General features: G+C 42.1%; 4 protein-coding genes across 9 annotated transcripts; 2 read left to right on the top strand and 2 right to left on the bottom strand.

The window, feature by feature from the left end:
• Window positions 1–18032: 18032 nt before the first annotated feature.
• LOC129475949 (nuclear RNA export factor 2-like) lies at window positions 18033–67681 on the bottom strand. 5 transcript variants are annotated; one of them, XM_063635197.1, is made up of 22 exons: window positions 67610–67681; window positions 62514–62621; window positions 38107–38202; window positions 27637–27826; window positions 27259–27409; window positions 26868–26951; window positions 26652–26756; window positions 26456–26536; window positions 26229–26298; window positions 25984–26072; window positions 25756–25863; window positions 25470–25579; window positions 23725–23761; window positions 23275–23343; window positions 23133–23188; window positions 22885–22992; window positions 22706–22764; window positions 22447–22562; window positions 22309–22351; window positions 21619–21691; window positions 20902–21084; window positions 18033–18283 (listed from the first exon to the last, which is right to left on the bottom strand). In XM_063635197.1, the coding sequence occupies exons 3-22, from the start codon at window positions 38147–38149 to the stop codon at window positions 18160–18162; spliced, it is 1899 nt and encodes a 632-aa protein (XP_063491267.1). In that variant the 5' UTR covers window positions 38150–38202; window positions 62514–62621; window positions 67610–67681; the 3' UTR covers window positions 18033–18159. The 5 variants fall into 5 exon arrangements, with proteins under 5 accessions (XP_063491267.1, XP_063491265.1, XP_063491268.1 ...); XM_063635195.1 differs by lacking the exon at window positions 62514–62621 and adding an exon at window positions 18430–18490 and having other exon boundaries at window positions 67635–67656; XM_063635198.1 differs by lacking the exon at window positions 67610–67681 and adding an exon at window positions 67456–67588.
• A 28528-nt stretch (window positions 67682–96209) lies between these two features.
• LOC129475367 (T-complex protein 11-like X-linked protein 2) lies at window positions 96210–104005 on the bottom strand. The gene is made up of 8 exons (XM_055267448.2): window positions 103768–104005; window positions 100121–100241; window positions 99166–99356; window positions 98265–98401; window positions 97798–98018; window positions 97518–97699; window positions 96550–96756; window positions 96210–96402 (listed from the first exon to the last, which is right to left on the bottom strand). Exons 1-8 carry the CDS (start codon window positions 103926–103928, stop codon window positions 96210–96212), a joined length of 1413 nt encoding a protein of 470 aa, XP_055123423.1. The 5' UTR covers window positions 103929–104005.
• Window positions 104006–109234: 5229 nt separating this feature from the next.
• Window positions 109235–111548, top strand: BEX5 (brain expressed X-linked 5). 2 transcript variants are annotated; one of them, XM_055268802.2, is made up of 3 exons: window positions 109235–109403; window positions 110453–110519; window positions 110962–111548. In XM_055268802.2, the coding sequence occupies exon 3, from the start codon at window positions 110996–110998 to the stop codon at window positions 111329–111331; it is 336 nt and encodes a 111-aa protein (XP_055124777.1). In that variant the 5' UTR covers window positions 109235–109403; window positions 110453–110519; window positions 110962–110995; the 3' UTR covers window positions 111332–111548. The 2 variants fall into 2 exon arrangements, with proteins under 2 accessions (XP_055124777.1, XP_055124778.1); XM_055268803.2 differs by lacking the exon at window positions 109235–109403 and adding an exon at window positions 109782–109927.
• A 12281-nt stretch (window positions 111549–123829) lies between these two features.
• On the top strand, window positions 123830–125840 carry TCEAL6 (transcription elongation factor A like 6). Its single transcript, XM_055268622.2, is given in 4 exon segments — window positions 123830–123963; window positions 124530–124602; window positions 124961–125506; window positions 125508–125840. Coding segments are annotated over 2 exon segments (552 nt in total). The 5' UTR covers window positions 123830–123963; window positions 124530–124602; window positions 124961–124984; the 3' UTR covers window positions 125538–125840.
• Window positions 125841–135445: the final 9605 nt, after the last annotated feature.

Genomic DNA, 135445 nt, shown 5'->3' with positions numbered 1-135445 from the left:
TAATGCCAACCTTGTTCTTCCCTGTAGTGCCTCAGTAGTCAAAGACAAGCTCCTGTACCTCTCTAAGCCTTGGTCCTCTCACCCAGGGAGCAGAGACTACAATGTGTGCTTCTCAGCCTCATCGTGGGGACTAGAGATGGCCTCACATGTTACCCAGCAACCACAGTGTCTGTTCAGCTCAGGCTCTCAGAGCTGCCAGGGCTCCTTTGTGGACAGGAACCATGGAACCCATCACATGGCCCCTCTGCTTCCTCTCTCTACATCATCAGGCTTCCACAGCCTGGACCTCCTTCCCTAGCCAGCTCTGACGTCCTGGTCTTCCAGTCACTCATCCTCCTGCCAATTCCCACGATTTCCTGCGGTCCTGTCCTCCCAGCACATGCTAACTCTGACACCTGAACTCACTCTCTCATCTCTCGTGCGCTCTACCTCTACACACACACACACACACACACGCACACACACACACGTCTCTCTGCAAATGGTCCATTAGGACACAATCTTGGAAGTTTAAATGGTGAGGCAAAGTGTATGCTTCCCAAGATTATTTCTGAAGTTGGAGGGAGGAGATAAGAGTACTCACATACATTGCTTCCGAGCATGTAAATTGACGCAGCCATTTTTTAGAATCATTGAGAACAATTCAGTCATAAATAACTGAGTAAATATATATGTGCACATAAATATATATGCACACATTTTTATATGAAATCATAATGCAGATACAGTTTAATATCCATTTCATTTTAGTTAACAAAGTCATTAACATAAAGCTATTCATGTCATCATGCTATAATTTTACGTAGATCTGCAGTGATGACTTTCTTTTATTCTTGACATTTTTCATTTATGTGCTAATTGTGTGGAGTGTGGAGGGGAAACTTTGATTCGGATAGAAAGGAGCATATGGCAGCCACAGCCAGGAGAGTCCATCCACAGCTGCTCTGTTCTTTTCCTTGGGCCTTGGCACACTCTCCTTAGGGATAGGGTGGCAGGGAGGCTGGGGCTGTGGGATTCATAAGGGCTCATCCCTGAGAAGAGGCATTATTTCCCATATGTCACTTGTTTTCCTGCCCATTGCGTATGATGGCATCAAGTTTATAGACACCTCCAACAGGGTGTACTTTTTTTAGAGTTGGGGTCTCATTATGTTGCCCAGGCTGGACTCTAACTCCTGGGTGCAAACTCCTGGGCTCAAGCAGTCCTTCAGCCTCAGCCTCAAGAGTAGCTGGGATTAGAGTCACCCAGCAAAGCTGCACTTCTTACAAAGGTTGCTGGTGTGGGCGGGTGGTGGACCCCTCCCTGTCTTCATCAGAGCACAGGAAACTCCGTGTGGAAGGAGTCCAGAAGCAACTGCAGGAACACCAGGGTGAGTGGCCTCGATGATGCCCTTTTCTATCCCTCATCTCCAAGTAAATTTTGTGCCTTCCCTCAGAATACCTCTGGCTCCTGTGTATTAGTCTGCACTCCTAATAGTCTGTCCCAGAACTTGCCTCCAACTGATTCCCTTACCCCGGGGTTCCTGCCTATAGCTCCTGCCCTCAGCCCTACTGCATAACTGCTGCTGATCTTTGCAAACATGGATTCCATTCATCCTAGTTGTCTGCTCATGAGGCCTTAATGGCATCATTCCATTAATGATCTCAGAATTCCCCTCCATGCAGCACTCCTTATGATCCCACCCTCCTGTTACCCGTGTGGTGGAGAAAGCCAGTGGTTGGATATGAACCCTTCTCCCCTTCAATGGCCACATCCAAGAACACGAACCTAGATATTTGGTCCAACATTATTCCAAATACCTTCCATTATTCTAAAAATACCTTCTGTGAAGGTATTTTTAGATGAGATTGCCATTTAGATCTGTAGACTTTGAGTAAAGCAGATTACCCTGCACAATGTGGGTTGGCCTTATCCAATCAGTTGAAGGCCTTCAGGAATAAGAAGATTTACCTCCCTTGAGGAAGAGGGAATTCTGCCAGCAAAATGCCTTCAGACTTGAACTGCAGCTCTTCACTGGGTCTCCAGCCTGCCAGCCTTCCCTGCAGGCTTTCCAGGCTCCACGTTCACAGGAGCCGATTTCTAAAAAAGTGCACACACACACACACACACACACACACAGAGACAGACACACACACACACACACACACACACACACACACACACACACCCCTTGTTGGTTCTGTTTCTTGGTATATACCTAATATACCAGGTAATGCTGAAGCTACTATTTCATGGATCACACTTTGAGTAGCAAGACACTAGAGAATATCTGGCATGTCCGTACATGGCCTCATCTGTAATCGTGGCACCTTCAGCATTGTCTGTGAGAGCAAAGCTGTAGGAAAAACAAAAGTGTTCATTATCATTAGTCCAAAAAAAGTACATTGTGGCTCATTCTTATATTGGAATATTCTATAACCATGAAAATAAATACCCTAGCCCTATAAGAATCAGACCATATATTCATATGAAAAATGTAATTTCAGATCATGATTATAAGGAGAATAAAGACACCTACGGTATGAAAATATATGCATACAACATATATACAATACTTTAAGAATGCTTTTATTCACGAGAAAATTATGAAACAATTTATGGAGAATATAAACACCATATTCTTGTTGTGAGTTGCATCTGAGGAGTAAAGGAAGGACAAGTGAAATGAGGGGATGGGCTCAAACATTCGTCAAGTTTATTGCTTAACCTGGGTAGTGGATACACAAGTGTTCATTTTATAGCTCTCTATAACATTTTGCATATTTGGTATGTTGGATTAGTAACAAAAATTTTAGAAGCTGAAGGTTTATTCTACCATAAACGTATACTCATTTTACCAAATGATTAAAATACAGTTAATTATAGAGATGAAAATATCAATAACCAACCATCCCATCATCGCTGGAAAAAGAACTGCTAACATTTTCCTGAACTTCATTCCCTTATTTTTTGTTTGCTTGCCCACGTGCAAATGTATTGCATTGACATTTCATAGAACTGTGATATATACGCAGTTTTATGCTGTATTGTTTTGTTGATGTTTTAATTAATATTAAATCATTTGCTATGGGGAAAGTATTGAACTTCGATTTCTATCAAACCGTGTATAGATGTACCTGTCTCATTTCTAGAACCATGCATCTGAATGCACGGATTGGAAATGCCAAATCTGTCTTATACTAAATAATGTTACATATCTGAGACTGCTCCTGAGCTTTTTATAGTCTTCCTTTAAACTGTATGTCAACTAGTTTGTTCCCAACAAAGATGAAGGTGCAGCGCCGCAGAACAATTACATTGCCTGGCAATGCAAACCCCATTCACACGAGTCTCCTTTTGGATGGTTGGGAGGAGTAACAATAAATACGATGAATGATGCAAACGTGTATTCATCCCTAGAAGACGCTGGGCATTTGATATGGTTTGTCTCTGTGTCCCCCCACACAAATCTCATGTTAAATTATAATCCCCAAGTTTCAGGGGAGGGGCCTGGTGGGAGGTGATTGAATCAAGGTAGCAGATTTCCCCCTTACTGTTCTCGTGATAGTGCGTTCTCATAAGATCTGATGATTTAAAAGTGTGGCACTCCCCCCCTCCCCTCCTGCCACCATGTATGTTGTGCCTTACTTCCCCTTTGCCTTCTGCTATAATTGTAAGTTTTCTGAGGCCTCCCCAGCCATGCATCCCGTACAGCCTACAGAACTGTGAGTCGATTAAACCTCTTCTCTTTATAAACTGCACAGTCTCGCGTAGTTCTTTATAGCAATGTGAAAATGGACTAATATATCATTGCTCTGCTTGCTTTCAATGCAGTGATCCATTTAATCCTCATGTCAACTTTAAGGGGCAAGTACCATCCCAATTCCCATATAGCCCAAGAAGAAAGGTGAAATCCGGAGAAAGAAATTGCTTACTCGAGATTAAGTGCCTCTCAACTAAAGGACAAATCCACATGTATCTCACTCTACAAACTCCACGCCCACAACCACTGTTTCTGTATTGCGACTTCTTCTCTGTTAGAGCTGAGGCCAGCACAGGATGAGGGACTCACCCAAGGTCCTCTGGTTCACCATGGGTGCCAATATTGCTTTATTCTCATTTATACTCTTTTTTAAAGACTTGGTGGGAAATGCTCCTCTGGTATCAAACTAGAAAGGAAATAAGAAGATTGGAGATCACCTGAAATAAAAGCAAATTATTTTCTTCTCCTTCTTAAAATTCCTTGCTTTTCCCAAGACACGAAAATGACACCCAAAACTCATACATTAGGTAAATATCTGTATATTTCTCTTTTCTGGCTGTTATTTCCAGGTGCTCTCTAAGACAGATACGCTGTATAGTTTATTTGAAAGACGTCTCTCTTAGGGGAGGAAGTGAAATGGGCAGTATTAATGTTTTTCCAAGTCTTACAATGTGCCAGGCATTTCTGTAGGGGTTCTCCTGTTTCCCCCATCAGAGCTCTCTGAGGAAGGTAACATTCCCATTTTACAGATGATCAAGGATAGACCCACAGAACACTATACTTTTTCAGGGTCACACATCAAGTCATGAGCAGGAATGGGCTTCTCTCTCTTTCCCGCCTCACAATATGCCCATTAGCCTCCCTTCCAGATGATGGGCTTCCAAAGCTTAAGGAGTGATTGTTTTAAGCTGTCCTAGAATTGTATCCACATGAGTACTCCCTCAACATGATATTCAGTATAGGAATAAAAACCTTGTGCCAGAAACCTGGGTGTAGGAGCCACATGGTTGAGCTGGTCCCTGAGGTGTTAAGCAAGGCTTACATGAAAACAGAGTTGTTGCTCTCTCTGGAAGGTGGCCTGAAAAAGATTACTGACGTTTGCACAAGGATTTTAATCCACAGGTAATTTAACTAATTTAATTCTTACAGCTATTCAAGTTACTGTTCATTGTTGATATTATTCAGATCAGGGTACAGAGGTTATGGGAAGTTAAGCAACTTTCCCTAGAGAAATAAACTTGTGAATTAATGTCCAGGAACTCAAAAACTATAATTACACAGAGTACCATTATTTTTCTGCTCCGTTATCTGGGAAGACAGTCAATGAACCTAAGTGTGTTGTTTAGGGTTTCTCATTAACAATGAGCACTACTGCTTCTCTCTCTCTCTCTCTCTCTCTGTCTCTCTCTCTCTCGCCCCACAATGTTTCAGTTAATGATGGACCACATATATGACAGTGGTTCTATCAGATTATCATAGAGCTGCCCTATACAGGTGACTATTTTGCATCTTTTATACCATATTTTTGTTGAACCTCTTCTATGTTTAGATACACAAATACTTAGCATTGTGTTACCATTGCTTAAAGTATTCAGTACAGTAACATGCTGTACAGGTTTGTAGCCTAGGAGGAATAGACTATAGCATATAGCCTAGGTGTGTAGTAGGCTATACCATCTAGTTTTGTGCAAGTACACTCTATGATGTTCATACTTTTACAGGATCTTTGGGGTGTCACTTTTCTGGCCGGAAACCTCTGTGGCCTGTGGCACCTTTGCTTGAGTTTTTCTTGGGCCCACTGGGCTCATTCCACCCACTCGAACTGGCAGGCTGCGCTCAGCTCATGCTACCGGCCTGGATCACACACCTGCCACAGGAGACTGCATGGAGCAGCGAGGGGTGTGTGAGCAAGTGTGTTGTCCAACCACTGCACAGTCAGAAATGCCGGCTGCTGCAGCGGGTGGGGAGCTCCAGGTGCCAGCATGGGTGCCAGCTCTCCACTGGGCTGCCACTTGACCAGGTGCACCACGGCTTCCACAGTTGGCACCAGGGAACACCGCGGTGCCTGGAAGCTTGGAGACGCCAGGAACTGCAGAGCCTCAAAGACAGTGTCACAGCCCTGGCTCACTGAGCTCCTCGGTCTGGGCTCCCAAATGGCCGTAGCTCTTCTTTCCTTCTCTTCGCCTGCAACATGGTGAGCAAGGGGCATTCTCAGCCCTGTTTGTGTTACAGATCCTTTAGCCTCATTCAGTGGGTCCTGAGATCTTATCCTGTGCCCAGGAAGAATAAGGTGGAGGGTGGGCAAGACGAAGAGGAGCGTTATTGAGCAATAGAACAGCTCAGAGGATACCCGAAGGGGGCAGCTCCTTTCTGCACCCAGGGTGTCTCAATGACTGTTCAGCTGCTAGCATAGAGGGTAGCTTCTCTCTGCTAGGCAAGTCAACCCGACAAGTGTTCAGCTATCAGCAGAGAGGGTAGCTCCTCTCTGCAGCTGGTAATCCCATCATCTGCACAGCTCTCAGCAGAGAGGAGGCCCTAGAGAGTGGGTGGCTCCTCTCTGCAGGCAGGTCATCCCATCATCTCCCCATTGTCTCTTCATCGTCTCTGCAGCTCTCAGCAGAGAGGAGGCCCTAGGGTGGGCTGCTCCTCTCCGCAGCTGGTCGTCCCAACGTCTGCTCAGCTCTGGCTTATCCCAGGGCTTTTATGGGCCTCGGAGGGGAGGAAGTGCATGCCAGTTGCTCCATGGGTGGCCATGGGCGGGCCCAGAAAGGGCACCACAAGTTCCCACTCCAGTCCGAAGGACTGGCAGCCCGACCCCAGCCCAAGTCTGGTCCCGCCCTGGTCCACAGGACTGGCAGGCCAGACTTTGGGCACCGACGAGCATAGGAGGGAAGCCAAGGGGTGGCTGAGGGCAGCTCAGTGCTGGCCTGCGGGGTGCCCCTCGGCACCCACAGCCTGGGCGACATGAATGGCAGCAGGAGGCAGACAGGTTCCTGGGCAGAAAGGGGTGGGTCCCCGGTCAGGGACTACAGATTTATCTGAGTTTTAGCCACTCCGCATGTAACCAGGCAAAAAGCCATAAAAGCAGGCGCCCAGAAACATTTCCTCTTCCAAATGTCAACTTCTCTCCAATCTCTGCTGGCTTTCAGTCTTTCTCAAGTGCTTTAAAATAATGAACAACAAATGTTAATTATTCTGTGACACAGTTACAGAAAATAAGCACCACTAAATCTTAGCATGAAGCAACAAGAACGCAGAAATATCATTATTAAGGTATCAAAATGTATACATCATACAGTACTCTAAGCAAACCATGATATAAAAATATGTACTATGATAATCTCATAAATATTCTAAGGAGACAAATAGGTACTAATGGGAAATTGTTTTTAAAAAAAGCTTTATTGACACATAATGATTACACACATTTATGGGGTACATGTGGTATTTTGGTACATACGTATAATGTGTAATGATCTAATAAGGGTATTTAAAATATCCATTGCCTTGAACATTTATAATTTCTCTGTGTTGGGAGTATTTCAAATCTTCTAGCTATTTTGAAATATACAATAAATTGTTAACTATAGTCAGCCTACTGTGCTATCAAAACAGTATGGAGGTTTCTCAAACAACGAAACATAGAACTACCATGTGATCCAGCAATCACACTGCTGGGCATTTATCGAAAGGAAAGGAAATTGGTATATCAAAGGGATACCTGCACCCCTATGTTTATTGCAGCACTATTCACGATAGCCAAGATAGGGAATCGACTTAAGTGCCCATCAACTGACAAATGGATAAACAAAACGTGGCATATATGCACAATGGAATACCATTGGTTAAAGGGTACAAACATGCAGTTAGAGATAAGGAATAAGTTCTAGTGTCCTCAAGTGCTTTTAGATAGTTATTTAAGTTGTTTCCCAGAGTTTATAATTGCTAGCTACAGGAGGTTTGGTTCAATGTGACTTACTTTGCCCTTACTGGAAGTAAAACAAGTGCTCTGCCTTTAATTATGAAAACAATGAGTTATTGACTTTCTTGCCTGAAGAGGTTGAATGCAATTTAATTGTGAAAGTGAGGGATGTCTACCTCAGTCGAAATGGAGAATGCAAATAGGGATGAATTCCTTAGTTACCATAGGCAAAAAAGGTTTCGTATGTAGATCTATATATTTAGAAAAGTGAAACATTAATTTAAATAAATCATGTTCTTACCAGAACGCCTTAATTCGAAATATGTGAGCTCTTATAACAAATTATTGGAATTGACTTTCCTCCATAGCATACAGTGTCTTAAACCATAGCATGTTCCCTTCAGCTGCACTCTCAGCTGAAATAACTTTGCATGTGTGTGTATACACACATAGGTATGTGTCAGGTATGAACATATAATAAATATATAGAGATATATTTTCAAAGGAAAATGTAATCTTCTCATAACATCTCTTTGCAACATGCCTTTTTCATATAACAGCATATTTTCCAAGTAATGGAACACATTTCTAACATGTTATTTTTTTTGGTTTGCTTCACAAACAGGCTTATCCTGTGTTTTCAAAAATATTATTTTGTTTACTTTACCTGATTATAAAATTAATGTAAATTTTTTGCCCAAAACAAGTAACTGTTTTGTATTTTCCTTTTCCTCTATCTATGTTATGGTATTAATTCAGTTATATAAATTATAAATCAACATATACATTGTGTGTGTGTGTGTGTGTGTGTGTGTGTGTGTGTATACACGCAAGGAAATAAAATGTTTCCAAATTTTAACTTTGTTTATCAGTAGGCGTCATCAACCCTAAACAACAGCTAATGTCCTTTCTGTTTCTATGGCTATGCTTATTCTGGACGTGTCATACAAATGGAATCATACAGTTTGTGACCTTTTAAATCTGACTTATTTTAGTTAGCATAATGTTTTTAAGGTATGTGCCAGTACTTTTTTATGGCTGAATAATATTCCATTGTATAGACGTACCACATTTCATTTATACATTTATCAATTGATAGGCACTGGATCGTTTCCATCTTTTGGCTACTATTTATAATGTTGCTGTAAATATTCATGTACAAGCTTTTGCTTGAACACCTGCTTTCAATTCTCTTATGTAAAGACCTAGGAGTGGAAGTGCAGGCCGTGTGCTCATTTTTAAACAAAGCTGATTTTGCCTGTGCAAAATTGATTAAAACGAATAGACAAATAAAGAAACAAACCTGTTTTTATGGTATTACCAAATGGCTGCCTGGGAGCAAGGAGACCATCAGGGAATATGGACAAATAAAATACTTGAACTTTTGAGAGAGGGGATTTACCAGGTAATGGTTTTCTACGGTTACACATAAATATTAGAAATGCAGAAGGCAGCAGGAATTGCTTCTGTTACTGGAAATCCAAATCCATTAAATTCATTCTCTAGGCTTTTAGGCACTTAGGGTTATGTTGAGTATTTGTGACACAATTCTTACAAAGGCATAAAGCATACCATTCTGTAAACAGGCAAAGACTGTTCAGACAAATATCTATGTCTAATGTGAGCCGATTCAACTGAAATGCTGTCCCCACATCACTCTTTGGGTCAGAGGAAGATATCATGGCCAGAGATCACTGGGCACAGAACTGAATTTATCCAAGATGTATTGTCTTTGAATACCCCATTGTGACCTGCCAGCTGGAGGTCACACAAGAAAATATGACAGCACTAAATATGGCAAACAAAAGTTCATTCTACCCCATCAAACATTTTTTAATGTGGTATTTAAAAGTTTTTTCAAATATGAATTTCCTTAATTTGTTTAAAAATGGAAAAATGTGCTTATTTATCATATTCACCTCAGAAAGTCTATGTGGCACATCAGTGATGTGACGTAGAAAACTTTTAACTCCAGGAAAGCCAAACTCAAAGGCCTATGGGGTCAAGTTGATAACGTAGATAATATAAGCAGGGCTGTACAAAAATAACAAGAACTTTTGCTACCACAAGTTAGTACCCTCTCTCCAGTTTTACGGAAATGAACAGTAGTCTTAGTCTTTTTTTCACCCACTTTTCACAAATTTTATTTTTTAGCCGGGCATGATGGCATGTGCCTATAGTCCCATCTTACTTCAGGAGGCCGAAGTGGGAGAATTCCTTGATCCCAGGAGTTTGAGGCTACCCTGGGCAACATAGTGAGATCCCGTCTCTAAAACAATAAATAAATAAAATTTTATTTTGAATAGAGAAGTAATAATTGTTTTATTTATTAGGTACAATGTGATGCTTTGAGATAGATAGATAGGTAGCTAGATAGATAGATACAGATTGGCCATCCAAACAAGAGTCCATATAAACCGAAAATCCTTGTAAAAGACAAGGCAGTGATATTGGCATTGGCAGGCCAAAAACGAGAGCTGTCCTTATTTCAGAAAAGCTCTTGGGAACTGATCATATTGTCCTCATTTTTCTTATGAATGTTATACGCATCCTTGATAGTTCCAACTTTTGGGTAAACATTTTCATTAACCTCCATAATAACCCCGGCAATAAAAAGAAAACTCTTCTCAACTCCTTATGTCTGGACAAAGCACGTAATGTAAGCTTCTTTGTGTGTCTGCTCCTAATTTCATTCCCTTTCTTTTCCTAATTCTTTAATTGGACTTTTTTGTTTATATAAAAATAATTGTAAAATATTAATCATGTCTGTCTTTAATCTTTTGATTTTGGCTTATCTGGTTTTAGATGTCATATTCCTTCAATTAATATTAATTTACAACAAAGGGTAAAAATTGATGATTTGGGGAACACAATTTTGTCCGCATAACATTTCATTTTAAACAGTTGCCAACATCTAAAAATTGGAAGATTTCGTACATAAATAAAGCTTCTTGGCTTCTCTTGAAAAATGAGAAGGTTTTGCCACACAGGGCCTGCATTCCTGCATGCCCTTAAGGAAACAACTTATCCCCAGTCACTGTGGTGCCTGTCACTTCCTATCCCCACACATACACAGAATATTCGTTTTTAATTGTACTATTATTGCTGTTGTTTTTCTTACAGTAAAAAGTAAAATATCTGTTGTGAAAAGAGCAGATTTTAAACATTCTGACTAAAAATAAATGATAAATAGGTGAGGTGATGGCTATGTTAATTCATTTGATTTAATCATTCCACAATCTGTATCTATCTATCTAGCTACCTATCTATCAAGATGATGGGATTACCAGCTGCAGAGAGGAGCTACCCTCTCTGCTGATAGCTGAACACTTGTCGGGTTGACTTGCCTAGCAGAGAGAAGCTACCCTCTATGCTAGCAGCTGAACAGTCATTGAGACACCCTGGGTGCAGAAAGGAGCTGCCCCCTTCGGGTATCCTCTGAGCTGTTCTATTGCTCAATAACGCTCCTCTTCGTCTTGCCCACCCTCCACCTTATTCTTCCTGGGCACAGGATAAGATCTCAGGACCCACTGAATGAGGCTAAAGGATCTGTAACACAAACAGGGCTGAGAATGCCCCTTGCTCACCATGTTGCAGGCGAAGAGAAGGAAAGAAGAGCTACGGCCATTTGGGAGCCCAGACCGAGGAGCTCAGTGAGCCAGGGCTGTGACACTGTCTTTGAGGCTCTGCAGTTCCTGGCGTCTCCAAGCTTCCAGGCACCGCGGTGTTCCCTGGTGCCAACTGTGGAAGCCGTGGTGCACCTGGTCAAGTGGCAGCCCAGTGGAGAGCTGGCACCCATGCTGGCACCTGGAGCTCCCCACCCGCTGCAGCAGCCGGCATTTCTGACTGTGCAGTGGTTGGACAACACACTTGCTCACACACCCCTCGCTGCTCCATGCAGTCTCCTGTGGCAGGTGTGTGATCCAGGCCGGTAGCATGAGCTGAGCGCAGCCTGCCAGTTCGAGTGGGTGGAATGAGCCCAGTGGGCCCAAGAAAAACTCAAGCAAAGGTGCCACAGGCCACAGAGGTTTCCGGCCAGAAAAGTGACACCCCAAAGATCCTGTAAAAGTATGAACATCATAGAGTGTACTTGCACAAAACTAGATGGTATAGCCTACTACACACCTAGGCTATATGCTATAGTCTATTCCTCCTAGGCTACAAACCTGTACAGCATGTTACTGTACTGAATACTTTAAGCAATGGTAACACAATGCTAAGTATTTGTGTATCTAAACATAGAAGAGGTTCAACAAAAATATGGTATAAAAGATGCAAAATAGTCACCTGTATAGGGCAGCTCTATGATAATCTGATAGAACCACTGTCATATATGTGGTCCATCATTAACTGAAACATTGTGGGGCGAGAGAGAGAGAGACAGAGAGAGAGAGAGAGAGAGAGAAGCAGTAGTGCTCATTGTTAATGAGAAACCCTAAACAACACACTTAGGTTCATTGACTGTCTTCCCAGATAACGGAGCAGAAAAATAATGGTACTCTGTGTAATTATAGTTTTTGAGTTCCTGGACATTAATTCACAAGTTTATTTCTCTAGGGAAAGTTGCTTAACTTCCCATAACCTCTGTACCCTGATCTGAATAATATCAACAATGAACAGTAACTTGAATAGCTGTAAGAATTAAATTAGTTAAATTACCTGTGGATTAAAATCCTTGTGCAAACGTCAGTAATCTTTTTCAGGCCACCTTCCAGAGAGAGCAACAACTCTGTTTTCATGTAAGCCTTGCTTAACACCTCAGGGACCAGCTCAACCATGTGGCTCCTACACCCAGGTTTCTGGCACAAGGTTTTTATTCCTATACTGAATATCATGTTGAGGGAGTACTCATGTGGATACAATTCTAGGACAGCTTAAAACAATCACTCCTTAAGCTTTGGAAGCCCATCATCTGGAAGGGAGGCTAATGGGCATATTGTGAGGCGGGAAAGAGAGAGAAGCCCATTCCTGCTCATGACTTGATGTGTGACCCTGAAAAAGTATAGTGTTCTGTGGGTCTATCCTTGATCATCTGTAAAATGGGAATGTTACCTTCCTCAGAGAGCTCTGATGGGGGAAACAGGAGAACCCCTACAGAAATGCCTGGCACATTGTAAGACTTGGAAAAACATTAATACTGCCCATTTCACTTCCTCCCCTAAGAGAGACGTCTTTCAAATAAACTATACAGCGTATCTGTCTTAGAGAGCACCTGGAAATAACAGCCAGAAAAGAGAAATATACAGATATTTACCTAATGTATGAGTTTTGGGTGTCATTTTCGTGTCTTGGGAAAAGCAAGGAATTTTAAGAAGGAGAAGAAAATAATTTGCTTTTATTTCAGGTGATCTCCAATCTTCTTATTTCCTTTCTAGTTTGATACCAGAGGAGCATTTCCCACCAAGTCTTTAAAAAAGAGTATAAATGAGAATAAAGCAATATTGGCACCCATGGTGAACCAGAGGACCTTGGGTGAGTCCCTCATCCTGTGCTGGCCTCAGCTCTAACAGAGAAGAAGTCGCAATACAGAAACAGTGGTTGTGGGCGTGGAGTTTGTAGAGTGAGATACATGTGGATTTGTCCTTTAGTTGAGAGGCACTTAATCTCGAGTAAGCAATTTCTTTCTCCGGATTTCACCTTTCTTCTTGGGCTATATGGGAATTGGGATGGTACTTGCCCCTTAAAGTTGACATGAGGATTAAATGGATCACTGCATTGAAAGCAAGCAGAGCAATGATATATTAGTCCATTTTCACATTGCTATAAAGAACTACGCGAGACTGTGCAGTTTATAAAGAGAAGAGGTTTAATCGACTCACAGTTCTGTAGGCTGTACGGGATGCATGGCTGGGGAGGCCTCAGAAAACTTACAATTATAGCAGAAGGCAAAGGGGAAGTAAGGCACAACATACATGGTGGCAGGAGGGGAGGGGGGGAGTGCCACACTTTTAAATCATCAGATCTTATGAGAACGCACTATCACGAGAACAGTAAGGGGGAAATCTGCTACCTTGATTCAATCACCTCCCACCAGGCCCCTCCCCTGAAACTTGGGGATTATAATTTAACATGAGATTTGTGTGGGGGGACACAGAGACAAACCATATCAAATGCCCAGCGTCTTCTAGGGATGAATACACGTTTGCATCATTCATCGTATTTATTGTTACTCCTCCCAACCATCCAAAAGGAGACTCGTGTGAATGGGGTTTGCATTGCCAGGCAATGTAATTGTTCTGCGGCGCTGCACCTTCATCTTTGTTGGGAACAAACTAGTTGACATACAGTTTAAAGGAAGACTATAAAAAGCTCAGGAGCAGTCTCAGATATGTAACATTATTTAGTATAAGACAGATTTGGCATTTCCAATCCGTGCATTCAGATGCATGGTTCTAGAAATGAGACAGGTACATCTATACACGGTTTGATAGAAATCGAAGTTCAATACTTTCCCCATAGCAAATGATTTAATATTAATTAAAACATCAACAAAACAATACAGCATAAAACTGCGTATATATCACAGTTCTATGAAATGTCAATGCAATACATTTGCACGTGGGCAAGCAAACAAAAAATAAGGGAATGAAGTTCAGGAAAATGTTAGCAGTTCTTTTTCCAGCGATGATGGGATGGTTGGTTATTGATATTTTCATCTCTATAATTAACTGTATTTTAATCATTTGGTAAAATGAGTATACGTTTATGGTAGAATAAACCTTCAGCTTCTAAAATTTTTGTTACTAATCCAACATACCAAATATGCAAAATGTTATAGAGAGCTATAAAATGAACACTTGTGTATCCACTACCCAGGTTAAGCAATAAACTTGACGAATGTTTGAGCCCATCCCCTCATTTCACTTGTCCTTCCTTTACTCCTCAGATGCAACTCACAACAAGAATATGGTGTTTATATTCTCCATAAATTGTTTCATAATTTTCTCGTGAATAAAAGCATTCTTAAAGTATTGTATATATGTTGTATGCATATATTTTCATACCGTAGGTGTCTTTATTCTCCTTATAATCATGATCTGAAATTACATTTTTCATATGAATATATGGTCTGATTCTTATAGGGCTAGGGTATTTATTTTCATGGTTATAGAATATTCCAATATAAGAATGAGCCACAATGTACTTTTTTTGGACTAATGATAATGAACACTTTTGTTTTTCCTACAGCTTTGCTCTCACAGACAATGCTGAAGGTGCCACGATTACAGATGAGGCCATGTACGGACATGCCAGATATTCTCTAGTGTCTTGCTACTCAAAGTGTGATCCATGAAATAGTAGCTTCAGCATTACCTGGTATATTAGGTATATACCAAGAAACAGAACCAACAAGGGGTGTGTGTGTGTGTGTGTGTGTGTGTGTGTGTGTGTGTGTCTGTCTCTGTGTGTGTGTGTGTGTGTGTGTGTGTGCACTTTTTTAGAAATCGGCTCCTGTGAACGTGGAGCCTGGAAAGCCTGCAGGGAAGGCTGGCAGGCTGGAGACCCAGTGAAGAGCTGCAGTTCAAGTCTGAAGGCATTTTGCTGGCAGAATTCCCTCTTCCTCAAGGGAGGTAAATCTTCTTATTCCTGAAGGCCTTCAACTGATTGGATAAGGCCAACCCACATTGTGCAGGGTAATCTGCTTTACTCAAAGTCTACAGATCTAAATGGCAATCTCATCTAAAAATACCTTCACAGAAGGTATTTTTAGAATAATGGAAGGTATTTGGAATAATGTTGGACCAAATATCTAGGTTCGTGTTCTTGGATGTGGCCATTGAAGGGGAGAAGGGTTCATATCCAACCACTGGCTTTCTCCACCACACGGGTAACAGGAGGGTGGGATCATAAGGAGTGCTGCATGGAGGGGAATTCTGAGATCATTAATGGAATGATGCCATTAAGGCCTCATGAGCAGACAACTAGGATGAATGGAATCCATGTTTGCAAAGATCAGCAGCAGTTATGCAGTAGGGCTGAGGGCAGGAGCTATAGGCAGGAACCCCGGGGTAAGGGAATCAGTTGGAGGCAAGTTCTGGGACAGACTATTAGGAGTGCAGACTAATACACAGGAGCCAGAGGTATTCTGAGGGAAGGCACAAAATTTACTTGGAGATGAGGGATAGAAAAGGGCATCATCGAGGCCACTCACCCTGGTGTTCCTGCAGTTGCTTCTGGACTCCTTCCACACGGAGTTTCCTGTGCTCTGATGAAGACAGGGAGGGGTCCACCACCCGCCCACACCAGCAACCTTTGTAAGAAGTGCAGCTTTGCTGGGTGACTCTAATCCCAGCTACTCTTGAGGCTGAGGCTGAAGGACTGCTTGAGCCCAGGAGTTTGCACCCAGGAGTTAGAGTCCAGCCTGGGCAACATAATGAGACCCCAACTCTAAAAAAAGTACACCCTGTTGGAGGTGTCTATAAACTTGATGCCATCATACGCAATGGGCAGGAAAACAAGTGACATATGGGAAATAATGCCTCTTCTCAGGGATGAGCCCTTATGAATCCCACAGCCCCAGCCTCCCTGCCACCCTATCCCTAAGGAGAGTGTGCCAAGGCCCAAGGAAAAGAACAGAGCAGCTGTGGATGGACTCTCCTGGCTGTGGCTGCCATATGCTCCTTTCTATCCGAATCAAAGTTTCCCCTCCACACTCCACACAATTAGCACATAAATGAAAAATGTCAAGAATAAAAGAAAGTCATCACTGCAGATCTACGTAAAATTATAGCATGATGACATGAATAGCTTTATGTTAATGACTTTGTTAACTAAAATGAAATGGATATTAAACTGTATCTGCATTATGATTTCATATAAAAATGTGTGCATATATATTTATGTGCACATATATATTTACTCAGTTATTTATGACTGAATTGTTCTCAATGATTCTAAAAAATGGCTGCGTCAATTTACATGCTCGGAAGCAATGTATGTGAGTACTCTTATCTCCTCCCTCCAACTTCAGAAATAATCTTGGGAAGCATACACTTTGCCTCACCATTTAAACTTCCAAGATTGTGTCCTAATGGACCATTTGCAGAGAGACGTGTGTGTGTGTGCGTGTGTGTGTGTGTGTGTGTGTAGAGGTAGAGCGCACGAGAGATGAGAGAGTGAGTTCAGGTGTCAGAGTTAGCATGTGCTGGGAGGACAGGACCGCAGGAAATCGTGGGAATTGGCAGGAGGATGAGTGACTGGAAGACCAGGACGTCAGAGCTGGCTAGGGAAGGAGGTCCAGGCTGTGGAAGCCTGATGATGTAGAGAGAGGAAGCAGAGGGGCCATGTGATGGGTTCCATGGTTCCTGTCCACAAAGGAGCCCTGGCAGCTCTGAGAGCCTGAGCTGAACAGACACTGTGGTTGCTGGGTAACATGTGAGGCCATCTCTAGTCCCCACGATGAGGCTGAGAAGCACACATTGTAGTCTCTGCTCCCTGGGTGAGAGGACCAAGGCTTAGAGAGGTACAGGAGCTTGTCTTTGACTACTGAGGCACTACAGGGAAGAACAAGGTTGGCATTATTCTTTTTGTAATGGCGACTATCCCCTTAGTTCCTAGTTTTATGAAATCCACACTCCAACATATAGATCCCTAATGTACATGTACACGAAGAACAGAAAAGTGGCAAGTGGTAGGAAATAACGTATGCCAAACACGAAAGCGGAGGCATAATTTGTAAACTGGTGGTACTTCTCCTATGTCACCATTTACAGGACTGTGACTTGAAAACATCACACTGCTATTATTTTAATTTCAAAAAGTATGCCAGCTGATTGTCTAACGTGCAAGCGTCACAGAAGTGTGGACAATAAATTGTGCAAATGTTGCATTCAACTCTTGCCTGCAGTTCGGAACTGCTAAATGCCAGTTGTTGAGAACTGACCATAAGGTGAGATTCTGTGCTACCGCTGTTTGTTTAGAAGTGAAAATAAATGGCTGAACCCCTTCAAGAACATGCATGGAGCACCCGGTGTCAGCTCTCTGAGGAGTGCGCTGGGTAGATGGGCTGAGTCTCCCCCCTCCCCCGCCGCAAGTGCTCCCGAGACTCCTCCTCGAAAAGTGCACCTTTGGGAAAGGGAGGGGTTGGGACGGTGGATGGAAGCCCCTGGTGTGCCAAGGTAACATGCCTGCTTCTGTGGGCCTCCAGGTCGAGCATCTGACAGAGTCCCACTGTCTCTCAAGGCCAATCTCTGGAAGGAGCGTGTGTCCTTTCTCATGAGGATTTACTGACAAAATTACCTATGAAGGCAAGCCAGATTCGTGTATCTGCTAAGGCCAGCCAGGGATGAACAGGGATGCAGTGCTTTCAGCCCTGGCCCCGCTGGCTCACGGTTGGGGCAGGGGAAGAGCAATCCAGGGCACACAATGTACAACGTGTAACGTCACTCTTTATTATGAAAATAAAATGGTGATCATGAGTGGCGCAAATACACAGAGCAGCTGGCTCTTTGGATGGTTATGTCATGTGGCCTGCAAGTTAACGTTGGCTTCCTGGTCAGCCAGGCCTTAGGCTGGTGAAAAGAGGAAACAAAGAGGATGTGAACGAAGACAAAGAAGACATCGAAGGGCTCCTCTCAGGAGATTTGCTTGAAGGCCTCCGCGGGGATCTTGCCCTCGGTCTAGAGAAAGCAAAGAAAAGGAGTCAGGATGTTAGTAGAGCCAGGTGCCCTGGGTTCCATCACCACACTACCCGGCCTCCATCTTCTTGGCCCTCCTGACGACCCAGAGACAGCTGTCTTTTACCTACTTGATTCCCAGACCTCACCTGGAACATAGTGAAGACCTGGCCAGCTCTAGTGTAGTTCCACTCATTGTCCTGAAGGCACCTGCGGTGGGAGAAGAACAGGTGCTCTCCATGACTATCCCAGGACAGACACGCTGACTATGCAATGCCACCCTGAATCTATGCTACCTTTTTGCTGGGTCACATGTACCAATATGAGCACTATTGTAACAATGAAAAAAGGCCTAGGGAAAACCAAAACGCCTACCCCTGACATTAATGCCCACTAGAATTCAAATCAGAAACATAGGGGTATTCAAATGAACAAGGGAGCTTAATACATATTGATAAAGAAAGATGTTCAAGAAATAACAAGTGGAAATTCAATAATACGTTTCTTTTTTATTGAGATATAATGCACATACTGTAGCAGTCACCATTTTAAGGTGTACAATTCAGTGCTTTTAAGTCTATTCACAAGATTGTGCAACTATCACAACTATCTAATTCCAAACTATTTTTATCACCTCAAAAAGAAACTCCTTAACTGTTAGAGATCACTCCCTGTTCTCCCTCTTCCCCAGATCTTGGCAACCACTACTCTGCTTTCGGTCTCTACGGATCTGGCTATTCCGAACACTTCGTATGAATGGAATCATATAATTATGTGGCTTTTTGTGACTGGGTGCTCTCACTTAGCACATAATGTTTTCAGGGTTCATCCACGTCATAGCATATATCACAACTACATCCTTTTTTGTGGATGAATAATATTCTAATAATATTCCACCGCATGGATGTACCACATTATCCATTCATCAGCTGAAGGTCAATCGACGTGTTTCCATTTTTTGGCTATTTGGAACAATGCCACTACGGAAATTCATGTGCAAGTTGTTGAATGGGCATATATTTTCATTTCTTTTGGTAGACACTTAGGAGTGGCATTACTGGATCATGTGGTAACTCCAAGTTTAAGATTTTGAGGAATTGCCAAAATCTTTTCCCCAGCAACTGCTCCATTTTATGTTCCCAGTAGTAATGCATGAGATTTCCAATTTCTCTGCATTCTCACCGACATTTGTAATGTTTCCTTTTATGGACTAAAGCTATCGTAGTGGGTATGAAGTGGTAACTCACTGTGGTTTCGATATGCGTTTCCCTAATGACTAATGATGTTGAGAAGATTTTCACGCGCTTCTTGGTCATTTGTATATCTTCTTTGGAGAAACGTCTATTCAAATCATTTCCCCATTTTTTAATTGGGTGGCTTGTCTGTTTGTTGTCGAGTTGTAAGGGTTCTTCTTGTCAGCAATGTGATTTGCAAATATTTTCTCTTGTTCCCATCAGTCGGTTTTCCGCTTTCTTGATAGTGTCTGCTGATGCACAAAAGCTTTTAATTTAGATGAAGTCCAATTTACCTATTTTTTCTTTGGTTGCTTGTGCTTCTGGTTTCATAGGAAAGAAATGGTTGCCTAATTCAAGGTAATGAAGATGTACACTTACAGTGTTTTACAGTTCTAGCTCTTATTTTAGGTCATTGATCCATTTTCTGCCAGTGTTTGCACATGATGTGAGTTAGGGGTCAAAATTAATTGTTTTGCAAGTGGATATCCACTTCTCCCAGCACCATTTGTTAAGAAGACTATTTTTTTTTCTCCATTGGATTTTTTCAGCACCCTGAGTGATAATCAGCTGGACATAAATATGTGAGATTATCTGTGGACTCTCAATCATATTCCATTGATTCCCACGTCTGTTCCTATGTCGGTACCATACAGTCTTGATCAATGTAGTTTTGTAGCAAGTTCTGAAATGGGGAAGTGTGAGTCTTCTACCGTTGTTCTTCTCTTTCAAGATGGTGTTGGCTGTTTGGGGTCCACTGCATTTCCACATGAATTTTGGGATTACCTTGTCAATTTCTGCAAAGAAGTCAGTTGGGATTCTGTCAGGGACTGCAATGAATCTGTAGATTGTTCTGGGTGGTACTGCCATCCTAATGATATTAAGTCTTCCAATCTATGAACGTGGGATGCCTTTCCATGTATTTAGGTCTTCTTTAATTTTTTTCAGCAATGTTTTGCAGATTTCAGAGTATAAGATTTGCGCATCTTCTCTTAAATTTGTTCCCACATACTTTATTCTTTTCGATGCTACTGTAGATGAACTTATTTTCTTAATTTCATTTTTTTGGATTGTCCATTGCAACTACATAGAAGTACAAATGATTTTTGTATATTGTATCTTTCAACCTTGCTGACCCGGTTAATCAGTAGTTTGTTGTGGTTGATTGTTTCAGATTTTACAAATGGAAGGTAATGTCATTTGGGCATTATGCCATTCAAAAAAAGATTTACATATACCAGTATAAAAGTATGATACCTTTTCCATGGGCCCACTTTTTTTGGAAGCAAAATATCCAGATAGTTATTTTTCCAAATCGCATGTGAGTTTCCATTACTCATTCCTCTGATGTCCCAATTCCCCCCATCCCCACGTACTCCCAGCACTCACTTCTGAGACCACTCCAGTTTCATCCCAGACTGGGCAGAGAAAGCCTGCACCATTTCCTGCTGCTCCTGGGAGAGGGAGGGCTCAGAGTTGGAGGAGAGTGTGGACACTGGGATGAAGAAGGCACTCTGAGTCTCCTGGGGGCTGGCATCCCTCACAAACAGCTCGTCATTCACGATGCACAGACTGGAGGAAAGAAAAATGCACCCTCAAACTGGACAAGTAGATAATTCCGCACCCCCAACAACAGGATCCTTCTTAACCACTGCCACTCAACAACCAAATTCCTTCCATATCCCTAACTGTGCCTGCCTCCCAGATTTTTTGGCTGGTACCCTCTAACCCTCCCACAGAGTCCACCTTTGGAGAGACTGTCTACCAGCTTCACTAGATTTTTAGATCCAACCCCAACGCATTTACCCTGTACAACAGCCCAAGGAAGTGGATAGTCTTATTCCAATTTTCAGAAAAAGGCACTGAATCACAGAGTGGTCGAATAAGTTGATCAAGGTCACACAGTTTGTGAGTGTTGGGGTGAGGAACAGAATCTGTATTCTGACTCCAGGGCCCACACTCTTAAACACTAGGCTAGACTGCTCCTTGGATCTTCCTGTCGGCCTTCCACAATATTGAGAACACCCCGAGGACTGCACCCACCACATTTCCACAACGCTGGCCCCAAGCTTGGATGAGTGCTCCCACCCACAACACAGCACTAACCTGGAACTGCTGCCAGGGGTAGCAATGAAGGTCCGGGTGAAGGCGAGAACAGAACCCTGAGACTGTCCTTCCACTTCAAAGACAACAAACACCACCACCTTAGAGTTGCACAGGCTTTAACATGCTCACACGGTGATCCCCAGTCAGAGTCTTGCTTGACACTCACACAGAACGGGGGGGGGGGGGGGGGGGGCGGGGGCAGACCAGGACAATTGTTCACTTGGAGTCAGGCAGATGTGGCAGGAATGGGAAGGGCAGCAACAGGAACAATCCGCTCCCAGTGACAGAGCCCCTATCGTGTGGGGCCCTGTGAAAACCACAAGTTCACTTAATTCCTATTTCACAGTAGCCCAAAAGATAGATTATTAGCCCCGTTTTGCAAATGAGGAAACTGAAGGGTTAAGTAACCAGCACAAATTCACAGAGTAAGGACCTGGGATGAGAGCTGTCAAACTCCACAGTCTGTGTCCTTAACGCACGCCTGAGCTGTGCAGGGCAAACAGGCATGGGCCTAGGTCAGATCAGGGTGGTTTGAGGGCAGAGTGGGGGTGGGAAAACACGGAAGAACGAAGAGGAAGGAAAGGAAAGGAATGGAACGAAAGCAGGGAAGCTGGGGGAGTTCTGAGAGGGAGCCCAGCCAGGGGGAGGGAGCAGTGGCGGATCTGGGGAGGGGACTACACAGACACTCACCTTCCTTGAAAACCCCATTGACAGAAAAGCAGAGCATCCGTTCCTGAAAAGGAAGCGCTCAGGTGCTCAGGATCCTCCTTAACCTCCTACCCACCTCTGGCTCTCTGGGCCTGCCCAAGGGAGGAAGCAGGTGCTCACCGTCTGGCACCACAGGTCCACCAGGAAGGAGCTGAGGTCATGATGAGTTTTGGGCAACGCACTGAGGGAGTCCACAATGTCACGTTTTGTGCGCCTCAGCAGTTCCCCCTTCAGGTCTGTAGAGGAGAGGAGAAGCAAGGAATGGCAGGGTGGGCGGGGCGGGGCGGGGCGGGGGGCTGCCACATCCTGGTCCTTGGCCCCTGTGATTGTTCCCATCACACCCCCTTACCTTGTCCACTCTTCCCCATCACACACTTACAGGGGTCCTTGAGTGCTTTCATATTCCTGCTATCCTCAAAGTACTTGCACAAGCTGTTCCTAGGAGAAAAAGAGGAGCAGGAGTGGGTGGTCCGGCCAGTGCGGGCATTTCCAGGAGTTGGCCTGTGTCTGCTGGGGAGACACACAGCCCCAGAGCAGGGTCTGAGCCGTGATACTCACGGGGCTGAGTCCTTGGGGTCGAAGGGAATAGCCAAGGAGAAGCAGGCCTCATTGTGGTAAGCACCGAGGAGACCCTGTCGATCTCCAGAGTCATAGATCGAGTAATACCTGTGGGGAAGCAGTGAGGACAGGCTATCTCTGTGGCCTGGGTCCCAGATGAGACTTGAAAACTCCCATGAGCTGACATGTGCACGGGTGACCCAGCCTGTCTCAGCCCTCCCCTTCCTCATGGTCCCAGGGATACTCACTGCTGCAGGAATTGCAGGACTAAGTGCTTTAGGGTCTCAGATCCAGTAAAGTTTTGCTGAAATCAAAAGACAATTTGGATCTATGCGGTGGACAAAGCCTCCCTTACAGCAACCCGAATCTTGCTTGGTCCTTCTTCCTCACCTTGCAGGGTTTCATCGTCTCAGAGCTGTCAATGTCAACAACCACTGGTGCGGATAACTCTCGGCCGTCCTGGAGAAGGAAAGAGGGAGTCAGCAGTGGAGACCAAGGAGGTGGAGCTGGATGACCGATAAGATGAACATGCCCAGGGAGACAAGCATCAGAGGCCAGGTGGGAAATGGCCCTGGAAATTCCAGTGGGTGGCTTTCTCATGGGGTGCTGGACATCTCTACTATTACATGCAAATGTGTGTGTGTGTGGGGGGGGGCGGCGGGGGGGACATATTTTCCAGGGAGAATATTCTTGTCTTTTTCAGGAATCCATGCCTGTAAAATGGATGAGGGTCTGATACAAGCATGTAATCTAGGCAAGACCCAAAGGACTTGAGGGCAGGTGTGGAGGTCATTTTCTTGAGTAAGAGGAGACAATGATGACGGTATTATACATACTTACCAGGCGTAACAACTTGGGGAAACAATCCCGGATGGCACTGTCCAAAACCAAAAATTGAATGAAGTGACTGACAGTTCAGGGTTGCACAGTCTCTCTTCCACTCCCTCTCACACTCCTCCCTCTCCTTCCTCCCGGTTAGCCTCCATCTAGACTGTCCTGACTCCCTTTTCTCCAGTGCCACAAGAAGCAGCATTGGGAGCCCAGGCTCCAGGGCTTTCTTCCCCTCCCTTCTTCCCTCCCTCCCTCCCCTTTGCCCAAGTCCCCCTTGGAAGGCTCTGCAGGGAGCAGGAAATGGGGTGGCAGCCCAGGGCTCTGCTACCTCACTGGCTGTCCATCAACCTGCCTGACCAGGCCCTGGCCAAGACCAGGTCAGCCCTTAGGGACGGCCCAGGATGCTGGGACACGGAGGTGAGTGAGGCCGGACTCAGGAGGCAGGAAGGGGAAGGCAGAGGGGACGACAACAGAAACGGGGTGAAGGTAGGGAGGGACGGATGGGTGAGACGTAGGAGAGGAGAGACAAGGGAGAAACAGGATGCAATGCCAAGGGAAGGGAAAGACTCTCTACCGCAGAGGTGGAGTTCAGGGGGGAATAGAGGAGAAAAGGGCTCCCCTGCTGCAGCCCTTTCCCTCACTGCTCCCTGGCTGGCCCTGGGGACCCAGGCAGGAAAGGAAAACATGCGCCTGTTGGGCTGGGGCCCACTGGATGCAGCTGGAGCCTTTCTCACCTGTGTGAGCCCAGTCTGAGCTGGGCATGGGAAACAGAGCAGCCACGGGGACAGGAGATCTTCTCCCGGGAGGAGTGAAGAGTCAGGCCCCAGCTCAGCATGGGGTTCAGAGTCTGGGGACCCCCCTCTCCAGACCACTGCATTCTCTTCTGAGGGTCCCTGACTCCTGTGCCCCTCTGCTGACGCCTTGACCGAGGAATGCTACCCATCTCGGGCTACCCAGGGCTCCTCTGAGGGCCCAGGCAGGACGATGTGAGGTGTGGAGGGAAGGAGGGGCAGTGCCCTGAGAGGCCTGTCCTTCTGTCTCTTCAACCTCCTCTGCCCTCTACCTTCCACTCCTGCCTCAGGAACGTGGCCCGCTTCTGGCCCCTTGACTCAGGAAACCCAGGTTTCTCCCCAAGGAGGGCCCAGCTCCTGGCATTGGGCCAGAGGAAGAGATGGCATGACAGCAGCCACCCAGGGCCCCAGCCCTCAGTATGGGGCAGGGAAGCCCCCATGCCAGCCCAGGACAGGTGGGGGGACCTTTTTGGAGCAAGAGAAGGAGAACCCCTCTCGGGACAGGGGAGGGAAGCCCCATCTCAGCATGGAGGCAGGAAGGCCGGTCTCAGCATGAGGCCCCGGACTAAAGGACTCTTCTCGGTCCAGGGCACCAGCATCTGAATACTGCTGGTCCTGGGGAGATGGGGGAGCCCCACTTCCTGGAGCACACTCACAGAGGGTGCACTGGAGGAGGCTTGGTGGAGACAGGCGGGAAACACACCCCAGAGCAGGTGAAAAAGGGACCATGTCAGAGGAAGGAAAGGAGACCTCTAAGCACAGATGAGTGAGTGACACAGAGAGAGGACTGTGTGTGTGTGTGTGTGTGTGTGTGTGCGTGTGTGTGTGTGTGTGTAGGAGGGGGGTTTGTGGTCCTCCCGGAGGACCAAGGCTGCTTCTTCCTGCAGAAGGGCACCTTCAGACACAGCTCAGTCACCCAGGGAGCAAAGGTGCCCAGGAAGGGCGACAGGGGTTGCCACTGACCTTACATAGGCGCACTGGTCCGAGAAGGTGTTGCACAAGGGGTTCCCTTCTAGCCATAGCTCTTTGAGCTTCAGCCCTTTCACCTTGCCCAACTCCCACACCGACTCCAGCTAAGAAAGATGGGGAGGAAACTGAAGGAGGGCCAGGGAAAGAGAGACACCTGGAACCTTGGGTTCCGAATTCCCCCAGTCCTCACGGTCACCCACAGGTACCACTGCCTGTCTGTTGCCACTATCCTGATGTGTCCTGCCCTCCACCCAAAGTTGATCTGGCTCCCCCTTCTCACCTTATTTTTGGAGAGGTTCAGGGTCTTGACTTTGGGAGCCTTCTCTATAATGTCAGAAAGGCCATCCAGCTGGTACAGTTTGTTGTTGCACAAGTTCAAAGACAACAGCTTTGGGTCAAGAAGAGTTAGAGGGGCGGCTACTATCTTGGGCCTCAGAGACAAATCTTCCCTCCACCTTATCTCTTCCACCCCTCTAACTAAATACCAGCACTGAGCCTAAGGCTTCACCTCAGGGAAATTTCTTTCAATGATCTTCAGGGTGGCAGCCATGCAGTTTCTTCGATTCAGGATTATATCAATGTCACGGCCCATCAAGTCTTGAAGAAGCCAAGAGAAGGGCATCAGAAGGCTGGGAGGGCCCTGGCTGGACCAGAGCCAGCGCCAACCCCTCTGTAAATTGCCATTCCTAAGTCTCCCTCCTAGGCAGACCTCTCTGCCCCTGCTTGTCTTAGAATTGTTGCTGTCAGCCTTACCTGGGTCAAAGCGGAGATTCTGGAGATCAAGAGCTTGCTGGGAGACATTGTACCGTTTGTTCATGGTCAGCTGCAGAGATAGAGATGAAGACAAGAGGCTCTGAGGCTCTGGTGGTGGTGGTGGTGGTGGCGGCGGTGGTGGCGGTGGTGACAGGGAAAGAGGGGGCCAGGGGAAGAAGTGGTGGGTCCAGGAAGCGGGCATACAATGATCCTTGAGTCTGTATTACCTTTAGCATCTCCATTTGGCCTGGCTTCAACTTATTCTTCACAGAGTAGGGCGCAGTAGAATGATTGACAAATATACATATCTGCAGGAAGGCAGGGTGCTAAGTACCAGGACCTCTCATCCCAAAGAGGATGACCAGCCCCCTGGCCTGTCCTCCTGCCCAGAGACTAAGTACAGGGAATGCCCTCGGCACGCACCTTTTGGTTCTCGTCATCACAAATCTTATAACTGACATCCTTCAATGCGGAGGCAGCACTAGCATCCTGGACAAAGAAGCATGCCCGATTTCGGACGTAGTGGAACTACAGGGAGTGAAGGCAAGAGCAACAGCGTCAGAGGCCAATGGCCCCTGCTGAGCCAGGCCTCTCCCCGTCCCCCGTGCCCACTCATCTGGCTTCGCCATCCTCTCTTACATCAACCGGAGTGAAGGGGTCACTGCAATGGCTCCGGATTGAATTCATTAGCCATGCCTTGTCATACTTTATCCCGTAAGGAATCTAAGGGTAAAAAGAAGAAATAGGAGGGAAGGGAGAGACAACATGGAACTAAGGATGGAGAACAGAACCAACCAGCTGGGTTTTTTTTTTTCTTTTTTTTTTCCAACCTTCTACTTAGCTTAGACTTCTAAAGAAAGGACCACTGACATGATTTCTTATTTTTGTGCCAACTATGGATGCCCTAAACTCCCTTTCCCCCCATTCCGAAGCTCTCCTCCAAATAATCAACCTAGGGTGTTTTAAGTGGTCTTCCTTCTATCAGGTTCCAGAATAGTCTACCTAATGCAGACCCCACCAAGATACTCACTGTGACCTTGAACCAGTTCCTTGTGTATCCATCCTGTGTGTTCTGCCTCATTTTTCTCTTTGGAGGTTTTGTATTTCTCCACGTGGTAAAACGGATTTCGTCTTCACTATGCCATTTCATTCCTCTTTCGCGTCGGATGCTATAAGGAGTGCTGTGGGGAAGAAGGAGAGAAGGTGGGTATCCATTAAATCTAAGAAAGTCTTCTATACATGCTCGACTCACTGACGCCAGGGCTACAGTTAGGATTGCTCAGCCACTGTTCCACTCCCAGCATTCTTCAGTTCTCTAATGAGAGAAGAAAAGGAAGACCACAGAGAATGAAAGGGTCGCACAGTCCCGGGGGCTGCTGCGTGCAAAGCAGGCTGCCTGGTCACTTACTGTCTTAGTTGTTGGTCCTTGTGGACATCCCTCATCTCCATGCTTCCATCATTCTCCTGGCAGTGTGAAGGCGGGCGCTCATACCCACCATGTTCATAATGACAGTTCCTCCCGTCAAAATTATCCCGGAAAGAACTCCCACCTTTCTTTCTTCCTTGAAAAGTGCTACCACGGTCATGGCATTCTGCAGCTGAGAACAAAAAGACAAGTTTGAGACACATCAATGGTCCACTTACCATGTACCATGTCGTGAGCTAACTCCATGGTAGGGCTAGCAAAGTGCCAACCCGCCACATAAGCCCCAGAAAACAAACTCCTCTGCCTGTCCAGATACAAGAGCCTTATCTCACAGGTGGCACAATCAGGGGAGGAATCTTGGGAGAGGAAGCAACTGTGTTGAACCTCTTAAGAAATGGAGCAGGAATTATAAAGAACAGAGGTGCGTGTGTCCCTGGGTTAGACTAGATACCAGCCACACACCTGGAAGGGGTCCTCATCTTGCCTTCCCTCAGCCTTCTCTAATCTAACAACCACACCAACACCTGGGAGACAAGCTCTCTCGCGCCTCCCAAATCCAATCCCCAAATGCATTCTGTGAACAATCAGCAAGCTATACTTCTTTGCCGGTGCAGTACAAGCTTTAATGACAGGTGGGTCTGATGTAACAGCTTCCCAAGCTGCCCTCCTGCCTCCAGCCTTGCCCTCAACAATACTGAGTTTGAAATATCCAGAGCAAGCTTTCTTTTTGCCCAGCCCGAAATGCTTTCAGCCCAAGACACAACTCTTTCTAAGCAAGTGACAGAATTACTGGAAAGAAAATCAGCAGATACTGAAAACCACTACAGTAACAGGATCTAAATGACATAAATAAAACACCGTACCCGACACACTGTACCCAACAACAAAAACAGAGCATGTATTTTTTTTTTCCCCCTCTACTGTCTTGTAGCATTCACGAAGGTAGACCATCTCCTGGACCATCGTCAAACAGACCTCAACCAATTTCAAAATGTACACCTTGTCTCAGGGCACTCTTATGAATAAAATTTCGGTCACTGTTGACCTCTCTGCAATGTACTGATTATGGCCAGGCCTCAGATGAACTTCTGTAGGGGGCGTCATTGCTTTCAGTGTGTGTGACCCACTGTCAGGACAGTCCTGCTCCTCTCGACTGCTGGGACTTTCCCTGTGTGCCATTAGAAGTGAAATTAAATGTGGGCAGAGCATCTGACCTAGACATTCCTGATGCTTGGTCCCCACAACTTGAAAGTGGGGCTGGAGTGCTCTCTTTCTCTCACACTCTACATCCAACCCATCAGGATGCATGTATCTTCTCTTGGCTCTACCTTTAAAATATATCCAGAGTCTGGCCACTTCTCACCCCCTCCATTGCTACCTACCCTGGCCAGGTCACCGACATCTGTCTCCTGGATTATGCTGCCTTCAAGTTGTCCTTCTGCTTTTGCCCTTGACTCCCCTACCATCTATTTTCAACACAGGAGGCAGAGTGATTTTTTAAGGTGTAAGTCAAATCTTGTCATTCGTTTACTCAAAATCCTTTAACCGGGGTTTGGAGCCCATCAGTATGTTAAAAAGTTATGAGTCCATAACACTACTCAACAACAACAACAACAACAACAACAACAACAACGAAGACCCCTATTGGTGAAATTTGGAGGATGTCCAGAAACCAACTCACTTTCATGAAAGTCCATAAATGAAAGGGAAAAAAATCAAAGACTAAAGTGAGGGTTAAGGGCACACGGTCAATATATGGAGCACAGGAAGAGTCAGAGTCATTTTTGAGAACACACATTACTTCACAAATAACGTCACTGAGGGGAAGAAGGTGTAAAAGTGTAAGCTAGCCAACAGCTACAGCCACAGCCTCAGGCAAGGCCTTGTGTTGGAAGAGAGCACATGTGATAAAAAGCCACAGAGGGATCGGACAGAGAGAGATGCCGGAGACAAAACACACACAGGTGCACATCCACTTGCTGAACTCTGGCATCTCAGCACAATCCCTGTCTCGCAGTTGTGCTGCCAGAATTACAGGCGATGTCAAGAGTATTATAAAGCAGCTAGTACTTCTCACCCAGACCGCCTGGGTTTCCCCTCAAGCCCCACCATGTACTGGCTGATCCCCCCACACAGACATAGTAGTGAGTAACCTTTATGATATCACATGCATTCCTACTGGTACTTCCTGTGCTAGTTTGGAATTCTGCCTACATCACTGCCATGCCACTGAGTGCATGGCATCAGCATCCCTGCTATGGCAGGGAAAGAACGGGATAAGAAGAAAACCAACCCTTGTCCAGTGGCAACCAACATCTGCTCAGTGTTGGGCAGACTCACTAGGTTTCTCTTGACCTCCTCACAGAAATCCCATGAGAATTCTATCCACAGTCCCTTTTCAGATCATGAATATTCGGTTCACAGATGTCAGGTACATTTCCCAGCCAGGTAAGTGGCAGAACAGGAATTATGTCCTCACGTATATTGGTCTGCCTCTATACCCTGAGTGCTCCTCCAGAGACTGCACTCGTTCTCCCTTAAATGGCAAGCTTTCAGGTCTCATTGACAGATTTTTTTGTGAGCAGGCCAGGGACGATGTTTTGTGCTAGTCACTCCTGTTGGGGTGGGAAACAGGTGTCTTGGATAAGGTGGAGATCTTTGTCTGGGACCACATGGGTGTAATCTGTTTGGGCCACGGGTTTTCCGATTAGGAGTCACTTTGGGCTGGTAGTGTCTGGCATAGAATAAGGGCCTAATTAATAATTGTTAAATGAATGCATTTGATGTAGGTTTGGGATCATCGACAAAACCACTTTTGAGAATACATCCATCTGAACCATTTCTACCGACCTCTATTTATATTCATTCCAGAGCTATTCGGGCTGCAGCACTACTTCATAACCTGCCTGCAAAACTAGGACAAATTCATTTTTTCTTCTGCAACATTAATATTTTTTCATTAATGTATCCTTAGAAATAGAACTAAGTACCTCCCTGCAGACTGTGGCTAGAACTGCAGCTTTGAAGATCTCAGAGAAGGAGGCTTTTGCAAATAGTGCTGACAGAAAGGAGGAGAGGCGTTCCCTGAATCCAGCAGACAGAGCTTTCTGGACATCTGGTCTCTGTAGGAAGAATGCTCTGGACCTACAGGCATGTTGTGTTCACTCAGCCTTGTGGCAGACAGGAAGCATCATCTCCGTCTCAGAGAAAGGGAAGGATGTGTGGTCTGCGTGTCCGTGTTGCCCATGCGAGCAAGTATTAGCGTTTTGTATTACATGCTTCTACAATTAGGTTACAGATACATGTACTCCGAATCATGTTGGTAAACACATTGCCACACAACACTGGATCCCACTGCACATTTCTTTTCGTGTGTTATGTATTACATATGGCCAAATTTTGTTTCTTGTTCAAAATATGCTTTTTAGTGCTTTTTTTCTTTTTTACCTCTCGGTGTTTTGATATTTGAACTGATAGTTTTAAAATAAGAAAGTAAGAGAGTTCCCTGTACACAAAAGTAATGGAACAATATCCACAGGTTGACCAGGGTTACAGAGCACCCCCAGCGGGGGTGGCCAAAAAACCCAGTGGAACACAGCCAGGGCTTCAAAGTGGGTTTAAGATTTTGAGTCCCCGCTCTACAGTTTCCCAGGAGAAGCACATGAGTACTTTTAAGCATAAAGTGATATTTTCGTGAGGATTTTCAATGATATTTACACCAATACACACTTCCACTAACCGTGTGTGAGTCGACATAATTGTCACATTCACCAAAGTTGAAATGAAAAAAAAAAAAAAAATGTTAAGAGCAGCCAGAGAGAAAGGTCAGGTTACCCACAAAGGGAAGCCCATCAGACTAACAGCGGATCTCTCGGCAGAAACTCTACAAGCCAGAAGAGAGTGGGGGCCAATATTCAACATTCTTAAAGAAAAGAACTTTCAACCCAGAATTTCATATCCAGCCAAACTAAGCTTCATAAGTGAAGGAGAAATAAAATCCTTTACAGACAAGCAAATGCTGAGAGATTTTGTCACCACCAGGCCTGCCCTCAAAGAGCTCCTGAAGGAAGCACTAAACACGGAAAGGAACGACCGGTACCAGCCACTGCAAAATCATGCCAAATTGTAAAGACCATCGAGGCTAGGAAGAAACTGCATCAACTAACGAGCAAAATTCACACATAACAATATTAACTTTAAATGTAATTTTCTGCAATATGCCTAACCATTCAGAAGTCATTCTTACACTTTGATCCAGACATTTCACTTTTCGAATTTATTACATAAACCACTCTCTGTCTAAATATATACATATAATTATACGGCTGTGCTTTACAGGTTCTTTGGGACAGAAGGATGACGGGACCAGACAGTGGCTGATATTGTCAAAGGCAGAAGTAGAAATGACTGCCCTTGCAATGAAGTAGACATGGCAAGGAAGGGGCATGAGTACCTGGCATACAGGGTGAAAAGGTCAAGGGATGGATGTGTGGGTCAGAAAGAAGAGGGTGAGTACAGAGAAGACAAAGAAACACACATTGAAAACGCCTCCAGGGAACTGAATTCATCCTGGTGATATGCTCCCCTCTGAAAACCCTCCTTCCTTCCTGTCCATGTACATCTTGTCTGTCCCTGTTACTTCACTTCAAGTTGAACACCAGAGAAACAGTTCTCACACAGTCCGTAAAAAGGAGAGACGGTATAGGGCAACAGTGTGCAATGATGAGTCTCTTGGACAGAAGGCTGGAGTCGGGACATCGGTTCCAGAAACCACACCCACCATTGCCCAGCAGACTTTGAGTGGGCCCTGTCGTACCGCTCATTTCAGCCTTGACACAGAGTCGCACATTATTGGTTATGGGCCTAGGATTCGAGGTCAGATCCATCAGGACTTCAATCCTGGTGCTAAACTCTAGGATCCAAGGCAACTAACTGACCTCGCTGTGACTCAAGTTCTTTTTGCTTGTTTTCCCCCTAACTCAAAGATAGTAACAGTTTCTACCTCATGGGCTACTGTAAAAATTAAGTGAGTTAACACATGAAAATACGTGAAAAGCACCTGGAGAAATGCCCGTGACCTAACAAGCACTATAAATAAGTTGTCTATTACTATGTCGAGAACTTAGTACAACATCTGGCGTTTATTGAGGGAGAAATACGTGTTAGTTGCATTCGTTGTTATTAGACCTCCTGGAAATGACAAGGAAAAGAGATGAGTGTGTGGCATCCGGTTGCCATGTCAGCTATTGATGTATTTTACAAAGCGGCAGTAGTAAAACAGGGCAGCCCCGGCTCCAGTGGGGAATCATCTGACATACGGATTAAGGCAACCAAAATAGAAAGCTCAGAGCATGAAACAGGTTATTTGGAAGGATTCAGTAGGGAGCTTAAGTTCCCGTTTCCGATCTTTCAGGAAAAAAAATGTATTATTATGCAAGAAATGTTCCAGGTTTCAGTGGCAGACTATAAGCAACAAGGTAGAATACTCGTCACACCACATGATACAAAGGGAAAGAAAAACAAAGTCAGGTTATAAAACTGTATGTTACAGTATGATTCCTCAGAAGAAAATATTAATGAAAAGTTATGTTTTCATTTGTAAATATAAACACAAACAAGTCGGGTAAAGGGACACGTGAGAATGTCAACCATGTGTAGAAGTAGGTGGCTGGAATGCAGAATCGTTATACTTTCACACCTACGCTTTATACTTGTATAAGAGGATGTTTATGGCTGGGTCAGGGTTTTGTCAAGTGCTTGGGGAGAAGCACTTTTCCTGCAGACCCACATACAGCATAATGGAAACCGTTTATTACTGATAATCAGGTGTGAATATCTTCTCTCTGATTAATAAGCTAACCTCACTTTCGACGACTCATTCAACTTCTCCTGATCCCAGGTTCCTTATATGTAAAAATCAGAGATTAGGGCTAGCTACCACTTCAATCAAGATATAGAACATATAACACAACCCAAAAGGTTTCCAGTTGATCTCCTCTTCATCCCTTGGCTCCATGCAAACATTGATATACTTTCAGTTACTATATATTCGTCTTCCTGTTCTAGGACTTCACACAAATGGACTCGTACATGCTGTACCCCTTTGGGTCTGGCTTCTGTAACTCGGCATAATGTTTCTGAGACCCATCCATGTTCTTGACTTTTCCTTGCTGAGTAAAAGCCCCTTGATGGATATACCATAATTTGTTCACCTTTGATGTTGTTTTAATGAAGTCTCAGGAGGAAGTGAAAGGAGATCCTTGCCTTCAAAAAGCCATCTTTCTTGGGCAGTCTTCTATTCTTTTATAATAGACACAATTTCATCCTTTGTCCCTCCTTTGTCTCTCTGGGGAAATATTATCTTAATGTCTGTTTCAGCCTCTTCCACTTTTTCTGTTCCCTCAGTGCCAATTATTGGATTTGCTGAGTTTGTGCCATCCCTTCCTTGCTGATCCTGGGTTGTGGCTGTCTTCTGCAGAGGAAGCTCCACTGCTGAATCAGCCCTGGACTCACAGACACTTAGCTTTAATCCATACCTTGCTCTGGCCTTGCCGGCAGTTTAGCTTCAAGCTGGACACAACCTGTGGTGGCCCCGGCTTTACCACTGTGTTTCCCCATTTCCTTTCTCTTTGAAAAAGACAATCTTCTCGATGTCTTACATGGGAATCTTTATTTCATATTTTCCAGTGTAACTATGTATTTATTATTACTGTAATATTATCATTCTGAAACCACAATTATAAGATTTTAAAATTAAATGTTGTAAAAGGCTTGCATTCTTATCATTTAAATTGTTCAAGCAGTTCTCAACCATGATTACACATTAGAGCCACTTGGGGACACCGAGACAATTCACTAGCACCAGGACACACCCAGAACAATCAAAGCAGAACCGTGGTTAGATCGAGGCAACCACATTTTTAAACTCTCCATGTGAATTGCAGTGTGCAACCAAGGTTGAAAACAACTGTGTTAAAGCCTCAGTTTTTGGCTTATGCTTGCCAGAGGATCCTAGGAATAGCTGCCTCCTCATTTTGCTGACTTCCCACTCAGCACTGTTTTGGGGACCCAGTGAGTCCATTAGCTTAGAGGTCAGCAACTTATTAGCTTAGAGGTCAGCAACTATGCCCTGTGGGCCAGATCTATCCCAGAGCCCCATTTCCTTCAAGGTCTTTTGCTTGCAACCAATTTTGCTGCCAAGTACTGTGTTAATCAAGGTCCCAACTTGCCTATGCCAGAATTCACTCTAGCTCTTTTATACAAACAAGATATCTGTAATAAAATATATTACATAGCTTACAAAAACTCTGTGAGGGCCAGAAAAGCAGGCCTGGATGCTGCACAGCCAGGAGAAGTCCACCCACGTGATGGAACTGCTACAGCTGAAATACCACTGATGCCTGCCCGTTAATTGACATGCATGACAGAGACTGAATTCTAGAAACTCTGCAATGGCTGCCCCATAAAAACTGGAGATCTCCCTCATCACAGGTAGTCCACCCCACATATGGCTCCCATGTTATTCAGTTCCACCTCTGAGTCTCATGTTGGCACATAACGCTTGATGCGATAGATATCCCATTTGGGACCCTAACTGCAGGGGACTCTGGTAAATTGCATGTGTGTGAGAGTGTATTCGTGTGTGTGTGTGTGTGTGTGTGTGAGAGAGAGAGAGAGAGAGAAAGTGTGTGCGCACATGCGTGTGGTCATGTGCATGTGTGTTTCCTTTCATGTTCCAACTTTCTAGTCTCTACAGTACAGGAAAGCATATCAGAATGTTTAAGAGTGTTGGAATAGTTGCCAAGTAAGCAGATTCATCGTATATTTCACAAGACATGTTTTCTATTGTGAATGGTATATTTACAATAATGATGGTATTTTCTTTGTTACAATGGTTTGTGTATATTCGTCTTATATCCAACAAACTTGTTAATCTCCATTATTAATTTTAATTTTCTGTAGCTTCTCGAGTTTCATATGAAGACAGTCATGTTGACAGCTTTATTTTCACTTTTATACACGTATTAATTTATGTATGTAGGCATGCATGTATCACAGCTCACCACACTGCCTAGTATGGCATACGGCTTACTGCACTAGACTCAGTACGACATTGAACAGAATTCATCATACCAGTCATCTTTATCCCTTTTCTGACTGTAAGGAGAATACTTCTAATGTTTTACTCTTCAGGGTGGTGTCTGATGGGGTCTATTGTTTTGATACCCATTGTCAGTTTAAAGAGATAGCTTTCTATATTACCGATCTCCTGAGAATTATTGGTATTGTTGTTGTTCAATCCCGGTTGGTTAATTTATTGCATACTTTTTTTTTAACTGGATCTTTTGTGGTATTTGTCCTGTCCTCCTCCCTTTATTCAGCTAATGTGTTAGATTACATTATGGATCTCTTAAAATGTTAAACTCGGCTTGCATGCTTGGGATTAAACACAGCCTCGTCATGCTGTATTATCTGCTTTACCCATTGTTGGGTTTAGTTTGCTATTAATTGATTTATATTATTTGCGTTTATGTAACTAATTCGGGTTGGCTAGTAATTTTGCCTTTGCATGTATTCCTCGTCAAGAATACATTGAATAAACCAAGGTTTTCCATTCCTTCGGTTTGGAAAGTTATATATATTTTTCCCCTGGAATTCATCTATTTAATCTAAATTATCAAATTTTCACATCCTTTTCATAATGTGATCTTTTTCAATCTTTTCTGTCACTGTAAGTGTGACACTATCTTCATTCCAAAAGTGGCTGACCTGCGCCATCTCGCTAATTTTCTCTGCCGATGTGGCCAGAGATTTTATCGTTATCCTGCGCTTCTGAAACACTGACATCTAGCAGTTTTGTTCAATTCTCTCACATCTGTTTTCACTTTCATCAAGGTAGGCTCTATCTTTTATCATTTTTCCTTAACGTAGTGGAAAGACATGGGGATTATTCCATATTAAGTAAATGATCAGTGAAAAGTCCTTTCATCTACCACCTGGCTTTATTTTTATAATTGAATACAATGGATATTCAAATATCCAATACATTCCCTCATTTGGAAAAGACCTCTGGCTTATCAATGCTGGCCTTTTTAACCAGTGCCATCGTGTCTATTCAATTAAACTATCAGATGATTAAGGAAGAGGGCATTGCATCATTGATGTAAAAGAATTTTTACTATAAGCTTCCTTTAAGAGAAGAGCAGGCAGCGCAGAAAGAAGCAGAAAGGACATCGACTTTGAAATCATGCCTGGGTGGATTCAAATCCTGATTCTGTCACTTATGGCCCGTGTGATGTTAGGCAAGTACTTAACCCCTCCCAGCTTTGATTCCTTCATGCAGTAGTCAGTGCTGCTATTTACCAAGTGTTCACATTCTCCCCTGTACCAGGCACCTGGTAGGACTGCCCGACCTGACTGCCTTCCTTGGGGCAGGGCCGTGCATGTGACTAGCTCTGGCCAATGGGTTGTGAGTGACGAGTGACATGGGTTATTTCTGGGTCAGAACCTTTGGTTGTTGGTTTGAGACCCTCTAGGGCTCTCTCCCACTCTGACGCAGTGAGTAACCCTTTTCTAGATGGTGGCTGCTCCATTAGTTTGGGTCTCTGAGTCATTGCAATAAGAATCGCTCAGAACCCAACATCCACCGTCCCATGAAGGATATGCACCTGGCATAAACATGCAGCAGGAGTGAGAAATAAGCCACTGAGGTTTGGGGGTTGCCTATAAGCACAGCGTTACACTCAGCCTCTCCTGACTCATATATCTCATCTGTCACTTAACACCCTCTCAGGATTTTCCTGAGGGTTAAATGCAGTAACTTGCATGACAGCCAAGGTTATCACAGTGCTTGACATATGACACGGGCTCAAACTATGGCAGCTGTAATTATTAAGTAATAATAAAATGGTTCTGAAGAAGTGCGGTTTTTTGTTGTGTAAAATGAGCGGTACTGCATCTGCTTGTCCTGACAGGTAAGTTGTATCTTGTTTTCAAGAGCGGGGCACTTTATTTGCTGTCACAGGTAAGGCTTCCTAATGACTTGCATTTACGCACATACTGTTTGCCACCACCATGGTATCAGACGCATGCTTGGCGGTATCTCTGAAGAGTAAAAAAGTAGAAAGATTCAAGCAGGAGAGACTGACTGATGACATAAGATAAAATGAATTAAAGAGCAATAATCAATGTCTTAATGAGCAGAATAGATTACAACTATTATAAACCCACATTCCATTGTTCTGAGTAAACAAAGGCACAAGGTTTTAAAGTGTTAGAAGATGTAGTCTGAACAGGGTTTCCCCAAATATTTTCTGAAGAACGCTGGTACCTCAAATGCTCTGTGGAAAAAAATGTTCCATTCCCATACAAGTTGGGGAAAGTAGCCCTCCCTTTGAGACTCGTGTTGTTTATCAGCATATCATCTAAAAAATTCCTACGGTATTCGTTTACCTTCAGTTCTGTATGTCCCACGCTTCTTTAGAGTAGAGCACATTTTGTTGTTGCTTTGTCCTGACGCTAGAGTCTCACAGAACGAACTTGGAAATGCTGAAATGAGAGAAAAATAGATTATTCAAGCTACATGTAATATCAAATATCACAAGTGACAATATTCTCTAACCATCTGCCAAGCAATATTTAAAACTCCGTAAGTTTAAGCACAATCTTGCTATTTGCTCAACTTCATTCACCCAATACCGCTTTCATGATGTACCAGTGTTATCACCCACGATTGTACCTTAAATCCATTCACTATACTTTTCCACAGGAAGAAAAGGGGAGAGTTTTCAGGAGGGAATCTAAGAAGCAATCATTAGAAAATCAGGGGTTGATGGGGGGAGAATCAGAAACAAAAGAGTGTGAAGCTATACTACTATAAGCTACTGAGAGATCCTAAGCGCGCACACACACACACACACACACAAATTGTCACCCACTCCCAAATGTACTTTTTAAAGCCAATGAAGTTCAAATAAAGTATAACAAGTAAATTCTGAATCTTCACATCATGACGACTTGGACACTTTTATTGAAATATCAAATTCTCTTTTTAAAAAAATTCCCGATTCCCCTCTCTCCCTTTCGCCCACCCCACTGAGCCCATGTTTAGAAGGTTTAGTAAAAAATAAATCATGGAAACAAAGAGAATCTTTACATAATCAAATAAGAGACAGAAATTAAGATTGGGTCTGGAATCGTCGATACAAACTGGGATCTAGGCAGTCTCCAGTGTCCTTAATAACAACATGGTCTGAGGAGGGGCAGAGGACAGAATCACCTGGCACAGACGGTGTATCAGACAGAGTGACAGGCAAGGGTAGGGCTTTTAGTGTGGGGGCGGGAAGGGGGCGGGGAATCCCATCAGGCTTCCACAGCCTTGCCCCTGAGAAACGACTTACAAGTTCATGAATCCCTGCCGCCCCACTACCAACCCTACCCCTATCCCCCTAGCCTCACATTCTGCCCCAGTGCTTTCTCCTCCTTCACTTCACTCTCCACCAACAACAGCTCCTGTGAGTCCAGGATCAAGGCGGATGGCAGACATCGATGCCTGGGCGCGCACGCGCGCGCGCACACACACACACACACACACACACACACATGCGCGTGCGTGCGCGTGCGCACACAGTTTCTCTGCCAGGTGTTCACAACTTTGGCCACATTAGGAAAGTCCTCCACTACCTCCACCCAAACCCCTCATACCCCCCGACCCTCCCGCACCCCCCGACCCTCCTGCATCCCCCACCATCCCTCGCCCCCCGACCCACATCCCCACCCCCTCAGAGCCTCTGCTATTTGGAGATTGCTCAGCCACGCCTTAAAGCCCAATTCTCAGTAAACTTCTAGTACCGGCTGGTTCCACTCGTACCAGACTTCCTTCCAGCGCGGCAGGATATGGAAGTTGCAGGAAGGCTTGAGATCTGAGCCAGAGTCCAATAAAACTTCCGCCTGAGTCAGGGTGTGGAGCCGGAAGCACCTCTCTGACAGGATTCGGAGCACTCAATCTTCACGTGAATGGGAGGGTGCGGAATCTCGCATAAGAGCCACATGCACGACAGCCATTGGTTAGCTGTGGTGCTCACAGGACCGCAAAGGCTTTGCCTGCCACGAGATGATGGGAACCACTTGGCTGCCCACACACGCATCTGCAGAGTTCGGCAGCTCACAATCTTCACGTGACAGAGAGGAATGAGCCTGACACTGTGGCCATGGGGAGGGGTGGGTGGGATCAGTGTACATGACCATAGCATCCCCATGACCCTAAACAGTAGGTCATCTATATGACTTCGAGGGCCAAGACTTCCACATGCTGGTAGCCAGTGATGGCCAGGTGAGGGAAGAATCCATGTGAGCAACAGGGTTCAGGAGTCCACCATACTGTAGTGACTGGAAGAGCTGGGCCCATCACATGACCGTAGGAGCAACATGACAAGAGAGGCCACATGACCTCAAAGTTTTAGAGCCCTTGGTGCTGATATGACCAGTAGGGCCCTATCAGTAGGGCTCATAATTGTAGTGTTCACATGATGGTGGCATCCACGTGGCTTGCAGCCTTAGGATCCTGCAAGGCTCAAGTACCCAGGATAGGTGGGTGAGCTTGGGTCAACTTCCTGACAGTAGAATCCAACCACTGTAGAGTTCTCCTGATCTGCATGTTTCAGGAGACCGTTCTGCTCATGAGACCTGGAGCTCTGAGATTGCCCATATTGCTGAGATGGTGGTACCTCCAGATAACCTTCCACAGCACACAAACTTCAGCTTTTGCTACCCTCATCTCACTTTTTTTTTTTTTTTTTTTGAGACGGAGCTTTGCTCTTGTTGCCCAGGCTGGAGTGCAATGGCATGATCTCGGCTCACTGCAAACTCCACCTCCCGGTTCAAGCGATTCTCCTGCCTCAGCCTCCCAAGTAGCTGGGATTGCAGGCGCCCACCACCACGCCCAGCTAATTTTTGTATTTTTTTAGTAGAGACGGGGTTTCACCACGTTGGCCAGGCTGGTCTCGAACTCCTGACCTCAGGTGATCTGCCCACCTTGGCCTCCCAAAGTGCTGGGATTACAGCGTGAGCCACCGCTCCCGGCACCCCATCCCTCTTTAATATATTTTATGTGTTTCATTGCTAACAACACGTGAAATTTAATACTTCACAATGAAAAAGGTCCTCGCTAAAACCATAATCGTAGACACTACTGCAAAAGCCTAAGCAGTCCATACAGGTAAGCACTGTTTACTTAATTTCATACAGGGCCAAAGGAAATCAGGGCAAACCTAATGAATTTTAGTTGTTCATTTGAAAAAGAAAATGTGTATAGTGATTAGTATGTGCCACACACTCCGAAAGGTTAACGCATTTAAGAGTGCTAACTCTATGGAGTGGGCAGTATAACAGAATTTTACAGACGAGGAAATTGAAGCACAGAGACGTTAAATCACTTGCCTAAGAGGTCACAGACATTGCAGGTGGCAAACCAGCTGTCTCCCCCAGGCAGTATGGTGCTAGACTGTTCTGACCACCCCTGGGTTTTCCAAAGGAAATTAATTTTAGTTCAGCCTTATTAATTCACACAAACTGGAAGCCAGACCCAGTTACTGAAGAGTTGAGGTCTTGGATGTTCTCTTTGAAATACCGACTAAGAAATTTCAAGTACTGTCAGTAATTAGCACCAGTCAATGCCGAATCTAACTAAGGACCTCAGGAGATTCATTTAAATGTATACATAAAAACCTACCATTAATATATAAAATATGTGTATATGAAAATCAGTATAAAATGTTTGAGGTTAGCTGAAAACATTTCCTTCTTTAAAAAAATTACTGAAAAGGGAAAGATTAGCACTTTTAAAACATCATACCTGGCTCTGGCCTGACCTGCAACAATTTTGTATGAGTGGAATCTGAATTATAATTAGATTTTGCTGTATTTTTATTCTGCCTGTGTCTCCCCAGAAAGGATAGAGAAAAGAGAAGGAGAGTACACATTGCAGTTGTTGTTAATTGCAATTCCACGACCACCTGTTTTGCTGGTTTGTGTGGGAAACTGCAGCTTCATCTGCGTGTCCAAAATAAATTTGGTGGAGTGGAGTCTTTCTGGTTTGCTTGCAGAGGCAAACAATGCTATACAAGCGTTGGGATTACTTTGCTAGGTTCCCGCACTGTGGCCTGGCTACATAAATAAGCAGAAGAAAACTCAACAGAACAAATTTCCCACCACAGTTAAAGTCGAATATACTAGTGAGGACAACAGGCTGTGTTTGTGGCTCTAAGGTTATCAAAGGAAGTCATGATATTTGGACGATATCGGGCGCGTTCAGGGTGGTATGGCCATAGACTGAAGTCATGATATTTGGAATGAAAACTAGGAAGTGCCAATCAGTGGGTCTCAGATAATTCTGGAGAATTATTTATGGGACACATGTAAATAGAGGATATAAAATGGGGCTACATATTTATGAAACAGCCTATTATGAAATTTCAAGTTGGATTTAGGAAGTATCTATACAAAGTCACTGGATGGAAGCCTACTTCAAGACCTGGTATCTGCCCTGGCCCCAGTTTCTGTCATTACATACCGATAAACAGATCACCAGTAAAAGGCACAGCAGAATTTTATCTAGCCCACCTGTGCTCAAGTGGCACTTACACGGTATTGATGACGGTCAAATTCTTTCACCAAAAGAGAAATCCTAATTATAACTCTTACTTTAAGTCATAGTTTGCTCCTGTCAGACCTGATACTCATATCATTCACTCTTTCTCTGAGACGATTATCGGGACTTTGTTAGGATTTTTTTTTTTTTTTTTTTTTAACTTACACCAATGGAAGTCTGTCAGTGCTCTAATATACACAAACAGTGGGGGAAGGTAACTCCGTGGACAAAGATTCGTATGTCCGGGGTCTCCAGTTTAGGCACTGAATTTATTAGGCGCTGTGTTTACTGGGGTGAGGCAGGTTGATAAGCCATTTCTCTTGCATGTGATATGGCAGGATTTAACGGGAACAACTTCTCCTTCTTTTACCTTCTCGTTCTGTGGTGGACATTTTGGGGATCCACGCTAGTGGCTTTAGGAGGAGTGGCTTTACCTAACACAGAAAAGAGAGAAAGGGGAGTACTGGAACTCCCCTTTCTAGAACTTACTCAGAACTCCCCTAAGTATCAGAACGGTTGTGACGTTGTTAAATTAAACATAAATACTCTAATGCTTTTGGTATGAACAGATACATACACCTGAACTAGGTGTCCTCTGTAAATTAACTTTCAGAAAGTAAAAATGACTGACCTAGCAACAGCATAAAAGGGAAAGCATAAGATGGGACTCTATCATTACGGGCATTACATTCAAGACCTATTTTTCTGTGTTCCTTTGTGAAATTAATTAACGTAGCTAGCAGTAACTTTATGTCAGTGCCAAGCAATAGGAAAAAAAGAGAAGCAGTTGCAGATAGTGCTCCCTGGCAAATTGCTCAATATGCCAACCCCTCAATGCAAGGTAAAATTCAACAGCTCTAGGTAATAGGCTCACTCTTTCAGGACTACCACGACATACAAATACAAAATTATATCTACAATGAAAACTTCCTTCAGGCAAAGGATGGAGAGGAGCGAAAAGGTAGGGATTCCATAGAGGGTGTTTACTCAAGAGCAGTGCCATTCGTGAAGATGCAGCTCTCTGGTCCAATGTGCAAACCCCCTCCACTGTGAAGACCATTTAAAACAATGAGCAATTATGATTCAAAGATTTCTAATGTATTAAACGTAGAGAATTTTAAATTTCCCAGATTGCTTCTTGTTATCTGCTCAAGGCAACTATATTTTGCAATTCAAGAAATAGTTCTAAATACTCTGTTGGAAAATATTGTCAGATAATTTTTAAAACATAGTCAGCCGCGTTGTTTTCTTTTTAGTGTATGAAACATTTATACCTTGTTTCTTGTGATCAGCTTATCACTGATAAATTATTATCAGTGATTAGATCCTGTGAAAAAATGCAAGATATATAATGTTTGTGTTTTCTTTCAATCCTTGGATTTAAAACATCACGTAGTTTATCAACAGTTATGGAATGACTCACTGGCTGGATTGCTCAGTTGGCTAAGTCAATCAAGGAGTTAGAGAATAATGAACCAGTGAACACGATTAAGCTCATTTGACAGTGTAGATGCAGACTAAGGCAAAACATGAGCAAAAACACATTACACATCTTGTCTATGTGATACTACAACGTCTTCATTAAGAGCTTCCATTTACATATTGATAATTAATTTTCAAATATGCATATTCGCAGATTGGGTGATTATCTTATTTTTAATTTTCTTTTCATATGCATATTTGGTATTGTTATGGAAACATACTCTTTTCAAAGCGTGAATAAATGTGTGCATTAGAGGAAAAGGTTGTTCTTTAATTTTGGTACATTATAGGAGTCTGACTCTCTTCTTTTTTCTCTCTTTGAGACGGAGTCTCGCTCTGTTGCCCAGGCTGGAGTGCAGTGGTGGGAAAGGTAAGGAAGTGTAAGGAAGGGATCCAGTTTCAGCTTTCTACATAAGGCTAGCCAGTTTTCCCAGCACCATTTCCAAAATAGGGAATCCTTTACCCATTTCTTGTTTTTGTCAGGTTTGTCAAAGATCAGATAGTTGTAGATATGGGGCATTATTTCTCAGGGCTCCGTTCTGTTCCGTTGGTCTATATCTCTGTTTTGGTACCAGTACCATGCTGTTTTGGTTACTGTAGCCTTGTAGTATAGTTTGAAGTCAGGTAGCGTGATGCCTCCAGCTTTGTTTTGTTTTTTTTTTTTTGGCTTAGGATTGACTTGGCAATGAGGGCTCTTTCTTGGTTCCATGTGAACTTTACAGTAGTTTTTTCCAATTCTGTGAAGAAAGTCATTGGTAGCTTGATGGGGATGGCATTGAATCTATAAATTACCTTGGGCAGTATGGTCATTTTCACGATATTGATCCCTCCTACCCATGAGCATGGAATGTTCTTCCATTTGTTTGTATCCTCTTTTATTGCATTGAGCAGTGGTTTGTCGTTCTCCTTGAAGAGGTCCTTCACATCCCTTGTAAATTGGATTCCTAGGTATTTTATACTCTTTGATGCAATTGTGAATGGGTGTTCACTCCTGATTTGGCTCTCCGTTTGTCTGTTATTGGTGTGTAGGAATGCTTGTGATTTTTGCACAGTGATTTTGTATCCTGAGACTTTGCTGCAGTTGCTTATCAGCTTAAGGAGATTTTGGGCTGAGACGATGGGGTTTTCTAGATATACAACCATGTCACCTGCAAACAGGGACAATTTGACTTCCTCTTTTCCTAATTGAATACCCTTTACTTCCTTCTCCTGCCTGATTGCCCTGGCCAGAACTTCCAACACTATGTTGAATAGGAGTGGTGAGAGAGGGCATCCCTGTCTTGTGCCAGTTTTCAAAGGGAATGCTTCCAGTTTTTGCCCATTCAGTATGATATTGGCTGTGGGTTTGTCATAGATAGCTCTTATTATTTTGAGATACGTCCCATCAATACCTAATTTATTGAGAGTTTTTAGCATGAAGCATCGTTGAATTTTGTCAAAGGCCTTTTCTGTGTCTATGGAGATAATCATATGGTTTTTGTCGTTGGTTCTGTTTATAGGCTGGATTACGTTTATTGATTTGGGTATGTTGAACCAGCCTTGCATCCCAGGGATGAAGCCCACTTGATCATGGTGGATAAGCTTTTTGATGTGCTGCTGGATTCGGTTTGCTAGTATTTTATTGAGGATTTTTGAATCAATGTTCATCATGGATATTGGTCTAAAATTCTCTTTTTTTGTTGTGTCTCTGCCAGGCTTTGGTATCAGGATGATGCCGGCCTCATAAAATGAGTTAGGGAGGATTCCCTCTTTTTCCATTGATGGGAATAGTTTCAGAAGGAATGGTACCAGCTCCTCCTTGTACCTCTGGTAGAATTCGGCTATGAATGCGTCTGGTCCTGGACTTTTTTTGGTTGGTAAGCTATTAATTATTGCCTCAATTTCAGAGCCTGTTATTGGTCTCTTCAGAGATTCAACTTGTTCCTGGTTTAGTCTTGGGAGAGTGTATGCGTCGAGGAATTTATCCATTTCTTCTAGATTTTCTAGTTTATTTGCGTAGAGGTGTTTATAGTATTCTCTGATGGTGGTTTGTATTTCTGTGGGATCGGTGGTGATATCCCCTTTACCATTTTTTATTGCGTCTATTTGATTCTTCTCTCTTTTCTTCTTTATTATTCTTGCTAGCGGTCTATCAATTTTGTTGATCTTTTCAAAAAACCAGCTCCTGTATTCATTGATTTTTTGAAGGGTTTTTTTTTTTGTGTCTCTATCTCCTTCAGTTCTGCTCTGATCTTAGTTCTTTCTTGCCTTCTGCTAGCTTTTGAACGTGACTGCTCTTGCTTCTCTAGTTCTTTTAATTGTGATGTTACGGTGTCAATTTTAGATCTTTCCTGCTTTCTCTTGTGGGCATTTAGTGCTATAAATTTCCCTCTACACACTGCTTTGAATGTGTCCCAGAGATTCTGGTATGCTGTGTCTTTGTTCTCCTTGGTTTCAAAGAACATCTTTATTTCTGCCTCCATTTCGTTATGTACCCAGTAGTCATTCAGGAGCAGGTTGTTCAGTTTCCATGTAGTTGAGCGGTTTTGAGTGAGTTTCTTAATCCTGAGTTCTAGTTTGATTGCACTGTGGTCTCAGAGACAGTTTGTTATAATTTCTGTTCTTTTACATTTGCTGAGGAGTGCATTACTTCCAACTGTGTGGTCAATTTTGGAATAGGTGTGGTGTGGTGCTGAAAAGAATGTATATTCTGTTGATCTGGGGTGGAGAGTTCTGTAGATGTCTATTAGGTCCACCTGGTGTAGAGCTGAGTTCAATTCCTGGATATCCTTCTTAACATTCTGTCTTGTTGATCTGTCTAATGTTGACAGTGGGGTGTTAAAATCTCCCATTATTATTGCGTGGGAGTCTAAGTCTCTTTGTAGGTCTCTAAGGACTTGCTTTATGAATCTGGGTGCTCCTGCATTGGGTGCATATATATTTAGGATAGTTAGCTCTTCTTGTTGAATTGATCCCTTTACCATCATGTAATGGCCTTCTCTGTCTCTTCTGATCTTTGCTGGTTTAAAGTCTGTTTTATCAGAGACAAGGATTGCAACCCCTGCCTTTCTTTGTTTTCCATTTGCTTGGTAGATCTTCCTCCATCCCTTTATTTTGAGCCTATGTGTGTCTCTGCACGTGAGATGGGTTTCCTGAATACAGCACACTGATGGGTCTTGACTCTTTATCCAATTTGCCAGTCTGTGTCTTTTAATTGGAGCATTTAGCCCATTTACATTTAAGGTTAATATTGTTATGTGTGAATCTGATCCTGTCATTATGATGTTAGCTGGTTATTTTGCTCGTTAGTTGACGCAGTTTCTTCCCAGCCTCAATGGCCTTTACACTTTGGCATGTTTTTGCAGTGGCTGGTACCGGTTGTTCCTTTCCATGTTTAGTGCTTCCTTCAGGAGCTCTTTTAGGGCAGGCCTGGTGGTGACAAAATCTCTCAGCATTTGCTTGTCTGTAAAGTATTTTATTTCTCCTTCACTTATGAAGCTTAGTTTGGCTGGATATGACATTCTGGGTTGAAAATTCTTTTCTTTAAGAATGTTGAATATCGGCCCCCACTCTCTTCTGGCTTGTAGAGTTTCTGCCGAGAGATCAGCTGTTAGTCTGATGGGCTTCCCTTTGTGGGTAGCCCGACCTTTCTCTCTGGCTGCCCTTAACATTTTTTCCTTCATTTCAACTTTGGTGAGTCTGACAATTATGTGTCCTGGAGTTGCTCTTCTCGAGGAGTATCTTTGTGGTGTTCTCTGTATTTTCTGAATCTGAATGTTGGCCTGCCCATTTTTAAAGCACTGTGAAGTGACAGTAGAAGTGTCAATGAAAGTGAAATTAACAATAACTAGCTACGTACAATTTTGGTTTTTTTGTGACAGAGTCTCACTCTGTTGTCCAGGCTGGGGTGCAATGGCGTGATCTCGGCTCACTGCAACCTCCGCCTACCGGGTTTCAAGCAATTGTCCTGCCTCAGCCTCCTGAGTAGCTGGGACTACAGGTGCCTGCCACCACAACTGACTAATTTGTTTTTTGTTTTGTTTTGTTTTGTTTTTTAGTAGAGATGGGGTTTCACCATGTTAGCCAGGCTGGTCTCGAACTCCTGATCTCAAGTGATCTGCCTGCCTCAGCTTTCCAAAGTGCTGGGATTACAGGCGTGAGCCACTGCGCCTGGCTGCCACATACAAATTTTACTTAAGATCAATGTAGGGTGGAGCCAAGATGGCCGAATAGGAACAGCTCCGGTCTCCAGCTCCCAGCCCCAGCGACACAGAAGACGGGTGATTTCTGCATTTCTGCTTGAGGTATCGGTTTCATCTCACTAGGGAGTGCCTAACAGTGGGTGCAGGACAGTCGGTGAAGCGCACCGTGTGCCAGCCGAAGCAGGGCGAGGCACTGCCTCACTCGGGAAGCGCAAGGGGTCAGGGAGTTCCCTTTCCTAGTCAAAGAAAGGGGAAACAGACGGCACCTGGAATATCGGGTCAGTCCCATCCTAATACTGCGCTTTTCCAACGGGCCTGGAAAACGGCACACTAGGAGATTGTGTCCCGCACCTGGCTCGGAGGGTCCTATGCCCACGGAGTCTCGCTAATTGCTAGCACAGCAGTCTGAGATCAAGCTGCAAGGCGGCAGCGAGGCTGGGGGAGGGGCGCCCGCCATTGCCCAGGCTTGCTTAGGTAAACAAAGCAGCCAGGAAGCTCGAACTGGGTGGAGCCCACCACAGCTCAAGGAGGCCTGCCTGCCTCTGTAGGCTCCACCTCTGGGGGCAGGGCGCAGACAAACAAAAACTCAGCAAGAACCTCCACAGACTTAAATGTCCCTGTCTGACTGACAGCTTTGAAGAGAGTAGTGGTTCTCCCAGCACGCAGCTGGAGATCTGAGAACGGACAGACTGCCTCCTAAAGTGGGTCCCTCACCCCTGAGCAGCCTAACTGGGAGGCACCCCCCCAGTAGGGACAGACTGACACCTCATTCAACCGGGTACTTCTCTGAGACAAAACTTTCAGAGGAACTATCAGACAGCTGAATTTGTGGTCTCACAAAAATCCGCTGTTCTGCAGCCACCGCTGCTGACACCCAGCCAAACAGGGTCTGGAGTGCACCTCTAGTAAACTCCAACAGACCTGCAGCTGAGGGTCCTGTCTGGTAGAAGGAAAACTAACAAACAGAAAGGACATCCACACCAAAAACCCATCTGTACATCACCATCATCAAAGACAAAAAGTAGATAAAACCACAAAGATGGGGAAAAAACAGACCAAAAAAACTGGAAACTCTAAAAAACAGAGCACCTCTCCTCCTCCAAAGGAACGCAGTTCCTCACCAGCAAAGGAACAAAGCTGGATGGAGGATGACTTTGATGAGTTGAGAGAAGAAGGCTTCAGACGATCAAACTACTCTGAGCTACGAGAGGAAATTCAAAACAATAGCAAAGAAGTTAAAAACTTTGAAAAAAATTAGAAGAATGGATAACTAGAATAACCAATGGAGAGAAGGGCTTAAAGGAGCTGATGGAGCTGAAAGCCAAGTTTCGAGAACTACGCGAAGATTGCAGAAGCCTCAGTAGCAGATGCGATCAACTGGAAGAAAGGGTATCGCTGATGGAAGATGAAATGAATGAAATGAAGGGAGAAGGGAAGTTTAGAGAAAAAAGAATAAAAAGAAATGAACAAAGCCTCCAAGAAATTTGGGACTATGTGAAAAGACCAAACCCACGTCTGATTGGTGTACCTGAAAATGATGGGGAGAATGGAACCAAGTTGGAAAACACTCTGCAAGATATTATCCAGGAGAACTTCCCCAATCTAGCAAGGCAGGCCAGCATTCAGATTCAGGAAATACAGAGAACGCTACAAAGATACTCCGCGAGAAGGGCAACTCCAAGACACATAATTGTCAGATTCACCAAAGTTGAAATGAAGGAAAAAATGTTAAGGGCAGCCAGAGAGAAAGGTCGGGTTACCCACAAAGGGAAGCCCATCAGACTAACAGCTGATCTCTCAGCAGAAACTCTACAAGCCAGAAGAGAGTGGGGGCCGATATTCAACATTCTTAAAGAAAAGAATTTTCAACCCAGAATTTCCTATCCCGCCAAACTAAGCTTCATAAGTGAAGGAGAAATAAAATACTTTACAGACAAGCAAATGCTGAGTGATTTTGTCACCACCAGGCCTGCCCTAAAAGAGCTCCTGAAGGAAGCACTAAACATGGAAAGGAACAACCGGTACCAGCCACTGCAAAAACATGCCAAATTGTAAAGACCATCGAGGCTAGGAAGAAACTATAGCAACTAACGAGCAAAATAACCAACTAACATCATAATGACAGGATCAGATTCACACATAACAATATTAACGTTAAATGTAAATGGGCTAAATGCTCCAATCAAAAGACACAGACTGGTAAACTGGATAAGGAGTCAGGACCCATCAGTGTGCTGTATTCAGGAAACCCATCTCACGTGCAGAGACACACATAGACTCAAAATAAAGGGATGGAGGAAGATCTATCAAGCAACTGGAAAACAAAAAAAGGCAGGGGTTGCAATCCTAGTCTCTGATAAAATAGACTTTAAACCAACAAGGATCAAAAGAGACAAAGAAGGCCATTACATAATGGTAAAGGGATCAATTCAACAAGAAGAGCTAACTATCCTAAATATATATGCACCCAACACAGGAGCACCCAGATTCATAAAGCAAGTCCTCAGTGACCTACAAAGGGACTTAAACTCCCACACAATAATAATGGGAGAATTTAACACCCCACTGTCAGCATTAGGCAGATCAACGAGACAGAAAGTTAACAAGGATATCCAGGAATTGAACCCAGCTCTACATAAAGTGGACCTAATAGACATCTACAGAACTCTCCACCCCAAGTCAACAGAATATACATTTTTTTCAGCACCACACCACACCTATTCCAAAATTGACCACATAGTTGGAAGTAAAGCTCTCCTTAGCAAATGTAAAAGAACAGAAATTATAACAAACTGTCTCTCAGACCACAGTGCAATCAAACTAGAACTCAGGATTAAGAAACTCACTCAAAACCGCTCAACTACATGGAAACTGAACAACCTGCTCCTGAATGACTATTGGGTACATAATGAAATGAAGGGAGAAATAAAGATGTTCTTTGAAACCAACGAGAACAAAGACACAACATACCAGAATCTCTGGGACACATTCAAAGCAGTGTGTAGAGTGAAATTTATAGCACTAAATGCCCACAAGAGAAAGCAGGAAAGATCCAAAATTTACACCCTAACATCACAATTAAAAGAACTAGAAAAGCAAGAGCAAACACATTCAAAAGCTAGCAGAAGGCTAGAAATAACTAAAATCAGAGCAGAACTGAAGGAAATAGAGACACAAAAAACCCTTCAAAAAATTAATGAATCCAGGAGCTGGTTTTTTGAAAAGATCAACAAAATTGATGGACCGCTACCAAGACTAATAAAGAAGAAAAGAGAGAAGAATCAAATAGATGCAATAAAAAACGAAAAAGGGGATATCACCACCGATCCCACAGAAATACAATCTACCATCAGAGAATACTACAAACACCTCTATGCAAATAAACTAGAAAATCTAGAAGAAATGGATAGATTCCTGGACAAATACACCCTCCCAAGACTAAACCAGGAAGAAGTTGAATCTCTGAATAGACCAATAACAGGTTCTGAAATTGTGGCAATAATCAATAGCTTACCAACCAAAAAGAGTCCAGGACCTGATGGATTCACAGCTGAATTCTACCAGAGGTACAAGGAGGAACTGGTACCATTCCTTCTGAAACTATTCCAATCGATAGAAAAAGAGGGAATCCTCCCTAACACATTTTATGAAGCCAGCATCGTCCTGATACCAAAACCTGGCAGAGACATAACCAAAAAAGAGAATTTCAGACCAATATCCTTGATGAACATTGATGCAAAAATCCTCAATAAAATACTGGCAAACTGAACCCAGCAGCACATCAAAAAGCTTATCCACCATGATCAAGTGGGCTTCATCCCTGGGATGCAAGGCTGGTTCAACATATGCAAATCAATAAATGTAATCCAGCATATAAACAGAACCAAAGACAAAAACCACATGATTATCTCAATAGATGCAGAAAAGGCCTTTGACAAAATTCAACAACCCTTCATGCTAAAAACTCTCAATAAATTAGGTATTGATGGGACGTATCTCAAAATAATAAGAGCTATCTACGACAAACCCACAGCCAATATCATACTGAATGGGCAAAAACTGGAAGCATTCCCTCTGAAAACTGGCACAAGACAGGGATGCCCTCTCTCACCGCTCCTATTCAACATAGTGCTGGAAGTTCTGGCCAGAGCAATCAGGCAGGAGAAGGAAATAAAGGGTATTCAATTAGGAAAAGAGGAAGTCAAATTGTCCCTGTTTGCAGATGACATGATTGTATATCTAGAAAACCCCATTGTCTCAGCCCAAAATCTCCTTAAGCTGATTAGCAACTTCAGCAAAGTCTCAGGATACAAAATCAATGTACAAAAATCACAAGCATTCTTGTACACCAATAACAGACAAACAGAGAGCCAAATCATGAGTGAACTCCCATTCACAATTGCTTCAAAGAGAATAAAATACCTAGGAATCCAACTTACAAGGGATGTGAAGGACCTCTTCAAGGAGAACTACAAACCACTGCTCAATGAAATAAAAGAGGATACAAACAAATGGAAGAACATTCCATGCTCATGGGTTGGAAGAATCAATATCGTGAAAATGGCCATACTGCCCAAGGTAATTTACACATTCAATGCCATCCCCATCAAGCTACCAATGACTTTCTTCACAGAATTGGAAAAAACTACTTTAAAGTTCATATGGAACCAAAAAAGAGCCCGCATCGCCAAGTCAATCCTAAGCCAAAACAACAAAGCTGGAGGCATCACCCTACCTGACTTTAAACTATACTACAAGGCTACAGTAACCAAAACAGCGTGGTACTGGTACCACAACAGAGACATAGATCAACGGAACAGAACAGAGCCCTCAGAAATGATGCCGCATAGCTACAACTATCTGATCTTTGACAAACCTGACAAAAACAAGAAATAGGGAAAGGATTCCCTATTTAATAAATGGTGCTGGGTAAACTGGCTAGCCATATGTAGAAAGCTGCAACTGGATCCCTTCCTTACACCTTATACAAAAATTAATTCAAGATGGATTAAAGACTTAAATGTTAGACCTAAAACCATTAAAATCCTACAAGAAAACCTAGGCAATACCATTCAGGACATAGGCATGGGCAAGGACTTCATGTCTAAAACACCAAAAGCAATGGCAACAAAAGCCAAAATTGACCAATGGGATCTCATTAAACTAAAGAGCTTCTGCACAGCAAAAGAAACTATCATCAGAATGAACAGGCAACCTACAGAATGGGAGAAAATTTTTGCAACCTACTCAACTGACAAAGGGCTAATATCCAGAATCTACAATGAACTCAAACAAATTTACAAGAAAAAAAACAAACAACCCCATCAAAAAGTGGGCAGAGGACATGAACAGACACTTCTCAAAAGAAGACATTTATGCAGCCAGAAAACACATGAAGAAATGCTCATCATCACTGGCCATCAGAGAAATGCAAATCAAAACCACAGTGAGATACCATCTCACACCAGTTAGAATGGCCATCATTAAAAAATCAGGAAACAACAGGTGCTGGAGAGGATGTGGAGAAATAGGAACACTTTTACACTGTTGGTGGGACTGGAAACTAGTTCAACCATCGTGGAAGTCAATGTGGCGATTCCTCAGGGATCTCGAACTAGAAATACCATTTGAGCCAGCCATCCCATTACTGGGTATATACCCAAAGGACTATAAATCATGCTGCTATAAAGACACATGCACACGTATGTTTATTGCGGCACTATTCACAATAGCAAAGAGTTGGAACCAACCCAAATGTCCAACAACGATAGACTGGATTAAGAAAATGTGGCACATATACACCATGGAATACTATGCAGCCATAAAAAATGATGAGTTCGTGTCCTTTGTAGGGACATGGATGAAACTGGAAAACATCATTCTCAGTAAACTATCGCAAGGACAAAAAACCAAACACCGCATGTTCTCACTCATAGGTGGGAATTGAACAATGAGAACTCATGGACACAGGAAGGGGAACATCACACTCCGGGGACTGTTGTGGGGTTGGGGGAGGGGGGAGGGACAGCATTACGAGATACACCTAATGCTAAATGACGAGTTAATGGGTGCAGGAAATCAACATGGCACATGGATACATATGTAACAAACCTGCACATTGTGCACATGTACCCTAAAACCCTAAAGTATAATAAAAAAAAAAAAAGATCAATGTAAATAACTATTGGATGAATAAGAAAATTCAAATTAAGAATATTTTACAAAGTCACAGTAGTTTAGAGAAAGTCCTGTGACTGGAGTCAAGGGACTTGAATTTATCTAACTGCTTCCACCAATACTAGCTTAATGTTACAGAAAAACATCAATTCTGGCCTTGTCCACTACTATTCACTAAAACAGAAGCTATTGTTTCAGAAAAGTGCTCAAAACATAAAAATGTCTTCAAATATTAATAAAGTAATCACATTCTAAAAATAATTATACCATATATTATGCCAGAGAAGTTGGTGACATTCCAGATAAAACTAAATCCAGAATTTCTCATGGAAAGAAAACGAGTAGTATGAACAGTTCTTGCCTTCTTCTCATCTTATTAATTGTGATATGGAGTAGACATTTTTTCCCGTGACTTGGCAAATTTTGTTTTTCAGTTTTTAGTGTTGATCAGCTTCCATGACTTTATTCATTGTTCTTTCTATGTCATGAATATCTCCAAGGAATCCTGTAGTGTAAAGTTTTTTGCAAGTGTCACTTTCACTGGGATATCTTAATCCTTTCCATCAAAACCGTTTTGCAATTTCCACTTCCAGCATTATTTCTTGTCATTTGTTTGCATGTTTCTGTCTTTGTTGGCCAATTACCTTTTTAAACTATCCAGTTCTTTGGTAAAATGTCATATGAGTAGTTCACTGGGAGACAAGGAGGAAACTCAGTTTCATTCTTGGCTGTTGATGCATGAAATAAATAATAGATACTCAGTGACCAAACATGATTAGATTTTAAAAGAAAAGTGACATGACTGGTCACGGATCCTGATGCTCATCTATTATTTAAATAGTGATTCGTGGAGTGACACAAACAGAATTTGAAAGAAGTGACATGACTGGCCACTGATCATGATTCTCATCTGTTATTTCAGTAGCAAATTGTGGGCTGAAGAGCCAGCAGCAATGTTTGGTCTTTGTGTAGTTACTGACAGTTAGTTTACCATGGTAACTGAAATTTGACCCATACTGTGAAGGGACTAGTGTTATTTAACTAAATCACGGTAAATGACCTTAGTGCATATCAGAACTGTGCAAAGGGAGGACTGTATATAAAAACAGAGTTGACCTACTTTTAATATTGACCTGGTATACGGCAACCTAGGTACACTCACTCATTAGTTTTAGGAGGTTTTTCATAAATTCCTAGAAATTTTATACATAGCCATCATGTCAGTAAATAGGGACACTTTTTCATGACTTCATATCCAATCTCTGTGCCTTTTAGTGCTTTCCTTTGCTTTGTTGTACCGGTTGGGTCTTCCAAGGAGGTATTCAATAGGAATGCTGAGAGTGACTGTCTTTGCCGCAGTGCTATCATTTCAACATGTTGAACAATATAAACACATTACTACTCTGTCTTCTTTTTTTACTATGTCTTTGACCTGCAGTATCTTATCATTTCAACACGCAAACAATCCAAATAAGTTATTCATTAGGTATTCTACATTTTTTGTTTCTCACTAAGTCTTGAATATACCGTGTGCGTGTTACAGTTATCGTACATCACATTTTGGAGTAGCCAAATTTCTAATGCTCAGTAGCCACATGTGGCTAGTGTTTACTCTACTGAATAGTGCAACTCTAAGGGAAGAGCAGGGGGAGCAAATACATATGGAATGATGTGTACCACGAAGGAAATGTACATGGTACATTTAAAAACAGCATGGTGAAGTAAGGGAAGTAATGGGAGAGAAGTGGGGTAAGTAAGGAGAGGGAAGTAAGAGAAAAACCTCTCGGAGGACGTAACATCTAAGCTAGGGCCTGAGTCTTGATGAGCTATCCAACAGCATAAAGAGGCCAATGTGGATTGAGCAGAGTATGCAAGGGGCAAAGCGAAAAAAAAAAAAAAAAAAAAAAAAAAAAATCTGGGATATAGATGGGTAAAATAACTTTCCCAAATCCCCTAAGAAAAGAGCGGGGAAACAGACAAATCATACGAAGATCTGTACTGTGAGTGACTTGGTGTAGGGTCTTGTTTGCCTATTCATTCTTAGCACCAGGAACAGTACCTAGCTAATAACAGATCTTTGGTGAATCTGTGCGAAATAAGGGCAAACTGAACCCCAGGCTTCTGAGACCTAGGAAAGGAGATAGCAATATACTGATAAAGACACCAGTAGGTAGTGGGGATAGTTTGTTTCTTGTTGTTGTTGTTTTTCATTTTAATTGCCAATGGTTTGTCATAAGCAACCTAAGGCAATCATGAATACAAGAAGATTAAAGGACCTCAGTGAGTAACATTATTGGCTTCAGTAACCAGCACCTACTCCAGAAAAACATCCGGGAAAGGTTTCAACTGTCCTGACTTGCGTCAAGTACCCATAAGTGAACCGATTAGTGTGGACAGGGAAATGATGTGCCATGACTGGGTCAGCCCATGTCACGTACCCAACACTGTGGTCAGTAACAAGAAGGAGGATGTAGAGGACAATGGGCAAGAGACCCACAGGACGTCGTAAAGTCTGCTGTTTCCTTCTTAGAGTTTTTCTTTTATAGAGGTCGGTTATATATCCAATCTTCCTAACACCAGTTTCCTGGAATAGCAGAATTGTACATTATGTGTCTTTACAAATTGGGCTTCAGGCAAGAACACTCAGTGTTTTAGTGGCCACACATCAGTGATGAAACAACTCCTGGTCCTGTGAAAACCTCTCAGAATGGGTGGTCTAGTTCATGTCGTTCTGTGGTACTGCCTGCAGCATCACCTTCAATGGGGCCTGCACTTTAGCAAGCTTGTCTGTCCAAACTGCCATGTGAATGCCATTGTTCACGGCAATGGACAGGGACAGGATAAATCACATGCTTCAGCTCCATCAACGCTGTTAAGTGCTGCAGAAGACTCGTGAGCACAGGCATTGTAATGGGGTTGAAGACAAGGCTAGGGACACAGAGGTGGGAACAGTGGCTCAGGGCTGGGATGACAACAGAGAAAGTAGAGTCAGTTATCAGACAGTTGTCTATCTCCAGATGCTGCAGGGTCCCTGACACCGTCTCCAGCAGAGCCTGGAATGGCTCAGAAACTTCCCAGGATATCTGATTGTTACTCAGACTCAACAGTCTTAGGTGGCTAACCTCAGAGCTCTGGGATAGGACAGTGATGTCTCTGGTAGAAAGTCCACAGAAAGACACATACAGTGTATACAAATGAGATGGCAGGGCTCTGCAGCGAGAAAAAAGGAAGGCATTTCTGAAGAATGACGGCTGGATTAGAGCAAGCAGTCCTGAATTATAGATACTTACGACTCTAGAATAAAGTAATCTGTATATCCATTGCAACAGCAGTTAACACTGTGGACTTTACAGTCAGACTTAATAGATTTGTGACCCTAAGAAAGTTACTTTTCCACACTGAGATACAGTTTTTTTAATGTGCACAGTAGCAATTATTATAGAGGGTTGTGGGACAGATTAAGGGAAAAAGAATTTAACTGAGTGCCTACAGTATAATTAGCAGTGTATCTAGTTCAGTTATTTGATGGGGATGGGTCTGGGAAAGCAGCCGACTGAGAATTCCCTTTGACGAATTTCCAAATGACAAGTTCTCCATTCGGGTCCTAAGCCTCGGGGAAACTACAGGAACAAAACGATCTGGCGGTATTACCTATTGTGACCAGCCCATGGGGATGTGCATCAGTGCTACAGCGTCAGTTATTTCTCCGACTGAATGCCTCCCCTTCCTCTCTAGAAGGCTACACACTCCAGTAAAAGAAGGACTGTTGTCTTTTTCGCCAATATGTCAACAGACTTATCTTAGTGTCTGCACATGGTTGATTGACTGACTGACTGACCGGACACAGCTGACTTTCCTAATCCTGTCTTTCTCCTCAACGTGAGGGACCACACTCTCTAGCTTGGCCAGTTTAAAACACCCAGCATTGCCGTGCTGGTGTGGAAGGAGAAATAGGTTACAAAGTGCTTAAGAATATCTAAGAATAGTCGCACTCCTTTGTTCATAATGGGGCATTCAGGGAACCCAGGTCCCTCCCCAACCTCTCACCTGGAAATTTTGTCCAGCTGATCTGTGAGGCAGAAGCAAGACATGCTGAGTTCCTGGAGGTTGTTCATCTGCTCATGATGAGGGAGAAAAGTTAAGAAGTTTCTCCCCTTACAGGATTTTAAAAGGATTTTAGATAGACTAAGTCTGTCCTGGTGGATCACCTGTGCCAAAAGGGTGCTGACTTCACTCAAATAAGCCTGACCTACTTCCAGGTGATCAGCGCAGCCCAGATCCAGAAACTACAGGACGCTTTTGTGGGCAGACACTTGATGAATTTGCAAATCTCTGCAGCAGAGATGCAAGGACCCAAGGCTCTGCTCAACTTTACTCAAAAGGAAGGAAAAGAGTTGCCTTGTTCTCAAGGTACCATCAAAGGAAATGTCCACTAACAATCCCATGCGTTCCCTGGATGGGCCGAGACTCAGACTCTAAATGTACAATTTCTAGGCACCTAACACTTCGCTTGGCTTCTTCTATTTTCAGGATAGAGTGCTGAGAGTAAACACAAGACTGAAAACAAAATGGGAATGTGCTCCTGATCTCAGAGCATGTGGCTCTGCTGTGTGGGTCCTGCTTGAAATCCAGGACCCTCCGTTTTGGCCGTCTGCAGGAAGAGGAAGAGACAGAATATGAAAGGTGGCTGATTTTACTATAACCCAGCAACATCAATGAGGGGAAGGAGGGGCAAACCCTTTATCTTTGCTCTTCACTCTGTAAACAATCTACCAACAAATATTTTTCCATACAAACTCAACATCTTTTATTGTTTTTCCCATCCTTCCTTCTCCTCCGATCCTCCCCAGTCTGGTGTCCATGTTGTTCTTCTATGTAATCATACCCAGTAGGTACATCCATCAATAGTATTCTCAATCACCTCTATTCCATAATCACCTCTGTAAGACATTAGAGTCCTTAAGGTGACCCCAAGTGTTGGACTAACACCCTCACAGAGATCCTCAGCATTCACCATCAACTACCTTTGGGAGACTGTTAGGCCACCCCCTGCCTCAGGCTCCAGCATACCCTCCTGATGACTCACTATGTCTCTAGTGTGACTCCCTTACACTCAACGGTCCAACATGGAGACAACAGGAGGGCCAAATCCTCACCACGGCCTTTAGTTTCATCTTCTGCCCACCCAAGAAGGCAGTGATGAACAATGGAACAAAGAGGTCTCATGGGAGCTCCTCAAGAGCATGGATAGCTGCAGGCTCATCACTCAGCAGACTCCATGCAGCGAGCTCTAGCAGTGTGGCTGGCACCTTTTGGTCCATCGACATGAACCTGCTTTAGGGTGAGGAACATTAACAAATCCTGAGAAGATTTTCACAGTCTCTTGCCTGCCACCAAAGACAGCAGCAATAAATGAAATATGTATTGAACAAATATATGGTGAATCAAACAACCACTTCAGGAGACCTCTACTATGGACATGGAATAGAAATAGACTTGTATGTGTGTATAAATGTCTGTGTTTGTGTGTGTGTGTCTGTCTGTCTGTCTGTGTGTGTATACACACACATATATATTTAGATAAGATAAAATGCCATTTGAAATCAGCTGTAAGTCAGCAGAAGGCAATGTCGACCACCCAGGCACCTGCCTCCCAATGGTTTGTGTCAAAAGGATACAAACCAATCAGAAAGGAAGATGCAAATCTATACAGAAGCCACATCCTCATCATTACTTAGAAACAGATAATGCCAAATCTTTAGTAGTGAGTAGAAGGAGAAAAGGCATGAAATCCCAGCACAAGATCTGTCATGCTCTCATCACTAGGCTTTGTGGCATGCAAAGACAGACCAAGAAAAGCTGCAAGAGACACAGAGAAAGGAAGAGGCAAGGGGCTTAAAGTTGGTCTGAAACTACAGTTAAAATGACTGAGCCCAGACTAAGTCTAAAGAAATGCCAAAAAGGTGTCCCAGATAATAAGAGCAGGGACTATAGGGAAGGACCTCTAAAATATGTGTAATTTAAAGAGGTAGAGATGATCATAGAATGCAGTCTTTGGGTTGGGTGCAGTGGCTCACGCCTGTAATCCCATCACTTTAGGAGGCCCGAGGCAGGAGGACCACTGAGCCCAGGAGTTTCAGACCAGCCTAGGCAATATAGTGAGACCTCGTCTCTACGAAAACTTAAAACAGTGGCCGAGTGTGGTGGTGTGCGCCTGTGGTCCCAGCTACTCGGGAGGCTGAGGTGGGAGGATCGCTGGAGCCCAGGAGGCAGAAGTTGCAGTGAGCCGAGATCACACCCCTGCACTCCAGCCTGGGAGACAGAGCGAGACTCTATCTCAAAAAAAAAATAGAATAAAATAAAATAAAAGTAGCCTTTGAAGTCCACAGCTTCTGGGGAAGAGTAAGGGCAAAGAGAAAGGGAGAAGCATGCTTTGCCACTTTGGTAACGACGGGGAAAAGAAACAAAAGGGGAAAATGAAGAATCTTGCAAGACATAAGAGAACCACAGAATCAGAGCACTCCTAACTTCTTTGTCCGCTACCAAAACAAGCAAACGAAATCAGTAAATTTCAGGCCTGAATTTTTGTACACTGGCAGAAAATAGCACCATTAAAATAGGAATCCGGTAAAACAATCCAATATCATAAAAATGAACAAAAGGAAGGATAATTCCTTACAAAAACATTCCAGAAAGAGAAAAAGAGCAGAAGACAAAATTTCACACATATTAAACAACCATGAAACAGAAGGAAACTGTACGTCAACCCTCCAAACAGAATTAATTCCATTCAAACAAGCATTTGAGGATATAAAGCCTGCCGTGAATTAGAATACTATTTAAAACTCTAAACTCACAAATGGGCTGAGAAAAACGTCTGAAGTAATGATTTGATATCCAGCTCAACCGATCCTTCACTAATATCACAGCTTATGGAAAAACAGACAGGAACTTAGGAAATTACATACCCATCAGCCCTTCCTGAGGACTCCACTAGAGCAAGGGTCTGCAAACCATGGCCCATTGGTTGGAATATTTACTATATGGCTCTTTACAGAAAACGTTTGCTAACTTATATTCTAAAGGGTAAACTGGGATTGTGATTCCACAGGTAATGACAGGAAAATCTTCCCTACAACATCTGATGGCGAGCACTTGGTATCTAATACTAAAATGAAGGCGGAGCAAGGAAAACGACTAACGTGCATTTATTTTATATTGTGGAAAAAAAGAAATAGTGCAAGTAAAATAAGAGAAGTGAGAGAGATAGAAAAAAAAGAGAATAAACTTTTTTTTTTTCATAAGGCAGTAGATGAGTGTTAAAAGGAGACTGGGAGTTAAAAACAAACTAGTGGACCAGATAGTAAAATGTTCAATAAGAAAGCAGGTGCTAAAAATAATTTTTTTAATGACAAAGTTTACACGCTAACATTAAAATTGAAAATCCACAGTGAAGATATAATACTTAGGAATATTTATGCACCAAATAACATAGCAACCACCTTTGTAATGCCAAAAGGTATGGAGACATCGAAGCAAAATAATAATAGGAGATTTAATACATGGCAAGTCTCAGTACAAGGCAAATCCAGTGGTACAATAAAGAGACCTATACCGAAAATGTAAACAACACAATTAATAAGATACATTGTGTGTGTGTATACACACATAGGCATACGTACACACACATAAATCTACACCTTGGAAATAAAGAAGATACCACCTTGTCAAAAGCTGATGGCACGTTAACAAAACGTGATCATAATTACCTCACAGTGAAGACCTCGCTAATTTCCATAAAGTAGAAATATTACAACCAACCCTCTGCAATCACGATGCAACAAAAGTAGAACTTACTAACACAAACTGAAAGCGCAAAGGCTCTTCTACCTGGAAAAAATGTTAAGCCTTCTATTAAGCAAATGTCGAGATAAAGAGGAGATACAAACTCAAGTTACAGAAATATTTAAGAAGAGTGATAATGAGAGCTTACATATGAGAATCTGTAGAAGATATTTAAAGCAGTGATTGGAAGCAGATTCAGAGCACTAAATACTCTCATCAATGAAAATGAACGAATAAAATTAAACAAATTAAAGCATTGCCTCAAAAATCTAATAAAAGAACAACCCGGGAAACCAAAGGAAACACACATAAAGAAATAACATAAAAGCAGAAATTGCCGGCCTTAGTGGCTCACACCTGTAATCCAACCACTTTGAGAGGCTGAGGCGGGAGGATCACTTGAGGCCAGGAGTTTGAGACCAGCCTGGGCAACATAAGGAGACCCTGCCTCTACAGTAATAATAATAATAATAATAATAATGATTCATTAGCTGGGCGTGATGGAACATGCCTGTAGTCCTACTTACTGAGGAGGCGGAGGTGGGAAGATTGCTTGAGCCCAAGAACTCAAGGCTGCAGTGAGCTATGATCACAACGCTGCACTCCAGACTGAGTGATCCAGGGAGACTCGGTCACTAAAATGAATGAATGAATGAATAAATAAATACATAAGCAGATATTAATAAGATACATAGTAGAAAAACAATGTGTGTATATTTATTAAATCAAAATCCTGCGTTTTTTTTAATGGACAAACTCACTAGGTAGATTAATGAAGGAAGAAAGGGAGAGAGCACAAATATACAAAATAATAAATGACAAATGATAATCATTTAAACAGAAAAAATTAGGTTACTTTTCAAACCTGTGTATAAAGAAATTAAAAATACACATGAAATAAATAATTTCCTAGGAAAATACAGATTATCAAGATTTTTACTCTAATGCTGGAAGGCTTAAATTGGCCAATTTTCACAGAAAAAAATAGGAAAGGTTATTAAGGAATAACTCCCAAGAAGCACCTGGCTCAGATGCTATTACAGGTCAATTCTACTAAACCTTCAAAGATCAGATAGTACCAGAGCACCAATGCTCTATAAATTATTCAACAGCATTATAAAGGAAATTTTCATAACTCCCTTTATGAAGCAAGTGTGACATGGATAGATAAGTGTAGATGCAAAAATGCTAGATAAAATATTCGCAAACAACATCCAACAATATATTTAAAAAATCATAAATGTCTTCTTTGGAGAAGTGTCTGTTCATGTCCTCTGCCCACTTTTTGATGGGGTTGTTTGTTTTTTTCTTGTAAATTTGTTTGAGTTCATTGTAGATTCTGGATATTAGCCCTTTGTCAGATGAGTAGGTTGCAAAAATTTTCTCCCATTGTGTAGGTTGCCTGTTCACTCTGATGATAGTTTCTTTTGCTGTGCAGAAGCTCTTTAGTTTAATGAGATCCCATTTGTCGATTTTGGCTTTTGTTGCCATTGCTTTTGGTGTTTTAGACATGAAGTCCTTGCCCACGCCTATGTCCTGAATGGTATTGCCTAGGTTTTCTTGTAGGATTTTAATGGTTTTAGGTCTAACATATAAGTCTTTAATCCATCTTGAATTAATTTTTGTATAAGGTGTAAGGAAGGGATCCAGTTGCAGCTTTCTACATATGGCTAGCCAGTTTTCCCAGCACCATTTATTAAATAGGGAATCCTTTCCCCATTGCTTGTTTTTGTCAGGTTTGTCAAAGATCAGATAGTTGTAGCTATGCGGCATCATTTCTGAGGGCTCTGTTCTGTTCCATTGATCTATGTCTCTGTTGTGGTACCAGTACCATGCTGTTTTGGTTACTGTAGCCTTGTAGTATAGTTTAAAGTCAGGTAGCGTGATGCCTCCAGCTTTGTTCTTTTGGCTTAGGATTGACTTGGCGATGCGGGCTCTTTTTTGGTTCCATATGAAGTTTAAAGTAGTTTTTTCCAATTCTGTGAAGAAAGTCATTGGTAGCTTGATGGGGATGGCATTGAATCTATAAATTACCTTGGGCAGTATGGCCATTTTCACGATATTGATTCTTCCAACCCATGAGCATGGAATGTTCTTCCATTTGTTTGTATCCTCTTTTATTTCATTGAGCAGTGGTTTGTAGTTCTCCTTGAAGAGGTCCTTCACATCCCTTGTAAGTTGGATTCCTAGGTATTTTATTCTCTTTGAAGCAATTGTGAATGGGAGTTCACTCATGATTTGGCTCTCTGTTTGTCTGTTATTGGTGTACAAGAATGCTTGTGATTTTTGTACATTAATTTTGTATCCTGAGACTTTGCTGAAGTTGCTAATCAGCTTAAGGAGATTTTGGGCTGAGACAATGGGGTTTTCTAGATATACAATCATGTCATCTGCAAACAGGGACAATTTGACTTCCTCTTTTCCTAATTGAATACCCTTTATTTCCTTCTCCTGCCTGATTGCTCTGGCCAGAACTTCCAGCACTATGTTGAATAGGAGCGGTGAGAGAGGGCATCCCTGTCTTGTGCCAGTTTTCAGAGGGAATGCTTCCAGTTTTTGCCCATTCAGTATGATATTGGCTGTGGGTTTGTTGTAGATAGCTCTTATTATTTTGAGATACGTCCCATCAATACCTAATTTATTGAGAGTTTTTAGCATGAAGGGTTGTTGAATTTTAAACCACAGTGAGATACCATCTCACACCAGTTAGAATGGCCATCATTAAAAAATCAGGAAACAACAGGTGCTGAAGAGGATGTGGAGAAATAGGAACACTTTTACACTGTTGGTGGGACTGTAAACTAGTTCAACCATTGTGGAAGTCAGTGTGGCGATTCCTCAGGGATCTCGAACTAGAAATACCATTTGACCCAGCCATCCCATTACTGGGTATATACCCAAAGGACTATAAATCATGCTGCTATAAAGACACATGCACACGTATGTCTATTGCGGCACTATTCACAATAGCAAAGAGTTGGAACCAACCCAAATGTCCAACAACGATAGACTGGATTAAGAAAATGTGGCACATATACACCATGGAACACTATGCAGCCATAAAAAATGATGAGTTCGTGTCCTTTGTAGGGACATGGATGAAACTGGAAAACATCATTCTCAGTAAACTATCGCAAGGACAAAAAACCAAACACCGCATGTTCTCACTCATAGGTGGGAATTGAACAATGAGAACTCATGGACACAGGAAGGGGAACATCACACTCCGGGGACTGTTGTGGGGTGGGGGGAGGGGGGAGGGACAGCATTAGGAGATACACCTAATGCTAAATGACGAATTAATGGGTGCAGGAAATCAACATGGCACATGGATAGATATGTAACAAACCTGCACATTGTGCACATGTACCCTAAAACCCTAAAGTATAATAAAAAAAAAAAAAAAAAAAAAAAATCATAATATACTTTGGCAAAGTGGGATTTATCCCATCAATACAGATTGGTTCAATATTAGAAAGTACCTTGATATCATCCACCATATTAATACACTTCAACACAAATATCATATGGTTATCACCACAGATGTTGAAAAAGCCTTTGGAAAAATTCAACACCTCTTTATGTTAAAAAATAGAAAAGCCTTAAGAAAACAGGCACCACGGGATGCTTTCTTAACATGATAAAACATATATACCTAAGTCCTAATGCTAGTAACTTATTTAATGGGTTGGGGGGGCGGCACTCAAAGTTTTCCCTTGGGATCAGGAACAAGGAAAGCATGTCTACTACCTCACACCTATTCAATCTTGCATTACAAGTATTAGTCAACTGACCAGAGAAATCGATCATTTTCCTAGGAATGAATAAGAAGAACTAAAAAGCACAGCAAAGGAAACAATCAACAAAATGAAATGGCAGCTTACACACTGGGAGCAAATACTTGCGAAACATATATATGAATAAGGGGTTAATGTCCAAATTTTGTAAGGAAATCATACAACTCCATAGCAGAAAAACAATCAAATGTAAACAATGGGCAAGGGACCTGAATAGACATTTCTCCAAAGAAGACATACACACTGACTAACAGGTATATGAAAAACATCATTAATCATCAGGAAAATGCAGATAAAAGCTACTATGAGGCAACACCATACAACCATTAGCATAGCTATTATCAAAAAGCCAAGAGATGGCAAACATTGCCGAGTGTGTGGAGAAAAGGGAACCCTTGTACACTGCTGATGGCAATGTAGATAGGGACAACCATTATGGAAAACAGTATGGAGGTACCTAAAGAAATAGATTTTTTTTTCTGTTTTAGAAATACAATGGTAGTTCCACATTTTTCTATTTTAGAAAAAAAATATGGTAGTGAAAAACAGAACTATCATATGACCCAGCAACTCCTTTTCTGGGTATCTACTTAAAGGAAATAAAATAACCACCTTTTAAAAGTAGCTGATCTTTGAAAAGTATCTCAACTCCCATGTTCACTGCAGCATTAATCACAATAGCCAAGATACGGAAACAACCTAGGTGTCCATCAAGGGACAGATGGATACAGAAAATGCGCTGTATATATACACTTTAAAAAGGAGATCTTGCCATTTGCCAAAACATGGATGAATCTGGAGGACATTATGCTATAACAATGAAGTAATAGTGAAATAATCCAGATACAGAAAGAGAAATATTGCATGATCTCACTTCTACGTGGAATCTTAAAAAATAAAAGTAAAACAAAACTCAAATATACAGAGATACAGAATAAAGCAGTGGTTATCAGGGTCGGGGTGGGGAAGAGGGGATGGGAGGAGGAAAGGGGGAGATGTAGGTCAGAGGATGCAAAGTAGCAGATATGTAGGATGAAAGAGACTAGAGATCTAGTGCACGACATGCTGGAATACAGTTTGTACAATTGTACTATTAAATATGATGTGGGATTTCTGCTAAATGAATAGATTTTAGCGCCTCCTGCTACCAAAACCAAAAATGGGTCACTATGCGACATAATGGGTATGTTAATTTGTTCCACTACAGTAACCATTTTACTATCTATACGTGTCCCATGACACCGTGTTGTATACCTTAGATATACACAATGAAACTTACTTTTTACAAAGAGAAGTAAAGCCATCTCTATGTGCAGATGATATTATAGTATACCTGAAAAACCCTATAGAAACAATGATAAATCAACTGAACCAGTAAAACAAGTCATTAAGGTAGCAAAACATAAAATTAACATACAAAAATCAGCAGTCTTTTAATACACACATACACAAAAATAAGCAGCTGGAGGACACATTCACAGACAAAGCCCCATATACACTAGCAACAGGGATTAAAGTTTAGGAGTAAACTTGATAACAGCATTTATACAAGAAAACTTTTAAAATATGCCTGAATGACACCACAGGAGACTTGAACAAATGGAAACACATACGCTATCTGAGATGGTCTGAATGTTTGTGTACCCCCAAAATTACGATCTTGAAATTTTACCCGCAAGGTGATGCCATTAGGAGGTGGGGCCTTTTGAGAGGCGACTAGGTCATAAGGGTGGAGCCCTTATGAATGGGATTAGTTCTCTCATAAAAGAGGCTCCAGAGAGCTGCCTTGTCCCTTCCACCATGTTGAGGATAAAATTAGAAAGTACCATCGATGAGGAAGAGGGCCCTCACCAGACACCAAATCAGCCAGCATCTTTATCTTGGACTTGTCAGTCTCCAGACCTGCAAGAAATAAATTTCTGTTGTTTATAAACTACCTAGTCTATGGTATTTTGTAATAGCAGCCCAAACAGACTAAGTCACTGTCCTAGATGGAATAATCCAGCATTAAAAAGATGTCAGTTCTTCCTAAATTGGTGTATAAATTTAATTCAGTCTCAAAAATGCCAGCACACACTTTTATGCATTTAGGCAAATTGATAATAAAGTTAATATATTTTTGAAAACATGCAAGCATAGCCAGGAAACACGTGAAAAAGAAAATCTATGAGAGGGGACTTACGATATCAGCCAGAAAAGCACACTATAAAGCCTCTGTAATTACGACATTGGGGCACTGGTGCAAGAATAGACTAATAGCCCAGTGGACTAGAATAGAAAACTCAGAAATACAAGCAAATCATATGAAAGTTAGTACATGATAAAGATGGCACATAAACTCTCTAGGGCAAAGATGGACATTTAATAAATGGTCCTGGAACAACTGAGACGTCTGGAAAAATAAAGGTAGATCCATATAACACAGCAGGCACAAGAATAAACTGCAAATGGGTTAGAGATCTAAACATATCAAATGAAACCATGTAAGTTCTTGAAGAAAACATGGCAGTGGCCGGGGGAGGGGGGTGACTCACGCCTATAATCCCAGCACTTTGGGAGGCTGAGGCGGGTGGATCGCCTGAGGTCCGGAGTTTGAGACCAGCCTGGCCAACATGGTGAAACCCTGTCTCTACTAAAAATACGAAAATGAGCCAGGCGAGGTGGCGGGCGGCTGTAATCCCAGCTACTCAAGAGGCTGAGACAGGAGAATTGCTTGAACCTGGGAGGCAGAGGTTGCAGTGAGCCGAGATCGCGCCACTGCACTCCAGCCTGGACGACAGAGCGAGACTCCATGTCAACCAAAGAAAAGAAAGAGAAAGAAAAGAAAACAAAACAAAACATGGCAGAACCCCACTGTAGGGAAAGGCTTTCTAACTAGGATTCAAATTCCGGAGGCAATGAAAGAAAAAAATAATCAATCGATTTGACCACATAAGGATAAACAAAAGTGATGCAAATGCATCATAAATAAATCAAAAGGCAACTGACAAATTGGTATAAAGTACTTGCAGCACATATCGCAGACAACTGGATAATATTCCAAATATATAGAGAACTCTTAAATATTGAGGGATGAAGGACCACAACAGCAATAGAAATATGGGGGAAAGATATGAACAGATAATTCCAACAAAAAGTATAAAAACAGTCCTCAAATATATGATAAGTGTCAAAACTTGCTCATAGTTAGACAAAGGTATATTACAGAAACAGCGAGACACCATTTCTCAGCTAACCCATAGAAAAAAGTTTCAAAAGTAAGGCAACATGTTCTGTTAGTGAGGCTGTGAGGAAGTTGTCATTCTCATATATTGCTAATGGAAATGAAAACCAGTACAATCCTTCTGGAGAGAAACTTGGAAACACCTAAGAAAACTACACGTGCACTTAACTTTTGGCCCAATAATCCTACTAGTGGGAATATATCTTGAAGGTACATTTCTACCAATACAAAAAAAAAAAAAAAATCATGTCCAGGGTTATTCGCGGGAGTAACGTCTGTAACTGTAAAATCTTGGAAGGAATTTAAAAGCCCATACGGGCCAGGCACCATGGCTCATGCCTGTAATCTCAGCACTTTGGAGACCAAGGCGGGAGGATCACTGGAGGCCAGGAGATCCAGAACAGTCTGGGCAACATAGCGAGGCCCCGTTATCGGCAAAAAAAAAAAAAAAAAAAAAAAAAAAAAAAAAAAAAAAAAAAAAAAAATTGTCTTTAACTAGCCAGGCATGGTGGCACACACCTATAGTCCTAGCCACTTGGGAAGCTGAGGCAGTTGTGAATTGCTTGAGCCCAGGAGTTTGAGGTTACCATGAGCTATGATTGTGCCACTGCACTTCAGTCAGCCTGGGTTATAGAGCGAGAGCTGGTTTCCGTATTAAAAACAAAATGCCCAAACAGGCGACTGGTTGAATAAACTATGTGTGGCACAGCCACACAATGGAGTACAATGCAGCTGTAAAAAGGAACGATGAAGATCTCTGTGAAACAATATGGAGTCATTTCCAAGAATGCTGTTAAGTAGGAAAGGCAAAGTGCAAAGGAACATGTATAGTATGCTATCCTTCGTGTAAGAAGGGAATATGAGAAAGCGTGTATGTATCTGCTCATTTGGGCAAAATAAATACAGGAAAGGTTAAACCAGAAACCAAAGGGACTGATTACCCTACAGGGAGGGCCAGGGAAAGAAGTGGAAAGAAATGGGGAATGGGAACAGGGTAGAAGGGATGACGAAGGAATGACACTTCTCCGAGTATAGGTTTTTGTATAACCCTGACTCTTTGGATCATAGTAATGTTGCACATACCCAAAATATGAATTAAAAATTAAAATCAACCAGGATATTGGGGTGAGGGTACCCCAAATCAAACAGAAACAGGTTCAACTAACAATACTACAAATGAGTGTCTTAACCACGCTGAAGGTGAGAGGAAGAGAAGATCTAAGATACATAACTTTGGAGAGTAGTATTTTGACTATATCCTCTAAGGCCAAAGACAAAAACAACTGTACAAAAATATAAGTTATTAATATGTTTGCAACAGGGGCATTTGTTAGCAATTCAGATGATACTTTATGTATCTACTGACCAGAAATAAACAGGTATGTAAACTGTTTGATAATGAAAGCCAGGTCGGAGAACGAATCTACAAATAAGTCTAGAATGATTGGAACTGAAAGTATCAATACAAGCTCTTTTTTTTTTTTTCTTTTTTTGAGGCGGAGTCTCGCTCTGTCGCCCAGGCTGGAGTGCAGTGGCGCAATCTCGGCTCACTGCAAGCTCCGCCTACCGGGTTCACGCCATTCTCCTGCCTCAGCCTCTCCGAGTAGCTGGGACTACAGGCGCCCGCCACCACGCCTGGCTAATTTTGTTGTACTTTCTTTTAGTAGAGATGGGGTTTCACCGTGGTCTCGATCTCCTGACCTCGTGATCCGCCCGCCTCGGCCTCCCAAACTGCTGGGATTACAAGCGTGAGCCACCGCGCCCGGCCGCGCTCCTGGCTTTTAATAGCTGTGCATACAGATAGATACCAAAATAAATGTAGATGTGTCTACAGGCATGGGTATATACATACATTATTTCCTACCCCTCTCCACAGAGAGAGCCTTAGCAGCAATGAAACGCCGTTAATAATGAACACACACCGAGATACCGGTTGGTTAATGTCATTCCCCAAGAAAGGGAACTGGGGCTCCTTGTAGAAGTTGTTTTAATCCAGGGTTATAAGGGGTGTGCGTGTGTGAGGGGAGGGGGGCACACACATGATGAATCTGAATATCTTATTGTGCCAGAAAAAGGTACCAAAAAAGGATAGAGTCATATCAAAAGACCACAGAACCAACCAAAATGAGTTCCCAATGGCCAAGGCTAGAACAGTTCAAAGAACAAAATAATGATATAATTAGACTAAATTTTTATTTTATTTTATTGCAAGTTGCGGGATACATGTGCAGGATGTGCAGGTTCATTACACAGGTAAACCTGCGCCCTGGTGGGTTGCTGCACCCATCAACCCATCACCTAGGGATTAAGCCTGGCATGTATAACATAATTATTCAAGAGTCCATACTGAGATAAACTGAAGAAATAAATAAATGAGGGAGTAAAGATAGCTCTTCCTTACAGAGGAATTCCAATTAATAAATGTAGCAGAAATTAGGAAAACAGAAAATCGCCATTAGGTAATATTTGCTGTAGGCAAGATCCCTAGACAGATTTTAACAGTAGTGGGTCAAAGTCTGCGAAGAAACAGGAATATAAGAGGATCTATTGTGTTTTTTCTTAAAGAACTTTTCACACTATATTTATTACTAACAAAGAATAAAATAGTAGCATTACACTGAGGCAGCATAACTCCCACCACTTTAACCAAGTGATCAAGGTGAGCACCACCGGTAACACAACTTATGGATGTCATGTACCCCTGATATGATCCACATAGAAGGGAACGAAATCACGTTTGCGGTAATGTCGCATAAGACCTAAAATTAGAGGCCCAATTATATGGATGCCTTGACATCTGGGGTAGAACAGGAGGACCCTGAATGGCCTCACCACAAGTTATCTTCCCTATTGGGTTCCCAGGGAGAAAGGACCCCTGGCCAAAGTACGCTCCTTATTATCATGTTGAACAGACACAGTGCCTGCTTATCTCTGGGTAGCATGTTTCAGGTCCCCACCAGCCTGCAGAATTATTCAAGCAAGCCAATCGTCCTCCCCTGAACCAACGGTCACTTCATCCTCTGGTTACTACAAAGACTTCCCCTGAAAGCCCCTGCTTGTTCACTCTCTTCCAGAGTGTGACACAGTGTGGCTCTACCTGGCGTGAGGTGCCCTCCTCTCTCCGGTTGTGAGTAAATGTTACTAATAAATTGCTGTGGATTCCGTCTGTCCAGTATAGGGTACCATGTGTTCAGCCACCCCCATAACACTAGGGTGGGAATCCCTCCCTCACCACTGGGAAAGGGAGGAGACTAAAACAGGTGTGCTTGCTACAAATGCACAACTTCAATCTAATCGTAAGAAAACATGAGACAAACACAAATTGAGAGACATTCCACAAAACACCTGACTGGTATCTCCAAAAGTGTCAGGGCTGTGGAAGACCGATAAAGACTGAGGAAAGGTCAGCCTGGAGGAGACTAAGGAGAAAAGAGGACCAAATGCAATGAAGTGTTCTGGATAAGATCCTAGAATACAAAAAGGACCTCAGTGAGATAACTGGTGAAATTCACATAAAATCTGTAGATTAGTTAATAGTACTACATCAATGTTAACTGCTGGTAATTAACATCGACGTAGTAATGTTAATTAGTACATCAATGTCATGTAGTAGTTGGTTTTGGTAGTTTATCTATGGTTATATAAGATGTTAACATTAGGGAAATTCAGGCAAGGGCTCTCTGTATAATCATTTTTGTAACTTTTCTCTAAGTCTAAAATTATTTCAGAGTAAAGAATTTTAAAAGACAAAATCAGTGGCTAAAGGGCTGGCAACCTATAAACCACACTGCTTAACAATAACCAATTGAAACATAGTTAGAAGGATGCATACAAAGAGGGATACATGCGCATACCACATCATTCATTAAAAAGATTGTAAGAGATGAAAGCCCAGTCATCTTCAACACATAGGTGAATATGTATTTACTCTTCAGATGAAGAAAGCATTTTTAAGCATAAAAGGAATGAAACACAATAGAAAGAAAAATATCTATACAATCCAATATCTACAATTTAAAGCCCGCCATATCAAAATTAACCATAAACAAAACTAAGATGCAAAAGAGAAACATAACTTTTTGAAGAAGAAGAGAAAATCCGCCTGAGGAATTGTAAAGAGAGAGCATGAAGTGATTAGCCATACAATTGAAGCTAATCACACGTGAAGATAAGGGATACATAGAGAGTAGAGTGGAGTGGAGAGTGGACCACTGAGCAATCCGGCTGGATTTGCCTTTCCCATGAATCCCTAAACCTTGACCTTAGGTAATGTAGGCCAAAAAAAGGCCTAGTTTGTATAAAATTTATAGAAGGGCCGGGCGCGGTGGCTCAGGCCTGTAATCCCAGCACTTTGGAAGGCCGAGGCAGGCGGATCACCTGAGGTCGGGAGTTGGAGACCAGCCTAACCAATATGGAGAAACCCCCTCTCCACTAAAAATACAAAAATTAGCCTGGCATGATGGCGCATGCCTGTAATCCCAGGTACTTGGGAGGCTGAGGCAGGAGAAGCGCTTGAACCCGGGAGGTGGAGCGTGTGGTGAGCCGAGATCGCGACATTAAGCTCGAGCCTGGGCAACAAGAGCCAAACTCCGTCTCAAAAAAAAAAAAGTGAAAAAGAAAAGAAAGGAAATTTATAGAAAAGATATTGTTGTAATTTACCTAATTGGAAGAAGACTTGGAACCAACCTGGGAGCTACACTTTCCCTCAGAATCTTGCCACCAACAAGACGCCATCTTGTGGGTGGGGCCCAGCGTCTTAAGGGTTCCTTCTCAAAGCAGTGGGGAGAGGACTCCAATTGGTTCAGCTTGGTCAGGTGACCTCCTCTGACCAATCATCTCCATATTGGGAGGCGGAGCCAGATTCCTGTCCCTCCCCTTCCTGGAGCTCGGGGGACGGGGAGCAGGGAAGGAGAAGGGGTTTCGAGAAACCTAGGGTGGGAGAGCGGGAGGGGCAGGAAGGAGTGTGGGACAGGCGGGCGGGAGTGTGTGACGTGGAAAGGGAGGGGCGTTCTGATTACAAGCCTGCCCCACCTGCTGATTTCGTCTTAGGTGAAAAGTGAGGCACAATGCCATTGTGTCTGGCCTGGGCACTGGCCAGCCAGGGTTTCTTTTCTTTTTCTTTCTTTCTTTTTTTTTTCTTTCCCTTTTTTTTTTTTTTTTTTTTTTGAGACGGAGTCTCGCTCTGTTGCCCAGGCTGGAGTGCACTGGCGGGATCCCATCTCATGCAACCTCTGCCTCCCGAGTTCAAGCGATTCTCCTACCTCAGCCTCCCGAGTAGCTGGCATTACAGGCGCCTGCGACCACGCCTGGCTAGTTTTTCTATTTTCAGTGGAGACGGGGTTTTACCATGTTAGCCAGGATGGTCTCCCTCTCTTGACCTCGTAATCTGCCCGACTCGGCCTCACAAAGTGCTGGGATCACAGCCGTGAGCCACCGCGCCCGGCCCCAGCGAAGGTTTCTACCAGGCCTCGTCTCAACACAGACAGTTAAAAGCTCAGATTTAGTGGACGTGTAGCAGGGGATGCTTACTTAAAAAACGAGTGGCCACTTGATGGCAAAAGGCTGTCAGATATTAGTGTCTCTGGTTCTCTGATATATTAAAGAAGGAACTGAGTCCTGACCAAAGATAGGAAAAATGTGTTGTCCTCTGCAGTGAAGCCAATAGAGCATTTACGCTGATGCCGGCCAAAGGCGGCACAAAGGAGAAAACTTCCACCCATCGAGTAATACTATCAATCGCAAAGCAGCCAATATTTGTTTGAATGTCCAACCCTCAGCCCGCACTCCTGATTCCACTTCTTCCCTATTTGAGTTTTCCCCCCACAGTCATCTTCTGGAATACAATATATTTTACTCATATGCTGTTTTTGTTTTTTATTGTCTGTCTCCCATGGTGGAAAAATACAAATTCCAGAAGGGCGATTATCTTTCTCTATTGCTCATTAATGTATCCTAACTGCCTGTAACAATGCCTGCTTCAGTGGATACTTTGAATGAATAAATGGATTTTTCTCCAGCCACACTAGCCTCCTTTTTGTTGCTCTAACACTAGCTCAGCAAGCATACTCGCATACCGCTAAGTGTTTTTCTGTAACAGCCTGGCCTTAGATATCCCTATAGCTACCTTCCTTACTTAGTGTACATCTCTGATCACCTTATCAGACATGTGGTACTTTTCTTCATGACAGTTAGCATGTCACTGTGTTGTTTTTATGTTTTGTTTTGTTGTTTTCTTTTACTCTAATTACAGGTAAAGAAGCAGATCAGCTATGTCTGTTTCAATTTTTGCAGTACAGTGTCATCTTTCAGTAGATGGGGTAATGGGCATCAGGTATCTTAGGACTGAATCCGTGGCATTACCACTTTGTAGCTAAATAACCTTGGCCAGGTAAACTCTTCCAAGCTTTTATTATCCATCTTTAAACTGGGAATAGTAATAAATTTAACCTCATAAGGCTGTGATGGCATTTCATTAAGATAGTCCATATTCAGTCATGCACCACATAATGACTTTTTGTTCAGTGATAGACCACATATATGATGGTGGCCCCATCATATCATAAGGTGATATGTGCAGATTCCTGTTCCGATACCATCCTAGCAAACTAGATTGCTGGTTCACCTTGCCTCTTCACAGATGGCTGGGGTGGGAGCTGAACTTTCACCCTAGCCCCCCCGAGAACATTTCCAATAAAAAACGGGTCACCAATTCACAACACTTTGTTACCTTAGAGGTGGGGTCGGGGAGTATAGGCACAGTTCTTTGCTAGGCTTCAGGGAAAGGGGAACTGGATGGCTGACTCAATGTTTTGTTGCTGCAGTGTGGTGGGGCAGAAGCCTAGGTCCCCACTGGTCTCTGAGAACATCAGGGGAAGGAGGGGGAAAGGAGACTGCCAACAAATCCTGCCTCCCACCACCTGATTCCATCTTGATGATGGGTGGACGAGGAGGCACAGCTCTCCACAGGGCCTAGCTTGCACAGAATGCCTGAGGGGGAAAGCAGAGTGTCGATTAGCCCCACCTCACATCACTTCACTGAGTTTGGATGAGTGTAAAGTTTCAACTTTCCACTGGGCATCACTGACACCAGAGATGGGGATAAATGGAATGCTTACTAGCCCCAACTTGGACTGCCTTTTTCAGTGTTACTGATGTCAGGTGAAGGTGAAGGCTCATCTTGCTGCTGGACACCACTGACACTACCCTGACAGGTGAATTGGATCAGCACCATCTGCCTCAGAGAGGCAGGATAGAAGATAAGTTTCCTTCTTGTTCCCTGAAACCTCGGGGGGTGGGGGAGGTAAGGTTTTTCCATTGTTGTCTGTCTAGTGTAGGGGAGGGGAATTTGTCACAAAGGTTTTTCAGTTTTTAGATCACGTTTTTTCTGGTCTTTTGGCAGAGGAAATAGGCTTTTCTTGGAGCTTTGTGCCTGCCATTGTTGGTGGTTCTGGACTGAGGGCTTCTGCGGTGCCCTGTCTGGGATATTGGGTGGAAACAGAAAAACCAAGGGAATGCGCTGCCTGTGTTCTTGCTCGAGTCCTGAGAGCACGAGTCGATCTGCTTTCCCCTTTCCACGTTTCAGAGTTTTCTTTGCTGGTTTGCTGTTATATTCAGGGTGTTCTGATGTAGAGGGATCATCTGGGAGGAAAGGGCAAACTCCAGCTTGGCCAGAACCGGAGGTCTCTAGGATGTTTATTTTTGAGAATTTTATTTTGACGTCTCTTGTGGGCCTACCAAGATCTGACCATCTCTTGATCAATCTATTGGTTGCAGAGCAAGCAGTTCCTCGATTAGTAGATGTACTCATAAACTTGCCTTTGTGATCTTTTTCTTCTTCCTGAACTTCCTGATTTCTGAACTCCTATGACTCATGATGCATTCTCAATAAAATCTGCCATATTAAATTCATTTTCTAAGCTTTCGTGTTTCCAAGTACGCCTATTTAACTCTCTGAGACATATTTATTTATTTTCTTATATTTGTTTCTCTCAGCAGTGACCAAACACTAGTTGCAAACTGCTAAGTTTTCCTTACACAAGACTTTTTTACAAGTCAGAGTCTGAAAGGTCTGGCCTGACTTGCAGATGGAATCTATATGAATGAAAAGGACATCTCTATGGAAGATACTGGTAAACTTTTTGGCGGCTTAGAGCCTGTTGTCCTGGCTTTGCTCACAAGGTTTGACACTGAAAGACTGTGAAACCTTCTGAATGTGAAATAGTGTATTGGAAATGTTTCTTTGTTTAATTAATTCCATAGGTTGGGGGCCATGCCATTCTAAAGTAAATAAGAAAGGAGACTATTTTCTGAAGAATAGAAAAGGTGCATATTAAGATCATTACACTGACCAAGTATCCACTCTCAGGCATCTCCTTACAGTGACTTCTTAATACAGGCCAATATCTCTGATGAATATCGATGCAAAAATCCTCAATTAAATACTAGCAAACCCAACTCAACAATACATCAGAAAGATCATTCATCATGACCAAGTGGGATTTATCCCTGGGATGCGAGGATGGTTCAACATATGCAACTCAATCAATGTGACACATCACATCAACAGAATGAAAGATGAAAACCATATGATTATTTCAATTGATGCTGAAAAAGCATTTGATAAAATCCAACACTCCTTCCTGATAAAATTCCTCAACAAACTGGGTATGGAAGGAACATACCTCAACATAATAAAAGTCATATACAACAGACTGACAGCTAGTATCATACTGAATGGGGAAAAAGTGAAAGCCTTTCCTCTAAGATCTGGAACATGACAAGGATGCCCACATTCACCACTGTTATTCAACATACTAAGGGAAGTCTTTGCTCGAGCAATCAGATAAGAGAAAGAAGTAAAGAGCATCCACACCGGAAAGGAAGAAGCCAAATTACCTTTGTTTGCTGATGATACGATCTTATATTTAGAAAAACCTTAAGACTCCACCAGAAAACTATTAGAACTGATCAACCAATTTAGTAAAGTTGCAGGATACAAAATCAACCTACAAAAATCACTAGCATTTATATATGCCAATAGCGAACACCCTGAAAAAGAAATCAAAATTAATCTCACTTACAATAGACACAAATAAAATTAAATACCTTGGAATTAACCAAAGAAGTGAAAGATCTCCACAATGAAAACTATGAGACATTCATGAAAGAAATCGAAGAGGACACAATAATGGAAAGTTATTCCCCGTTCATGCATTGGAAGAATCAATATTGTTTAAACGTCCATCATACTCAAAGCAATCCACAGATTCGATGCAATCCCTACAAAAACACCAGTGACCTTCTTTACAGAAATAGGAAAAGCAATCCTAAAATGTATATAGTACCACAAAAGACCCAGAATAGCCAAAGCTATCCTGAGCAAAAAAGAACAACACCGGAGGAATCACATTACCTGACTTCAAATTATACTACAGAGCTATAGTAACCAAATCAGCAAGGTACTGACATTAAAACAGACCCATAGGCCAATGAGACAGAATAGGCAACCCAGGAACAAATCCACACACCTACAGTGAACTCATTTTTGACAAAGGTGCCAAGAACATACATTGGGAAAAGGACAGTCTCTTCAATAAATGGCACTGGTGCTGGGAAAACTGGGTATCCCTATGGAGAAGAATGAAACTTGACCCTTATCTCTCATCTTATATAAAAATCAAATCAGAATGGATTAAAGACGTAAATCTGAGATGTCAGCCCATGAAACTTCTACAAGAAAACACCGGGGAAACGCTCCAGGATACTGTTTTGGGCAAAAATTTCTCGATTAATACCCGAGAAGCACTGTCATCCAAAGCAAAAATGGACAAATGGGATCATGCACGACTAGTTAAAAAGCTTCTGCACAGCAAAGGAAACAACCACTAAAGTGAAGACACAACCCACAAAATGGGAAAGAATGTTTGCAAACTACCCATCTGAGAAGGAATTAATAACCAGTATAATAAACAAGGAGCTCAAACAACTCTATTGGAGAAAATCTGATAATCCGGTTAGAGAATGGGCAAAAGATTTGAATACACATTTCTCAAAAGAAGACGTACAAATGGCAAACAGGCAGATGAAGTGGTGCTCAATATCACTGATCTTCAGAGCAATGCAAATCACAGCCACGATGAGATATCTTCTCACCCCAGTTAAAATGGCTTATATCCAAAAGACAGGCAATAACAAATGCTGATGAGGGTGTGGAGAAAAGGGAACCCTCGTACACTGTTGGTGGGAATGAAATTAGTACAACGACTATGGAGAACACTTTGCAGGTTCCTCCAAAAACTAAAATTTGAGCTACTATATGATCCACCAATCCAACTGCTGAGTATATACCCAAAAGAAAGGAAATCAGTATATGGAAGAGATATCTGCACTCCTGTTTGTTGCAGTGCTGTTTACAATAGCAACATGTGGAAGCAACCTAAGTGTCCATCAACAGATGAGTGGATAAAGCAAATGTGCTACATATACCCAATGGAGTACTATTCAGTCGTAAAAAGAATGAGATCCAGTCATCTGCAACAACGTGGATGGAATTGGAGATCTTTATGTCGAGTGAAATAAGCCAGGCACAGATAGACAAACATCGCACGTTCTCATGTATTTGTAGGACCTGAAAATCAAAACGATTGATCTCGTGGACATAGAGAGTAGAAGGATGGTTACCAGAGGCTGGGAAGGGTAGTGTGGAGGCAGGGGGTGGGTGGGGATGGTTAATGGATACAAAAAAATACAGAAAGAATGAATAAGGTGGGATATCCCAGCATGTTGCCTAAAGTCAGTAATAGTTGAATTGTACATTTTAAAGTACCTAAGAGGATACAGATTGTTTGTAACACACATGACAAATGCTTGAGGGGATGTGATGTGATTAGTACACATTGCATGCCTGTTCCAACATATCTCATATACCCCATAAATATATACACCTACTATGTACCCACAAAAATGTAAAAATGAAAAAAAATTAAAAGAACTTCAGGGTAATGAACTAGGAGATCTGGCAGTAAAGATAACTAAACAGCAAAACATTCAAGGTACTGCGTGACTTTGTTCGGCCACTTAGACAAAAATGAGAGAAGAGAGAAATGCTTTAAAGATGGAATTTGTAAATTAAAAGATAGGAAGAAGGTAAATATGTTGAAAAATTCACCCTAGCCATGTAAAGAATGAAAAAGCGTGTTTAGGAGTGCAAACTAAAGACATGGCCAAGTGACCACTTTGCTAATGAGATCACCATGGATAGAAGGGAAACAGGTGCTATTCAGTAAGACAAAGACCACTGGAGGAAGGCCCTGACAGCATTTCAGAGTTTTCCAGGCTGCTCCTCCAGTCACATGCCCAGTGCACAATGCGAAGGCAAAGTTTCCAGAGAGATGCCCACGGGATCTCAACACCTGCTGCCCCGTGCTGCTTTAAGTGTCTGCTCCCCGCACCTTCGTGCAGCACTCCTCGGCTGTCCCAGCCATAGTTCAAGGGGGGCCGGGTGCTGAACAGGCTGCCGGTCTGGAAGGCTCAAGCGGTGGACCTTGGCGGCATCCAAATGGTGCTAATTCTGCAGGTGCACAGCATTCACGAGCTATGGGTCCGTGACGGCCTCCACCTAGATTTCGCAGAATGTTGCAGACAGCCTGAGGACCCATGTAGAGACCTGCCACAGGGGCAGAGCTGCCAGAGAGAGTCCCCGTCAGGCCAGTACCTGATGGGTCTGTGGGAACAAGTCAGTTGCAGAGAGTCCCAATTCGGGTAATGGCTAGTAGAGGCGTGGGAGCTGGACTGCTACTAAGATTCCAGAATTTTAGAGCTACTGGCATTTAATGATACCCTGGGAGAGCTGGAGGAACAAGACTCCAACCTGCGAGAGCTGCTGGGTGGACTGAGCCTAGCAAAGCCATAGAGGCATGGCTGCCTGAGAATCTGGGGGCCCAATCCCTGCCTCAGAAGGCAGAACTTGAACATTATTCTCAAGCCTCAAAATTTAATGTTGTTTGCTCTGATGGGTTTTGGACTTTCTTAGGATCAGTTATGCCTTTTCTCTTGCCTATCTCTCCCTCTTGGAATGAGAATGTCTATCCTACGCCTGTCCCACCACTGTATTTTAGGAATAGACAACTTGTTTTGATTTCACAGACTCAGAGCTAGAGGAAATTTGCCTCAGTCTGGATCCTGCCTTGAGTCTCACCCATCTCTAATTTAGATGAGACTCTGGACTTTGGGTGCTGGAGTGAGTTAAGACTTTGGATGTTAAGACTGGGATGGAATTAATGTATTTTGCATGTGAGAAGGGCATAAATTTGGGGGGCCAGGGGCAGGATGCAACGGTTGGTTTGAATGTGTCCCCAAAAAAGCATGTGTTGGAAACTTAATCGTCAGTGCAACACTGTTGGGAGGTTGGGCCTAATGGGAGGTGTTTAGGTCATGAGGGTTGCACCTTGATGAATGGATTAATACCAATTATAAAAGGGCTTGAGTCTATGAGTTTGATCTCTTGCTTTCTCTCACTTGTGCACTCTAGCCCTCCCACCTTCTGCCATTGGATGACACAGCAAGAAGGCTCTCATCAGATGCAAGCCCCCCCACCTTGCACTTCCCAGCCTCCAGAACTGTAAGATATAAATTGCTGTTCTTTATAAACCACCCAGTGATACAGTTTGGCCCTGTGTCCCCACCCAAGTCTCATGCTGAATTGTAATCCTCACGTGTGGAGGGAGGGACCTAGTGGGAGGTGACTGGATCATGGGGGCGGTTTTCCCCGTGCTGTTCTCATCATAGTGATGGAGTTCCCGTGAGAGCTGATGGTTTTAAAGTGTGGCGCTTCCTTGCTCTCTCTCTCTCGCCTGCCATCATGTAAGACATGCCTTGCTTCCCCTTCGCCTTCTCCCATGATTGTAAGTTTCTTGAGCCCTCCCCAGCCATGTGGAACTGTGAGTCAATTGAACCTTTTCTGTTTATAAACTACCGAGTCTCAGGTAGTATTTTTATAGCAGTGTGAGAACAGACTAACATACCCAGTGTTGGGTGTTCTCTTATAACAGCACAAAATGGACAAGGACAGGTATCTCAGGGTTCACTTTGCCCTCATCCTCAGGACAATGAAAAACACTCAGCCTGGGCCCTTGCCACCTACCAGCTCTAACTGAAAGTGAGTCTGCTCGGTGTCCTGTGGGTTGGAGTGGGAGAGGGGGCCCAGAACCCTTCATGCCCTGTGAGATCCTGAGGCCAAGGATTGGCACTGACCAATTCACCCACGGTGTGGCATGCGGGAAGTGACCTGTCACCACTGTCTTCACATGGTGCTTGTGAGGAGAATCTGTGAGATCTGGAGCTGGGGTTCAGAGAAAATTGAGGGGATCTGTCAAAGAAGGCAAGAGTAGGCCTCAGACCATTTTGTCAGGCTCACGTGAGCAAGGTGGAGTTTTCAAAATAAGTCCTTTCCCGAAGGGCATAGTGAGGAGAGCCCTGGGAGCCAGAAGAGACTCTACTTCCTGTTCTTAGTGCCCCCTGAGTTTGCTACCAACACCCAGGGAGCTGTTTCCAATTGAGTCACCCCTGCAGAGCAAGCTAACTATAGTCAGGAGACCTGGAACCCAGGTACTTGTAGCTACGGACATGGGGGAACTCTGAGGGCCTGCTGCATGCCATGCTCCGTGCTTGCCGCATTACATTACATTTTCTTCCTCCATGTGTTCCTCATAACGGGATTCTGGTAGGCAGAATTACCAGCTTCTTGGCCTGTCTTAGGTTGCTGAGACTTAATGAGTTGTAGAAGCTTGTCAGGGTTCATTCAGATGCTACATGAAATTGCCAGCATTAGAACTGAGCTCTATTGGATGGGCATGATTTCACCACACATAGTTTTAATAAACTCTTGCGTATCACATATTCTTAAGGAAGGACAAAGTTGTAAAACTATCTGAAAATAACTGAATGACAGAAAAAAAAGTTCAGTCCATCTCAGAGAGGGCATATTAGAGACAGACATGGAAAGTATAAAGGAAACAGGAAAGATAATTTAGTGGCCACTGGAATGAGAGTAGAAAAAAAGAATCACGCCTTTTCCTTTTAAAGTATTGAATGTACATAGATGCTATCTGTTTGTCAGAGTCAGACTTATAACCCCAAAAGTCTCAGGACAGATCAGTTTGCAAGAGGAAGGGAGTGATAAAAGGGACCGATATGCAGTGCATCAACCAGAAATTTCTATAATTGTCCGTCCCTTAACAGCAATCCCTTCTTGTGTCTCTATGCCCCGAGAGAGGACATCCAACCCCTGAGAGAGCAGAAGATAAGTCTGCACATTGAGAGTCTGAACATTCTAAATGATGGAATTGTAATATGAAAATCACACACCTACACAGATAGGGGTAAATCTCAAGTCAAGAGTTATTATAATCTTTCTTTTAAAAAAAAGACAGCATACCATGAACACTTCTTAAAATAAAAATATTTATGTGTTTTTTTGTTAATTTGCTATTACATATTTTCAAGTGTTTCTCTCAAGAAATTTTCCTAATTAAAAAATACTAAACATTATAAATGTATATTTAGAAGATGAAATCATTCTACATCTTCCATCTATATGATCCCATCACTGTGACCCATACATATTCAATGTAAAAAGATTGGTGTATATTTTTCAGATGTGCGTCTCTTTGGGTAATATGTCTACCTACCTGTCACAGTCTGTTTTCTGATGCTATAACAGAACGCACAGGGTAGGCTATTTATAAAGAAGACAATTTTATTTGGCTCACTGTTCTGGCGGCTGGGAAGTCTCAAGAGCATGGCACCAGTATCTGGCAGGGGACACTGAAGGTGTCACATGGTGATAGAGTGTGTGAGACAAAGAGAAAATGGGGTTTGGACTTAGCCTTTTATCAGGAGCCCACTGCCATGATAACTAACACAGTCTCACAATAATGGCATTAATCCATTCGTGAGGGCAGAGCCCTCATGACCTAATCTGTTCTGAAAGGTCCTACCTCTCAACATTGTTACAACAGCAATTAAGTATCCAACACATGAACTTTGAAGGACATATTCAAAGCACAGCACTACCTTAAACATTTTTTTTAAGTATTTGTTTGTAGGTTCTCTTTAAAATTTGCAGTCACATAAATAACTTTATTCAAATTGGCTTCATTACTTACTTGGACATCAGATTTTCATTTCTTCAATTAGTGTGGTTTTGTGGCAAGCCAAAGTCTCACTAACACAGGCCTCCGTAACAACTGTTTCAGTTCTGACTCAGTGGTGAACTTAAATATTAAAAACTGGGTGGAGCCAAGACGGCCGAATAGGAACAGCTCCAGTCTACGGCTCCCAGCGTGCGCGACGCAGCAGACGGGTGATTTCTGCATTTCCAACTGAGGTACCGGGTTCATCTCACAGGGGAGTGCCAGACAGTGGGTGCAGGACAGTGGGTGCAGTGCACCATGCGTGAGCCGAAGCAGGGCGAGGCAACGCCTCACCTGGGAAGCGCAAGGGGTCAGGGAATTCCCTTTCCTAGTCAAAGAAAGGGGTGACAGAGGCCACCTGGAAAATCGGGTTACTCCCACCCTAATACTGCGCTTTTCCGACGGGCTTCACAAACGGCACACCAGGAGATTATATCCCGCACCTGGCTCAGAGGGTCCTATGCCCACGGAGCCCCGCTCATTGCTAGCACAGCAGTCTGAGATCAAACAGCAAGGAGGCAGCAAGGCTGGGGGAGGGGCGCCCGCCATTGCTCAGGCTTGAGTAGGTAAACAAAGCGGCTGGGAAGCTCGAACTGGGTGGAGCCCACCACAGCTCAAGGAGGCCTGCTGCCTCTGTAGGCTCCACCTCCGGGGGCAGGGCACAGACAAACAGAAGGCAGCAATAACCTCTGCAGACTTAAATGTCCCTGTCTGACAGCTTTGAAGAGAGTAGTGGTTCTCCCAGCACGCAGCTTGAGATCTGAGAACAGGCAGACTGCCTCCTCAAGTGGGTCGCTGACCCCCGAGTAGCCTAACTGGGAGGCACCCCCCAGTAGGGGCAGACTGACACCTCACACGGCCGGGTACTCCTCTGAGACAAAACTTCCAGAGGAACGATCAGACAGCAGCATTTGCGGTTCACCAATATCCGCTGTTCTGCAGCCACCGCTGCTGACACCCAGGCAAACAGGGTCTGGAGTAGACCTCCAGTAAACTCCAACAGACCTGCAGCTGAGGGTCCTGGCTGTTAGAAGGAAAACTAACAAACAGAAAGGATATCCACACCAAAAACCCATCTGTACGTCACCATCATCAAAGACCAAAGGTAGATAAAACCACAAAGATGGGGAAAAAACAGAGCAGTAAAACCGGAAACTCTAAAAATCAGAGCATCTCTCCTCCTCCAAAGGAGCGCAGCTCCTCACCAGCAACAGGACGAAGCTGGATGGAGAATGACTTTGACGAGTTGAGAGAGGAAGGCTTGAGAAGATCAAACTACTCTGAGCTAAAGGAGGAAGTTTGAACCAATGGCAAAGAAGTTAAAAACGTTGAAAAACATTAGACAAATGGATAACTAGAATAATCAATGCAGAGAAGTCCTTAAAGGACCTGATGGAGCTGAAAACCACGGCACAAGAACTACGTGACGAATGCACAAGCCTCAGTAACCGATGCGATCAACTGTAAGAAAGGGTATCAGCAATGGAAGATGAAACGAATGAAATGAAGCGTGAAGAGAAGTTTAGAGAAAACGGAATAAAAAGAAACTAACAAAACCTCCAAGAAATATGGGACTATGTGAAACGACCAATTCTACGTCTAATTGGTGTACCTGAAAGTGACGGGGAGAATGGAACCAAGTTGGAAAACACTCTGCAGGATATCATCCAGGAGAACTTCCCCAATCTAGCAAGGCAGGGCAACATTCAAATTCAGGAAATACAGAGAATGTCACAAAGATACTCCTCGAGAAGAGCAACTCCAAGACACATAATTGTCAGATTCACCAAAGTTGAAACGAAGGAAAAAATGTTAAGGGCGGCCAGAGAGAAAGGTCGGGCTACCCACAAAGGGAAGCCCATCAGACTAACAGCTGATCTCTCGGCAGAAACTCTACAAGCCAGAAGAGAGTAGGGGCCTATATTCAACATTCTTAAAGAAACGAATTTTCAACCCAGAATGTCATATCCAGCCAAACTAAGCTTCATAAGTGAAGGAGAAATAAAATACTTTACAGACAAGCAAATGCTGAGAGATTTTATCACCACCAGGCCTGCCCTAAAAGAGCTCCTGAAGGAAGCACTATACATGGAAAGGAACAACCGGTACCAGCCACTGCAAAAACATGCCAAATTGTAAAGGCCATTGAGGCTGGGAAGAAACTGCATCAACTAACGAGCAAAATAACCAGCTAACATCATAATGACAGGATCAGATTCACACATAACAATATTAACCTTAAATGTAAATGGGCTAAATGCTCCAATTAAAAGACACAGACCGGCAAATTGGATAAAGAGTCAAGACCCATCAGTGTGCTGTATTCAGGAAACCCATCTCACGTGCAGAGACACACATAGGCTCAAAATAAAGGGATGGAGGACGATCTACCAAGCAAACGGAAAACAAAAAAAGGCAGGGGTTGCAATCCTAGTCTCTGATAAAACAGACTTTAAACCAACAAAGATCAAAAGAGACAAAGAAGGCCATTACATGATGGTAAAGGGGTCAATTCAACAAGAAGAGCTAACTATCCTAAATATATATGCAGCCAATACGGGAGCACGCAGATTCATAAAGCAAGTCCTTAGTGACCTACAAAGAGACTTAGACTCCCACGCAATAATAATGGGAGACTTCAACACCCTACTGTCAACATTAGACAGATCAACAAGACAGAAAGTTCACAAGGATATCCAGGAACTGAACTCAGCTCTGCACCAAGCAGACCTAATAGACATCTACAGAACTCTCCACCCCAAATCAACAGAATATACACTCTTTTCAGCACCACACCACACCTTTTCCAAAACTGACCACACAGTTGGAAGTAAAGCACTCCTCAGCAAATGTAAAAGAGCAGAAATTATAACAAACTGTCTCTCAGACCACAGTGCAATCAAACTAGAACTCAGGATTAAGAAACTCACTCAAAACCGCTCAACTACATGGAAACTGAACAACCTGCTCCTGAGTGACTACTGAGTACATAACGAAATGAAGGCAGAAATATAGATGTTCTTTGAAACCAACGAGAACAAAGACACAACATACCAGAATCTCTGGGACACATTCAAAGCAGTGTGTAGAGGGAAATTTATAGCACTAAATGCCCACAAGAGAAAGCAGGAAAGATCTAAAATTGACACCCTAACATCACAATGAAAAGAACTAGAGAAGCAAGAGCAAACACATTCAAAAGCTAGCAGAAGGCTAGAAAGAACTAAGACCAGAGCAGAACTGAAGGAGATAGAGACACAAAAAAACCCTTCAAAAAATCAATGAATATAGGAGCTGGTTTTTTGAAAGATCAACAAAATTGATAGACCGCTAGCAAGACTAATAAAGAAGAAAAGAGAGAAGAATCAAATAGACACAGTAAAAAATGACAAAGGGGATATCACCACCGATCCCACGGAAATACAAACTACCATCAGAGAATACTATAAACACCTCTACGCAAATAAACTAGAAAATCTAGAAGAAATGGATAATTCCTTGACACATACACTCTCCCAAGACTAAACCAGGAAGAAGTTGAATCTCTGAAGAGACCAATAACAGGTTCCGAAATTGAGGGAATAATTAATAGCTTACCAACCAAAAAAAGTCCAGGACCAGATGGATTCACAGCCCAATTCTATCAGAGGTACAAGGAGGAGCTGGTACCATTCCTTCTGAAACTATTCCAGTCAATAGAAAAAGAGGGAATCCCCCCTAACTCATTTTAAGAGGCCAGCATCATCGTGATACCAAAGCCTGGCAGAGACGCAACAAAAAAAGAGAATTTTAGACCAATGTCCTTGATGAACATTGATGCAAAAATACTCAATAAAATACTGGCAAACTGAATCCAGCAGCACATCAAAAAGCTTATACACCATGATCAAGTGGGCTTCATCCCTGGGATTCAAGGCTGGTTCAACATACGAAAATCAATAAACGTAATCCAGCATATAAAGAGAACCAAAGACACAAACCGTATGATGACCTCAATAGATGCAGAAAAGGCCTTTGACAAAATTCAACAACGCTTGAAGCTAAAATCTCTCAATAAATTAGGTATTGATGGGACGTATCTCAAAATAATAAGAGCTGTCTATGACAAACCCACAGCCAATATCATACTGAATGGACAAAAACTGGAAGCATTCCCTTTGAAAACTGACACAAGACAGGGATGCCCTCTCTCACCACTCCTATTCAACATAGTGTTGAAATATCTGGCCAGGGAAATCAGGCAGGAGAAGGGAATAAAGGGCACTCAAGTAGGAAAAGAGGAAGTCAAATTGTCCCTGTTTGCAGATGACATGATTGTATATCTAGAAAACCCCATCGTCTCAGCCCAAAAACTCCTTAAGCTGATAAGCAACTTCAGCAAAGTCTCAGGATACAAAATCAATGTGCAAAAATCACAAGCATTCTTCTACACCAATCACAGACAAACAGAGAGCCAAATCATGAGTGAACTCCCATTCACAATTGCTTCAAAGAGAATAAAATACCTAGGAATCCAACTTACAAGGGACGCGAAGGACCTCTTCAAGGAGAACTACAAACCACTGCTCAATGAAATAAAAGAGGATACAAACAAATGGAAGAACATTCCATGCTTATGGGTAGGAAGAATCAATATCGTGAAAATGGCCATACTGCCCAAGGTAATTTATAGATTCAATGCCATCCCCATCAAGCCACCAATGACTTCCTTCACAGAATTGGAAAAAGCTACTTTAAAGTTCATAAGGAACCAAAAAAGAGCCCACATTGCCAAGTCAATCCTAAGCCAAAAGAACAAAGCTGGGGGCATCATGCTACCTGACTTCAAACTATACTACAAGGCTACAGTAACCAAAACAGCATGGTACTGGTACCAAAACAGAGATATAGACCAATGGAACAGAACAGAGCCCTCAGAAATAATGCCCCATATCTACAACTATCTGATCTTTGACAAACCTGACAAAAACAAGCAATGGGGAAAGGATTCCCTATTTAATAAATGGTGCTGGGGAAACTGGCTAGCCATATGTAGAAAGGTGAAACTGGATCCCTTCCTTACACCTTATACAAAAATTGATTCAAGGTGGATTAAAGACTTACATGTCAGACCTAAAACCATAAAAACCCTAGAAGAAAACCTAGGCAATACCTTTCAGGACATAGGCGTGGGCAAGGACTTCATGTATAAAACACCAAAAGCAATGGCAACAAAAGCCAAAATTGACAAATGGGATCTCCTTAAACTAAAGAGCTTCTGCACAGCAAAAGAAACTACCATCAGAGTGAACAGAATGGGAGAAAATTTTTGCAACCTACTCATCTGACAAAGGGCTAATATCCAGAATCTACAATGAACGCAAACAAATTTACAAGAAAAAAACAACCCCATCAAAAAGTGGGCGAAGGACATGAAGAGACACTTCTCAAAAGAAGACATTTATGCAGCCAAAAGACATATGCAAAAATGCTCATCATCACTGGCCATCAGAGAAATGCAAATCAAAACCACAGTGAGATACCATCTCACCCCAGTTAGAATGGCCATCATTCAAAAGTCAGGAAACAACAGGTGCTGGAGAGGATGTGGAGAAATAGGAACACTTTTACACTGTTGGTGGGACTGTAAACTAGTTCAACCATTGTGGAAGTCAGTGTGGCGATTCCTCAGGGATATAGAACTAGAAATACCGTTTGAGCCAGCCATCCCATTACTGGGTATATACCCAAAAGATTATAAATCATGCTGCTATAAAGACACATGCACACGTATGTTTATTGCGGCACTATTCACAATAGCAAAGACTTGGAACCAACCCAAATGTCCAACAATGATAGACTGGATTAAGAAAATGTGGCGCATACACACCATGGAATACTATGCAGCCATAAAAAATGATGAGTTCATGTCCTTTGTAGGGACATGGATGAAGCTGGAAACCATCATCCTCAGCAAACTATCGCAAGGACAAAAAACCAAACACCGCATGTTCTCACTCATAGGTGGGAATTGAACAATGAGAACACATGGACACAGGAAGGGGAACATCACACACCGGGGGGCCTGTTGTGGGGTGGGGGGAGGGGGGAGGGATAGCATTAGGAGATATACCTAATGCTAAATGACGAGTTAATGGGTGCAGCACACCATCATGGCACATATATACGTATGTAACAAACTTGCAGGTTGTGCACATGTACCCTAAAACTTAAAGTATAATAATAAAAAATAAATAAATAAATAAATATTAAAAACTGAAAGAGCCAGTGCCCTTATCCAAAAGCTGGAATGTAACAAAAGCCCACCAAGAGTTTTGCCTAGCCCTTTCCTGGGCCTTAAAGCATGACAAGGTAATGAAGGAATTCTTAACAGGAACCGTTCCGGATTAAACGAGTTTCACTGGGGGTCTGAAGAAACTCCCCAGGTCTCCACAAAGAAGCTTTATTGAGGACTCAGGGAACTCCCCAAACCTCCATGGCTTATCAAGAGACAAGATAAGGGTAATCACCCCAGCACAGGGACCCATTTAGATTCAGTAAATGTACTGAGGCTCCAGAGGAAGGTCTTCAGGACTCACATCTTAGTTATAGATTAGGAGAAGCTAATCACTTACGTCTTTCGATGAACGCACACTTACTCGTAGACATATAGCTTGTAAGGTATATAAGCTCTGGAAAACTTTGTAATTCTGAATTGGTCTGGTGATAATTTCCAGGCCTTCTCCCTGTAACCGGTTACAGAAATAAAAGTTCCCTTCTCTCCCAGTTCGTCAGCATCTCGTTATTGGGCCTCAAGAATAAGCAGCCTGACCCTCGGTTTGGTTCAGGGACAGTTTAGCATGTGTCCAGAGGTTTACTGGAAAATCATTTTGCTTTTTAGGCAAAGTGTCTGTTGACATCTTTTTCCCCATTCTCTACTGATGAGCAAAAGTCCTTTGTGGTCCAGCATATTAGGATCAAAGTCTGTAATACTGTTCACAAATATTTACTCACAGCTTTTCACACTTTTAGTTTTTTTTCTTCTGGCGGTGCAAAAAATGTTTTAATTTATTCATTGATTTTTTAAATATAAAAATTATGCGACTCATGGTGGAAAACATAAAACTGAGCTGTTGTGTTGTATCAGATACCCACTGGAGATTCCAGCCTTCAAAGGCTTGAAGGCTTCAGAACACAATGGAAAAAAGCTTTAGACCTAATTCTACATTTGTGAATAATGGGGATAATTGAATGCGTGTTTGGCTTAAAAGTGATACCATGTATACTGCCTCTGGCTTAAAGTAATTCTGTAAATGTTAATTTCCTTCCCTCCCTGGAGGTCATTTTCCTGTGCTTCTGCCTGAACTCCACACACCACCATTCCATGTGTCTCTACATCCAAGCCTCTAGAACTAAGGGGCGGGATTTCATCTCCACCATCATCTTCGCCATCGAGTGAGGGGGATGTTTGTGTACCTTGTGGGCATGACGTAGACACCAGGGGTACCTAAAACTAGACCTGTGACCCTGGAAAAGCTTTTAGTTATATTACAAATTTATTTAGATAAATTAAGGCAAAGTTTAAAAAGATATCCATCTACGCCGCACCCCTCCCCCCACAGAAAGTCACATATAAAAATGTGAATTATTGAGAAATATATTTGGAGCCTATTTTGTAAGCAAATGCTTGGTATATAAATACATGTGATTACCTAAAACAGTATTGTTAAAACTCTAGAGTGAAATAACTCAGAGAAGAAGTATACATCATGACCAAAGGTAAAGATAAAAGTAAAAAAAGCAATGAGATATATAAATATAAAGGCAAATTAAAGATTAGTATGTGCATATATAGTGAACCAGACTTTGAAGAGTATATATGCTCCTATAAAACTAGCTTTACAATATTATACACATGGAAATATATTTAGAAAATAAAATGAGGCAGGAGAATGGCGTGAACCCGGGAGGCGGAGCTTGCAGTGAGCCCAGATTGCGCCACTGCACTCCAGCCCGGGCGACAGAGCGAGACTCCGTCTCAAAACAAAAACAAAAACAAAAACAAAACCTAAATTACCAAGACCAGACATCTTGCTGTGCAAAACGATTGTTAAAAGAAAAGCTTCAGGCAAAATACGTTTAACAAAGTTTGAGCAAAGAACAATTTATACATCAGAGATCAGTCAGTACCACAAGTGGTTCAGTGAGTTCTGCTCCCGAACTTGAGCATTATTTACAGACAGAACATGGAAGCAAAGTACACAAATAACTTGATTGGTTAAAGCTAGGCTTCTGATTTATTTGGACATGGTCTAATCAGTTGGCAGCCTGTGATGGGCTGAAGCTCAGCCTCCTGTGTTTGGCTAAGATTCTGTTGTTCGTTATACTCCTAGTTCGGTTTTCAATTTGTTCACAAACTAAGTTAGGTTTCAGTTTGTTACCTAGGAACTCAAAGTAGGAAAACAGACTCAGGCCAATGAACACCTGCTTATTTAATTTAACAGGGTGAAGGGAAGATACAAGAAAATTTATCTAATAAGGACATATTTTTCCATTTCATTTATTTTTAGAACAAATGTATTAATTTTGAAATCATCCAGAGTAACTGACATACAATTTTTGTAATTTTGTGATAGATTCTGGGTTACGAATTTCATCACAAAAATGTTGTGTAAATATATTTCTGGATATGAAAAGATGACACACATACAGAGTATTTATGTCCCACCGTGCATATGTGTGTGTGTGTGTGTGTGTGTGTGTGTGTGTGTATGCATACACCACACCCCATATAGCTTTCTTGACATCAGGGGTTAGTGACCTCCAATTTCTAAGTTTTCTTCAGTGAAAAATATTTGGAAAAATAAAACAATACTTACTAAATGGTTTTTCTCACAAATGTTGAAAGAATGTAAAATGCAATCATGATGAAATCTCCCTACTCAGCAATTCTCTTCTTTGTTGTGACACACATGACTATCATAGTGACCCTCCTCTGCACTCGCTGAAACTAAATATCCTATCACTGCACTAAGACACTTAGTTTATCCCTCCCCTCCCTTACACACTCGGCTGAGGGGGCTAGTGGCTATTACCGGGTTGGGGGTAACGCCAAAGACGGCAGAAACATGATTTTTATTGAGATAGTGAAATATTTTCTGTAGTCTGGAAATAAATGAATGACACATAAGAAAAGAAAAGTCATGATCAATACCCTACTCAGCAATAATCACCATATGGCTGGTTCCCGAGAAGCTGTAGTGTGCAGGGACAAGCCCAAGTTTGGGCTTGCGGAAGAGCCAAGGGACATATACAAAGTCACCTATCTGCTTCTTTGCAGATAAAACTTGTTATGTGATCTCCTTCAATCCTCGTGAAACCTTTCACAATAGGTATTACCACTGTCCTACCTACAAGGAGGGGAAAAGTTAGAGCTGATTAATAACTTGCCTGCTGGGGCTGCTCTTTAACACTGATCAATCCAGAGGCTGAAGTTCTAAGACCTCCAGATATTCTTCATTAACTTTTTAAACACTAAACCATATTACTTCTTCAATCAAAAAATCTATTATAATTAAAAAATAAATTACTTGCAAAAAAATAAAAGACATCTGAAATAATTGGGAAGACAACCTGGCAAATATATCTCAGATGAGACATTAACATCGTTGATACAGAAATAACTTTATAGAGGAATAAGAAAATGATATCAACCTGGAATTATCATGAAGAGCAACAAATATGCCAAATAAAATGCCATGAAAATGTTCCCAGTTACAGGAACTACAGAAGTTGTAACGCAAAACTTGAGAAAATGTACTAAATGAGAAGATAAATTTTCAGAAGTGCAAAGGCTGGGACATCAAATAGCCTATTTTTTTTTTCCCGATGGGAAGGGTGTCAGGAAACAGGCCCTTCTCATGTACTGTGGGTTTTCATGTCAAAATTTTAATTTTCACTTGGCAGAATCCATTAAAATTTAAGATGTTCATACTATTTGCGTGAGATTTAAAATGCTTATGCCCTTGGTGTAGAGACAGCCCCAGGGAGCTGATGAGGGCCCAGCATAATATGGCGCCCCTTTTGAACTTCTCCTTTTGGTCAATATCCCTGCCCCCCATTGACCCTGCTGCTAAGGGTTAGGGGTTAAAATTTTTCCCAGTGTGCTGACGAGAAATTCTGTGTGGAAGGCCCCATACAGAGGCTGATCCTCAGACATGCAGACACGGCTCCCTCCATACTTGTGTATTCCCTTACACCAGAGCCTCCAGCCTCACAAACCTCTTCCCTGGTGACTTTTCTGAATTTGCACTTTACTCTATACTTAGGGCCCCAGTGGAGTTTGTAGTCAGTAATGGCCGCAGCTTTATCTCCTTGCGTGCAAACTGACCCTGCTCTGCACTCACTGAAACTAAAACTCCTGTCACTGTACGAAGATACTTAGTTTGTGCCTCCCCTGAAGACACACAAAGTCACAGATGGAGAGGCAGACATGAGAGACAAGGGAGTTCATGCTCGGTGAAAGTGGAGGTGTATTCATAGTGGTCCAGATATGTGTTGGAGGGCCCTAGTTGTCATACATTTCACAGATCACAGCCTGCATGGGGTGGTGGGTACTATCACTCACCTTGTGCCACACAGAGCTGTACATAAGACTTTCGGGCTCAGGAGAGAAGAGTGGGCTGGGAAATTAGACTAGTGCTGGCACTTTAGACTAGGGCCTGGCACTGTAGATGATGAGGTTTGTTAAAGCTGCTAACATTTCCAAATGCTCTACCTTGAATTCTGGAAAGTGAGCCACTGGCTCTTCTGCCTGAAGATGCAGGTGCCATTTAATTGTGAAAAAATGAAGACGATTGTTGCCCTATAGACCTCTTTAGCTGATAGATTTATAATCAAACCTTTCAGGCAAAGATCTGTCTGAATATTTAAGGAATTGAAACAAACAACTAACAAACACTGTTCAGACTTGCTCTGACTTCGAAATATGTGACCTATGTTCCTTGCCACGTAGGCCGCACCAAAAGCTGCTTGAATGTCCTCACAACGTGGCAGCTAAAGCCTCCAGAAGAGGGGATGAGCAAGAGCGAGTGCGGCGGGCCATGGCCAGTCTCTCAAGTTGCACCCTGTCATTTCTACTCGTTTTTCTAGATTTATCCCCACTTCCCAAGAGCAATCCAATCCAGAGCAAACCCTGACTTCCTTAAATCCGCCACAAAAGTCAATAAACACAAGCCCAGATCCTAAAATAAGTCATCCCTAACACCCTCTTATTGGGAGATCCCCCGTGGGTCTCCCTGGTTCACATTCTCCCTCACTGCAATGAGTCAAAAGCCCGCGTTTGTTTGGCTCCAGGTGTGCTCCTGGTGATCTTTTGGATAGAGAACACTGCCGGAGGCATGGTCCTGAATTGGCTAGCCACCCAGGGGTGGTGATGCAGAGTTTCTTAAGCCTCGTCACTCCTTGTTTCCACAGTATCTGGGCTCCACGCTGGTCAAAAAAATCTGTGAGGGACAGCGCCCACTGCTGATGCCTGTACCAAGCTGCGGGTAGATTATCTGTGGTATGGTGAGAACTGTGAGGTGTAAGCAAGGGCTGATTAGGATGGAGGGCAGCAGCAAAGGGCAGCCACAGCCAGGATGGTCCAGCTACAGCTGCTCTGCTCATTTCCCCGGGCCCTGGAGCACTCTGCTTAGGGACACGGTGGCAGGGAGGCCTGGATTATGGAATTCATGAGGGCTTAGCTCTGAGAGGAGGCATTATTCCCCATATGTTGCTTCTCTTCCTGCCCATCATGTACAACGGCATCAAGTTCCTAAACACCTCCAACAAGGGGTGCTTCTCACAAGGAGCCTCTGTGGGGAATGAGCCCAGAAGCAGCTGTAGAAACTCCCGAGGAGAGTAGCCTTCAGGCCCTTTTCCATCCCTCATCTCCAAGTAACTTGTGTGCCTTCCCTCAGAATACCTCTGGCTCCTGTTATTACTCTGCACTCCTAAGAGTTTGTCCCAGAACTTGCCTCTGAACTGATATCCTTACCCTTGGAGTCCCTGCTTATAGCACCTGCCCTCAGCCCTAGTGCATAACTGCTGCTGATCTTTGCAAATATGGATTCCATTCGTCCTAGTTGTCTGCTCATGAGGCTTTAATGGCATCATTCCCTTAATGATCTCAGAATTCCCCTCCATGCAGCACTCCTTGAGATCCTGCCCTCCTGCAACCCCCATCCTAAAGAAAGCCAGTAGTTGGATGTAAACCCTTCACCCCTTCAATGGCCATATCCAAGAGCAGGAACCTCAAACCTAGATCACTGTTCCTCACCCACACCAAAATAAAATAAAGCGAGGAGAAGTGGTGTCTGGGTGTTCTTAGCACCCTAAACTGCATGAAGGAAAGCTGGTGATGTAACGGTGAGAGGGCGCACTTTCTAGGGGTTGAGGAGGGAGGTGATATAGGCACGCCCTGAGGGAAACCAGAGACGCTGTGTTTTCACTGCTCAGAGTAGTGAGGCCCATGTCCTTAAGGCCTTGATGGACTTCCTGAGACACCTGTTCACTCACACTCAGCATAGTCTCTTCAGGCCTAGATAATAAGGGATAGAATGCAGAGTGGGCCTGGCAGAGAGGCAAAGCCCGGAGAGCCTCATACCACAAGCCACGCCTATTCCAGGAAGAATTCCATCTCTCTGCCACCAGAAGACGGCATTAGCCACTGGGCGGATGAAATACACTCATTGTTACCCGCAAGGTACCACCTGATCCAAACATACAGCACCATATGCCACTTCAATGAAAACAAAGTAAATTGGGCAAGGGTTCAGTTCCATCCTTGGATCTACTCAGCATTCTCCAGTCCCATCAACTGTATTTAAATATTGTTTTAAGACTCTATTGGATATTTTTCATGGTTTTTATCCTACCCCACCCATTAAATTGCAAATATATTAAGAGGCTTGGACTTCCTACTCCTCCTTGTACTTTGGTATAATATCCCTGCCCCCACATGCAGTGAATGGTCAGTATCACTGACCAACTCATCAACTTCTGGATATACATAGCACAGATCCACTGTCATTCAATCAAGTATATAATGACTCATTTTTAGCAAACACATAAGGAATATTTGTAGCAAACTGGCTTCCACACTCTCCTCTTTGGAAAATAAGTTTTATTTTCTGTATCCCAAACCTCAGTACAACTTATCAAAGATACCAAAATCTTTGCAGATCATTTCCAAGGGCCTTTGTGTGGTCTGTGATGAAGAATAAGCAATAATAGTATTGATATTACCTATGTCCCAAATACCACACATCTCCCTCTCTAACAGAGATCTATGAATCTTACCTGGAGATAAATTCCTCAGTTAGGGCCTTGGTGATGCATTTCAGTCTATCCACAAATTCAGGTGAGCTGAATAAAACTTCACCAGAGAAGCTTCTGGCCACTAGCAAGACTGAGGCCAGGACAGTTAACTGGTGCAACTGGAACGCCAGTTCCTGGAGCCGGATTCCATCCATCAGCAGAGTCTGGTGAGGGAGCGAAGGACAGCCCATCAGAAGAGGAGGGTTTGAATGGAGGCACTGAATACCATAGAACAAGGCAATGCCCAAACACACATCCCTACCTCCGGGAATTCTTCGTTTTCAGGATCCCAGAGGAGGAGGTTCAGGTAGCCTTGGTATAGCACCATTGTTGGACTGGGGGGCTCTGAGTTGTTACCTGCCCCGTTTGGAAGTGAACACGCCATGCTGCAGGAGGAGCTAGGTGAGTCAGGAGAACTCGGACGTAGTGTAGTGATGTCTGTGGCTGCTTTGGTTAGCAATTTTGTGGTATAATCCAGGAGAACTATGACGAGAAGGGAATATGCATCTTAAAATTCCAAGGCTTAAAGACGACGGCTCTGAGACATACTCTTGGTCTACAAAGAAGTGATTTTGTAGATCTTTCTATCTTAGAGGAACACTGCTTCTCCCTACCCCTTGCCCAAGGAAGGAACTTTCTATTCAAAAAATAGAAAGTAGCCTCTATTGCTATAAGAAGGCAGACCCGAGGTCAAATCTCCCCTCTCCTGCCCTTAAATTTTAAACATACTGGGCTGTTTATCAAGGAGTTCCTGGAATTTAGTTTGTTCATACTGGATGGAATGCTCCTGCAGGTAGGGTCGAAAGCTCTGGATGGTAGAGTTCACCATGTCCATTTTCATTAGGCCCAGAACACGGAAGATGCCCCTGCCATAGGGAGAAACAGAACATTTACACTATTAAAGGAAATCTAGTCTGGAAGGGTGGAATCCAAGCAAGGAGCCATAAAAACAGAGTATTTGAGAGTTAGAAGAAGCCTTAAAAACAAACGGTCCTGCTTCAACTTATGAATAATGGTACTGCGGCCAGTGACCCAAGGCCATAGAGTGAGTTGATGGCAAAACTAAGGACAGTTATACCTCCTGACACTTTAACAACCAGATTAGAGCTCTTTTGCCTGTAGTCATTCTGTCACCTTGAAAAAAGGGTAGTCAGTGAAAGGAAAATCATCAAGGTGTTAACAATTATATGTGGGTAGCTGGGATGTGGGTGACTGAATTTCTAACTCGCTGAGCAGATCATTTTACTTTTCCGGGTCCTGGTTCTTCTAGCTGTGAAACACGGATAATCCTCTTTCCTGTCCCCTCACAAGGTTTGGGTTGGGACAAACAGGACAACATCTGGGAAAAGGCAATTTGCACTCTATAGGAGAAAGAATTACTATACCTTAATGTCTTAACAGTATCATGACATAAAGGTGACCCAACTGATCTAAAGATCATCAAAGGAACCCTGAGAGACTGTCCTTGGAAAATAAAAGCCAATAATCCGGAAAGGAGAAAAGGTGTGTTAGTCAGGTTGTCAGTACACAAGAGCTAGATAAGACAGGGGCTATATCACAGTAGCTGGCTCAGAGTTCTCTGGCACAGTGTCTAAGGCAGATTTGGGGGACAGCACATCTAGGCTCTCACCTCAGTAACTGCACTGGATCTGTTATGGTCTCTAGTTTCTGTATCGCTTCATCTCGAACTGGTGCACATAGCAGAGCCATCAAATTGAGAATGTGGTTAGAAAGATGAGGGACATCCAGGGCCCCATGTTCTGCTTCCTGCTTGAGGAGATCTGTGTCCAGAGCTTCTTCTATCTCATTTCTTAGGCGGTTCTGTCATGGTAATAGCAGTGATAGCAAGGTCTGCCCAACAAAGGAAATCAAAGGAGCCAAGTTCTGTTTAGAACCTCAAACTTTCTCCAATGAACTACGCTCTTAGGCCAAAGGCATCCCAGATTATGTCTTCTGGGGGGCAGAGAACTGAGTCTCTACGTTTCTTAGAGAGCATTATTTCTTTCTGTTTAGGGGACAATTACCATTCAAGGTTTCACTGGGATCAGTTATAGTAGTGGTCATTATTACTTTTTAGGTAGAATGAGGTAAAAATATGAATAAAAATAAGAATGTGGTTTTAAATGTGTGGGAGATAAGAAATATGAAATACACACCACCACAAGGAGATGATGCATTCTTAATAAAGGATAAGGACATTTTTAGATTGTTTTACTCCAAAATGTGAGGATAAAATAGCAAATTTGGAATCTTTAAGGTTTCCTTGAAATAGCCTTTTGACTCAAACATGTAAGTCCCTTGTGGGCAAGGGCTCGCCTATTCATCTCCGGGATTCTGAAACACGTAGACCATAGTGGGGTTTCAGTAAGAATTTGTTTAATTGAGTTATATATTGTTATAGTCATCGCCCAATGGTCAAGTTTCATCTTATACAAATACAATGGAAGCTGCCCCATCCTATCTATTTAAGTAGTAGGTCACGTTAAAAAAAAAGTATGCTACTTGATATGTTAATAGCCATTGACGATCCAAGGTTCTGAGATACCCAGGAACTTCCCATCCACGAATGGGAGTTGGTTACTCACCTCCTTAACATCTTTTAGAAGTTCAAGAGCACAAGTGAAGTCAGGAGGAGTACTCAATAGCTGTTCTTTCAGATGGTTCCAAAAAGCATTGTACATTGCCTCTGCAAACCTGCCTTCTACACTATAAGAAGGGTTAAATGAGCAGATTGCTCTTTACCTAGAGAATTGATACAGGATCATAATTTCCCAAGCAGCATTTAAAATTATGAAAGACCATTAAATTGACAGGCTAAGAGGACCTATGTTTAGACTTGAGAAGGGCTGAATAAACTGAAGTTAGTCTCAGATGGAAAAGCATTGGCTAAATTCTCTCAGAAGGGTACCTCAAGGTTCCAGAGACGCTCTCTTCCTGCAGCAGGAAGAACCGTAAACTAGGAGTTGAGACTCTGACTTCTAACCCTAGTTCTGCGCCTAGCCTGGATGTGTGACTTAGTTTCCACTGCCATAGACTTAAAACTTTGAACCAGATGCTATTTTTCCTTCAGGCCTGAAATCTAGGAAAGGATTTTACCTCTTGATAATACTTGAAGGTCTTTTGAGACACTTTAAATTCAGCAAGCCCAAAACTGAACTCCTTATCTTCCTTCTTTAAATTTGTTCCTCATGTATACTTAGTTCTGTAACCAGAAATCTGAGACTTATTCTCTTTAAAAAATATAATAGTAGGCCGGGCGCAGTGGCTCACGCCTGTAATCCCAGCATTTTGGGAGGTCGATGCGGGTGGATCACGAGGTCCGGAGTTTGAGACCATCCTGGCCAACATGGTGAAACCCCATCTCTACTGAAAACACAAAAATTAGCTGGGCGTGGTGGCGGGTGCCTATAGTCCCAGCTACTCGGGAGGTTGAGGCAGGAGAATTGCTTAAACCCGGGAAGCAGAGTTTGCAGTGAGCCAAAATAGTGCCACTGCACTCCAGCCTGGTGACAGAGCGAGACTCGGTCTCAAAAAAAATAAATAAATAAAAATAAAAAAATAGATATATATACACACACACACATACATATATATACACATGTATGTATACACACATATATGTATATACATACATGTGTATATATATGCATGTATGCATGTAATAGTAATGTATGCTTTCTGTTTACAAAAATACAAGTGGTTAAAAAATATATGAAACAAAAATTCAAAGTTTCTCCTCCAACACAACAATCTGACCTGTGAAAGTTCAACTATTATCTATCTGGTGTGTACTGTAGTCCTTCTTAATTCCTTTCCCCTCATGTCTTTTATCCACTCAGTCACCCAATTCCAGAGATTTTGCTTCCTAAATATCTCTGGAATCAGTCTCCACCCACTGTCATCTCTTTCCCGAACTATTGCTATAGTCTATTAAATGGCCACCTTATACCCACAAAACCTTACCCCAACAATGGTACATATTTTTGATAGAATCAATGAGTTTTCTAAGATACAAATTTGATCATAATAGCATACTCATTTAAAGTTTTTCAGAAACTACCTATCTCTAGCAGTGTACGTGGCCTTTAAGTCCCTTCATGATCCTATTCTGCCATTTCTCCTACCTTAACCTTCTTTCTCCTCCCTTAACCTTCTTTCTCCTCCTACATCCTGTGCCCTAACAATAACAGTCCACTTATAATTAATATATAATTGTCTTCCATCCCTCTATGGCTCTGAAATGACATTTCCTCTTCCAAGAGAGTCCCTTCTGCCCTAAACCACCTGAAAAGACTTAAATTCAAGGGTTACCTTATTAGGAAAGTCTTCACTGACCTTCCCCAGGTAGCTGAGCACTGCATAGAACTCCACACACTAGATATGAGATAACTTATCACTCTGCACAGTAGCTATTTGACTATGTTCCCTACAGAAGCTTTTAGATGGCAAAGACAGTGACTCACTCAGCTATATGTCTTCAGCTTTCAACATTCTGCCTTCCACCTAATAAGTACTCAATAAATGTTTGTTGAATAAATGTCTGATTATGAGATTTCCCCTAAAAACCGGTAACTGTGCTTAGTATAATTTTATAAGTCCAAAGGGAAAACTAATTGTCAATTATCTGTAGATAATGGATAACCCCAAACTCTATTTCAACCTCTTATCCAGTATACATTTTGTATTACTACATTTGAAAAAGCCTGTTAATTTAAAAAACACAGTGAAATCCAAGCCCTAAATAATATTATTCCTCCTGCTTCATCTATCCACCCCCTGAGATCCCTAGCCACTTTAACAGACCTTCATTCTCTTAGCTTCACTTTTTTCTGCACCCCTACCAGGAGAAAAATAAATCTAACTCGGGCCGCAGGGACTATAAAGGCAATGAGGGAGATGCTACGAGACCTGTGTTTTGGTAAAAAAACTTCCTTCAGGTAAGCCATCCTTTGCAACAGACAAAGGAAAATCTAAGAATTATGAAGATCAAGAGAACCACTGACAAAGCAAGGTGCTTTAAGTAACGGAATCCCAAAAGTGGCAAAATAACAGAAGCATTTAAGGTGGGAAATTAGAAATACCATAAAATATAGATTCTGACAAAGAAATCAACCCATTTAACTCTTAATAAACACTAGAAGCATTCAATCCATAAATGCTGGATGATTCTTAATCATATATTGTTATATTAATATAATTAAGAGAAACCAATATAAAGCCTAATTGTAGAAGCACACTATTTATCGATGGTGTTCTAATCTTGATTCGCAGAATCTTTATTACACTGATTATGAAGCAGAAATGTCCCCTGAAATTTCCTACTCATGAAGAGTGAACAAAACCACTATTAGAAAATCTGCTCATCTGTGCCTGTTTAATCTGTAGACAATTAAAAGATGAACGGCTAGGAGTTACTTCTTCCAAGTCTGTCTGAAAAGATCTGAAAATCACTCTATGTTTCATTATTAACTAAGATCCTGAAATGAACATTTTGACAATACAGAATGAATACTCCTTTTCCAAGATGCTTGGGACGGGAGTATTTTGGATTACGGATTATTATTAGTTATTATTATTATTATTACTATTATTAGAGACAGGGTCTCACTCTGTTGCCCAGACTGGAGTGCAGTGGCGTGATCGCGATCTCAGTTCACTGCAACCTCTGCTTCCCAGGCTCAAGGGATCCTCCCACCTCAGCCTCCTGAGTAGCTGGGACAACAGGCATGCACCACCATGCCCGGCTAATTTTTGTATTTTTTGCATAGACAAGGTTTCACCATGTTGCCCAGGCTGGCCTTGACTTCCTGGACTCAGGCAATCCACCTGCCTCGGCCTCCCAAAATGTTGGAACTTAACAGTCGTGAGACACTGCGCCTAGCCAGATTACGGATTTTTTGGATTTTGGAATATTTGCAGCATACTTGTGTACCGCAATGAGCATTTCCTTTGAGCATCATGATGGCGCTCAGAATGTTTTGGATTTTGGAGCATCGTGGATTTCAGATTTGGGATGTTCAACCTGTAACTGCATTGGTTTATTACCTGTTTAAATATAATTTGCTGCTTTGACCCTTTTAAAGTAATAATTACACTGATTTGTTGGTACTATATAAGACACACTCAACCATTAAATTTATTAATAAGATGCTTCAAACCTGACCAAAAGTCATTTGTGCTATGTACCTACGCCCCGAAGAGTAAAATGGAAAAAAAACTGAAGAATCTGCACCTGTTTGGAGGTAAAATGGTCTCTTCCACATAGAAATCTTGGTTTACTACAATTTCATGGGAAATGCTCAGCTTGGAAACTTCATTAACTGTCTCTATCAGATCTGTGACAGAAAAGACATCAGGTCTGCTCTCTGGGAAAAAAGAAAAAAGCATAACCATTATCAACAGGGAACCCACACAAAGAGAATTTTTACTTTATTTAGAGATTCACTCTGCCAAGTAAGGCTCCCAAGTTTAGATTCATCAAATGGATCTTACACAGACTCATTCAATCATTTTACTATCAGAAGTTTTCTGAACTCTTTGCTCTTCAGTAACACTGAACATCTCAGAGAAGTCAGGCATGGGAGGAAGAAATTAGTTTTTGAAAAACATAAAACAGTTTTGAAAACCTTCCACTTGAAATGTAAAACCATAAGCAAAACACGGCAAGCAATGAATAAGTTGTGATTTGAAAAACTAATGTGTATCTAAAAGTTATTGTGTTCCCACTGTTCTCTTCCTACCTCAGGGGCTACACACAAGATGAAGGCTAAACTCTCCTTATAGATACCACACGAATCTTACTAGATGGCTCTAAAGCTGAATCCTGCTCCTAAAACAGTAGTCTCCAAATCTGAGTATTCAACAGACAACATTTCAAAACAACATGAGTGACAGATAATGATTTGACAATTTTTATTTTTCCACATATGGACATGAAAGCAAACAAACAATGAAACCACCCCACCATCATCAAAATAATCACTTCATAAAAAGAAAACATATTTTAACACCTCAGAAAGTATAACGAAAACACAGTCAGCATTAAGAGTAGTCTTTTAAATTGAATCAATTTAATATTATTTTAAAAACTCATTACAACATCTTTATTGTTTTATTTCATTCAATATCGGTAAGAACTATGTCATAGCCCAGCATTCGAATTGGGGAACCAATGTTCTAAATTCATCCTACAGAGTACTTTCAGTAGTGAAACAAAGTATATATAGTAGTCACAATTATTACTTGATATGTAAAATAAAATACGCAATAAAACTATTTTGTAAGTCAATTTCAATGTAGTTTCATAACTTGGTCGGAGAGAACGATGTATCCTTAAGATATAATAAAATTCACATGCAAGAATCCTAAAACTCACTCCAAGAAGATGGTCTATTTATGCCCATTTGTTTTTCATTTAAAAAACAGTTGATGAGACTTTTGTTGAAAAGTTAGTCTCATCAACTGATATTTCCTTTCTATCCTAACTAAAAAGCTGCATATGTTAAAATATACCATCTAATTAATTCATTAAGACATCATTTATTTGAGAGGTATTATGAAGTATGAATTGTGCCATTCTGCTTACTAGCAGTGACCCCAAGTGGCCACCAGAGAGAAACACGTGATTCAACTTCATATTTTTTCCCGTTTCAGTCTTCAAGAGGTTAGAGTAAATTGCTACATCTGGAGAGGTCTGCAGATTAACCTTTGGTTAAATTCACTGGAGATTATTGTAAAAGAACTGCAATTTGAGTTCCTGTGAGGTTGGACTAGTCAAGCCAAAGCTTCAAATGCCTAACATAAGGTGTGAAAAAGACTTAAAGTCCCAATGTTCACATAAAAATGCTATTATTAAAGATCTAAATGATTTTACCCCAGAGCAGTGGTAATTTTTATGTCAACAAAGCACCCCTGGAAAAGGACACAACACAACTGAAGCAACAGATAATTTGGATCACTTCTGATCTGTCCTAGATCTACCGTTTACACCTTACAAAATCAAAATACAAGAATGCTATTTATTTCCCAGGCTTTGAACTGACTAAATCACTCTCGACTATTGTCAAACACAAGTAACTTGCTTTGTCGGTCTCTTTCTCTAAAACAAAAATCTTTTAATTTTACTTACCAATTAGGGGCCTAAGTCCTGCATGTAAAAATTAGAGGGGGCAGAAAGACAAGAGAAAGAATAATCCAAAAGAGGAGTAACAGAAGGATTAGTAAGGAAAAATGCAAGGTTGCAAGAGCCTTCTATATCCCTTAAAGGCCCTTAAATCACAGGCTGTCTATTCCTTTAGCCTAATTGCTGTCCACAGAAGTGTTGCAGGTTTTCACACATGACTCCAATCTATTAAACTAGGCTCTTTAGAGAAAGAGCCTAAAAATCTTAACCCCAAGTGCTTCTTATGATGTTTCAAGTTTAGAAAACATTACCTGGTGACCTTGAGAAGTGTATTTAAATAAAAAATTAAACAAAAGAAAAAATAAAATACAATAATAGTTAAAAAATAAACCAGGTGATATGGTTTGGCTATGTCCCCACCCAGATCTCATCTTGAATTGTAACTCCCACAATTCCCACGTGGAACCCAGTGGGAGGTGATTGAATTATGGGGGTGGATCTTTTCTGCACTGTTCTCATGATAGGGAATGAGACTCATGAGATATGATGGTTTTAAAAACGAGAGTTCTCTGCACAAGCTCTCTCTTTGCCTGCCACCATCCGTGTAAGACGTGACTTGCTTCTCCTTGCCTTTCATCTTCCACCATGATTGCAAGGCCTCCCCAGCCCCATGAAAGTAAGTCCAATAAATCTCTTTCTTTTGTAAATTGACCAGTTTCAGGTATGTCTTTATCAGCAGTGTGAAAACGATTAATACACCAGGCAATACTAAGCATTGGCAGACATGAAAAAGCAGGAATGCTCATACATTATAGATACCAAATTTGGACATTTTTCAGGATTGACTTCTATGACAATGAAAAATATCCACATGTATATAGAAACGACAGTTCTAGAAACTTCAAAATCTGATATTAGTATGAAAATTTTATGTACACAGAAGTTCAATCAACATCATCTATGATAATGAATACTACAAACAACCCAAACATGTATAAATATGAAAATGAATATGTGTGTACAATAGCAAAGACTTGGGACCAACCCAATGCCCATCAGTGATAGATTGGATAAAGAAAATGTGGCACATATACACCATGGAATACTATGCAGCTATATAAAAGAATGAGTTCATGTCCTTTGCAGGGACATGGATGAAGCTGGAAACCATCATTCTCAGCAAACTAACACAGGAACAGAAAACCAAACACCACATGTTCTCACTCATAAGTGGGAGATGAACAATGAGAACATATGGGCACAGAGAGGAGAACATCACACACTGGGGCCTGTCTGGGGGTGGGGGGCAAGGGGAGGGATAGCATTAGGAGAAATACCTAATGTAGATGATGAGTTGATGGGTATGGCAAATCACTCCATAGCACATGTATACCTATGTAACAAACCTGCACATTCTGCGCATGTATCTCAGAACTTAAAGTATAATAATAATAATAATAATAATAATAATAATAATAATAATAAGAAGAAGAAGAAGAAGAAGAAAATGAATATGTGTGTATTATCTTTGCTTTTGAAGGGAGATATTTGGACTGATTTAGAGTAAAATGTGAAAGGTATATTTCCTGTAGTGGGGATAAAACTGATATTATCCTTCTACCTTACCTGTGTTTTCTAATTTTGCTGAGGGCTTTTTCTGGTGCCTTGGGAACTTGCTCAGCCCAGGTGTAGGACAACTTAAAAGTGTCAGAGATTTTAGCATCCTCAGGGTGACATCCACCAATAGAGGGCCAAGTCTGTAGAAAAATACCCCAACTTCTCATCACTAGTTAGGATAATTCTGAGGAGCACTCTAAATCATTTCTGAGACTTGGAGGGTCCCCAGCAGATTTGAACCAATTGCCTTTTGGTCTTGTCAGGATCTGGTGCTATATTTTAAAATAACTTTTCCATCCTAAGATTATATAAAAAATAACATGCTAAGTTCTATTTTTAATGGTTTAATGTCTTTTATGCAAACATACAGTGTCTATTTTTAAGTGTATGAGAATGATAAGGCACTTCATTGTTTTTGAAAATAGTCAATTATCCCAACACAATTTCTTCAATCTAACCTTTCCCCACTGATTCAAAATATTTCAATGCATTTACTAGCATTTTTTCCATATTTGGGTTTGATAATCGAATTTCTTCTCTGGTTCATTTGTTCTAAATTTATTCTGGTACACTATTATCTTAACATTGTAATTTCACAATACTTTTTAAACTTTTATTTTAAGTTCAGGAATACATGTGCAGCTTTGTTATATAGGTAAACTGATCCTCTCCCTCCTCCCACCCTCCACCTTCCTGTAGGCCCCAGTGTTGTTCCCCTCTATGTGTCCATCACAATACATTTTCATCTGTCAGGGAAGCTTCCCCAAATTATTGTCCTGAATCGTCAGGGCTAGGTGTTATTGTAAATTGTGGTTACACGAATACAATTTAGAGGAGATCATCAGTTTGTCACAGGTTCTCAAGACATGAAAATCCACCAGCGAGGCTCTGTTAGACTCAATGCATCATTTCACGGAAGGACATGAAGATAGAGATCCTTCACAAGAAAATCACTTCTTTCCTTCCTTCCTTCCTTCCTTCCTTCCTTCCTTCCTTCCTTCCTTCCTTCCTCTCTCTCTCTCTTTCTTTCTTCTTTTTCTTTCTTGACGGAGTCTCACTCTATCGCCTAGGCTTGGTGTGCAGTGGCGCTACCTCAGCTCACTACAACCTCTGCCGCCCAGGTTCAAGCAATTCCCCTGCCTCAGCCTCCCGAGTAGCTGGGATTACAGGCGCCTGCCACCACGTCCAGCTACTTTTTGTATTTATAGTAGAGATGGGGTTTCACCATCTTGGCCAGGCTGGTCTTGAACTACTGACCTCATGATCCACCACCTCGGCCTCCCAAAGTGCTAGGATTACAGGCACGAGCCACCGCCCCCGGCCTTATTTCAAAGTCCTTAAAGGAGGGAGGGGAGTGCTTTCTGGAAGGTTTATATTTATAATATGATTCAGCAGGAGAAACAACTGCCATGTTTTTACAACTCGAATCCTGTTTTTTCAACTGAAAATAATTGTATTGTCTAGTTATAAAAACAACAACAAAATGAATGCACGCTGATGAAAAATAAAAGGAACCCCCTTCCCAAATAAACAAACAAAAAGGAAAGTAGTTGAAGTGAAAAAAAAATTTGAATACCACTTCCTGCCTATTTTCCAGACTTCCTAGCCTCTCGCTCCCCACCCCTTCTCCGGGTTCCAATCTGGGACCAAGACCTACAAGACTGTTAGGGCTTTACTTGCTGGACGTGAAGGGGAGAGAAGTGTGCGTTTAGGGGTATAGAAGAGGAAGAAGCGATTTTTTAAAAGCTCCAGCAGAAACCAGAGCAAGCCAAATACAAAATATTATGACCCGTTTGGTCACGGGGATCGCTAAATAAAAAAATAGAGGGGTGGGTAGTAGCCCGTGGTAGTGGTGGAGAAAGCACGAATGAAGAGAAAGGTGGCCCCGCCCACAGTCCCGCCCCCACCCTCCTGCCGCACTGCGGGTGTGAATGGTAATTGGAAATCTGAGCTCACAGTGACGTGGCCCTTAGGAGACCCAGAGCCAATGCATGGATTAGTCTCTCCTCCTAGTTGCAGTCTGGTAGTTGTCGCTGGCTGTGCGAAGGCTCTCTGTTGCCCTGAAGGCAGGCGAGCCAGCTGCCCAGGAAAGGTGGAAAGTGGTGAAGCTGACCCCTGAGCCCTGGCAGGTTGGTGGGCGCTGACCGGTGTGGGAGCGGCAGAGGGCAAAGACCAGAGCGGGTCTAGGACTGGATACACACCCTTTCCAGATACACACCTTTTTAGTGCGAGAAATGGAGCGGTTGGGGAGAGGATCTCCCGAGGGGGCCGGATTGAGAATGGGTACCAGTTGAGATCTCCTAGGAGGCCGGCCATCGGGCAACGTCTGATGGAGTCCGGCCGGTGGAGGAGACTGAAAGGAAACAGCCTGCTTCCTGCAGGTCCGCGGGAGGGAGGTGCAGCCGGCAACCAAGGGGTGGGGAGGGCGGACCCTGCCAAGGTTTTAGGCCTGCCTTCTAGGTATCTTTTCTTCACCCTCTACCCATTTAGAGCTGGAAATGATAGGCTGCGGGGGCCGAGGAGAGGAATTGCTGCAGAGGAGGGGGACAGAGATTAGGTCTGGAAAGCAGGTCCCTATTGCCGCAGTTGAGCGGGCGAGCTTCTGACTGAGGGACAGAGGCGAGGAGCGAGAAACTGTTTTTGGTCTCAGCAGGTCGGTCGGTGTAAGCGTGGGCGCTACCTGTAGATCCTGGAGTGAGAATGACAAAGCGCAGAAACCGCAGCAGGTCCTAGTTTGCAATGCCCACATACCTCTTCACTCATCGTCCATCTTGATGCATAAAATGGTGGGCATGGGAGTGGGGATCGGGTGGAGAGAGGGCCTGATGGATACCTAGATTGAAATTATTTGTGAATAAACTACGTATTTATTCAGCAAGCTCTTCTAACTCCCCCGCCAGGCAAGTTGCCTGCATTCCAGAAAGGGTAACTAGATGACAGGTAGGAGGAAACAGTAGAGATGGGCGCCTAAAGAAGAGGTTAAAATGTTTTGGAAATAATCATCTTTGATGCCTATTTCTGGAAGGTGGGATAGCCTGTCACAGGGTGGGAAAAGAAGCAGTGAGACAGGATGGAGGAGAAACAGAAGGTGCTAATACTAAGAGAACCCTAAATCAACTCCCATTACCGGTCCTTTGATTAAAAGATCAGTCCTGGTAATTGTCGCATTTGTCTGCAGGTCTTTAAGTGCTTTTGTGCAGCCGATTTCAAGGCTAAGAGAGAAAGACTGCCTCTGATCCCTGAAGGTAGGAGGTTGCCTGGGGCCCTCTGGTGTAGGGGTATCAAGGATCAGAGCAGAATCTGGGTGACTCACAGCCCTTCCTGCCCGAGTTGAATGCAGGAGAAACTTAGGAGAGTCTTCATAAAATGACAGCCCTGTGTCTGATGAGAGAAGAAGAGAGTAGAGGGGCGAGATCTGGGGCGCTCCTGGAGAGCTTATTAGGATCCCAGGGAGGTGAAGTCTCGTCTCTCTATGGTTGTCCCCCTCCTCCAAGTCGTCCTGCATTTTGGCGGTAGGAGTGGCCTGGGGAAGGGATTTTCAGGGAAAATGGTGGGCTTTGGGGCAGCGCTGGGTCTGGGGCGCCCCCTACAGGGTTCACAAAGTTTCTCAGGTGGAAAAACCTTCGCCAAACAGAACTCTGAATCCTATCAAGTATTCATTCCCTCTTCTTGCTTTTTATCTTTTAGGAAGAAAAAAAAAAAAACAGGAAAAAAACTCAACATGGAAAATGTCCCCAAGGAAAACAAAGTTGTGGAGAAGGCCCCAGCGCAGAATGAAGCCCCCGCTTTAGGAGGTGGTGAATACCAGGAGCCTGGAGGAAATGTTAGAGGGGTTTGGGCTCCACCTGCCCAGGATTTTGGAGAGGATGTGCCCAATAGGCTTGTCGATAACATTGATATGATAGATGGAGATGGAGATGATATGGAACGGTTCATGGAGGAGATGAGAGAGCTAAGGAGGAAAATTAGGGAACTTCAGTTGAGGTACAGTCTGCGCATTCTTATAGGGGACTCCCCTTACCATGATCATCATGATGAGTTTTGCCTTATGCCTTGAATCTTGAGGTTAATAATCATAAAATCCCTGCTTTCTAAATTCGCATTTTTCCTGGTGTACCTTTAATGTGAACCTTTTGGCATTCTCTGCAATTTTCTGATTGGAGATTGCATTTTGATCTAGTCTGTAAGTTTTTCTGTCAGAAGAGGACTTTCATCAGCTTTCATGGAAAGATGTTTATTGCATACTATAAAGTTAATAAAGCAATTTAAAAGCAGTCTATAGATAGACTATTTCATTTAGATGTGTACGTATGCACACTATATATAATATATATGAAATATATATATATATGTATATGAATGAATGTAAACCAGAATGTGCTTTTTCTATGTTGTATAGTTACTGGTACTTTTAAATTTCTTTTTTTCTTGGTTATCTGTTTTTTCTCACTTTTCCAAAGTGAATACATGTGTTTCCTATGTTTCAGGAAAAAAAAAAGTAAGAAGCAAGGAACTTGCCAATCAACTTATATAGGAAATGGGGGCAATTAATAAACACTTGAAACACAGTTTAAAGACATATAAATCTTATATTACCTATGGATCTCTCATTTAGAAATATGTACCTGATAATTACAGATACGTTACATTATAAATGCCTTAGAGGGCTGCTGTGGGAATCAAATGAGGTAATGACTGAGCTCTGTGTCTTGCTCTATTTGCACATGCAAGGCTCCAGCCCTCCAGGTGCCCTTCATTTTTAGGGAAGATTCCAAAGAGAGTGCCTATCAGCAAGTTCAGTTGATTTCCAGGTGAGTACAGGTTCAAAATCCATTATCCGAAATGCTTGGGACTAGAAGTGTTTCAGATTTCTGTTTTTTTTTTTTTTCAGTTTTTGAAATATTTGCATGTACATAATGAGCTATCTTGAGGATGAAACCCAATTCTAAACATGAAATTTATTTAATTTTATATACACCTCAAACACATAGCCTGAAGGTAATTTTATACAATATTTTAAATAATTTTGCGTGTGAATCAAAGTTTGTGTATATGAAGTCAGGTGTGGAATTTTCCATTTGTAGCATCATGTCATGTTCAAAAAGCCTTGGATTTTGAAGCACTTGGATTTTGGATTTTTGGATTAGGGATGCTCAACTGTAAATGCTTTTCTATTCATCTGCTACTCTGGCTTTCTTTTCTGCATAATGCCATAACTATTAGGCACATCTTCCTCTTCTCTTGCGTTTTGCTCCCTCCACTGGCTTCTACCACTGCAGATGTACTGGACTCCTAAAGATGACAAAGACCCACCGATTTCTCTGGAGCCTTCAGTAATCCGAATCCCCATCTTGCCTTTTCAAAAACGTGTAGAGTGTCCCTCCCTGCTTTAGAGTTACACTTAAACCAGACAGATACTTCACCAACACTGCTTATAAATGCAAACAGCCTTTTATGGTTTTCTCCCACTTCCTTCCTCATCCCCTTCTGCCAGACAAATTTGAGTGACACTCATGACAGTGTGCTCAGAATTGGATTATCTCTTCCATCCTCTGATGAATATAGCTTAGTCTCCTTGACTATCAATTTTCTGTGCAGACATTGCTACAGGTTTCATTCTGCACATACACAGGAGTTGTAGGGATAATTTTATGTTCCCAAGACTCTTCTGGTTCACACCACCCTGACCTCAGGAGTCCCCAGTAGTCTACACTAACTTACACGGATCCAGATACGTTTCCCTCTTTCTTTGCTTTGAGATTTGCTGTGCCAAATAAACCTATAATTACAGACTGATGGGAAACAATGGCAGGAACCGGGGATCTGGTAGGTGAATCCCAATTTTAAAACATTGTTCACAGTCATCACTGTTCCCCACTAAACTGTGCCCTTCTCACAGTAAATATTTTGTCTCATTTATACTGGTACCCTTAGTGTTTAGTACAGGGCCTGATAAGTTGTAGGGCACAACAGTTAATTATAGCTGAGTTGAATCCTGCAATCTGGACCCAGGGTTGCTTCTGATTATTTATGGGCAAGTGCTTTTTTTCCCTACAGACTGTAGCTTGCAATTAAAAAGGAACACAGCAGAAGAAGCATTATACGCCAATTTCCAAAAAAAATGCACTTATCATAACATTATATATGTCAGTGTTTATCAACATGTGCTATATAGACCAGCTGCATCAAAATTGCCTGAAGAAGTGGCTAAAAATTCAGAAAAAAATGTGTTTCAGTCCATACTCACTGTACCCTAGTTAATCAGACATCTCTAGACTTACATAAATTAAAGTGGAGGCCCCAGCTTTAGTCAATCTTGGACACCTCTCTCCCCACCTTATATTTTATAGAAATGGGTGGTTGGTTGATTGGTAGATCTGAGACCTGTGAAAACACTACATAGAATTTAATTATTCTATATACATCAGGCATTATTTCCCCATCAGACAGTGCCCTTCTTAACGAGACAACTACTTTGCAAATCAAAACCACAGTGAGATACCATCTCACACCAGTTAGAATGGCCATCATTAAAAAATCAGGAAACGACAGGTGCTGGAGAGGATGTGGAGAAATAGGAACACTTTTACACTGTTGGTGGGACTGGAAACTAGTTCAACCATTGTGGAAGTCAGTGTGGCGATTCCTCAGGGATCTAGAACTAGAAATACCATTTGACCCAGCCATCCCATTACTGGGTATATACCCAAAGGTCTATAAATCATGCTGCTATAAAGACACATGCACACGTATGTTTATTGCGGCACTATTCACAATAGCAAAGAGTTGGAACCAACCCAAATGTCCAACAACGATAGATTGGATTAAGAAGATGTGGCACATATACACCATGGAATACTATGCAGCCATAAAAAATGATGAGTTCGTGTCCTTTGTAGGGACATGGATGAAACTGGAAAACGTCATTCTCAGTAAACTATCGCAAGGACAAAAAACCAAACACCGCATGTTCTCACTCATAGGTGGGAATTGAACAATGAGAACTCATGGACACAAGAAGGGGAACATCACATTCCGGGGACTGTTGTGGGGTGGGGGGATGGGGGAGGGACAGCATTAGGAGATATACCTAATGCTAAATGACTAGTTAATGGGTGCAGGAAATCAGCATGGCACATGGATACATATGTAACAAACCTGCACATTGTGCACATGTACCCTAAAACCTAAAGTATAATAAATAAAAAAAAAGAAAAAAAAAAAGAGACAACTACTTTTTATTTTTTAATGCTATTGCCTTTAGTGCGTAAGTTCTCAATCCTTGCTTCAGATCTGAAATACCTGAGGATACTTTAAAGTGGAGCTCAGTACCCAATTCCAACCAGTTGAGTCAGACTCATTAAAAGTGAGACCGGCCGGGCGCGGTGGCTCACGCTTGTAATCCCAGCACTTTGGGAGGCCGAGGCGGGCGGATCACGAGGTCAGGAGATCGAGACCACGGTGAAACCCCGTCTCTACTAAAAAATACAAAAAAAAAAAAAAAAAAAAAAAAATTAGCCGGGCGTGGTGGCGGGCGCCTGTAGTCCCAGCTACTCGGAGAGGCCGAGGCAGGAGAATGGCGTGAACCCGGGAGGCGGAGCTTGCAGTGAGCCGAGATTGCACCACTGCACTCCAGCCTGGGGGACAGAGCGAGACTCCGTCTCAAAAAAAAAAAAAAAAAGTGAGACCAACAGATCCTTAGTGTGAAAGATCCCGTGGTGATTCCGATGTATAGTAGAGTTGAGAAGTGAGTGAAATTTGTGGCTAAAATATCTTTGGCCTATTTTCTCTGTACTACCCCTGATTGTGTTACCCTAAGCAGGTTAATTTGTTTATATAGAATTTTTATCTTGTGAAAGAAATACCCTAGGGGAGGCATTATACCCCCAAATCACAAAAACATCCTTTTAAGAAAATATTTGCCAGTGTTCGTCCAGCTTTGCTAGCCTATCAAATACTTCAGAATTCCACTTGGAGCTTGTTTAAAATACATAATTCTGGCACCATCCAAAATCCACTCTTTGGCAATGGTACTCAGGTAGCTACATTGTTAACAATCTTTAGGTGATTCTGATGCACATTAGAGTTTGTTGATCACTTGTGCATACATTTTTATCCAGATTATGTTAAAAACAAACCAATAAAATAACTAAAATAAAATATAAATGTTCACCCAAATTCAGGGAAAGGAGCAGCAAGGAGGAGATGTATATGGGCACAAAAAATAATTTAAAAAACTAAAAATTTTAAAACATTAAATCATAAAGGGAAAGATTGACATTCACCATGTAAAAAATATTAAATCTTCTGCAAAGTAAAGCAAGACTGTAAATAAAGTTCAAGGAACTTCAAGGAATTTCAGTTAGAAAGGAATATGTTCACTAAATCAATTATACCATGGTGACTATAGTTAATAACATAATATTGTCTACTTGAAAATTGCTAGGAGAGTAGACTTTAAGTGTTCTCACCACAAAAATAGATTAGTATGTGAGTTAATGCATGTGTTATATTGCTTGATTCAGTACTTCCACAATGTATAAAGATATCAAAACACCATTTTGTGCACCACAAATATATACAATTTTTACTTCTCAACTGAAAACGTAAATTAAAATAGAAGATGAGACTTGAAGAGCAAAGGCAGCCATCAGCAAGCCAAAAAGAAAGGCCTCAGGAGAAACCAAGCCTGCTGACACCATGATCTTGAACTTCCAGCCTCCAGAACTGTGAAAAACAAACTTCTACTATTTAAACCACCCAGTCTGTGGCATTTTGTTATAGCAGTCCTAGTAGACTGATAGAAGATATAACACATATTGGTGGTTACCAAGGACTAGGGGAGACAGTAAATATCAAAAATTGCTTTGTGGGTGAGGGGTTTTACTTTGGGGTGATAGAAATGGTTTGGAACTAGATAGAGGTGGAAGTTGCACAACATTGTGAATGTGCTAAATGTCATTGCACTGTTCACTTTAAAATAGTTAAGTTTTCAGATATTTTTAATTGTGGAAAAAGATACATAATATAAAGTTTACATCTTAGCCATTTGTAAATGTACAATTTATTGGTATTAAGTACATTCATTCTGTTTTAGAATCATCACTGGCATTCATCTCCAGAAATTTTGTGTCATTACAAACTGAAACCCTGTACTCATAAACAATAACTTCCTAGTCCCCATTTTCCTCTCCCTATGTCCCCTGGTAATCACTGTTCTACTTTCTGTCTATATGAATTTGACTTTTCTAGGTATCTCATATAAATGGAATCATACAGTATGTGCCCTTTGATGTCTGGCTTCTTTCACATAGTATAATGTTTTTAAGGTTCACTAATTTTTTAGCATGTAGCAGAATTTTATTCCTTTCTAAAGCTGACTAATATTCCTTTGTATGTACATATAACATATTGTTAATCCATTCATCTCTTGATGTACACTTGACTTGCTTCCATCTTTTAGCTACTGTTGATAATACTGCTAGGAACATAGGTATATAAATACCTGTTCCAGAGCCTGCTTTCAATTATTTTTGGCATATACCCAGAAATGAAATATAGTGATTTTATGTTAGTTTTTTGAAGAAAGGCCATAATGTTTTCCCTAGTGGCTGTATAATTTTACATTCCCATCAGCAGTGTGTGAGGGTTCTAATTTCTCCACACCCTACTTGCCTTCGTCCATTTCATGTTGCTAAAACAGAATACCTGAGGATGGGTAATTTATAAAGAAAAGAGGTTTATTTAGCTCATGGTTCTGTGGGCTGGGAAACATAAGAAGCACGGCACCCACATCTGCTCTTCCTCTATTGCAAGCCATGTATTAGATCAAAACATTGCAGAGAAGTTCAAAGGGAAAGCAGAGATATGCAAAGAGATAAAACACAAGGGGTGTCCTGGCTTTACAACAATCCACTTTCCAGGGAACTAACCCATTCCAGTGATAACTAATCCAGTCTCATCAGAGTGTAAACTCACTAACTACCTCCAGAGTAGCACCAAGCCATTCATGAGTGATCCATCCCCATGATCCAGACATCTACCACTAGGCCTCATGTCCCAACACCACCACAATGGGAATGAAATATCAACATATATTTTGGTGGGAACAAACTCAGACCATAGCACTCACCAATGCTTATTATTTTTTTGATAACAATGATCCTAATGGGCATGAAGTGGTATCTCACTGGGCTTTTCATTTACATTTCCTTAATGATTAGTGATGTTGGCCATCTTTTCATGTGCTTATTGGCCACTTGTATATCTTTGGAGAAATGTTGATTCAATTTATTTGCCCATTCTTAAATTGGGTTCTATGTGTTTTTTTGTTGTTGTCACTGACTTATGAAAGTTTTAAAATATATTCTGGATTTAAATCCCTCTTCAGATATAGACCTGCAAATATTTCCTTTTGTCCTGTAAGTTGCATTTTCATTCTCTTGACACTGTGCTGTGATGCACAAAAGTGTTAAATATCGATCAATTTCTATTTTTTTGTTGCCTATACTTTGTGTGTCATATTGAAGAAACAACAGCCAAGACCAAGTCATCAAGCTTTCTCCTATTTTTCTCTAAGGTTTTCATAGTTTTAGATTTTACATTAAGGTCTTTGATCAACTTTTAGTTAATTTTTATAAATGATATGAGATAATAGTACAACTTCATTCTTTTGTATGAGAATATCCAACTTTTCCAGTACCATTTGTGGAAAAGACTACCTTTTCTCCATTGAACGGAAAACAACTGTAATGAAAAACTTGTTAGAGCAGCTCAATAATGGGTTTGAAGTGAATGAAGAAAGAATCAGTGAGCTTGAGGATAGGTAAATGAAGATTATGAGTATAAGGAACAAAAAAAAAAGAAAAATGGAGAAAAATATAGAGACATTAGAGGACCATGGTACACCATCAAGCATACAAGCATAGGCACGAAGGGAATTCCATAAAGAGGGGAAAAAGAAAAGTTGCAGGAAAATGTATTTGAAGAAATAATGACAAAATACTTTTTGAACTTGATGGAAAACATGAATCTACAGCTGACTTTTTATCAGAAATCATGGAGGCCAGAAGACAGTAAGATGACATTTTCAGAAAGTTGAAGGAAAAAGACTTAACTAACACTTCTTAGTCAGGAAACTCTCCTTAAAACTTTAAGGATAAATTAAGACACTCTCAAATAACAGTGAGTAATTTTTAACCAGCAGCACTGTCCTACAATAAATACCAATGAGTCCTTCATGCTGAAATTAGAAAACACTAGATGGTAACATGAATCCACATGAAGAAATAAAGAACACTAGTAAGGTAACTAAATAGGTAAATATAAAAGACAGTGTGGTAGACAGAATAGTGGGTTTCCAAAAGTTATGCATGTCCAAACCCCTGGAACCTGTGAATGTTACCTTTTATGCCAAAAAGAGACTTTGAAGATGTTATTACATATATTGAGATGTTATTAAGTATCTTAATTATCCTGAATTATCTAGGTGGGCCCTAAATGCAAACACAAGTGTTCTTATAAGGAGACACAGGGAAATTTGACACAAAGGAAAAAAAAGGTATGTGATGATGGAAGCAGAGAGACATTTGAAGATAGTATGCTGCTGGCTTTTAAGATGAATGAAGGAGACGTAAGCCAAGGAATATAAGAAATTCAGCTCCAGAAGATGAAAAAAATAAGGAAGTGGATATCTGCTGACTCTGGTTAAAACCCCATGAAGGCATTTTAATTTCTTACTTCTAGTATTGTAAGAGAATAAGTTTTTCCTATTTTAAGCCACTAACTTTGTGGTAATTGTTACAGCAACAATAGGAAATAAATACAAATAGTTATAAACATATATTTGTCTGTAACTCATTTTTCTCTTATTAGATTAGAAAGAAAACTTGATAAAACAATAATTACAAAACAGATATAATGGCTAAGATGTAATTTCTATGGCACTCTTCCGAGATCACAAAGGAGGAAAGAGGAAATGGAGATAAAGTTTTGTATCCCGTTAAAATTAAGTCAGAATTGACGCAAATTCACTTGTTTTAAATTAATATACTAATTTTAATCCCTAGGCCAACTACACTAAGAAAATTATTCAAAAACTTTGTACAAGAAAAAGGAGAATTAAAATGGTAAGCCAAAAAATATCCTTTCGAAAGTAATTCAATAGTGGAGAAATAGAGGAACAAAAGTACACAACAAATGGAAAGCAAATAGCAAAATAGCAGATGTAAATATTACCTTATCATTATTACATTAAATATAAGTTGATTAAACACTTTATTCAAAAGGCAGAAAGTAGCAGAATGGGTAAAAAAAAAATCATGATCCAACTATACACTATCTAAAAGAGAACATATTTAAATAAGTAAATAAAATTAATGTGAAAGGATGGAAAATATATACTATGCAAAGAATAACCAAAAGAGTCAGATGAAAAAGACATTAAGACAAAAAATGTTATCATAGAATAAAAACGTGTTATGTAACAAGTCATATCCATCAGGACTATACAAAAATTATAAACATATATGAACATAAAACAGATTTCGAAAATACATAAAGCAAAAAGTTACAGAATAGAAGGAAAAAATTAGAAGAAAACAAAGACAATTTAACAATAGTAATTGGAGACTTCAAAACCACACATTCAAAAATAAATGAAACAAATTAGAATATCAACAAGGAAATAGAAGACTTAAACAAAACTACAAAGCCAACTGGAATAACAGACATGTATAGAACACTCCAAACAGCATAAGCATACACATTCTTGTCAAGCACCCATGGAACATTTTCCTGGAAAGACTACATAATAAACAATAAAATCCTATATACACTTTAAAGTATTGAAATTATAAAAATAATATTCCATGATCATAATGGAATTAAATTTGTAATCAACAACACAAAGAAATTCAAAAACCATGCAAATATGTGGAAATTAAACAATAAACTTCAATTCAACCTGAAACATCATGAGAGAAATTGGAAAATACTTTTAAAAACAAAAAAAACCCACAACACATCAAAAGTTATGGGATATAGTTAAGCAGCATTTAGATGGAAATGTGTAACTGTAAATGTTTACTTTGAAAAGATAAAAATCCCATATCAGTAAACTTTCATCTTAAAAAGCTACAGAAAGAAGAGCAACTTAAATCAAAGAAATCAGAAGGAAGGGAATAGTAACCACTAGAGTGGAAATAAATGAATTACAGAATAGAACATCAATGAAACTAAAAGTTTGTTCTTTGAAAATATATATAAAAACAACCTGACAAAACTTTAGCTACACTCACCAATAAAAAAATGATGAAGACTGAAACTATTAAAATCAGGAATAAAAAAGGGGTCATCATTAGCAACTCTACAGATATATAAAAAAAGATTATAAGGTAATACTATTAACAACTGCATGACAAAAAAATGAGACAAGGTAGATGAATGGGATGAATTCCAAAAAAAAAACACAACCTACCCAACTGACTTAAAAAGAAATAGAAACACAAGTAACATCATTAAAAATGGTAGTGTATGGAACTCTGGAACTCCATAATGATCAATTAGTGAGCTGGCAAAAACTGTTACCATCAACTTTCTCAGAACTCTGGGATCCAGTCAAAAAATTATAACAATGAGAGGAAAATTTGGTGAAAAATAAAAGCTACTAATTTGTGGTAAGAAATAAATTTTCAATTGCCTATCTATCATTCTCTATGCCCCAGATTGGCAGTGATCTGTTGATAATAGCCCACTATCCTGGTTTAGATAGCTAGTACCAGTGGTAGGAATTTGGACCATATTCTCATAGAAGTGTGGTATGGCTATCAGCCTGCTTGGCAGCACTTTCATCACTAAGGCTTCTTTCATTACACCAGACTGGGAGGACTCCCAGGGCTTGGGCTGCATTGGCTCTCCAGTTGGCTTTTGCCAGAAGCATTTAAAATCACAGGTATTGGCCAAAGAAGTCTGGAGCAAAGGACAACACTCAGAACAAGCAATGAACAGACGGAGAAGCCTGAGAAGGAAGAGTTTGGGAAACAAGATATGTGGAAGAACAAGCATTTTAAAAAACCTTTTATATATACTGGGAAATCAAGAAGGCCATGTGCATGCCGAGGGAGGGACACATACTCAGAAAAGGCCAGAGAAAATGCAAGCATTCAACTTCATTGAATTTGAGCTTCAGGCTCTGCATAAGAAAAATGTAAAGCATTAAAAAAGTACTCCAACTCAGAGTTCATCTGCAAAGACTGGGAAAGTTTTTTTTGTTTGTTTGTTTGTTTGTTTGTTTGTTTGTTTGTTTTGAGATGGAGCCTCACTCTCTAGCCCAAGCTGGAGTACAGTGGCATGATATCGGCTCACTGCAACCTTCGCCTCTGGGGTTCAAGTGATTCTCCTGTCTCAGCCTCCCAAGTAGCTGGGACTAGAGGCGTGCGCCACCGCACCCGGTTAATTTTTTTTTGTATTTTTAGTAGAGACAGGGTCTCACCATGTTGCCCTGGGTGGTCTTGAACTCCTGAGCCCAGGTGATCCACCTGCCTCGGTTTCCCAAAGTGCTGGGATTACAGGTGTGAGCCACCGCGCCAGGCCACGAAAGTATTTTTTTATTTATCGTTTTTCTTTTGTTGGCTTTAGGTACTTAGAGTAAGGGCATCCGAACACCAGCTGATTAATAAGCTAATAAAACACAGACTTTAGTGGCCACACATGACAAAGAATACATAATTTGCTAAAATAGTTTAAAAAGTCACTAAATACGTAAACAATAACCCATGAGAGAGTAACAACAAAACCCAAGGAAGAGGGAGAATCTAATTTCCAGAGTTAACATATTAGAATCAAAATATACAAATGTCAACAAAACTTTGTGAGGCATATAAGGAAATAAGAAAACATAGCCCATACACAGGAAAGAAATAATTAGATACTATCATGAAGAAGCTCGTGTATTAGAATAACTAGAAAATATTTTTAATCAACTGTCTTATATATGCTCGAAGAACTAAAGGAAATCATAAACAAAGGACTAAAGAAAAAGAGAAAAATGTCTCAGCAAATACACAATATCAGTAAAGATGTAAAAATACAAAGAGACATAGAAATTATAACATAAATAGAAATTCTGTATTTGAAAAGTACAATAACTAAAAGTCACTAGAGGGGTACAACAGTAGGTTTGAGCAGGCAAAAGAATCAGTGAACTTAAAATAGGTCAATTGAGATTATTCAGTCCAAGGAGCAGAAAAATAAAAGTAATGTGAAAAATGAACAGAGCACACCTACGCATGATGGGGGTTCAACAAGAAGAGAAATAGAATAGGGAAGAAAGAATTTTCAAAGGAAAAATGACTGCAAATTACTCAAACTTGAGGAAAGACACTAATCTATGTATCCAAGAAGTTCAACACACTCCAAACAGGATAATCTGAAAGAGATCCAAACAAAAACATCTTATAAACATCTTGTCAAAACCCAAATATATGACACTACACTGTAGTGATAAGAATATTAGCAATTCTCTAGTTCTTTGGGTTCAGTGGTGGTTTCACAAATGTGAAAGAGAAAAACAATGGAAGGAAAGTGAACAGTTATTAGCAATTTTCTAGTTCTTTGGGTTTAGTGGTGGTTTCACAAATGTGAAAGAGAAAAACAATGGAAGGAAAGTAAACAGTGGGGGAAAAGAGGGGAAAGGAGGGGAGGGAGCAGTAGTCAGTGAGAAGAGCATGTTGTGAACCAAGGGTTATGATGAATTTGTGGATCTGCAGTTCATATTAAAAACGTTTGAATGCTTTCTTTTCTAGCTGTCTTACATTCTCTTTCTATGAAAACTGGTCAACTGTTGGAAGGTAACTTTCAAGTGTGGAGAAAGGCCAATGGAGATTATAAGAAGGAAGTTGGTGAAATCAATTTGGAGTACATGGGCTTTTGAAATCAATTTGTGGTACAGGGTTTTAACCTACCGTGTCCCTCAGGGATACTCAGGCGGTGATGTCCAATACACAGCTGGCAAAGCTGATATGAGACACGGAGAAAGGAATAGCCTGGAGATGTAGATCTGGGAGTCACACAGGGAGAGACAACTTGAGGGCTGAGGAGAGAGGAGGCCCAAGACAGAACCCCAGGAACACCGCCATTCAAGGTGGCAGCTCAGCTTCCTGGCAGGCACCACTACCCCCAGGGCTCTGGAGTCAGGCAGAGCCAGTATTGAAAGTGGGCTGTGGAGTTCTGGGGCTGAGCGCTCTTGGCAAAGTCGGGTACCCTCTCTGATCAGCTGTCACACCTGGCGATAATGGGCATCAGAGAGAGATGCCTTGCGAGGATGCTGTGAGCTGCGTCAGGTAAAGCACCTGGGATCAGAAAGCCACCCCCTCCTCCTCTTCTTCTTGATGACCCCCATTCCTTTGTTACACACACCCTCTCCCATCTTCAGCAACCTCCCGGTCCCTCGGGGATGGATGGTGAGGTGGGCGGGAAGGGGGTGGTGGTGGCCTCGCTCCCGTGACGCGGTGCTCACGTGAGTGACCAGGCGCCTACGTGGGCACCAGCCCCCGCGCCCGCCCGCCCGCCCTGCGGTCCGGTCCAGGCGCCCGCGCAGAATCAGCTGTCTGAGCTGCCCAGGCGGCAGGGGAGCAGCGAGCGGGCTTCCGCGAGCCGGAGGAAGCACAGGCCTGTCCTGGGTCCCCGCAGGTCAGTGTGAAGGCGGGCGCTGCCGGCGGACCCTGGGACAGGGGTGGAGGGAGCTGGCAGTAGGATTGGGGAGGGGGCGGAGAAGGGATCCGGTAGATTGGTGAGGAGGGGGATGCGGAGCGGGCTGGGGCGGGGGCAGGGGAGGGAGGACCCCCAAGGGAGCCTGGCCCGCCTTCTCGACGCCCCTTGCACTGAGCCCTCCATCCATTTTAGTGCTGGAATTGGGGGGGTGGGGGTAGCGACCCCGCAGTGCGACAGTGAAACATAGACTTATTCTGGAAATAACCCCCTCTCACAATCCGCTCCCATGGAAACATCTGACCTCCGCAAAAACGGGGTGGCGCTGAGACAGGTTGCCTCCGGGGGAAGGGCACAAAGAGACAAACGCAGTTTGGAAAGCATCCTGGTTTGGTGCCCGAGGCCTGGAAAGAAATGGCGGCTGGGGTGCGGGGGAGGTAGGGGAGGAAAACATTGGGTGAGCAGGGCCTGGACTCAGAAAAGGGAACGGAGTTCCTGTGAGCCCACTGAGCGCGCAGCCCCTACCCGTGTCTCCTGTCTGTCCGCAGGTCTGCGCGTCTGTTGTTCCCAGCGCTCTTGGAGGCCTGCAAAGGAAGAGCAACCTGTCCAGAATCCCCGCAGGTCCGTGAAAGCAGGGGGCTGCATGGACAGGGGCCCACAAGGGTTGAGAGTGTGGAGGGCCCGGCCAAGGCCAAATTGGGACCCCTGCACATACCCCCACCCACGTGAACACACACCTTAACAGGCTGAATCAGTTCAGAGAAGGTGGCAGGCCCTGCCAGGGTATGGCTGGCTCACGTGTGTGGGAGGAGTGGCGGGCTATGTGGTGGGCAGAAGGCCCTCTTGGAGGCCTGGCCAGCTTAGAGGAACCCTCACCAGGGATGAGATGCAAGTACTATCCAGACCTGCCTTCCACCCCAGGCCCTCAGTCTCCCATGTCTCCTCTTTGTCTCCTCTTCCCTCCACTGTCATCCCCCAGGACAGGAAAAAGAGAAATCTCGACATGGAAAAACCCTACAATAAAAATGAAGGAAACCTGGAAAACGAGGGAAAGCCAGAAGATGAAGTGGAGCCTGATGATGAAGGAAAGTCAGACGAGGAAGAAAAGCCAGACGCGGAGGGGAAGACAGAATGCGAGGGAAAGCGAAAGGATGAGGGAGAGCCAGGTGATGAGGGACAACTGGAAGATGAGGGAAGCCAGGAAAAGCAGGGCAAGTCCGAAGGTGAGGGCAAGCCACAAGGCGAGGGCAAGCCAGCCTCCCAGGCAAAGCCAGAGAGCCAGCCGCGGGCCGCTGAAAAGCGCCCAGCTGGAGATTATGTGCCCCGGAAAGCAAAAAGAAAAACAGACAGGGGGACCGACGATTCCCCCAAGGACACTCAGGAGGACTTACAGGAAAGGCATCTGAGCAGTGAGGAGATGATGAGAGAATGTGGAGATGTGTCAAGGGCTCAGGAGGAGCTAAGGAAAAAACAGAAAATGGGTGGTTTTCATTGGATGCAAAGAGATGTGCAGGATCCATTCGCCCCAAGGGGACAACGGGGTGTCAGGGGAATGAGGGGTGGAGGTAGGGGCCAAAGAGGCTTACATGATATCCCATACCTTTAATGCCTTTGGCCTTCCATTCTGACTTCTCTGATGAGATTATTGTCAACCCTGCTTTCCCTGGTAGATATTTGCCAGGCCCAATGCTTTAACCTTAAGCTGATATTTTTGCTTTAGATGTCAATCTCGTTACCAGCAGCCTTTTGACCCAACTACAGCGCTCTATATTTTAGTAGAGGATTTTCACCCATGTGCATGGAAAAGATGTTCATGACACATTGTAAAAAATAAATAAAGAACAGTTTGCAGAACCGCATATACAGTATCAGCCAATTTTTATAAAAATGTGAATGTTTGTATAATGCATTTCTGCGCAAAGAAAACTCTGAAAGCATGTACACTAAAAAGTAGGCAATGGTTATTCCTGAAGGGTAGGCAAGAATAGGTCTCACCTGTATTCAAAAATGAGTCCTACCACCTCTTTTATGTACCTCCATGACATTCCTCTGCTGCTGTGCACATCCCTATGTCTTCCCTAGGTGTAGCCAGGTCAGTGAACACTGTTGCTGAGTCCTCTATCATGTTCCTGGGTCCTCTAACATGAGTACTGGGTCTGCATACTCAGACCCATACTAAAATATAATACTAAATATTTGTCATACTAAAAAATAAATAAAAGCTGAAAACAATACATGCTAAGAAATTGAACTGTTCGGTGAGCTTACGAAGGCAATAAAGACACTTAGAATTCCTGTTATCAGAACATAAGATGACAGGTAAAATTCGTATTATCTCTGAGACTAAAAGCTAAAGGAATCAACCTGGAAATTCTAACAGATCTATTGCTATAAGAGTCAATCTTGTCATTTGTAAAATAAGGATAATACTTGCCTCACAGGACTGCCTGGTGGATCAGATGAGATATTAAGTATGTGAGCTGTGTTGTGACCTGGTCCCCACCAGGCACTCAGGGGAGGAATGGCTCCTAAACTATTCCCATACAGTGGCAGGAAAGTCGATGGAATCAGACACATCAGAGGAGGGCTGAGGGAGTTCTCACCATGTCTAGGAATATTTCCAGGCAGCTAAGAAGTAGATGCCACTCTTTCCTGGATACTGCCATGTCTGCTGGGCACTGTGCCCTTTTTCCCAGGCCCCGCACCCTTTACTGATAGAGGATTTATGGTGTCAAAGCCCTGTCATTTTCTCTGGAGTCACTGGTGAGCAATGTCCACCAACCCATGACCCCCGTAGAAGTGGATAAAGCTGTCTCTTCACTTTATAGTTACAGTAACCAGGTACACATGGATATCACCTTGGTGCTGCTTGGGCCTCTCATTAATATCTTCCAAATTCTTTTTTGCCAAAATGATCATTTATGTGTATTCCTTATTTGCTTGTTTTGCATACATAAATATTGTCCTCACAAAACTCAGATATTGCAGGCTAGGACAGGAAAAAATACCTGCATGATAGTGGTTGTGCTCTTCTCGTGGGTTAATATCTTGTCTGCAGATGCTCTTTCCTCTGTTGAGTTCACTCTCAGGAAACTTGTCAGGTAACACTTTAGGAGTTCAGCAGACTCATCAATACATTTGAGTTTTAAATCCTTTGTAATGAACATGTTGTGGTCCATGAACAAGCTGCATAGTCATCACCTGGGGAACTAATTAGAAATGCAGAATCTCAGGTCTTGCCTCAGACCTAATGAGTTAGAATCTTCATTTTAACAAGATCCCAAGAAGATTTCTATGCACATTGAAGTTTGAGAAGCACCGGCTTAGAAAGAGACCCCTCAGGGTTCCAACTCCCACCTTTACATAAAATATGTGCCTAAAAATATAAATATATGTGCTATATAAGACACATATCACAGATTATTAAATAAGCCCATGTTTTTCAAAATGAAGTTGTCCTTCCCCCATGAAAAGTAGATCTTGAAATCAATTCAATGGGTCAAGATAGGTAATTTTTAAAAAATGAAATAGGATAGAATAGAATTGAATACAGCCAAACAGAAAGTATCAAATATCAAACAGCATTGTAACTAGAGTGAATACTTTTTGTGAAATTTGTGTTTCAGTTATGTATATACGTATGTGTGTGCACCATGAGTTATGACGAAAATAAATTTCTGACTGTGGGCTGCAGCAAAAAAATTGAGAAAGACTGCACTGGATTCTGCATCTCAAAGCATGGCATGTCCATTTTATATTTGTATTTCTAGTGCCCAACACAAGTAACTGACAGGTAGTAAGCACTTAATAAAAATGTAAATAATAATGGCTGAGACTCCAAGTTTAGCCCATCTACCTAAATAACTTTGGACAAATAACTTAAATTGTCTAACAGGATTTACTTACATTCTCCAAAGTACTGAGGAGTAATGGGCTTTACAGGCTGTATAGGACCTTCTATATATAGCAGAATATCAGCAGAGATATTAGTTCACTATATGTAGTTCACAGTAAAAGCTTCGCTTACTAAAGAACACATATACAGCAGCACCAAGGAGAGCTCCCGCACTGTAAGAGGTGAAACTTCTTAGCCCCTGGAAGACAGGCTCTGCAAAGTGAAACTAAACAACTGTGGAATCTGTGCTATAAAAAGACCTAGGGCTGGGTGAAGTGGCTCACGCCTGTAATCCCAGTACTTTCAGAGGCCAAGGCAGATGGATCACCTGAGGTTAGGAGTTTGAGACCAGCTTGGCCAACATAGTGAAACCCCGTCTCTATTAAATATACAAAAAAAAAAAAAAAATTAGCTGGGCGTGGTGGTGGGTGCCTGTAATCCCAGCTACTTTGGAGGCTGAAGCAGGAGAATTGCTTGAATCTGGGAGGTGGAGGTTGCAGTGAGCTGGGATCGTGCCATTTAAAAATGAACAAACAAACAAAAAACAACAACAAATAAAACCCCAGTGGAGGGTTCTGTATATGCCACAGGAGCACAGCCTCACAAAGGAACAGAAGAAATGCCATAGTGAGAAATCATGGGTGGTAAGCTGCCCTAGATGGGTAGCAGTTAAGTACATACCTGCAGATGATCTTACCACACTTAGCTTGAAGGAATTAAGACCTTAGATTTTAGCGACAATATGTATCATACTGATTTTTTTCTTGGACTCCACATGGTTTCCAGTTTTAAGTGGTACCCAGAGCAAGAAAAAGATCTACAGTAGTTCCAGACTGTAGTGGGAGCTTCTCTGACACTTCAGCCTCATGACCCTGCAGATCTAATTGTATTGGGTCCATGCTAGAAAGAGAGGCTCCATGGAGTTTTAGAAAGCCCCAGTAGTAGAATTAAAGTATATGCCTCTATGGTTTTTTAAGCAAAATCATTCCCTCTTTTCTTGGCAACTAGTCTACATTTGAGAATCTGCTCCTGGCTTGCTATCAAACCCAGTAGAGACTTAACACCTGACCACGAGGTATTAATTTTCCATACTAACAAGCTACTCTTAATGAATGTGTTGCTGTCTACTCTGTTGAATAATAAAGTTTTGTGTGGACCTCAGCTTTCAACCATTAATTGCAGATGGCTTTACAAGATCAGACCTGAGTAAACCAAAAGGCACAAGTAAATTTCATGTGCAGTTTGATCAGACTAATTGCCTCTCTCTCAACCAACATATATCATATATGGCATCTTGGTGAATTCTTCATCCTTGTGACCAGTTAGAAAAAGATATATGAAACAATGTATCAGTTCCTGGTTGTATCTTCCTGGTATATTGATAGTAGGTGCAAGTGGATGGCTGCCTCATTATAGTCCCACTCAGGGATAACATAGAATAGTAGAAAAAAGACATGCTAGGATTTAGGGTATGATTTTGAGTGAATCATATGATTGTCCATTTTGTATAGAACCCTTAATGGTTGGAGGTATGGATCTACCCTGCCTCATGAGCAATGACTAAAACCAGCAATCGGCTGGTCAGGGACTTGAAGAGAATTATTTGGACAATTAATGATGAGGAGGATTTTAGAGGTCCTAGATGTCTTGAGGAGGATTCAAAATTTCAGCCAGACTGAGTTCTCATTGGAGGTTCTCGGGGGAAATATACATCCAAGTTCTTTCATGTTGTTTTCAGAATTTGCTTCCTTGCAGCTGTAGGAGTGTGGTCCCAGTTTTTTGTTTGTTTGTTTGTTTGTTTTTTCTGCCTGTCAGGCAAGCCATTTTCAGCTCCTAGAGGCCATTTGCATTCCTTATGATGTGAACGCCTCCAATCTTCTCTGTGTAACTGCACATTGATTCTTTCTAAAGCTTCTAACCTGTGACTTTTCTGTCTCTGACTCTAGACCCTTATGTAAAGGGATGATGTGATTAGGTTAGGCTCACCCAGATTGTCTCCCTATGTTATGATCAACTGATCTGGGAACCTAATTATATCTGCAAAATCTGTTCACAGCAACACATAGATTAACATTGGATTGAGTTACTGGAAGAAGATACGTATCATACACTGTGGGCTGGTAACTTGTGGGAACCATCTTAGAATTCTGCCTACCATAGTCTACCTTCAGGTCCCCCAAATTTATTTCTCTACCAAATGTAAAAATACAGTCAACTTCTCCCAAGATTTGCCAAAATCTCATCCCATTACAGCATGAGCTCAAAAGTAAACATGTCATCATCTAAATTATATAAACCAGATGTGGATGCGGATCTTGGGCATAATCCATTAAGTAAAGCTCCTGAAGACATTTCATCCCATCTGCGGATCTGTAAAACTGAGGAGACAAATTATTTGCCTATAAAAATTCCCAACCTATGATGATGTGACAAGCACAGGATAACAGTTATAGACAAAAGCGAGTAACAAATAGAAGATAAAAAGAGGTCACAGGCTCAAAAAAATTCTTTATTAGGTTTTAAGGCCTGGGAAAAATCCTTTGTGGCACTCAGCTTCACTCTCTGTGCTCTTGGATGCGTCCTCTGGACGGTCAGGTCTGTGCTCTGAGCTCTCGGTTCTGCGATCTGAGTAATCCTTCCTTTTTCATTAGATGCAGCATTGGTTCTCAGCTGAGTAGTTTTATCAGACCATTTCTTATCAAGAGAATTTTGGAGATCTCACAATCTTCTCTCATGTTGTACTCCATCACTTTCATTTAGAGTTGGCAGTGTTTCTACTGATATAATTTTCTTTAAAATCTTGTGAGGTGAGTCTTGCATAAATTACAGTAGGTTTTACTCCATTGAAGAAAATTCACATTGACAGATATTTTTGAAATCATCTTTCTCTATTTTTGTCTCTTCCTGAGGTAGCTGAGCGTGGCTGGTTTCAGCTCCTAAAGGCTACGTTCATTCCTTGCCACATGGTACCCTCCAGCTTTAAGGCAGCAGCAGCACATAGAATCCTTCTTATACTTTGAATCTCTGATTTCTCTGCCTCTGACCTCTACACTTGGCCTGTCTAGTTTGATTGAGAGCATATTTGAGTCATACTTTCAATCTCTTGAAAATGACCTTTGTGTGACTGAGTGCTCTGACTTTCTTATTTTTCTAAGGTTTCAGAGAAAGACTGTAACAACTACATCCTCAGCTTTTTCTCTGTGTCATGCTTTCAGAAGGAATCTCTTAGTTTTGTGTATTTTTCCATTTGGGTAGGATGGGTATTTCCCAGTCCTCAAGTTTTAGTTCCTTTTTGTTTAACAGCTATTCTCTCAATATATCTTTCTCGTCACCTTTTGCTATAAGCTTCAGGAAGAAAGCAGGCTACACTTCAAAACATTGCTTGGAAATCATCACAGCTAAATGTCCCAGTGCATCACTTGCAAGTTCGGCTTTCCACATAACTGTTGGAGACTATTTCTCTGATTTCCATGCCACTAAATATAAGGGTTTTTTTTCCTCCAATTTCTAGTAACTTGCTCCTCACATACTACTGGCCCCTCACCAGCAGAATCTTTAAGGTATATGTTTTTACTGACAGTTGGATAAACATCATCATGTTCCTCAAAATTCTCCCGGCCTCCATCAACTGCTGGTTTCCCCAGCCACTCTCATATATTTAGGCATTCGCTGCTTTCAGTACCAAAATTTTTATTAATATTCTTTTACTGTGTAACATATCACTTCAAATGTAGCAGCTTAAAACAACACCTACTTCTTATCTGACAGTTCTATAGGTCAGAACTTTGGAATTCACAGCTGAGTTCCTTAATCAGGGTCTCACAAAGCTAAAATCAAGGTGTCAGCTAAACTGAGTTCGTATCTGGGGGTCCTGACAAAAAATAATGTATTACCAAGCTAATTCCTCTTGGCAAAATTTAGTTTCTTGTATTGTAAACTAAAAGTAAAATCTCAAGCCCCCCACCGACTGAACAGACCACTTTTTGGCCAAGGGGACTCCAGAGAATCCTTAAAAACTGAGTTCCTGGCTGTGAGAGGATGCTAGGTCAGACACGCTTCGTTATACCCCCCCCTTTTACAATTTAGACAAAACAACTGACCATCATTAATGTAAAAATATATATCATTAATGCTAATAGAATGGACTCTTTGTGGCAATAAGATACAAAGTTATAAACAGGACCTAAGGCCATAGCGGGTAAGGGTTAAGTCATGCAAGCCTGGACTTAAAGAATAAACTATGTGTTAACTGCTGCAAGGTTTTTCTTTTTGTCTAACAGCTACACAAACACTGGCCTTGAGATAAGCAATATTAAAACAATTGTAGCTCACTGCCAGACACTGAGTAACTGACTCCCTGTTCCACAAGCCATAACTACAGCTTTGACTGGACAAGAGACTGATTTCAGTAACTTTCTCCTGATAAGAAGACCACTGACCATGGACTGGTTCTAGGCCAGTTTACAGAGGCCAGAACTTGAGTGTCTTCATGTCTCTGCTTTACCTTTTGACTTATAGAGACTAATTGTAATACATTTAAATGTTAAGTTTCCCCCCCAACATGAAAGGGGTTCATATATAACATGGATGTTTATTCAATAGGCATGCATTAGGACTCACTGAATTATATTCATATCTCCTCCTATAACCTGTTGAATATGTATGCTTAGCCAATCTATCCAGCATAAATTCCTGTCTTACCCCTTTCTCCCTCTAAGTGTCTGTTTCCGGGTTCTGCCAGAGGCTATGCTTCCAAGACTGTCAGAATGACCACCTTGAAGGCTGTAACTCTTTATAAAAAATAAAATCTTCTTTCTAAATTTACAAATTGTGTCATTTTTAAGTCAACATACTGTAGGTCTGAGGTCCCTAGTTAGGACAGAAACAGATCATCTTAATTCAAGTTGGGACTGACCTTATTTAAAGCTAGGCTTTAGATATTGTGAAAACAGTTTTATTTTCTATTTACCTTTATTTCTAGAGCATAACGTTACCTGGTACCAACTGAAATTCAAGGATGTATACCAGGACCCTTCCTCCCTTGGAAACTGAACTTCAATTTCTGTGTCCCAGCCTTTTAAAACTGCTGAAAACTTCACTGCTTCTCAGCCTAATATCCTTAATCCTAATTTCCTATCAACAAATGTCTCAAAGCAAAAAAGTTCTACCAAGTCTAGGTTTCATATCTGTGGAATTATTTTCTCTTTAAAATTTTGGTCACACAAGTCTTCAGTGCTTTGTTTTCTCCCCAGTGTCTTCAAACAGATTGTTTGTTTTCTGCTCGGCTTTTCTAGTAGTTCTTCATGGGAGGGTTTGCTCTGAAACAAGGTGATCTACCATTGCTAAAAACGTTATTCTTTTTTGGTCCTCCTAATTATTAAGAACTTCTTCCATAATAGATGCCCTCTGGTGATTATTTAATTGAGAAACAAATATTTGGCACTCTGTCTACCTTGTGAACAGTTCATGCACATACTTCTCCCCTAAACCTCCTCATCACTAATTTTCCAAGTTTGTTCTTTCTAAGTCCCTGAAAAGCCAGCCAAATCACGTGCTATTGCTCATGAATCAGGCTGTCTCTCTTTCCATGCCAAGTGAACAACAAGTAATATCATTGAAATTTCTGCCCATTAGTAAGATTTCCCTCTGCTGCTGTCTTTCCTGAATGAGATTTTAGTACAGCAGCCTTTCTCTTCCAGTGGGTTCCAGCATGCCATGCACATTGATCTATAAAACAGATCTATACTTTTCTATTCTCTAGTTACAGGGAATGTTCCATTAGGCCACAAATGTGGGTTGATAGGGAGGTGGCCAAGCAGTAGGAGAAAGTACCTTGAGAGTCTGAACTTCTTGCTTATGTAGTTTTCTTATGCCTTCTAGTTATGTTTAAATTCAGTCAGTTATGTATAATTCTCATCTTAAAATAGAATTCTGCTGTGCATTTCTAGTTATGTGGTTTGATGAATTAAACAGTGGCTAGTTCATGATAACGTTTCTAGGTGCATAGTTTCTTGGAATAACATAGTCAGATGTTGGGTACCAGCCAGCACCCAGGAGTTACTTTCCAAATATAGAGCAGTTATTGGCTTATTTCCTCTACACAGCATCTCACAAGCTCCCCAATCTGATTATTTGTTACGATACGGTTTGAGGTCTCCAGAAATTAGCCTCTATCCTGAGCCTTTAGCTAATAACTCCCAGAAGATTTTGGTATTTTATTTTCCTTAGTGCACAGTCACTCTGAAAAGTGTCTGTAGGTCCCACTGGGAAAGGTTTGATGTAAGAGTCACAGTATATACCAGTGGCTGCAAGATCATACCTTGGAGGTACCCTTCCTTCCCCTCAGTTGGGTAAGAAGTTTAGAAAACATGCCACAGCATCTTGAGTTAGACTTTCTTGCAGATCTAGAAATTTTTTTCTGCCTGAATATGTCAAGCAGCATCCAATAGGCTGCCCAATTATTTCATTTTAAAGAATGCTCTGATTAGCTATCACCACAAATCCCTGTGGGCCAAAAACTCACTAATTACCATTCAATTCCTGTGGCTTATTGTGGTAGTTCCACTCACCTTGTCTCAGATAATTAAGCCCTGTCACCTGACTTCCACCACTCTGGGATTCCATAATTCACATTAAGATGAGGTAGGACAATTCTACTGCAGCATTCTCCACCATCATCTCCAGCCTACAAAGCACAGGCCCACAGAAATCTTCAAAGATGCTCTTGACCCTCTCACAAATGCATTTCTTAATGCCTCAGAGTACGTCTGCACAAATGTCCCTATTCCATATATCACAGTTCTATTCCTTCTCTACTAGTGTCCTTACTTTATTGTAAAAGCGACTGCATTTGGAGCATTTAATTGGCAGCGGAACTGCAACACCATGAGGACCTAGCCTCGGTTCACAGCTATATCTACCCTAAGATGAGGGACTCCTTCAACCCTGCCTTAGAGGCTTTCTGGTGCTGTACGTATGTTCTCTGCTGTATTTTTGTAGCTTCCAATGTCCTGTTTTTTCTATGCATACTCTCTAGGGTTGTCAGATGTATACAGATGACTCCAGAAAGTTCTTGGTAATTATTTTTGTTTTAGTACTTAAGTAACATAACCACTTGATTTCTCAAAGCTTTGGATTCCACTCGCACTTCATTCCATGCCACCAGTGGTGTATGAGTTATCATCATACTACTACATACCATGTACCTGTGAACCTCTCCTAACACCTTCCCCCTACTGTTCTCAACCCTATTGTCAGTAGGTTATATTTTTCCCTCAAATTTACAAGGAACCCAATTCCTGGAGTGACTTCCTGTATCTGTTACTGTACCTGAAAAGTGCGTTGCAGGAAATAGGGGGTACATTTGCAGTGGAAAATTTGAGGGCAGTTCTTAATAAAGGAGAATAGACAAAGGTATGGGAAGGGTATTAGAGAACCAAAATGAGTAGTGCAATACACCATGGCTACTAAAGGTGAGATAACCAGAGGTAGGCCTGAGGGACAGAGGCAAAGAGGGGTAACTAAAAGCTGGAGTTGCAGAGCCTATGTGGAGAGGGCCACCTTCTAGGA

This window comes from Symphalangus syndactylus, chromosome X (assembly GCF_028878055.3).
Source record: "Symphalangus syndactylus isolate Jambi chromosome X, NHGRI_mSymSyn1-v2.1_pri, whole genome shotgun sequence".
NCBI classification, from domain to species: Eukaryota; Metazoa; Chordata; class Mammalia; order Primates; family Hylobatidae; genus Symphalangus; species Symphalangus syndactylus.
The sequence above is the reverse complement of the archived record's forward strand: the minus strand, read 5'-3'. Positions and strand labels throughout refer to the sequence as shown.

Bases quoted from the DNA above. Each gene is read 5' to 3' on its own strand.
- LOC129475367 (XM_055267448.2), bottom strand. From the start codon at position 103,928: ATGGTTATGCTTTTTTCTTTTTTCCCAGAGAGCAGACCTGATGTCTTT. The intron at 100,242-103,767 runs GTGCAGATTCTT...CCCTTCTTATAG, and splicing joins ACCATTTTACCTCCAAACAG to TGTAGAAGGCAGGTTTGCAG. The intron at 96,403-96,549 runs GTGCTAAGAACA...GGCTTTCTTTAG, and splicing joins TTTCCTTCATGCAGTTTAGG to GATGGGGGTTGCAGGAGGGC.
- BEX5 (XM_055268802.2), top strand. From the start codon at position 110,996: ATGGAAAATGTCCCCAAGGAAAACAAAGTTGTGGAGAAGGCCCCAGCG.
- LOC129475949 (XM_063635194.1), bottom strand. From the start codon at position 67,656: ATGCTGGCTGATTTGGTGTCTG. The intron at 26,299-26,455 runs GTAATACAGACT...CTATCTCTGCAG, and splicing joins GCCAAATGGAGATGCTAAAG to CTGACCATGAACAAACGGTA. The intron at 21,692-22,308 runs GTGAGTGTCTGT...TTGTCTTTGAAG, and splicing joins CAATGGGGTTTTCAAGGAAG to TGGAAGGACAGTCTCAGGGT.